The following is a 144179-nucleotide window of genomic DNA, read 5'->3' on the forward strand; positions in this document are numbered from 1 at the left end:
AAAGTGAAGCAAAAAACCTTTATTTTTATCTTTCAATGGAATTCTTTTAGACAAGAAACTTGCAGAGTGCCTTAAAAATCCTCACTTTTCTAATGATGGGAAAGGGGCACATAATATGAATTATAAATCTGGGTAAAGTTTTCCCAGTGACTTGGGGAATTCATCTAATATTGAAAAATTCAATTCATCAAAAGTAAATAAACAAACCAAATTTAAGGCAATGATGCCTGTATCACATTAATCAAGGATAATTGGATTCTTAATTGACTGAAAATTTTAAATACGGTTTTAAAATATAAAAAATAAGATAATATAAAATAGTCATGATATTTGGAGTCACATTAACTGGTTAAAATTATGCTAATAATCTCAGCTGAAAGTTTTATACCTCTAAATTATTTCTCTTAGTCCTTTAGGTAATATCATCTGTAAAAAAATTAAAGAATATTACTCCACTTTATAAAAGAAAGCAAATCATAGTATAAATAATAAAGTTATTTTCCCCATGAACCCCTCTGAGAGTTTTCTAAGCTTTTTCTCATATTTAATCTTCAGTATTACTTGGTAATTATACAGGAAAATTGTCTATCCTTACTCTCTAAATCCTATTAAATAGTTAATAAAATATTTAAACAATGATATCAAATTGTTGTTTATTTCAATAATATTCTCTAATCCTGACCTATGGAGTAATTAAGCATTCCATTTCAATAGTGTTGCATGGCAAACACTACTACCCTTCCATGCTAAACTTGTGTGCATACACAGACCCATTAATGTGATTTGTGGTGTTATTTACATACATTATTGTAATAATATTCTGAGTTGAGAGCTTCTTGGAAATTCTTAGTTAAATAGGCCAGAATTACCATCTGTTATTCTCATACTGGAATCGCCCAATCTGAATCAGAATTCGAATCTTGGCAAAGGTGAGATTTTGGTGCCTTGAAGAGAAATGAAGACAGGAAGGGAGGGAGGGAGGAAGGGAGGAAGAGAAGGAGGGAGGGAGGGGAATGAAGAAGAAAAAGACTTGCTCTCTGAAACATTTCAGAGTAAAAACTCCCTGCATCTCCATGAATTCTCACTGGATACTTAAAAATAATGGATCTCTAGTTTCTGACATCATCATTGAAAAGATAAATGAGTAAAATAGGAGCCAATTTTTTAAAAAGTGAGTATGCTTTATCTTTAACTTAGTACATGTTTATTTTAGAAAATTTTAAACCACAAAAAATCAAGCAACAATAACAAAATGCTGTAATTCCACACCCAGACTACATAAGTTCAAATTCACAATCTTCCACTTTATTATTGGGTGACTGTGGGTAGGCCACATTTTCGCAACATTTGTTTTCATGTCTGTACAATGTAAATAATACACTTATATCTTAAAATTGCTGGGAAAGTTAAATTAAATTGTTACAGAATTTACCAGGCAACCAAAAAATACACACATAGGAGTACTCGGAGATACAGGAAAAACCCACTTATTTCAAGATGTACTAGTACCGTGACTCAGGGGAGCCTGTTTCCAAATCCTGAGCCAACCAATATGGAGAAAGCTTTCTCTTTATACCATTTGGTTTCTTTGTCCCCCAAATAAGGATCAGACTTCCAGACCTTTTGCGAGCTTTGCAAAAAGCCCCATGTGTTGGGATGGGGGATATAAGACCACACCTAAAGGCCTGGCCTGGTGCCAGCATTGTGTATTGTTCATGGTTTATGGCCTCTGTAAAATGTGAGTATTTAGGTAAATAGGTCTTGCACGACCAGATAATTAAAGAAGGGGCAGTGACTAGACTATAGGCTAACAGGAATGTGCATTAGGGATATTGATTAACTAGATACAGAGTCAGGCTGTTAGCCCCTCTCCTCCCCCAAAATATCTTATTTTCCTCATCAAGACAATAAACCTAGCTTAGCACAAGGTGGTTACATACTAGTAATAGTAGCTAATTAAATATGTTTACATTTAAATTACCATATTTTCTGGCGTATAAGACAACTTTTTAACCCAGGAAAATCTTCTATACGCCCAGTTGTCTTATATGCCAGAAAATACGGTAGTTGGTAACCAGAAATGGATTTTTCTCAATGAATTGCTTTAAAATTAGCAACGGCATTGTCACTAGGATATCTTTGCAAATGACTGAAAAGAAAACCTACACATATTTACAGCTTCAAGAATAACAGGGTGAAAAACAATAGAACTAAGTAGTTGGTGTGAAAAATCTTCTGGCTTTCAGTGGAAACAAACACTAAGACTGAAAGGTATGGTATCTTTGTGATTTCCATTATTTAATCTTTTGAACTTTCAAGTGATGTTGATTGGCTGTATAGACATTGCCACAGGGACCCATTAATCATGGAAAGTCAACAACATTTATAAATGGGACATGTAAGGTATTGTTGTAGTACAAATTTTTTTTTCCAGTTCCTTAGTCCCAGATGCAGGGTACCTGAGGAATTACTAACACTTAATGCATTTCTCACAAGAAAGAAAAGAGATAAACAGCTCCTAAATCCCAGCTGCTTATCCAAACCTTTGATTTCTAGATCTGGTTCATCTATTAATTCACGTAGAGGGTGGTATTTTATGATAAGGCAAGGATGGAAATAATATTCTGCCTTTCTATTTTCAGATGCTTCAGATTGATATCAATCTCAGAAACACAGAAATCAATTGCAATGGAGACCAAGATCACATTAAGTGAAAATTTGTCCCTTAGGAAAATAGCCCCATTGGTTTCAGATATTAAGAACCTCTTAGGACTTGAAAAAAATTATAAATAATCTGAATTAATTGAGATAAAATAATATATTTGATTTTGGATTGTATTCTGAGTAATAACACCCAATGTACGGGTTTGATTCTATCACAGTATCCTTAAAACTTACCTTTGGAAAGAATAAAGTTGGCAATTTTTGTTTCCTATTTGAATTCCACTTTTTTAAGTCATCTTTTATCTTATATTTTAAAATATACTTTTATTGATTACAGAGAGGAATTGAAAGGGAGAGAAACATCAATGATGAGAGAGAGTCATTGATTAGCCACCTCCTGCACGCCCCACACTGGGGCTCAAGCCTGCAACCCCAGCATGTGCCCTGACCGGGAAGGAGCCCATGACCTCTTGGTTCATGGGTAGATTCTCAACCACTGAACCATGCTGGCTGGGCATCTCTCTCTCTCTCTCTCTCTCTCTCTCTCTCTCTCTCTCTCTCCCTCTCTTCCTCACTCTCCCCCTTCCTCTCTTGAAATTAAAATTTAAAAAATAAAAGTGTAAATGGACAGCAGGCCATATGTGCAAATCCTGAATCTAAGACAATGCAAAAGCCAAAAACAAACAAAACAACCAACCAAACTAACAAAAATCCACACACACAACTATGGAAGAGAAGGTAAGAGCCCACACCACTAGCATAGATATCCCCAGCAGGTAATTCTGCCAGAGTTATAATTCTGGAGGAGTAGACACTTTGTAAGTTTAAAAGGACTTTGATGAATAACCAATGAGGAAATCCATTTACTCAATTATGTCTTTAGAGAATAACTATAGTCAATACACGTACCCACAGACATAGGAAAGCAACGATTCTCCCTCACTTCGATATATCCCCATATGTGCACATAGACACATTTTTCTTTCCCAAAAGCTTGCCTCCTCTCCTCCACAGTTACCTGCAGGGAACTGGCACTGGTGATGCCTCAGGTAGGCTGAGAATCAGAGGTGGTGAGGCTCCGTATTTGCCAATGGGTATACCTTGTGTTTGGAATCCTCTCTAGTGCTGCGCACTGGGAACGGAGACTGAATCTGAGGAGGTTGTTTGTGATCAATTCCATTATTTGTGTGTAAAACTCTAGCACCTACAGTCCAAAGTCCCAATTAAACCTCCTCAACATCATATATATTTTCAATTGTATGTATTTTCTCAGGAAAATAATTATGAACCCTTAGACTGAATGTATTAGATGCTTTTTAATCAAAACCTAAGCCCACGTGGAATGAGTATATAGTTAGGATTGGTTTGCTGGAACTTTTAGATCCTTATAGTTCAGTTGCTGCCTAGGTTTCCTGGAACACCCAACACATTACCTGTGTGAATGTTTCCCACTCTGCAGCTGTCACAGCAGACCCATAACACGGCTAAGTCTGAGCAGCAGGCCAGGCTCTTAACTTGCTCTTCCCAGTTCATGTGCAGGGCAACATGTGAGTATGGTAACCTCTGCCTGAAGCTGTAGGTTGGCTTTTACTACAGCAATATGCATGCAATCCTAACTGATGCTGCTGGTAATTCAAGCTCCCTGTTTCTAAGCAACAAGAACCCCAGATCAACAATATATAAATCTTTATAGTGTGTTTTTTGGCATGCTGCTAATAAAAAAAAGAAAACTTGCACTCTGGCTTAAAAATAAAGAAAAGATTTTCCTTGAAGCATTTCTATGATTAAATAGAAAACTATAAATTGGGTATGCATGGTTTAAAGGTTAGAAAAAAGGCCACTTGTCAAATATCCAAAAAAAAAAAAAAAAAGCACATTAAATTATTCTGTGGTACATAAGCTGAGTTCCCAGAAAAAGAGAGAGAAAATAGTTCATTAAGTTGTTAATACAAGTCTTTAAATGGGTGCAGTAGAATTCTCATTGACTACAAGAACAGTATTTTTATCAGCTCCTGCAATAGGAAAACGGAACAAGAAACTGTGGATGCTCTTCCTTTGGTGTAAATAATAGCAGATGGCAGGAGAATTTATAAGCTGATCTTAATCAGCAGAATGAACCTTCTTTATAGGCAAATATGGCTGTACAAATACAATACTGAGCTTGGAGTAGGAAAATTATTGTTTTAATTCAATTGATAATGGGAAAGCTATTAGTCTAAGGCATCAGCCAGCTAGTTGAGATCGCACTGCTTATCTCATTGAATTTTGCAGTGGAAATCACAATGGTTGCAACTCAGTTACATTTAGTGCGAAGGTAGAGATTTGGGAAGAAAGCAAAGTAAAAATCAATTAATTACAGTTACATAATTACTAGTCCAGGACTATGCTTACCCTAGATTTTGCTATTTCTGGTTGTATTATTTGGATCAAGTCACTCCCCTTCTCTGAATCTGTTTCCTCCTCTTTAAATAATCTCTAAACTTCCCCCCATCTCTAAAATACTTTAGCCTGATAACTAGTTTTAAAATAACTTTCACATTAGCATGATCTCAAATTCCTTCTGGAAAACATCCACAATACTTTTTGGATTTGTCCATTTGCTTTGTTTTTGTTTGTTTGTTTATTTATTTTATTGTTTTTGTGAAGGAAGGCATGCGATTCCTAATGGTAATTTTAAAATAAAACAAGTATGAAAATAAAATTCAAATTGTGAATTGAATAAGGAGAATGAGAATAACACAAGACACTGAATAAACACTTATTGCAAAGGACATTGCTACTATCACACAACTGTTGAAAGCCATATTAAAAGAGAGAAGATAAAGGGAGAGAGAGAGGAAGAGAGGGAGAAAGAAAGGGAGGGAGGGAGGGAGGGAGGAAGGGAGGGAGGGAGGGAGGGAGGGAGGGAAGGAGGAAGGAAGGAAGGAAGGAAGGAAGGAAGGAAGGAAGGAAGGAAGGAAGGAAGGAAGGAAGGAAGGAAAGACAAGTAGGGGGAAAAAGAGGTGGGCCACTTTATTGCAAAATTCCAATGGGCACCATTTATACAGACAACAATAAGGACAGTGTCTCTCCCATTTTGCACTGAGGAGACCTAGGACCATACTCCTGGCCACCGTTATATCTTGCCAGGCTTAGAAAATACCTTCCTTACTGTTTACTCCACTATTCTAGTTAATTTTCTCACTCACTAATCCATTCTCCATGAAGAAGTTAGAAGTAATTTTCCTAAAATGAAGGACTGATCTTGTTGTTTTTCTGCTTAAAACCCTTAGTAGACTTTCTATTGAACTTGGAATAAAATCCCAAGGCCTCACTATGTTGACCAAGGCCCTGAACGACCCAGGTCCTGCCTGTTCTTTTCAGTATCTTCTTGTGCCCGGTTCCAGCCACACTGTCCTTAAAGTTCTACAAACACAACCAGACTATGCTTTGGTCAGGATCTTCACACTCACTACCCCTGGGCCTGCAATGTTCCTGCTTGTCTTCCCATTCCTCAACTGGATCATTCCTGTGGTCTCTTCTTGAATATTACTCAGAAACCTTTCTCTTAACTTTTCCTTCTAGTCAGGCATCCCATATGGCAAACTAAATCAGTTATCCTACTATATCTGTTGATCATGTTTCATAATACTTTTATCAATTTATTAATATGTATTTGTGTCATTACTTGATTAATTACTATCTCTTCCATTAACAAATAAACTTCACATCTGTTTTGGCCTGCTATATTTCTCATTAACTTGGAACATTGCCTGACACAAAGTAAGTACTCAAATTAGTTGTTGAATGAATGAATAAGACCTATTCTCAAGTTACAAAGTAAGGAAAATATTAAAATATCCAGATTGTTTAATTGGGACCAGATGCTTTGATCATGAAAATTCTGCAGAAGAGAACGGGGAATGACTGGTGTGACATAAAACCTTTGGGTAATAACAGGGCTGGAGAGATTCCCTGGAAGGGATTGGCTTGTTTAATTAGCAGTGTAACAGAGTGCTTTCTCTGATCATGTGCCTGTAAAGCAGTAAACAACATGCAATGAAAGTGCTTCTGGGCTAGAGAAGAAAGAAGGTCCCCTAACTCAACAAACAAAACCCAAAAACAAAAGATGAGAGAGGGAAAGGTCCAAGAAACAATGCTGAACTAAAGCAGTGTAAGTAAATTTAAGCAAGAATTTTCAGGAGACAGTACTAGGTGAAGAATGAGGAAATGGACAATAGAATTAGCACACCAGGCATCACTGAGTGGTCCATAGAGTTGCAGTCATTTAAGGAAGAAAATTCTTTGGAGAAATTCCTTGAAAAGACATCAAGGTATAGTGAAAAAGCTCTACATTCAGAGTTAGGATAGCTGACTCTTTTCTTAGATCAGCCCCTGATCAGACACATAACTTTGGTAGATCTTGGCGTCTCATATTCATAGATACGATGAAAGCATGAAAGTGAGTTTAAGATTTAGATTGCATTTCTGGCCCTGTCAGCTCATAAAATCAAGTACATCAAATCCTATTTAAGACAAAATCTATGGCGTTTGGGGAACATGTGAAGATCTCGGCCAATAAACCTCAGGGTGAAACACAGAGCCCCAGATCCACCTCCTCTCCTTGATGACGCTCTCTGTTTATTGACATATCACATCACTGCTCTGACAAATGGAGTGTGGGAGCCTGATAGAAAGTTTGGGGACTAATAAAAAAAATCTGTGTTCAAATTTCCAGCTTTCTAGAGGGCTGTATTATTTTTATTATTTCTGCTAAGAGTTGATATGGAGTTGGACTTATCACCTGGCTGAGATGGCTTTTACTGCCCATCACAGGGATTCTAGCATGCAGCCTGAGTTGGTTATCCATATTTTATATTTTTACTAAGGTGAAAATTTGCTTCACCAAAATTAATACTGCTATTTTCAAATGAATGGAGGAAGTACCAGAGGGGGAGGGTTATTGGACGTTCATAGCTACTCTCTGATGGTTAGATCACACGTCTTGAATCTCCACCCTCCTCTCTATCCACACTCCCTAGTTCAAAACCCTCACATCTCTTACTCAGATTATTTTAACTGCATTCCAGTTGTTTTTTCTGCCTCCAGCCTCTTTTTCCCCTAAAAACTAGCATGCCCTTTGCTACCAGAGTGAATTTTCTAAAATAATCGCATTTTATCACTCTCCTGCTTAAAAATCCTAAAGGATGAGGCTCAAATTATTTTACATGACATGGACATGCCTTCACAACCAGGGGCCAGTCCCCTTTCCAGTCACTTCACAGCAAACCAGATGATTGTTTTCTCCCACATTTGCCATTTCATGTCTCTTCACCTTTGCTCATGCTTGTTCTTCGTCCTGACAGGTGCTTCTGTCACTCTGTCTAGTAAACACTGATTTATCTTTCAAACTGCAAGTCAGTTCTATCTTCCTGTCTGTGACTTTCTCATATTATGCTTCCTACTGCCCCACACCAACATTAATTACTTTCTTACAGTGTCTTTAAAACACTTCATGTATACTCCTCTGGTCTCTTTGAGCATATTGCAAAATTTACTGTAATCGAAGGTATTTCTAGAAGGCACATGTGCTTGAACCTCTGGTGTCTTTATAATGTGTGACATAACTGGCATGCAACAAATGGTGACTGAACTTTTATGAACCCAACTGAATTAACTACATAATAACAGATAGTCATGACTATTGAGTATAAAAGGATGGAGACCTTTTAAAGTCTGCAGAATGATGGCCAAGTGCCTTTTTGCGTCATGGGGGAATGCAGCACTCTTGCCCTCTCCTCCAGGGCAAACATTCTGTCCTCTGCAGCCCGGCTATCAACAGAGGCACATGCTCGCTCTTCCAAATGAAAATGATCTGAATCGACCAGGAGAAAGTGGATGGGTAACATGAAAAGGAAAGGATCCATGACTAGAGCAAGATATTTTCTATCAATCTTGCATTTTTCACTACAAGGCCATTGGTAGAAATCCATGGCTTAGAAAACCCTGCAGGCAAAAATTTTTGTAAAGAAATATTGATATCATTGCAGAAATTTAAAAATTAAGAAAAATAAGAGACATACAAATGCCCAAGTAGAGATATGCCTGTAGGAGAACGAGTGTCAAATTATCAACTGTTTTTTCTTAAGAAGGAATATCCTTCATTCTGAGATTAAATACTTTCTGATTTCTTCCTATTATCATTTCCTGGTTTATAAGAAATGATGGTCACAAGAGATGCATGTTTGTTCTTTGGTTGTTGCATCTTTGTTTCTTATTTTTATTTTGTTTTTGTTACCTTTTTTAACTGCAATTTGTTGTGTGTGTGTGTGTGTGTGTGTGTGTGTGTGTGTGTGTTTTAATTCTCACCCAAGGATATTTTTTTTTAGAGAGAATAGAAGGGAGAGGGAGAGACAGTGTTTTTGTTACTTTTTAAAAGATTCTTATATGGACAAATTAGAATTTTGTAATACTCTCATGGAACTTAAAATAATTTTAAAAATTTGATCCACAAAAGCTAAAGTCTGGGAGCAAAAGAGTTCTCAAGAACAGGATGGGCAACTGTTGATAGCAACTCAAAGAACAATGCACTAAGAGACAAGAGGTGAGAGTTTAAGACTAAATTCTGTCACTAATTGAAGATGTTATTTTTTGCAAATTGCTTCCTAGATCTAGGGGGAACCCATCTTTCTCCATTTATAAATGAAGATGCTGAAGCAATTCATTTTTTTCAAGATCCGATAGAAGGTTGCCGGACATGCCCTGGAGCCCTCCCGCAGTCCCTCCTCAGCTGGCCAACCTCCTGCGTCCGTCCCTGGCCCTGATCATGCACTGGTGGGGTCCCTTGGCCTGGTCTGCACCCTCTCGCAATCCAGGACCCCTCGGGGGATGTCACATAGCCAGTTTTGGCAGGATCCCACAGGCCAGGTCAAGGAACCCCACTGGTACACGAACTTGTGCACCGGGCCTCTAGTCTTAGAATAAAAGATAAAAATCAATACCATTAGATAAAAATTCCAAGTGTCCTGTGCTGTTGGTAGGAAGGGGGCCTTGCCACTGTGGCTTCTCCTCCCTCTTCTCTCATCGCTCGCTCAGCTCCTGCCACTCGGTCCTCAGTGCTTCTTTCTGACAAGGTGGAATTTCTCCTGCCTCAGAGCCTTTTCACTACCTGGACTGCTCTTCCCCAATATACCACATGATGAAAACATCACCTCTTTTGTAGAATCCTAGAACCATTATGTACTACATATAGATTTTATACTTTTATGATTTTGGGTATTTCTATGATATCACAGTAACCCATTATATATTCTATATATTTTTTATTAAATCTTTATTGTTGAAAGTATTACATATGTCCTCCTTTTTTTCCCCACTGACCCTTCCTAGCCTGCCCCGGCCCCAACCCCTGACCTTTACCACCATATTGTCGGTGTCCATGGGTTATGCATATATGCATACAGTTCTTTGGCTGATCTCTTCCCACCCACCCACCTACCCCCACCTTAAAAAACAAAAACACTCTTTAAAGTATTTTGCTAACATTTTATTTCCTAACATTGTACTTTTTAAATGAGACCTACCTTGACCATTTTATTTAAAATTCAACCCATGGCCTGCTCCAGTATGTCTTATCCCTCTTATGCTACATTACTTTTTTGTTTATCCAGCATTCATTTATTCTTTTTTCATACTTTATTTATCATCTCTTACTTAGTATCTACATATCTTTGATAGAATGTAAGCTTAATAATGAAAGATTTCTCTGCCTACTTTTCCCCACTGATATCTCTTAAGCATCTCAAAGTGTGCCACTCCTCCAAACTAAATGTTCAATGGATATTTGTTAAATATTGAAAAAGTGAAGAAAGAATTTGATTACTTAATAAAACAAATCACTGGTAGACCTTATAATCATCAAGATCTCTCCTACCTCTAAAATACTGTTATTCTGTGAACCAATATGCAAAATTGATTCAGTGGCCCCCTAGGCCTACTGTATGGGTTTGAGGTCTAGCTACTTCCAGAACATCAGTGACAAAGCATTTTCTTTTCTTTTTTTTTTTTCCTTTTCTTTTGCTAGGCTAAAGTCGCACATTTCTTAAACTGTCTTACATGCCACTGGCAATTGATATGCCCTTGCTGCTCCCCACGCCTATACCAGCATCACCAAGAGAGTGATTCTGAAATTCTCCTGGTGCTGCATTTTGCTTCTGGCTGCTACATGGCTCAGCCATTGGGAGATATTACTTAGAATTTTGCACTGCTGCCATATTCAGATTTGTCAGCCAACCAGTGGCCAGAGGAGAGATGATTTAGCAGAATGGATTCTTCATCTAGCAGATAGTCCCCGTCTGAAATGAATGCAGCTGGGGCTTGTACAACTCTTATGACTTCAAACACATTTAGCTTGACAGGGGCTTGAAAGATGGGAACCTCTCCTACTGGGTTGATCTAGGAGAAGCCTTTTTTCAAGGAAAACATCTTTTTGCTCACTTTGTACAGAATATGTCTTCATTTATTGTACATTATTAAGTCCATACTTAGGAAACATATCTGAAAGGTCTCAGCAAAGACAAGCAGCCAATCAAGGATGCTAAGAAAGAAGATGTTTAGATTTGTGGTGCCTGTTTCCAGTTCCCTCACTGATGAGTTCTGCACTTATTCCAACAGTTAACTATCATATATATATCATATATATGTATGTTATTTTATTTTTAATAAATAAAATTCTAGCCCAGCCAGCCAGTGTGCTCAGTGTTTGAGCATTGACCCATGAACCAGGAGGTCATGGTTTGATTCCTGGTCAGGGCACATGCCTGGGTTGCAAACTTGATCCCCAGCAGGGGGCAAGCCAGATGCAGCCAATCCATGATGTTCTCTCATCATTGATGTTTCTATCTCTCTCTCTCTCTCCCTTCCTCTCTCTGAAATCAATAAAAACATTAAAAAAATAAGTAAAATTATAAAGATAAATTTCACAAGTTCTTTTGTATGAAAAAATAGTTCATATGATGGTGGGTGAGATAACATAAATTTTTTTGTGTGTGAAAAGGAATTACTTCTGGGTTTGTTTGTGTTTGAGTTTTTGTTTTGGTTTTTGCCAATGTCTGTCTTTTTCTCTTTTCTTCATTTATTTATTTTTTAAATAACTTTGATTTTTGTTACATTCTCTTTTTCTCGTGATTTTCATCACACTATGGAGGAAATATTTGCCACTGAGGTATCTTAAGTTGTTCCTTTAATGTACTGATTATGATAAATTACTCAACTTAAATCAGTCTTACTTTTCTTGTCTTCAAATTGTGCATAGTAAGAGTACTGACTAACCAGGTTTGAGTAAAGATGAAAGAAGATAACATAATGTGCAGCATCACAGATACACAAATATGTACATATGTATGTATGTATGTATGTACATATGCATAAAATCACTTGACCAGATGATTGATACCTGGGAATTTTTTTAGAAAAAAACAACACAGAACAGAACAAAAACACACAACTTTCTAGGGTTTTATTGTGTGTGTTGTTGTTGTTATTGTTCTCAAAACCCTAGACTTCAAGGACTTATCTGCCAACTCTATCTCCCTTATGCCCAGGAAAGTGTCGAACAGCCCAGTGTAGGGACCTGAAAATTTTAAAGAATATATAAATGGTCTCTTAGGAATTTTTTCTCTTTAAATTGTTTTATGAACTTGGTTAGGGACAGAAGTTTTTCAAAAATCTTAAGAGACTTTGAGAAACAAATGACAATTAATTTATAACCCCTCCAGGATTTTGGCCCTCCATCATTTCATTTTTGTTTTTTTAATCTCTCAATGGATTTTGAGATGTAATTACTATGCTACATTGTTAAAGGAGAAAGGAGACAGGCTTAGAACTGTGTAGTATTGTTTCCTAACATACTTAGTGGCCTCTAAGACAGTTTTTTTTTTTTTTTTACTTTAAGGGTTCAGGATAGGAATGATAGAGAGGCAAAGGTCAAAGTCGGGCAGAAAAGTGTGTAATTACATCAGTGGGAGGACACCTGACTACATGGATAGAATGGAAAGCTCTCATGTTTTTCCTTTCTAACCTTGGGGAGGTAGGTGGCTTCTATCAAGCACCGGAAAAAATGCTCTGTCCTCCAAGCAGTGACAGAGACAATGTGGTTGACTCCTAGAAAAGAGCAGTGGAATGGCAAAGACTTCAGATGAATTTGTTGTTAAAACCTCAAAAGTCAGTAGAGTGTGAGCATACATCTATATATAGTTACAACCCAACAACCAGCCAGTAGCTATGACATGCACTGATCACCAGAGGGCAGACGTTCAATGCAGGAGTTGCCGCCTTGTGGTCAGTGTGCACCCACAGCCAACCTCCCGCAGTCCCATGCCCCCCTCTGCCCCACCCCAATCGGGACTGGGTGAGATTCCCTAATCAGCCCCGATTGCTGGCCAGACAGAGAGACTGCACCAGTGCATGAATTTGTGCACCAGGCCTTTAGTTAGATATAATACAAAAGCATACAATCTTAAAGAATGACTGGATAAACAGTGACTTTTAAGGGAAATTCAAACATCCTGGGAAATTATTGAAGGATTTTGCTTACTTGAATTCAATTGAAGAGAAAAAAGTTTTCAAATGGAGGCATTTTGGGGCACCATTTGCCTGACTCTTAGCTCCAAGTGGCCAGTATATGTGGAAGCAGAAAACGTAGGTTGCACCCTGAGGTATGTCTTACTGTTGTCACACTCCCCATTACTCTCTCTCAGTGCCCTTTGTGTCTGTATCTGACAATGTGATTGGTACATCAAACTCTACAGAATTACTGGAGGTAAGTTGGATGATGCAATAGTCAGACTTCTAAGATGACTCCAAATGTTTCTGCTTCTTGGTCATGAGTAGGGCCTGGACCTAATAATTTTCTTCTATAGAAATATAGTGGTGAAAACAACTTCTGAGATTAGGTTTTAAAAGACACACTTCCATTTACTCTCTCTCTCTCTCTCTGTCTCTTCTCGCTTGCTCTGAAGAAGAAAGCTGCATACTGGTATCTGTGAGCTGCTCTGTGAAGACACTCACATGAGAGTGAACTCTGGGCAACGGCCAGTGAAAACTGGGGCCTTAGTGCCACTGCAGCAGCCTTGTGAATGAGCATAAAGAAGGATTCTCCCCAGATGATCATGAGATGACTGCAGCCCCAAATGTCGCCCTGATCACACCAGTGGGAGTCCCCAGAAGACCCACCTAAGTTGTGTTGAAATCCTGAGCCATAGAAACTGTAAGAAAATAAATGTTGTTGCTTTAAGTCACTGTGTTTTGGGGTAATTTACTACTTGTATGCACCTTGCTTTAGGTGATTAATGAGCTCCTTCCCATCAGTGTGTAAATCTCTTAGTAGCTGAAGTAGGCACAACACAAAACTTATGTGAGAAAAATGTTTTTTCCAGTCATCCAGTTAGCAAAGCAACGTGAGTATGGAAGAAGTATTTGACTATGGTTCCCACCTCCATGGTGGCATCATGGGAAATATATATTTGATCTTTGTCTCAGGTTCCTGGCAAATAGTTCCTACTTCTAAATACTTTGGAATTGCCTAAATACTTGGGAATTGCCTGAATGATAGGAGTGATAGAAACATCTTTTGTTATTCATAACAAGCACCTTTCAACCGCACCAGAGTTTATGCTAATAAGGTGATTCTCCTCGGGGTCCCATGACAGTTCAAGATGGAGCTGGTCCTCAGAAAGACCAAGCCTTGATTAAAACTTTTAGCCCTGCCTCCTGACCTCTGAGGAGGGGAGAAGGGCAGAGGATAAGTTCAGTCACCAATGGCCAATAATTTAATTATGCCTACCTAATAAACCTTCATGAACCCCATAAATGACAGGGTACAGAGCTTCTCCAGGTTGGTGAACACAATAGGGTATTCGTGCACCCAAAGAGGACATGAAAGTCCATGTCCCATACAAGTTTCCCATCTTGCCCTATGCATCTCTTCTATTTGGCTCTGCTCTTTTTGGGCTATAGTGAGTGCTAATAAACAAGTGATAGTAATTCAAGCTCTTTCCTGAGTTCTGTGAGTCATTCCAGCAAATTAACCTGAGGGGGCAGTTATGGGAAACCTCAACTTTGTAGTTAGCTAAGCATAATTGTGGGTAGCCAAGATACTCCGTTTGTGGTTGGAATCTACACTAGGGGCAGTCTTGTAAGATTGAGAGATCAGGATAGTTACTATTAAAACTGAATTAAACTGTAGGACACACAGTTGATGTTGGAGAATTGGAAAATTGGTTGTTGGTGTTGAAAAAATTACCATGTATTTTGGGTGTCAGGGAGGATAAAAACCTCTAAACTGCCTACTCTTCTGACCCTGTTTCCTTATCTGAGAAATGAGCATCAGGCTTCTTTTGCAAGGTTATTGTACAACTCAGAAAAAAAAGTGTCAACACTAAATAAAGCTTGACTTTAATAGGTGATCAATCAATTATAGCAATAATTATTTTTGCTTTATCATTTTTACAATTCTCATTTTCAAGTGTGTTTTGTAATTTACTTACTGAAGGACTTTGTATTATTACCAATAAAATAATTATATCATGAGAAAATAATCTTTAAAATCCCTTTACATTATGTGTCTTTATTTAGGTAAATGGTTTAATAAAAAATAATTGTCAGGAAATTAATCACAAATAAGCTACCAAAAGCTGATAGTATTTTGTAAATAAGGAAATGAGTCTAGGAAGAGGTAGAAACGATTGATGTTTCCATAAAATTTCCACTGCACCTCTGGAAGGTGACTACATTAGTCACTGAAAATTTGTGATAAATAGTGACTATTGAAGACTTACCAGACTTCCTTGTATAAAGAGGCATGCCACCATCTGCCTCATTTAAAATTATCTTTTTATTTCTTTATTTAATACGTCTATCTCATTACTATCAGTATTTAAGTTTTACAACAGCAGAATCCTATTTTTTATTTTTATCACTCTATTTCTACCACTTAGAAAAAATTTCAATAAATGTGGAATGAATGAATAAATAAATACCCATACATACAACTTCTGAAGATGAAAACTTACAGGTTTACGAGGTGATGAAAAAGTACCATAGTAGATGGATGCATTTGACGTAAAATGATCATTAGCTTCACTGCAATTTGGTCATCAACTATTATTCAAAATTAAAATGAAATGACCCAAGCTTTTGGTCTTAGGTGGGAAGATGCAGATATATTCTTTAGTATGTGGTAGTCTAGGCTGTAACTCCCTTTCCTTGGGTCCTTTGAAATAGGTAGCTTTACTACATAAATTCAACACCTGATCTCAACTCATGCCCCCACCAAGAAGTGGAAGAAAAATAGTGTCAGTAATAGCTCAAGCTGCTACACTTAAGGGGAACTGTCAGTTTTTCCACAAGTTTCACCCCATTCCTCACTTATTTTGAAGAATGTTACACATGCTGATAAGGCTCTGGATGTCAGGGCCAGATATGAAGCAGAAGGTATCTTCCATATTCAGGGAATAAGCTATGAAACAGCTCCATGCTCCCACCAGATTCAATGCTATCATAATGCAGTCTTCCTGCTTGGGAACCAGTAATTTAGGAGAGCATAACTCCTCATACATGGGTGTGGGGAGGGATTACAGAAGGTGGATACTGAGACACTTATGCTATTTGCTACAAGTGCCTGAACTACCCCAAGGTCCTTTCTTTTTGATATTTAGATGGGTACAATATAGTCATATACAGAAGGGCCTACATTATCTGCTTAACTTCAGACCCACAATCTTGCCTTTCAGATCTTGAGTCATGTCCCCATTGGTAAAGGTGAAATGAATGAATTTCTGCACAGATTTGGGGAATCTGAGTGAAGAGATGACTTATATCTTTATCCACAGATAGCCCCTTGAGTTGTAGTAATCCCCATAGAGTTCCTTAGGCCCAGGGTAGTATTGCATCAATAGATTAGAGGTGGCTGTGCGAGAAGTGGTGTCTAGGCAAACAGACCTGATATTTCCTAGAGTTCCTCAATCCCAGTAAAATATAGGAAAAACTAAAATTTTCCATGAGCTGAAGACATGAAAGGAAATGAGGAAGAGTTGGACTCAGGACGTATAGTGTTGGGCATGAAGAAATCCCCAGGATTGATTTCTATGGATTGATGTTGAGAAACCAAATATGAAGAGTGCCATCTCAGTGAAAACACCATGAATGAATAATAATACAGAACCGGATGATGCACCTCCCACAGCAAGCCTTTTCTATAATCCCTATGGTACCACCTCTTACCCACTAAATCTTAGTTTAGATGCAGCCTCAGAGATCAATGGAGACAGGGTGTTGAACTGAGTGGAACTTTTAAATAATTAAAATTTAGTTTCCATCCTTTGGCAGCCAGGAACTCAGTAAATGAAAATTAAATTTTTACATAAAAATAGAGTTGCATTCCTTTATTTGGCAAATGGGATTTTATACCCATTGTAGAGATATTTTATTCTGTAGAAAATGATGTCCTTTATAAACTCTATCTACCAGGTTTTAAACCTGAGGCAGCAATAAGATAGATACTGAGGAAAAATCATTCATGAGCTTTGGCATCTGTTGAACCTGGATTTGAATTATGGTTCTGTAACTTACTGCCTATGTGAGTTTAGAAAAAAAATTTTTTTAATTTTACCAAATATTCCTAGGCCTATGTTTTCATCCATAAATGGGGGGAAAATAATATAAATATCATGGAATTTTTTGGAGGACAGATAAGGCAAATGGAAATACTTAGTTCTATATGGGATGTATGATCAAGTCTACTGTTCAGTTGCTAGCACTGATGAGGATAGGCTCAGTTTAGGAATGGGTAGACACTGGAAATAATTGGGTTTTGACATTGCATGGTCTGCATTTCTGGATGTAGCTCCCAGCTTCTTGCCATGTCCAGAGTCAGGAGACTCAGGATCTCCTGAGGGAATGACCAGGATGGCTAGGCATCAAAGCTGTGTGGTGCTCAGCCTAGCCGGTTTGGCTCAGTGGATAGAGCTTTGGCCTGCAGACTGAAGGGTCCCAGGTGTGATTCCAGTCAAGGGCACATACCTTGGTTGCAGGCTCCTCTCTAGCCCTGGCCCTGGTCAAGGCACATGCAGGAAGCAACCAATTGATGTGTTTCTCTCACATCTATATTTCTCTCTGTCTTTCCCTCTCTCTTCCACTATCTAAAAAATAAATAAAAATTAAAAAAATCAATGGAAAAATATCCTCTGGTGAGGATTAAAAAAAAAGAAAAAGAAAAAAAGCTGTGTGGTGCTCTAGCAATATTCTCATTCCCTCAGGGCCTACTAGTTCAGCATTCAAGGGTGTGACTTTCTAATCAACTTTATATCCCCCTCGATTCTTATACGAAATCCCAATAACTTAAATATTCTGTTATCTTAATTTCTCTGCCTTGGAAAAATGACTAATTGACTAAATGAGCAACTTATTTACATCAATAAGTATAAAATAATTTTCTTGTTTCAACATTTTCCAATTACCATGTGGCAGGCATTGCACTGGCCAGAAAGGATAAAATCATGAATAAAATAAAATCCTTAGTCTCAAAGAGCTCAAAATATAATATGAAAGACAGACATAAATTAGAAGAACATATAATGTGTTCAATAAGGAGAAGTATATTCAGGATATACTTGAGGCTTGGCATAAAGGTTAGAGGGCAGAAGAGGAATAAGACTGCTAATTATTGACCATACATTATTTCCATACAACCTTTAACAAGAGGGGTTACTGAATCCATTTAAGAGATGGGAAAACTAGAAATCAAAGAGTTAGGTGACAAGTCTAAATTCAGTGATCTAGTCAAGAGTGAAGCTGAAAAAAGGAGCCAGCTAGGCCAGTCTAAATCCAGAGCCCACACTTTGTCCTCTGCCCCAAGGCCCCTTAGTAGCTACTTAATAGAACGAGGACAAGAAACAACCCTGCTGCCCAATTCCAACTCGCCTTAATCATTTCCTCTACAGTGACTGCTACATCTGCCACCAGATAACTCCTAAAAAGTCCATTATCACCCATGGAGAGGTTTCTTCAAGTTGTTTGTTTTCCCCATTATGAGTAGTGTTGTTGTTTTTATTTATGCCTTCCTTGTCAACTATAAAAACTTTGACAAATTTACTATACATTTTTTATTCCTTCTTTAGATCTGGTTGAGAGAAAAGGGTTTTCTCTAATTAGCTTATATATTAGAGTTTATGTTTCATTCTGAAACTGTCTAGAGACTCATTGGTGTGATAGGTATAATATAAATTGTAGTTGTTATCATGATAAACCCTCCACTAACACTTAAGCATTGTAAAGTTATAATTTGGGAAGTTTCTGGAAGAACCTGAAATAACTCATGTCATGAAATATCCCATTATTAGTGGCTGCTGGGCTGGTTTCAGTAATATATGGTGCTTTGTTCATTTTCACCCTGGCTCTCCTTCCACACGACTCGATGTTGACAGGCAAAAGCAATTAAAGTCACTGTTTTGGAACTCAGTTCATCTTCCCCATGCCTCCTCCTCATCTTCTCTCTCCATCCAATCTGTCAATAACACGCACAACGCTCTGGCCTTGAGCTGGCCTCAGCAGAGCCTAAGAAAGAGAAAGAATTTCCAGGAAACAGGGAGCCCTGCCATGGAGTGTGAAGGACTTTGCTCTAGGACTCAAGGGCCCTAGAAGGCTGCCTGTGCTTTCTGGTACTTGAAGATGTGTGTAGCAGCAACTTAATCACAAGCACAAGTGTGCATACTCTCTTAAGGACCAAGATCAATAGAGAAGTAGAAAGCTAGCCATTGGTAAAAGGAGGCAGCAATAGGAATGCTGAAAAAGACTACTTCCAGTTCTCAATAAATGCCATAAGCCTGGGCAAAGGCAAATAGAAAGAGGAACATTCAACGCTACATCATGGCTTTTTTCCCCCTGATATTTATGGAGTAATATGTTGCACACACAAACAGAAATAGACTTCTACAACAAGATACCTGCCATGCTAAATGGGTATTGCAGAAAACTGTCTTATTTGAATCTTGACTCTAATAAGTAAGTTTAATTCATTAAGCTATGCATTTAATGCCTATAGGGAGTGATCTTGTTTTAAAATTATTCTCAAGTTATATTAAATATACAATTTTTAAATGTGCACCTTGGTTAATTTTTACAGATCTATACACCTGCATAACCACCACCCTCACAAAATATATGTTCCCATTACCCTAATAGTTCTCCAGTTTTTCCTCCTGGACGGATTCTTTACTACAGGATTTTATAAAGTTAATAATATGTTTTGAGAAGTGAATAATCCCATATTCTGAAATGGTAATATAAGAGGTAATAATATAAAGTGAATGTACTCTGTTTGGGGTTTTTTGTTGTTTTTGTTTTGTCACTTTCCAGATCCTTCTCACCAGGAAATCAAGAACCACTCAGTCAGGGTTACAATGGGAATGGGTCTGACGCAGTCCAAATCTTTATCTGTAGGTATTTCTTTTTGCCTCGGGTTCTTATTGCCTATCCCAGCAAGTCAACCTCTTGTATCAATGCCCCTGCCAATGAGATTTATATATTTGTTCAGGACAAACTCCTGAAGATGCAACACTTTTCCCCTTGGTTTAAATGGAAGGGGTTATTTTCTTCTAATATAAACCCCCAAATACTGGTAGTGACCATGGAATGTTGTAGCTCTCTAATTCATAACTGTGAGACTTGGTGTCTTTCTCCTGTGGTAGTCCCATTGTTTCTGTAGGGTCAACAGTGCCTCCTCTGGTGCTGAGTGGCATTTTAAACCTCTCTCTCTTTTTTTTTTTTTTTCTTTTTTTTTGTGTGGCATCACTCCCTGCTTGGATTCTCCATTTACAGAGTGCTGTAAAACACCCTGTGTGATACCACTAAACACTCTTCCCACAGCAACAGCTTCCATGGTGATACGGTGGTGATGTGTTGTCAAATACCTAGTGCACTGTATTATTACTATACTGTATTTAGCTAGAGTTTTGTATTTTATTAGGTATTTCACCATATATTAAATTCATAGAATTATACTGTGAAGATAGGTATTCTTTTTAGCTTCACCTAATACATGAGCAGTAGGAGATTTCAAAAAAGTTAAACAATTCTGCCAACACAAGGCAGAGCTGGTGTTTTAAGTGTATAAATATATTATTTTTATCTCCAAATCGGGTGGGGTACAATCCAGCTGCATGAAATCAGGCAGCTGTCTCTATTTCTGTTGGTTGTTGGTATTTTTAACATTATCTAGGGTTCAAATGCATGGGACAAATTGCTCAATGATAGAACTAAGGTTTAAGGAAAAGCAGCTGTAGATGCAAACACTCCATATCACACTGCTATCTCTGCTCTTCTATTGAAAGTGTCTTCTGGAATTACAAATGTTATCATATAAATCTCTTGCTTAACATTTCTATTGTCTTTTCTTCTTCTACAGACACAATTAACAACTCCTAAGTCAGCTAAAGAGGCTTGATGACCTGAGACATTTCCAGATCATCTTTTCTTTAGCCCTCACACACACTCTCTCAAAGTCTATACTTTAGCAAATCTGGTCCTTATTTTTTTTTCTTACTTCCTCTTTCTTGTTGTCAGGCCTCTGGGAACATTATATTCTCTATCTCAGCAATTTCCAACCTTATTCATCTCATGGTACACATAAATTAATTTCTAAAATTCTGCGGCACACCAAAAAATATATTGTATTTTTGCCAACCTGACACAAAAAAGGGTATAATTTTGATTCAGTCGCTCTGAAAAGCTATTGTTGTGTTGGTTGTTGTCATTTTTTATTTGATATTCTAGGGGAAAAGAGGTCAGTGTCCATGACTATATAGTCAGGTATTGCATGTTTAAAAAATTCTTTGGTGTGCAGGTGTCCTGTAGTACACTGGTTGAAAACTGCTGCTCTATCTGGTTGAAATACCCCTATTTTTTGGTCTGTTGACTTTGATACCAAACCAAGGTTCAGTTACCTGCCACTGAAAACCAATAATGAAGAGAAAGGAGCAGATGGAAGAAAAATTTGGTTTATTCAAGAGCCAGGAACTTAAGAAGATGGTGGACTAATGTCACAAAGACTATCTTTTTATTATTTTTTATTTTTTATATTTCTTTATTGATTTCAGAGAGGAAGGGAGAGGGACAGAGAGATAGAAACATCAATGATGAGAGAGAATCATTGATCGGCTGCCTCCTGCATGCCCCCCACTGGGGATCGAGCCCACAACCCAGGCATATACCCTTGGCTGGAATCAAACCTGGGATCCTTCAGTCCCCACGCTGACGCTCTATCCACTAAGCCAAACCAGCTAGGGCCACAAAGACCATCTTAACATCTCAGTGCAGACAGGGCTTTTGATGAGTGGGAAAAGGGAAGGCAGAACAAAAATAACATAAAGCAGAAGGGCAGAGAGGTTGTGAGCTCATTACAGATTCTGTGTGTGAGTCAGCTCAGTCTGCTCCCATAACCATCTCAGAGCCGGTCAAGAGATGGTCTGGTTTTTGTCTGTGGAAGGTGAGCAAACCTCCAGGAGTTGCAGTGCCTGAAGGTTGAAGTCAGCTTCCTCTGAGCTTAGTTCCTAGAATCCTTTATGCAAAGAGGTTATTTTTCCGTAGCTACATGTGAAAAAATTACAAGTCGTCATTTACAGAAACAATGTTAAAAGAATGGTGGGGTGGGTTATGACTTCATCAAAGCTTACAAATCACTTGGTTTTAGAAGTCATGAGGACTGAATGTGATAATCCATGCAAAGTACTTTATTTCTTCAGAATTCACTCTAGGTGGCACTGTAAAAACTAAGCCAAAAGCAATCTGCTGCAGTGGGAAGAATGTGGGCATGGACTCTAATATCCCACAACCTTGGTTCTCATGCTTGCTCTTCCCCAGATGGATGTAGGTGAGTCATTTAATATCTTTACACTTTAGTTTGTTTTTATATGAAAAACGGGTAAGGTAATGACTACATGCAAGAATCTCTGCAATAATTGAAAAAATATACATGAGTGAAACGAGCACTCATTCTTTTTGTGTGCTGTTAGCTACTCTGTCACCCCATTTGTGCCTCTCCCTGATCCTAGTAGTTCCCTTTCTCCTGGTTGATTAACCAATGGCTTCCCAAATGACCTGCCCCTTAGGATATCTATCAAACCACCCCAATATATGGTCTAAAACCACTCTAAAGTGTTATTTCTCCCTTCAGGTATGCATTTTAATGGCAGTCCTTGAAAACCTACAAGCCTTAAACAACCAAAAGAAATCATGGTTTAATAGTGGAATTTGATTGTGACAGGGGAGAAGGAGCTGGAAGGGATTTTAAATTTCACTGAGTGCAACCTATTCATCTTATGGGTGAGAAAACTTAGAAGTAGAGAAGGTAATAATAGGTGTCACCCAACAGCCCCAGGTCTATAATTCAGGCATCAACTCAGATTAACAGATTGATAACAGCATGTTCTGCCTAAAGGGCCATGTGCTCTGAGGAAGGCTCAGCAGCAGCTACCTTACTATAAACAACAAAGATGTTCTGTCCTTCCTACCCAACACTCAACCCAATAGCAGTTGGGTCAGCTTCCTGGCCCCCAGGATCCACAGCAATACTTTTTTCTGAGCATTTCATCCTAAAGAACAGTATACTAAATTGATACTTTGCACCAGAAGTGGTGAGGAAAATGGAAAATACTCACTAATCAACTACTATTAAACAATTATGTATTATTCAAGGATCATTATATTACAAGAGGGGATGAATCAGCTTAATACTTACTTCACCCCACACAGAATTAACAACCAAGCCTTAAAAACATAGGCTGTAACAAGTTGTCTAATCCTATATCATTTTACCCCCATCCCAAGCTAGCTAGTATAGAAGTCATAGAATAGACTGTCATCACTTTAAGTATAGGCCTTATGTCTGAGTCAGAATCTCGGACTTTAGTTTCTAATGAGATAAAGTAAGCAATACCAGGAGCTCATCAGACGAATGTATTTTCTTAGGCCAATTTAGAAAACCGTTGAATGTATATAGTTCAAGTGAGCTTTTTCAACCCACATTGGTAGCCTCCAGCTCAGCCTCTCAATTTGTCATCTCTCAGGCCTAGCTTATTGCTTTCAGTGCTACAGGATATCAGTTGGATACCTGTTTAAATACCTAAGCCATTCTGAGTAGCCCGTTCTTTTGGGGAAACCACTTCCAAACAAAGGAAGATAGTAGAAGCAAAGAGATTACCTAAAAGAATAAATGATTTAAAACTCTAAAACCAAGAATGGGGGAATGGGGGGTGGCACAGAGGGGAAGAATCATGAAAACAGTAAAAGGAAAGTGAGGAGATTATATTTCAGAGACATCAAGGAAAACAATTAAAGATGATGAGAGGAAACTGTAATAAAATTGTCAAAAGAAGATCAGAGAGCAGGCAAACTAAGAGAGTTAAATAAGAATTTGCATAAAAAGAATTGAAAAAAATTACAAAGGAAGAGATCTAATGAAGACTATTGGAAAATAAATGAACATAGCAACAAGAAGGGTTCTGCAAGGAACAATACATCATGGTACTGTGAAAGGAAAAACATCAGAGAGAAACCGCAGAGTGAGGAAAATAAAAGAGAGAAAATAATTTAAAGTTCAGCCCACAGAGGAACCGAGAAGATGGAGATAAAAAGGATAAAAGAGGCAGTAAGTGACAGATACTAATACAATACACAGAAGGCATGAGAGAACTATTCAAAGCATAAAAGAGTGAAAGTAGGTGACAGGCATGGGCATGAAAGAAATGCATGCTCCTCATAGGCAGAGCATTTTTCAAAAAAAAAAAATCTGAGAAAGCATTCAATATTTCTTTAAATAGCATTGACAGGATGATAAAGGTATCTTCAGAACTGTAATTAAGAATTTATTCATGCATAAAAGCAGCCACTGCAATATTAGAAAAGTAAAGTCAGGGACCTTTATATCTCCATAAATATCTGGAGAGGCAACTCTGACGGTCTGCATGCACAATTTAGCTGTTATCTATCTACCTCCCTAAAGGAAGTATCCTGGGATTTTGCATTTAAGTATCAAAGGAAAATGGTTTTGAACTTTTCCTTCATCCATATGACATGAATTTCAGGACATTTGGAAAAACAGGACTAAGTTCTAAGTATATGGCTGTCTACAATATGGTAATTTTATTCCATTGTGCCCTTCCTCCAGCTCCAAGACTCAAGCAAAATAAAGTTAAAAAAAAAAAGAAAGCCTGCTTCACAATGTCCAGGTAATCCTAGTTTCAAGAACCTAAGTGTCATTGCCTACTTATCCAGGGTATCTCTTATTATGGACATACCTGCATCAGTGCAACCTCCACACACACTTATCAGAACATTGCTTCCACATAGAAGACATTCTCTCTTACCTAAACCATGGGGCCATCTAGATGACCTTCTGTTATATTTTAAGAGTCTCCCAGGTGTGCAGCATCACTGAATGTTAGGTTAGAAAGGGCCTGAGGATCTGAAATAGTGTACGCTCTATGTCACAGAATGGGAGGTCAACAGTGGTAACTATCTTAATCAAATTAACCCAACAAAGATGGCAGTTAATTTGCATACACAGGCGCCGAGTGACGGGGCAGGCGGGACACTTGCATCATCGCCATTGCAATGACGCAGGCATTCTGCCCCACCCCTGGTCTCTCAGGGCCTCTGGGCAGCATGGGAAGGCAGGGCTGGAGCAGAAAGAAGCAGCTCCTGGAGCGGAAAGAGGTGGCTCCAGGGCCTGAGTGGGAAGGGACTGGGCCGGTGTGGAAAGGCAGTGCTGGCAGCCAGGGAAAGGAAAGCCCATTCTAGCATGAATCTTCATGCATCGGGCTTCTAGTACTTATTATAAAACTAGAGGCCCAGTGCATGAAATTCGTGCACTGGGGGGGTGTCCCTAAGCCCAGCCTGCACCCTCTCCAATCTGGAAACCCTTGGGGGATGTCCGACTGCTGGTAGTCGGACATCCCTCTCACAATCCAGGACTGCTGGCTCCCAACCGCTCACCTGCCTGCCTGCCTGATTGCCCCTAACCACTCCCCTGCCAGCCTGATTGATGCCTAACTGCTCCCCTGCCAGCCTGATTGCCCCCAACTGCCCTCCCCTGCTGGCCCAGTCTCCACCACTGCCTTCCCCTGCTGGCCCGGTCACCCCAACTGCCCTCCTCTGCTGGCCCAGTCACCCCTAACTGCACTCCCCTGCCAGCCTGGTCACCCCCAACTGCCCTCCCCTGCTGGCCCAGTCTCCACCACTGCCTTCCCCTGCTGGCCCGGTCACCCCAACTGCCCTCCTCTGCTGGCCCAGTCACCCCTAACTGCACTCCCCTGCTGGCCTTGTCACCCCCAACTGCCCTCCCCTGCTGGCCTGATCACCCACAACTGCCCTCCCCTGCCAGCCATCTTGTGGTGGCCATCTTATGATGACATGGGGTAGCCATCTTGTGTGAGGGTGTGATGGTCAATTTGCATATTACCTCTTTATTATATAGGATAGTGTAGAAAAGAGAAGGCTTGAGTTCATATTTTTTAGTTAATCAACACAAAAGGAGGCTTTCAAAGTTATTTTATGAAGGAATAAATAAAAGAAAGATAGACCTTCATCCTGGCTTTGATTACACAATGATAATAAATGAAAGCTCTAAAGAAAAATTCATCAACTCCTCCTTAACTTGCAGAGAAAAATGGGCCTTGAGCTAAATAAATAATTAAATGGATGGATGGATGGATGATTGATAGATCAATTAAATAGGTATATAGATGAAATAGAACAAGCATTGATAAGATGAAATTGGAGTAAAGTTTTAAAAAGAAGGAAAAATATTATAAAAGAACAAGCTGCATTATCAGTGAGATGGAGGCCCTGAGATCCCTAAAATAAGGTCAGGAAACTTTGAGAATGTATGAAGATTGGAAAAGGGTGTGTAAGCAATTTTTAAGAAACGTATGCAGTAAATTTATATAAATTATTAAAAGTGAGTTTGATACAGATTCTGGTCCACAGTTTAGAACCCTTTTCCAGAGTTTGTTACTATTGCTTGCTTGCTTATTTCTTTAGTTACTACTTAGATTGCATTAGTGACAAAAGTTTCTCTCTTTCAATGTTAAGTTTCTGTTAATGCTGCTCAGGGAAGCATAGCTTGGATATGTCCCAGAGCCTCCAGATAAAAGCACTTATTAGCCAACACTTGCTTGCAGCCTTGTAAGATCCTAAGCTACAAACTCAGCCAAGCCCATGCAGATTTCTCACCTGCATACAGAACTATGAGTTAATAAATGAGTTTTGTTTAAGCCATTACATTTGTGGTAATTTTTTATGCATTAATAGAAAACCAGTAAAATGGTAAACCAGTCTCCAGTATTATCCCTCTCTAATCTATTCACCAAAAGAGATATCTGATTATAATTATTCCTTGATTCCCAGGAACTTTCAAAGAAAAATTTAAAAGCATAATGTCCAAGACCTCAACCAAATAGATTACCTGTGCTGAAATCAAACGGTGAACTTGCACTCTTGTAATAAGTCAGCTCTAATTCACATCCAATGATTGCACCAAATACTCTGGTCCCTCCAAGCTGCATTTAAAATGAAATCTGAGCCTAGCCAGCATGGCTCACTGGTTGAGCATTGACCAATGAACCAGGAGATCTTGGTTTGATTCCTGGTCAGGGCATATGCCTGGGTTGCGGGCTCGATCCCCAGTATGGGTCATGCAGGAGGCAGCCAATCCTCTTACCATTGATGTTTCTGTCTCTCTCTTCCTCTCTGGAATCAATAAAATTGTATTTTAAAAAATAAAATCTGAACTTTTTGCTATTATCTGTTAGTTCCTACACAATCTGCTCCTCTTCTCTTCACTGAATTCAACTAGTATCACTTCCTCTTGCTTGATTACTAAATTCCAGCCAAATGTTTTCTCTTCATTCAGTCTTTGGACTTCTTCTTCCCTATGCCTGAAATGCTCTTTTCCAGATCAGTGCTTGGCTGCATAATTCTTTTTTGGTCAGATCTTAGCTTTAATGACACATCTTCAAAGATGCCCTTCCTCACCACTTGGTGTAAAAGAGCCCCTTGAGTCACTCTCACATTACCACATTTTATTTTAGTCACACCAAAAAACTGTATTGGTCCATCAGAAAAATAAAACAATTTTTTATAAACATGTATGCACCCAATAACAAAGCATCAAAATACATGAAGCAAAAGACTTATAAAAATGAAGAAACTGACAATTTAGTATTCTAACAGGAGTGTAATATATTTTCTTGGTTATTTATTCACATTTCACCACCACCATACACTAAAATACTGTTTCTATAAAAACAGACTCCTAGATCACCTTATTTAACTGCATCCCTATACCATATAATAAAAGGCTAATATGCAAATCGACCGAACGGCAGAACAACTGGTCACTATGATGTGCACTGACCACCAGGGGGCAGATGCTCAATGCAGGAGCTGCCCCCTGGTGGTCAGTGAGCTCCTACAGGGGGAGCACCACTCAGCTAGAAACCGGGCTCACGGCTGGCGAGCGCAGTGGCAATGGCGGGAGCCTCTCCCACCTCCGTGGCAGTGCTAAGGATGTCCAAATGCCAACTTAAGCTGGCATTTGGACATCCCCCGAGGTCTCCCCGATGGTGAGAAGGTGCAGGCTGGACTGAGGGACACCCCCCCCAGAGTGCATGAATTTCATGCACCGGGCCTCTAGTTTTTTAGAAAAGAGACACATAATGGACACTCAATGATTTAATGAAATAATTATTGTCATCAGTGTGGTACAAGGTCTTTAAATATGGTTGCTCAGTGCAAAACCTGTTCACTGAGGGGTAAAACACACACATACACACACACACACACACACACACACACACACACACAACACAAACACAGCTCTATTTTATGATTATGATTTAATCTTCATAGGAGATATATAGAGCTACATGGGTGAGTGGAAAATTTTTAGTTAACCCAAGCTCTCCCAATACTCATCACCACATGATATATTACCTTGGCAAAAACTCCATAATTCTAATATTTAAAATGTGACAGAAAGGCAGGCAGGAGATAGTAGTTGAATTATTCAGTGGGATAACATAATTATACTAATTATTGTCTTATAAATTAGTAGCAATCAAATGTTGTAATGAAGATATTCATTATTTTGTTCTTGGACACCAGAGGGCTGAAATTCATTTAGCAGTCTATAAAGTAAACATATTGGAAATATATTTGCTAAATATATTGGCTAGTGATGGCATAGGATTCTTCATTGAAACCAGTATGAATCACTGAAATAATGCAATATGAACTCTAAAACAAACAAAATTTCAATAGTCATAGGATACTGATTACCAAGAAAGTCCATATTCGAAAGGAGAAGATATTTAGTAGATTCTGAGTTTGAGACTCTTTGGCATAGGAATGAAAAGTTTTCTATGGGAAATATTTTGAATATACATGTCAGCAAAACTGTAACTAGCCTCAATCATCATATAGTAACATTTTCTAAAAGCCATCTCTGGACCAGGTATTAATCAATTGTTGCCTGCATGGTTTTATACAAGTCCCTTCAATTTTACCACCCTTTATTTTTCCTTCTATAACAGAGACAAAATAACAAGAACAACAGCAATGAGCCTTGCCATTCACATATGACAGTTCGAGGTTCAAATAAAAAACAGCAACTGTATGATGTAATATTGTAAGCTACAATGAATGATTAAAGTAAACTATGTATTTTTGGTAATAATGATACAGAGATTTACCAGACATTGAGTACTCACATACACAGTAACACACCAACCCATTTACTTTTTGTTTCCACAGCACAAATTACTATGAACATCCAATAAAAATTAAATAGAATAAGAGATATATTTAGAATATATTTAAGCTGCTAACTTTCTCCTGTTACACCCCAGGGACACTGAGGCCGCAGGTTCAAAGGCCAATGTGAAATTCTATAGATAGGTTATCATAGCAGATCTCAAGGTGGCAGACCTTCATCCTCCCGCCCCCATGTTCAAATTTCAAGAGCACTGTATAACTTCAGAATTCTTCCCTGCTCCTGATGGGTCTCTAGCCATCAGCTATATCTGTCCTGTGGCCTTGTGCTTTTCTTTCCATTCTGCCTCCATGTGGCATTTCTGTCACTGCATCTGCCCTTAGAGACCTAAGCATCAGCAGTCACAGCTGGCAGGAGTGATTTCTATAAAGCATTTAAAGGTGAAAGGTGCTTCATCTACCTACAATGCTATCATTATCAGTCATCTCAGCAAAATCAAAGTTGAGTCTCCTGCTGGTGTAACAGCAGCTGCAAAGTGCTGATATCCTCTTGATATGGATTTCTTTATTTTAACCTAGAACAAAATGTATATTGCTTTGATAAAAAAATGCATGTGGAAAAGCTTCTTATTTGAAGGATTAAAAGTAAAATCTGTTTTTGTTCTAATTTTCTTCTGCTCTATTTGAACAGTTGGAAAACAGACTTATTTTTTACTATCCTTATGCTCAGGGCAATGGGATTTTGATATTAAACAAAAGAAGGGATTTACTTCAAATATCTAGGGCTAGGCCAAGGAACCAGGGCTATGAGTCAGTGACATGAAAATTGGACTTTGTTACATGAGATGCAACTCTAGATATTTTTTTTTTACTTAATTGACCCAGCAACTGCAGAAAAGTTCATTTACTGTAATCAATATTACTTTACATTGTGCCTCAGTCAAAAACTACTTTCTGTGGTCAATAGCAATTAGACAGATGGACAGAAATGGCAGCATCAATGGTGATGAAACTCAAGATTTATACCTGCCACTCTTCTAAAAAACAAAAAATATACACGCCAGGGAAACAGCTAATGGCATCATATTGAATTTGCAACCTTGCAGGGAAGACCTAGAATGTGCTCTGGAAAAAGTTGTAAGTACCACAGATCAGGAAGCTGAGATCTCTCTGTGTAACACTGGGGAATTGTAACCCACCCCACCATTCTTTTGACATTGTTTCTGTAAACGCTGACTGTGACTAATATGTAGCTTATAGATAAATAGCAAGTTTGTATAAGGATCCTAGGAACTAACTTTAGAAAATGCACATTCCAACCTTCAGTAATCCCAATTTCAGGAGATTTTCTTCAGCCATAGAAGTAGGATGACACAGAACCAGGAAGATGAAGACCAGGATGACACAAACCAGACTGCCACTTGACTAGTTTCAAGTTCTTACCAGAATAGAATGTACTGGCCTGCAAATAGAGAACTTTTTAACCCCTCCCTTGATTTTTGTTTCGTTTTGCTTTCCCTCTCCTTCCTTATAAAAACCTCTACTCAAAATGAGATGTTCAGATGGGCTTTAGACAAGAGTCCCTTATCTTCTTAGGTGATTGGAACTCAAATAAACCTCTTTCCTTTTTCACCAGCACCTGTCTTGTCAACAGGCAGCTGAATCTTGGTTTCAGTTACATCTAAACCCTTACCTCTGTTATCTTCTTAAGTTCACCAAGATCTAATAAACAAGAGGAAAAACACTTCTGCCATGGTATGTCAAACCAACTATACTTATGCAAACAGCACCTCAAACATCTGCTCCTTTGTGACGGGTTTTCTGATTTTTATCTTTGACCCATTTTTTTAAACCTATATTGAATGATTTGGACCAATATTCCCAGAAAGACAGAATCGCAGTGATACCAAGGGAAAGGTCACTAATTGTTGTTAGAATCAAGATAGGATGAGTTAAGTCAAACTAAGGACAGGACTTGCCAGAGAAGCAGTGGCAATGGTTTCTTGTGGGCTGAGGAATAGGCCTCATTCGCACAGCAAAAGCAGCCACATTTGATCAAAGCAAAGAAGAAAAATGAAATATGTGATCAAATCTAAGATGCAAAGATAGTGGTTAATAAAGTAGCTAAATCCTGGAACTGGGAATCCAGCTGAAGACTGCTGAATAGGACCCCTATAACCCAACTAACTACAGGGTACTGAGATTTAGGGAATATAAAAGAGACATATTTAGTATCACAATGATCATAACTTGCTGATTTCTCTGGAGATTTCTTCCTCCAAAAATAGTAGTTCCTACAGAAAAAGAAGGCAAAAACACCTGAAAATACCAAACTCATATTTTTGCTTTCTGGTTTGAAGAAGTTATTGAACTGTATTACAAACGCCCACAAATACTCATGAATACAATTTCCTTTCATTTTCCTCGAACAACCCTTAACTTTCGTTGACCATCTGCCTACTTGCTTCTATCCTTGTCATCTGTCTACATACATCCTCTTGACACTCAAGAAATATTTTGAAAATATAGTAAATTGGGTAAAATAATTCTCCTACTTAACCCCTTATACTAACATTCTATTATGACGTGAATACATTCAAACATCTTCTAATGTCCTGGAAGGACCTACAAGATGTATGTCCCTATCTGCATAGCCTTAACTCATGCTACTGCCCTAAACTTACAGTTTTCAATACAGCAAGAACATATGCACCTGAAGAACTTAACTCTACTTCTCTTTCTCTCCCTCCTATTAAGAATTTTCCCTACTGCCTAGAGGTTCTGAGACTATTTTTTTTCCAACCAGATAATTGATGGGTGTTTGTCCGGGAGAGAAATAGAATTAGCCAGAAGCCCTGATGATCTCCCACAACATTTCTTTTATTATATGCAAAAAGTTATTTATGGTCATTCCACCTTAATTCTTAGTGCTATGGACTCACCGATGAGCACCTAATGGGATTTTAGGAAGCTGGTTATAAAGTTAGCATAGAGGTCAAGATCTCATTAATCCAAAATCTCTGGGTACAAACATTGATTTCTACTACCTTCATTACTATCTAGCCATGTACATTTACACAAGTTAGTTTTATTAATTCTCTTTTCCTTCTTCTCTACTTTGGGGATTACAATTCTATTTTTTTTTTTTTTTTTGACAGAAGAAACGTTATTCACCTTTTATTTATTTATTTATTTATTTATTTATTTATTTATTGCATTTTAATTTCTTTATTAGTTAAGGTATTACATATTTGTCCTCTTCCCCCATTACCTTCCCACCGCCCCCGCCCCACTGCTGCCCTCACCCTCCTGTTGTCTGTGTCCACCAGTTAGGGTTATATGCATGCATACAAGTCCTTTGATTGATCTCTCCCCTTACCCCCAACCTCCCCTACCTTCCCAATGAGGTTTGACAGTCTGACCTATGCTTCCCTGTCTTTGGATCTGTTTTTGATCATAAGTTTATGTTGTTCATTATTTCCCATAGATGAGTGAGATCATGTGGAATTTATCGTTCTCTGACTGGCTTATTTCACTTAGCATAATGCTCTCCAGTTCCATCCATGTTGTTGCAAATGGTAGGAATTTCTTCTTTTTTAGTGCAGCGTAGTATTCCATTGTGTAACTATACCACAGTTTTTTAATCCACTCATCTGCTGATGGGCACTTAGGCTGTTTCCAAATCTTAGCTATGGTAAATTGTGCTGCTATGAACATAGGGCTGCATATATCCTTTCTGATTGATGTTTCTAGCTTCTTGGGATATATTCCTAGAAGTGGGATTACTGGGTCAAATGGGAGTTCCATTTTTAGTTTTTTGAGGAAACTCCATACTGTTCTCCACAGTGGCTGCACCAGTCTGCATTCCCACCAGCAGTGCACAAGGGTTCCTTTTTCTCTGCATCCTTGCCAACATTTGTTGATGATAGCCATTCTGACAGGTGTGAGATGGTACCGCATTGTCATTTTGATTTGCATCTCTCGGATAATCAGTGACTTTGAGCATGTTTTCATATGTCTCTTGGCCTTCCTTCTGTCTTCTTTCGAAAAGTTTCTATTTAGGTCCATTGCCCATTTCTTGTTTAGATTATTTATCTTCCTTTTGTTGAGTTGTATGAGTTCCCTGTAAATGTTGGAGATTAAACCCTTATCAGTGATAACATTGGCAAATATGTTCTCCCATGTAGTGGTCTTTCTTGTTGTTTTGTTGATGGTTTCTTTTGCTGTGCAAAAGCTTTTTATTTTGATGTAGTCCCATTTGTTTATTTTCTCTTTATTTTCCATTGCCCTAGGAGCAGTATCAATGAAGAAGTTCCTTCGGTATATGTCTGAGATTTTGCTGCCTGCGGATTCCTTTAGTATTTTTATGGTTTCCCATCTTATGTTTAGGTCCTTTATCCATTTTGAATTTATTTTTGTGTATGGTGTAAGTTGGTGGTCTAGTTTCATTTTTTGCATGTATCTGTCCAATTTTCCCAAGACCATTTATTGAAGAAACTGTCTTGATTCCATTGTATGTTCATTCCTCCTTTGTCTAATATTAATTGGGCATAGTGGTTTGGGTCGATTTCTGGGTTCTCTATTCTATTCCATTGATCTATATGTCTGTACTTGTGCCAGTACCAGGCTGTTTTGAGAACAGTGGCTTTGTAATACAGGTTGATGTCTGGTATTGAGATCCCACCTACTTTGTTCTTCTTTCTCAGGATTGCTGCAGCTAATCGGGGTCTTTTTTTATTCCAGATGAACTTTTGGAGAGTTCGTTCTAGGTCTGTGAAATATGCCATTGGTATTTTAATGGGGATAGCATTGAATCTATAGATTGCTTTGGGTAGTATGGACATTTTGATGATGTTGATTCTACCAATCCATGAATACGGTATGTTCTTCCATCTGTTTATATCTTCCTCTATCTCTTTTTTCAGTGTCCTGTAGTTTTTTGCATATAGGTCTTTTACCTCTTTAGTTAAGTTTATTCCTAGGTACCTTAATTTTTTTGGTACGATGGTAAATGGGATTGCTTTTTTAGTCTTTCTGTAAGTTCACTATTGGTATATAGAAATGCCATAGATTTCTTGGCATTAATTTTGTATCCTGCTACCTTGCTGATTCATTTATTAAGTCTAATAATTTTTTGATGGAATCTATAGGGTTTTCTATGTACAGAATCATGTCATCTGCGAATAAGGACAGTTATACTTCTTCTTTTCCAATTTGGATGCCTTTTATTTCTTCTTCTTGTCTGATAGCAATGGCTAGTACTTCCAGTACTATGTCAAACAGGAGTGGTGAGAGAGGGCATCCTTGTCTTGTTCCTGTTCTTAGGGGAAATGGTTCTAGTTTTGTCCATTGAGTGTGATGCTGGCTGTGGGTTTGTCATATATGGCTTTTATGGTGCTGAGGTATGATCCTTCTATTCCCAATTTGCTGAGAGTTTTTATCAAGAAAGGGTGTTGGATTTTGTCAAATGCTTTTTCTGCATCAATTGATATGACTATGTGATTTTTCTCCCCCAATTTGTTTATGTAATGTATCATGTTTACTGATTTGCAGATATTGTACCATCCTTGCATCCCTGGGATAAATCCTGCTTGGTCATGGTGTATGATCTTTCTTATGTACTGCTGGATCTGATTTGCTAGAATTTTGTTGAGAATTTTGGCATCTATGTTCATGAGGGATATTGGCCCATAATTCTCTTTCATTGTGTTGTCTTTATCTCATTTTGGTATGAGTGTGATGCTGGCTTCATAGAATGAGTTTGGAAGTGTTCCTTCCTCTTGAATTTTTTTGAATAGTCTGAGAATAGGTTTTAGTTCTTCCTTGAATGTTTGATATAACTCTCCTGTGAAGCCATCTGGCCCTGTGCTTTTGTTCGCTGAAAGCTTTTTGATGACTGCTTCAATTTCTTCCATAGTTATTGGCCTATTGATATTTTTAGAATCTTCCTGATTGAGTTTTGGAAGGTTGTATTTTTCTAGGAATATGTCCATTTCCTCTAGGTTGTCTAGTTTGTTGGAATAGAGTTGTTCATAATATTTTTTAACAACCCTTTGTATTTCTGTGGGGTCTGTTGTTATTTTTCCTCTATCATTTCTGATTTTGTTTATTTGATTCCACTTCTTTTGCTTCTTGGTGAGCCTGGGTAGAGGTTCATCAATCTTGTTTATCCCTTCAAAGAACCAACTCTTGGTTTCATTGATCTTTTGTATTGTTTTTTTGGTCTCTATGTCATTTATTTCTGCTCTAATCTTTATTATCTCCTCCCTTCTGCTCACTCTGGGCTTTTCTTGTTGCTCTCTTTCTAATTCTTTGAGTTGTAGTGTTAAATGATTTTCTACCATTTTTTCATATTTTTTTGAGGTAGGCCTGTAGAGCTATAAACTTCCCTCTCAGGATTGTTCTCATTGTGTCCCATAGGTTTTGGATTGTTGTGTTTTTATTGTCATTAGTTTCCAGAATGTTTTTAATTTCTTCTTTGATCTCATTGGTAACCCAATCAATATTTAATAACATGCTATTCAGCTGCCAAATGTTTGAGTGTTTTGGATTGTTTTTATTGTAGTTTATTTCTAATATTATGCCATTGTGGTCTGAAAAGATGCTTGGTATGATTTCAATCTTCTTAAATTTGGGAGACTTTGCTTGTGACCCAGTATGTGGTCTATTTTTGAGAATGTCCCATGTGTGCTTTAGAAGAACGTATATTCCGCAGCTTTGGGGTGAAATGTTCTGAAGATGTCAATTAAGTTCATCTTATCTAGTGAGTCATTTAGGATTGTTGTTTCTTTGCTAATTTTTTGTCTAGAGAATTTATCCAGTGATGTCAGTTGTATATTAAAATCCCCTACTATGATTGTATTGTTGTTGATCTCTCTCTTGATATCTTCCAGGAGATTTTTTATGTATTTGGGTGCTCCTGCATTGGGTGCATATATATTTATCAGGGTTATATCCTCTTGTTCTATTGATCCCTTTAGTATTATGAAGTGGCCTTCCTTATCTCTTGTTATGGACTTCACTTTGATGTCTATTTTGTCAGATATAAGTATTGCTACCCCAGCTTTTATTTTCATTTCCATTTGCCTGAAAGATATTTTTCCATCCCTTCACTTTCAGTCTGTGTGAGTCCCTTGTTCTGAGGTGGGTCTCTTGTAGACATTATATACATGGGTCATTTTTTTTTATCCATTCAGCCACTCAATGTCTTTTGATTGGGGCATTTAGTCTGTTTACGTTTAAAGTTATTATTGAAAGGTAGTTGTTTGTAGCCATTTTTATTTTTTGAGGCTGTGTTCCTTCTTATCTTTTTGTTTCTTCTTTTTACCGCATTCCCTTTAGCATTTCTTGCATTGTGGCTTTGTAGTGATAAACTCCCTTAGCCTTTTTTTGTCTGCAAAATTCCTAATTTCCTCTTCAATTTTGATTGATAGTCTTGTTGGATAGAGTATTCTTGGATTCAGTCCCTTGCTTTGTATCACTTTGTATATCTCCTTCCATTCCCTTCTAGCTTGATGTGTTTCTGTTATGAAATCATTTGATAATCTGATGGGGGATCCTTTGTAGGTAACTCTCTGTCTCTCTCTTGCAGCCTTTAAGATTCTCTCTTTGTCGATAACATTTGCTTATTGTAATTATGGCGTGTCTTGGTGTGGGTCTTTTGGGTTTCATCTTGCTTGGGACTCTCTGTACTTGTGTAACTTTTTTCTTCCCCGTATCAGGGAAGTTTTCTGTCATTATTTCTTTTTTTAATAATTTTTAAAATATATTTTATTGATTTTTTACAGAGAGGAAGAGAGAGGGATAGAGAGTCAGAAACATTGATCAGCTGCCTCTTGCACACCCCCCACCAGGGATGTGCCCACTACCAAGGTACATGCCCCTGACCGGAATCAAACCTGGGACCCTTCAGTCCGCAGGCTGACGCTCCATCCACTGAGCCAAACCGGTTTAGGCTGTCATTATTTCTTCAAATAAATTTTCTAATCCTTGCTGCTCTTCTTGTCCTTCTGGCAGCCCTATTATATGTATGTTATTTCATTTTGCATTGTCCCAAAGCTCCCTTAGGCTCTCCTCCTGCTTTTTAATTTTTTTCTCTAGTTGCTGTTCAGATTGGGTTTGTTTCTGTATCTGATCTTCTAACTCACTAATTCGGTCCTCTGCTTCTTCTAGTCTACTGTTGAAGTCTTCCATGGTGTTTTTGATTGTAGCTATATCATTTTTCATTTCTTCTTGATTTTTGCAAAAGTTGTTGATTTTCTCATCCATCTGGTGTATGAACTGTATGACCCATACTCTGAATTCTTTTTCTGTCATGTTGCATGCTTCTATTTCACTTATTTCCTTTCTTATCTCCTTTTCTTTCCTCTGGGTATTGCTTCGTTGTCTCCCCATTCTGACTATCACCTGAAGGTTCAAATGTTGAGTTGTGGGGGCCTGGTCGGTGTGCAGTGAGAGTTTTGCACCCCCCAAGTGTCACTCACTGAAGAGCTCTGGCATCAAGACGTGCAGTTGCTGTGGGTTGGTGGGAGCCACGCTTGCCCTGGGTCAGAGTCACAGGCGCTTAATGTGGCCTCGTGTGTGCACCTAGAATCAGGGACTTAGTGTGGACTGCGCCATGTTGAAATAGAAAACCCACTGGCATGTGCCAAAAATCAAAGTCCCCTATTGCGTGTCAGGAGTCAGAGGCTCCCTGTGTCCATGCTAAGAATTGAGTATCAGAGTCTCTGTTGCTTGGTGCTACCTCACACTGAGAGCCAAGGTCCCTGTGTGCACATGTGCCAAGAATTGGAGTCACTGGCTCTTAGTGTGAATGTACTGGGAATCGGGGATCCCAGGCGCACACAATGAGGAACAGAGTCTAGTCACTGGTGCTCATTGCTGCCTCTTGCATGGAGATTCAGGATCCCCGATCTGCTTGGGAGACCGGGTTGCTCAGTCGCACTGTGTTTGCAGGAGGTCCACTTCTGCCCTGAGGTAAACAGCCTTCTGTGTGCACTTGCACTGAATCAAAGTCAGGTAGCACTGCCGCTTAGTGTGGGTGTGGTTTCTGGTCACGCAGGTGTGCACTGTGGAAAACAAACTCCCCGTGTCCATGCACCCAGGTTCAAATTCAGTGGTGCCTCCCTGTGTGGGCACAGGGTCTGATTGTGGGGAACAAACTCCCCGAGTCCGCAAATCTCCAGGTTCAAATTCAGCACAGCCTCTCTGCTAAGGTGCAGGGTCTGGTCATGGGAAACAAACTCCCCGGGTTTGCACCCCCAGACTCAAATTCAGTGCTGTCTCTCTATGTGGGCATAGGATCTGGTCGCAGAAAATAATCTCCCCAAGGTCATGCATCTACACTCAAATTCAGGACTGCCTCCCTGCCTGGGCATGGAGACTAGTCGTGGTAAACAAATTCCCGGAGTTCACAAGTTCAGGCTCAAGTTCAGTGCTTTCTCCCTGCCCTGCATGGGCATGGAATCTGGTCACAGAAAACTAAGTCCCTAGGGATGAGCAGCTAGGCTCAAATTCAGCTCAGTCTCCCTGCCTGGGCATGGAGACTAGTCGCGGGAAACAAACTTCCCATGTCCGCCACCAAGGCTCAAAGTCAGGCAGAGTCGCCACTTCTTTGTGTGTGCAGAAAGCCTTATTGTGTGCCTGGGGTCCAGTAGTTTCAATGTCGCTGCATGGGGGGGGGGGGGGGGGGGGGAGGGGATTGGCTTTGTGACTCACAGAAATCTGCAGCTGTGGTGCCTGGAGTCTTGGTGTCCCTGGGTCTGCAGCAGTGATTGCAGGTCTTTTACCAGAGTGGCTATAGGGTCCTGGTTTGCTTCTGAGACCAGACTGGGTGTTGGTGAGAGACCAGGCTAGGATTCTAGTCTCAAGCAGTTCTGTTCTTCAAGATGGCGTGGTCTCTGTGCTGCCGGTGTCCTCCCCAGAGTGTTTGCGGCTGCAGCGGGGTTTTGCCGTCTAAGACTGCCCAGACTGGCAGCCCCCTGGAAGAACTTCAGGGTCTACCTGTCCCTATTTCACTCACACACACACCCACACATGTCCACACACACCTCTATCGCTCCCTCACTCTCTTACACACTCTCCCTCCCTACCTTCCTGCCAGTCGCCATCTTGCCTCCCCCACAATTCTAATTTTAAAGAGCAAAGGAAACAATTTATTGACAAGTTTCTGGTATATTCAGAAATTTTGAAATAGTATAAGTAACCCCCACCCCCTCCATTCTTAACAAGGACACAAAAGGAGAAAATAGCTGGGGTGAACTAAGAACCCAAAATGCAAAATGCACTGGGCTCTTTAAGAAACTGTTTAAATGTCATTAATTAAAATGCTGTAAAAAGAGTCTTACATTTGAGGAGCTATCATCTAGGACAGTGGTCAGCAAACTCATTAGTCAACAGAACCAAATATCAACAATACAACGATTGAAATTTCTTTTGAGAGCCAAATTTTTTAAACTTAAACTTCTAATGCCACTTCTTCAAAATAGACTCACCCAGGCCGTGGTATTTTGTGGAAAAGCCACACTCAAGGGGCCAAAGAGCCGCATGTGGCTCGCGAGCCGCAGTTTGCCGACCACGGATCTAGGAAAAAGATAAAACTACAACTGAATTACAATATGTCGTAAATGCTCTGTAGTGGGTTGAATTATATGCTTACCAATAAAAGGAGAAAGTAAAAAAAAAAAGTAACACCCCTGCCAAAGATATTTCTATCTGGATCCTCAGAATGTGACTCTTTGGAATAAAGGACTTTGCAATCTAATTAAGTATGGGATCTCTATATTAGATCATCCTGAATTTGGCTGAGCCCTAAATTTAACAATTGACGTCCTTATAAAAGACAGAAAAGAAGAGGACACAAACATACAGGAAAGGAGTCCATGTGAACACAGAGGTAGAGACTTACGTTATACATTGCAAGCCAAGAAATGCCAGGAGCTACTGGAAGAGAAAATGAAAGATTCTTCCCTAGAGACTTCAGAGGGACTGTGGCCCTGCCAACACCTTGATTTTGGACTTCAGGCTATCAAAACTATGAGAGAATACATTTTCTGATGTTTCAAGTCACTTAATTAGTTTTGTGGCAGCCCTAGGAATGTAATAGATGCTCTAATAGAGATAGAAGCAAAGTATTCAGGAAAATCAAGTCAAACCAAACTCTGTCTGGGGCTAGGTGTGGTTTGCCAAAGGGATGTGGTGAGTTAGAGCACAGGATGATGATGTACCATGCCTCTACACCGATGAAAAAACACAAAAACCAAAAAACTTGGCACTCCGATGCATTATTTTAACAGCTTGGGTTATATAAATGCTTTTTGCGTCAGAAAAGCAAAGCATCAACTAGAACACTTTCCACAAAATGGCTACGTAATAAAGATTAAGAATAGAGCAAATCTATTTTGCTTTCGGTAAAAGACTATCCCACATATTTATTGCTGCCTTCTCCCTTCTGCTTTATTTGTTTCCCTTAATTAAGATGCAACTTTAAATTCCAAGGGTTCTAATCACATCATTTGGAAGTCACTTTGGACAGGGGGAGAGGAAGGATTGGGAAGAGTTGGGGGGACGGAGCCGGTTCTGGATCCCCATATACAAGAAGCACCAAACAGAAAACAAAGGTTGGTGTCGCCCAGGCATTTTCTGTCTTACATTTCAAACTGTCATTTTAAACAAACAAATACAAATATTCCTGAGCAATGGGGAAAGCAAAGCGGGTTGTTGTTGTTTTCTGTTTCCACTTTTCATATCTCAGTGAGCTCCTTAATAGCACCTTTGACAAGTAACATGCTTTCCCACTTGTGATCAAAATCGCTGAAGAGCAGGCAGCTCTCCTTTCCTTTATTAGCTTGCTCTGTTGATGCTGCCCCAGGAGATTCTTTTCTTTCTTTCTTTTTTTTTTTTAATTCCCAAATAAAATCATTGAAGGTGACAACTAAACAGGAGATGTTTTATAATGAAGAATTACACCGAGATCATTTCATTAACCCTTCATTGCCCTCAAATCAGATTTAACCTTCTCCAAAAAGAACATAATTGAAAATATAGGAAATCTGTATCAACAAATGACAAAGCTGGAAGAGATATGCTTGCATGCTGTGTGATGGAAAAATGCACCTTGAGGGGCACTGCTTGACCTTTTCAAGAAATCAGCAGTCATAATTATGTACTAGAAGCACACTGAGTTTCCACAGAGACCAAAGAAACAAGAGACAAGGACAGCATATTACAGTTAAATGCACTCATCTTCCATTTATACTGAATATTTTGTTCAGTTCATAAAAGCAAGTCAGAATAAAAGTCTGGATTCAAACTTCCCATTGTGCAAGTTACCTACCCCAATTACATGTCCCCCTGTGATGACGAGCATTATACTGGCTCCTGATCCATAGAAGACTATGAAGATGGAATGCAATACTGTATATAAAGCTCCAAGCATAGGGTCTAGCATATATATATATTAGACCCCTAAATCATGTTATCTCTTGAAGGTAAAGTAGACCAGCCACTTGCCTTACTCTAAAAAATTATTAAATTGGTAATTTAGAGCATAAAGATTAGAGGAGACATTACTATTTTCTTTAATTTGTTCAGTCAGTGTTGATTCTAGGTAAATTTGGAAGCATTTATTTTCTCAATCACTATTCATTTTGTTGTAATATTACACAACTGTTTCTGGTCTCTGTTAAAGTAGGAGTATGTTATTATTATTGTCCACCACATGTTGGACCATGAAGAAAAGACAAAGATGATGCTTATTCAATTTTAGAATTTGTCAGCCATGGAAAGATTTAGCAGGCTAGTTTATTGGGAAAACTAGTTTATATTAGTCAAATAGACTTAAGTCTAATATCTCCTTTGTTTAGTAATATTAATGTATGTACTTTCTACTTGGATCTCTAATTATCAAATGGGAGTAATAATGTCTACACAATAATGTTAATAGGAGGACTAAGTATAGTATTCTTTTACATTTTATTTTGAAATATAAGACTTAATAGAGAGTTATAAAAACAACAAAGTTCTTTCATCCAGCTCTTTAAAAAAATAGGTCTATATTAATTTTAGAGAGTGGGATAGAAGAGAGATAGAAACATCAATGATGAGAGAGAATTGTTGATCAACTGCCTCCTGCATACCCCGCAACCCCCATTGGGATTCAAGCTCCAACCCAGCCATGTGCCCTTACTAGGAATTGAACCTTGACTTCCTGGTTCATAGGTTGATGCTCAATCATTTAGCCACACCAGCCAGACAATCCAGTTGTGTTTTTTTTTTCCAACAATGAGCAATGAAGACTTCATTAGTCACAATATATTTACTTATATGTTTAATTATTGTATAAATACAAGGTTGGTTCAGAGTTGCTAAACCACATTTCTGTGAAAATCAAATTTATGAAATAGAAGATAACATTTGTATATATATTTTTTGCATTATAGAATATACAATCAAAAAGCTATTTTCTAAAGTTATTTAAATTAGTTCTTTTCTTCTACATATTTCAATGTACTTATATCATTTATTTGTAATACAGTTGAATTCATTTGCTTGTATTCTATTTTGGGTATCCTTGGCAATTCAGTTGATTTCATTCATTCATTCATTCATTTCTAGGTCTATTCTAAAAATCAGAACTATAACCAAAGCTACATTCAGAGGTGTGACTCCTCCCTCATCTTTTTATCCCATTCCTATCCCCCTATTATTTTCACTCCAATCCCATCTTCTCCCTTTATGTAGCCAATCTCATTAAATTCTGATTCACTCTTGTATTTATTTTTGCACAAATGGTCAGATACAGATATATTTTATATCCTTTTTTATTACATAAAAGTAGCATACTGTAGACTCTCATAGGTGCTTTGTCCTTTTTCACTTAACAATATAACCAAGAAATTCCTCCATATCACTTCACAGAGATCTTTCTCATTCTTACTGATATCTGCACAGTTCTCTATTATGAGGATAAACCATAGTTAATTCAATTCATTTCCCATGCATGGGCATTTGGTAAAATCTCAATGTTTTGCATTTGTAAAAAAATGCTAGAATTAATAATCTTGTGTTATGTATTTTTGTATTATTGGAGGTATTATAATACTTTAAATGTTTCTGGTACATGGTGAAAGTTAGACATTAACCCTTCTAAGTACCCAAACTCTGACTTGAACTACATTCCAGGAGGAGATTATACTTGGCTGTGCACGTCAGGTGTATAAAGAGGAGAAAAAGAAATGCCCCAGGTTGAAAAGCTTGGAAATTGGGAAATAGTCCAAAGCACTGTCTACTGGGGAGACAGAGGAGGACTAAACTTGACCTGACATAAAGAGTTTGCCAAGTCATATATGAATCAAGATGTTTTGAGAGAGAAAAAATCAGAGTCAGAAGAAAGACCCTGAGGCCACAGTGTGTGGAATCCTTTACGAGGAGTGGAGAACAAACTGTTGTTAAAGTTGTCACAAGGGAAGCAAATGATTCTCCTTGCAGAAGGCCCTGCAAGTGTGCTCGTTTTATGAATTAATTTCTCCAAACTATTATTGATGGAAATGTAATAGACTGAAGCTACAGGAAGTAAAATGATAGCCTGTTCTCAGTCTGATATTTCTGGTAAATGCATCTAGTGTTTCCTGACCCATGTTGCTCAATTTGAGAATTCTCCCCTAAGACAATTCTCCAAGTTTTATCATTTTGAATTGAGAGGCATATTAAAGAGAATAATTTCAGAGTGTGTGACTGTTCCTTTCAAGTTTATCCTGTTTGCCTTAAGTCAAAAAGATATTCAGAGTTCATTAATTTAACAAGAGAACAGAACATTGTTGAAATGATCCTTATGGTATACAGCATTCCTCCCTCTAAGTGAAAGAGGTGTTTGAGGTCCAATAAATATTTTCAGCCTCCATGCCCAAGTTCTAAAATAATATTATATATATATATATATATATATATATATATATATATATATATATCAAAGAGCACAGCTATTTTAATTATTTTAAAGGCAAAACCAAAATACCTGTATTGGAGAATGTGACAGAATGGGATTTAATATCTGTGATACAATGATCTTGGTAATGTTTCATCTCCATCACAGGAGAAACAAGAAAATCAAATGCTTCCCTTTGGGGGTCTGTGTAGCAGAAAATAGAAGCTTCCTGCTGACAGGCTCAGTTCAGTCCCAAAGTAGAGAGCAGGAGGAGTAAAACTGAGCATACTCAGGTACACCTCCCATATTCATCAATCAATCAGTTACTTCTGTCCCATGTGCAGGCTGATTGAAGATGGAGGAAGAGACGAGGGCCCTCCGCAAGCGTAAATTGGTGGTGGGAAAAGGTTCTTCTCCAATCCTGCAAACACATACTTTCCATTGGGAAATAACTCACCATAAACACACCTCCAAGGTGAGATCGTAGAGCTACTTTCATACTCCAGATGCATTGTTTAAAGGTATGCTCTTTGTCTTCTGAGGTGGCCCTATGTTAGGGACCTGGAGCCAGGGTTTATTTCATATATATGTATTTGGTAGATCAGTACCATCTGAGTCCCAGCTTCAGAAGAATGCTTGGTAGCAAAGCTCTTAGCAAGGGTCCTTAGGCTCCTTATCCTTGATAATTAAACACAGCAGACTCCTACTCCTGCTTCTTCTTCTTTCTTTTTCTTTTCTTTTTTTTTTTTTGGTTTTTTAATCTGATGCTGGTTTTACATCTTGAATTAATTATTCTTCCAAAGCTCCTTGATTTGTTTGTCTCATACAGGGAATGACAGGTAGGAGAATTAATTAAATATCCTCTTGTCAAACAGATGATGAAATCTTCTGTGCCACTGGTTCTGGTGTGTGTGTGTGTGTGTGTGTGTGTGTGTGTGTGTGTGTGTGTGTGTTTATGTTCTTAACTTATTCTTCTGCAAAGAAACTGAAAGGCAGTATTAGCCTCCTTCTTTATTTTAATGGCTGGGTGGACTGTGCTTTGGAAAAAGACTACAGCAGCACAGAAGCAAGGTGGCAGCAGGGGTCTAATTGGGTGGTTTACCTGACAGTGCTCATAAGTAATTAGGACTATGTCATTGCCAAAACCTCTGCACTAAATGCTGGACCTCCAGATCTCTTTCATCGTGTCCTTTGTACTGATGGGGATGGACACAGCCCATTGCCTGCCAGGATATAGAAGGCACTTGGAGAGAATTGTGTTGCTACAAGAAGAACAAGATTATTACAAGAGGAAATATCTGGGTGAGGGATAGGGAGTGAGTGATTAGGATACTGGCAGGGCTTAAATGCCATTTGGAAGGAGAGAGCACATTTTTATTAACTTTATGTGTAACAAAGAATAATTTCAAGGCTTCCCCCCATCCCCCACCCCCCAAATATGTTTTCATTGATTCCAGAGAGGGAGAGAGAAATGGAAACACTGATGATAAGAGATAATCATTGGTTGGGTGCCTCCTGCACTGGGTAATCTCAAGTCACACCCAGGAGGGGAGTTTTTGTACACATAGGATTTACCTGTACTGGGTGCTCTCCTGCTTGTGAATTTTGACCTTTGCCCATTGATCTTATTTACATTGAGATTTTTTGACAATCCCTTCTCTACCCAAGGGCAGTGACAGGTTGGTATGCTAATAGCTGTTTTTTTTTCTTGTGCCTGCATGACTCTTCATTACAAAGAAAAAAGATGCTATGTCAGTAAAATACATTTTCATTTCCTTTGCATTATCCAGTAAGAAAAGGATGAGCCAAACCACTAAACTGCTTTAAAGCGGTGGCATTCAGTGACCCTGACTGCTCCTTTAGCCTGAGCTGAATCTGCACAGTGACCTTGAGGTGAAGATTTTCATTGGCCTTTCCTAAATGCCTAGCCCTTGATTCCCCCAGGATCTTAAATGTTTGCTTTGCAAATAGAAATGTCAAAAGGTCTAGATATAAATTTATATTTAGTGACCCAGCAGAAAAAAAATGTGGCTAAGAATTTATTTATATGGGAAAAGGTCCTAAGCTCTGAATCAGCTGGAGAGGTGTGGATAACTAAAGAGTGGCCCTGTTTTCCTGAAGAGCACTGACCTCCACCCTGTCCCAGCTTGTCAGACAGGCGGCGCCCGGCTGTGAGCCTGGAGGATGAGCAGACTGCCCACTCTGCCTTGGGACAACATGATGAGAATCAACCCAGGGACAGAGATTTTTAAAGATGTTTTATTAATGTGTCCCTTGACTGTTCATTTGCTAAGGGTTTACAAACGCTTTATCAATTATGAATGGTCTTGATACCTAGCTTTAAAGAAATCCTTAAAGTTGGGAAGGATGTGGACATTGAATAATTCACACCCGGTGCCATTTCTACTAAACTAATGCCTTTTAACAGATAAGGCCAGAGTAATCTGGATTAAATTTGTTTATCTCTGGGTTTGTTTTCTTTTTGTTCCTCTAAAAAATGGAGACTATCCCTTGAAAAACAAGGCATATTATCTGGTTGTTAAAATTGAAAATTGGGAGCCAGGACTTTCATGGTTTCAGGCTAATGTTTCTCCTGACCTTGGTTAACGGTTGGAAAGTCATTTCATAGGCCTCTCTTCTTGACATTTTCAGATTGCTCTGGCTTTATTCTGCTACTCATTTCTAAATGAATTATTGAAGATGAATTTAACCAGCCACCCATTAGTTTGCACTTTTCTCACTCTTCATATATCACGTTTGGCCTGGCTTTTTTTCTTGCAGACATTAAAAACATCACTAGTTCTGATTCCTGATTCTCAGTAGATGCTTTTTCACTACTTCACACATCCATTTTATTGTTTTTAACCAAGTGTAGTTAAAAACCAAAGGTATTTCGCATTCCATGTGTGCATGGAGTTTTCAAGGTCAAGAATCACAGTGTGTTTTTTAAATAGATCAACGTAGAGACAGAATGCTTTTAGGGTGGTAAAGCACTTAGGATGGGCAGCATACAGTGAATCAAATGAAACCTGTTGTTCAGAGTCTGCTTCTCTGAGTTTCGGATGTAAGTCTGGACAGCTAATCTGGCTACAGAAATTGGTCTAGGCAAGCACAGCTGAGAAGTCCAAGATAATGGATTCATTCCAGGAGCTACAATTTGGATAAAAGGGCATAGCAGCAACAAATCTCAGGTAGAAGGCAGGAATTCCCCAAACAGGCATTCTTGCATCTCAGTGTTTAGATATTGGAATATGATAGCTTCTAACTAGTAGTAGTTGGGGAGGTAAAGAATTAAGATTCAACATGATGAGCTAGGGACCTAGAAAGAGGTGGCATGGTACCTGGTGGATACTGCGGACTGGTCTGGAAAGCTGGCTGAATGGAAGTTCTACAACTAGACGGAAAGAAGGGGGAGCATTCAGGGCACAGGCACTGAAAAACTGAGGTACGGGGGCGCGCGCACGATACGGGCTGGCAGCCCGGCTGGCAGCGGGCGTTGCTTTCTTCAACCCAAAGAGAAACAAGCTCCCGATCTCTCTGAAATCCAGTTTCTGGGGAGAAGCTTGACTGTCTGCCATTGGGTCGGAAAGTGAGGGTGGCTTGCTTGCAGAGCTGCGCGCAATAATAATTGTTTGCTATGCTGGGGCACGAGACGCGGGGATGCGGTCAGAGAGGCAGAGAGGGCTCACTGCCAGCCATCGCTGTTTGCCACGCCCTAGCCTAGTGATGCCCTGAGACTCCGCCCCGGAAACCTACAAACACACCCAAGCTCCAAGCAGCAGCTTTTGCATATGAATGGCCTTCTCTATTGCAGTTTAACATAGTAAACTCACAACCCGGTGCAGACAGCTCCAAAGCCTCCAAGCTCCAAGCAAGAAGGAGAGAACTGTGGTTCTCGTGGTAGCTCCTGCAGGGTGGCCTCAGAGAGTAGCTGAACTGCACCCCATTGGAGATCCAGAAGCCAGTGTACCTAGTGGTCAGTGTGAGACACCAGATTTCAACTCCTCACATCCATATGTGACACATTTGGGAGGCAGGCTCAGTGAGCACCAAAGCCCCTCTGAAACATGCCTGCACCATAACCGTGTCTCCAACGCAGCAGTTCTTCCATTATAGACACATTGGGTCCTCACAGCCAATTGGCCTGGAGGTCAATTCCTCCCAGTGTACCAACAGCAATCAAGGCTTAACTACACCAAGACTTTGCACTCAGCCCACAAAGGGGTGTACCAAGAGCGACCACCTTGGGTGATTGGGGAAGCTGAGCTACTGGCCCCTATAGGTCACCTACCACACAAAGCCACTCCATCAACACAGGGAGGCAGCCAAAATGCAAAGACACAGAAGCATGTCACGAATGGGAGAGATGGAGGAAAGTAAACTACTGGACGACACAGTGTTCAGAACCACATTTATAAGGTTACTCAAGAATCTTCTAAAAACCACTGAGAAATTTGAAGAGACCTTCAAGGACCTTAATGAGAATGCCAAAAAAAATGGAAAAGGACCAGTCAGAAATTAAGGATACACTGTCTGAAATAAAGAATACACAGAAACTCAAATGTAGATCACCGTACCCGAAGAGTCAAACCAAAGATCTGGAATATGAGGAAGCAAAAAAAACACCCAACCAGAGAGACAGAAAGAAAGAAGAATCCAAAAGTGTGAGGATAGTGTAAGGAGCCTCTGGGACGGCTTTAAGCGTACCAACATCTGAAATTTTGGGGTGCCAGAAGAAGAGAGAGAGCAGGATATTGAAGGCCTATTGGAAGAAATAATGACAGAAAACTTTTCCTACCTGGTGAAAGATAGACTTACAAGTTTAGGAAGCGCACAGAACCCCAAACAAAAGGAATCCAAAGAGGACCACACCAAGACACATAATAATTAAAATGCCAAGGGCAAAAGACAAAGAGAGAATCTTGAAAGCAGCAAGAGAAACACAGTTAGTTACCTACAAGGGAGTACCCATACAACTGTCAGCTGATTTCTCAACAGAAACTATGCAGGCCAGAAGGGAGTGGCAAGAAATATTCAAAGTGATGAACAGCAAGAACCTACAACCAAGATTATTCTACCCAGCAAAGCTATCATTCAGAATTGAAGGCCAGATAAAGAGCTTCACAGACAAGAAAAAGATAAAGGAGTTCATCACCACCAAACCAGGATTACATGAAATGCTGAAGGGTATCCTATCTAATAAAAGAGTAATATGCAAATTGACCATCACTCCAACACACAAGATGGCTGCCCCCATGTGATCAAAGATGGCTGCCCCCATGTGGACACAAGATGGCTGCCACAAGATGGCCAGCAAAGGAGGGCTGTTGGGAGGGACCAGGCCTGCAAGGGAGGGCAGTTGTAGGCGATCAGGCCAACAGGGGAGGGCAGTTAGGGGCAAACACGCTGGCAGGGGAGCAGTTAGGCATCAATCAGGCTGGCAGGGGAGTGGTTAGGAGGTGATCAGGCTGGCAGGCAGAAGCGGTTAGGGGCAATCAGGAAGGCAGGCAGGTGATCAGTTGGGAGGCAGCAGTCCTGCATTGTGAGAGGGATGTCCCAGATTGGAGAGGGTGCAGGATGGGCTGAGGGACACACCCCCCCCCCCCCGCCATGCATGAATTTCATGTACCGGGCCTCTAGTTCTTTAAGAAGAGGAAGAAGAAGAAAAAGGTAAAGGTAAAAATTATGAACAACAAAAGGACATCAAATACATGCCTACCAACAAGTGAATCTAAAAATCAAGTGAATAAAAAATCTGAAGAACAGAATGGACTGGTGAATATAATAGAATCAGGGGCATAGAAAGGGAGTGGACTGACAATTCTCAGGGGGAAGGGGGTCTGAGGGGTGCGGGAAGAGATTGGACAAAAATCTTACACCTATGGACGAAGACAGTGGCAGGGGGTAAGGGCATGGGGTGGGGTGGGGAATCAGGTGGAGGGGAGCTATGGGGGGGGAAAGAGGAACACCTCTAATAATCTGAACAATAAAGATTTATTAAAAAAACAAAAACAAAAAACAAAGTCTCTGTTTGTATACCTTACACAATGCTCCTTTAGCTTTTGAACTCTATGATATACAGAAAGGTCATGGAACAGTATGTTCTCACAATGGATATGCTTCATATAATTACAAATTGGAATATACCAAATGAAAATTATCAAATATCTTTATCATGGAATTAGCACCCAAAATATATCATTTATCTAAGTTAATAATTTAAAAGGTACATCTAGATATTTACCAAATAATTTATATGCATGTATGCACAACTCATGGACATGGAATAGTGTGGTGAAGGCCTGGAGAGGGGGTTGAAATGGGGTGTAAGGGACCATTGTGGGGAAGAATGGGGGACATCTATAATACTTTCAACAATAAGGATAAACTTAAAAAAATATAAAATCTATTTCTAGAGTTCACAGTTCTAAATTACAAAAATCAGCTACTAACTTGGCAAAGACTGAAGTCTTGGCCAATAGAACTTTTTAAGAAGGACAATAGAGCATTAAAATAGAGAACATAGTGAATTTTTTTTCATATCCCCTTAATAAAATCATACAGCGGGGCAGAGAGAAGTATATATATATATATATATATATATATATATATATACACACATACATATATATATATATATATATATATATACACACATACATATATATATATGTATGTATATATATATCTTACCTTATAATAGACAAATATGCAAATTGACCGCACCTTCGCTACGCCCAAGCCACGCCCACCAACCACGCCCACCAGGAAACCGTTGCAGGGACGTTGGGGTGTGGCGGAGGCTTTCCCGGCCTTGGGCACCAGCAGGGAGCCTGCACAGATCGCAGGAAAGCACTGGGGGTCGGCTCCTGCGATCTGTAGCAGGGAAGCTGGGTGCGGCCGAGCCCAAGGCCAGGAAAACCGCCCGAGGCTTTCCGGGCCTTGGGCACCAGCAGGGAGCCTGCACAGATCGCAGGAAAGCACTGGGGGTCGGCTCCTGCGATCCTTAGCAGGGATGTTGGGTGTGGCCGAGCCCAAGGCCACTGCCCGGGGCCAAGCCCCGACCCTGAAAAAGGCAGAAGGCGGTGGCCACAGCCAAGGCCTGGGTCCCGGGTGCTGGCAGAAAACTGGTGCAGGCAGCCAGGTGAATGAAGGTCTATTGCACGAATCTTCGTGCAAACGGGCTACTAGTATATATATATGGACAGATGACTGGACTGATCATTAGTTATGTAAAAAGATAGAGAAGTTTCTTCTGGAAATTCACAAGTGTATCTCAAACCAATGTACTGAGCTAGTTCATGACACAGTTCATGCAATATTCTTGTCAGGTCTCCTTTTCTCTTTGTCTTATTTCGGTTGAAACAAATGATGTACATGCATCATTTTCCCTGAAGCTCTCTCAAAAATGTCTATCACCAAACTTTTCTTTCCAATATCTGATTTTAATTGGTTCACCTCTTGTAACTGAGAAATCACTTTGTTTCGAATTTTCAAGATACCTTTAATTCTTGTTCACATGAATATAATTAATGTGTTTCATGCTAGGGCAGCAACATAAAATATAATTTTCTTTTTTATGCTACAAAATTACCAGCTTAGTATTGAGAATAAGTGAGTTGCATTTAAAATGCCTGCAATTGAAAAGGAAATATTTTCGGAATGAAGTAAATTTGTATTTGTTTTTACTTCTATGATCTTTAACATCCTCCACTCTTATTTCATCACTGAATTTTAACACAGTGTTAGAAATGATTCCCTATGTAGTGTCCGGGCCCTGTCCCTAAATTTCAAAAGTATTTCATCTAAAGCCATCTCAGAGAACTCTAGTCATCCTTTCTTTTTTTTAATCCTCACCTGAGGATATTTTTCAATTTATATTTTTAGGGAGCGTGGAAGAGAGAGGGAGAGATGGAGAGAAACATCGATGTGAGAGAAACACATCGATTGGTTGTCATGAGCCTCAGGGCTTGAACCAGGGAGGAGCCTGCAACCAAGGTATGTGCCCTTGACCTGTAATCGAACCTGGGAACCTTTGGTCCACAGGCTGATGCTCTGTCCATTGAGCCAAACCGGCTAGAGCTAGTCATCCTTTTTTTCACTTAGTAAATATTCATTAAATGCTTACCATAGGCCAAATGCACTGTCCAGCCTAGGTGGCACAAAGATGAGAAGACAGTGCCTCTTCCTGTTATGAGCTCACTCTCTGAAAGAGAAGACAGATACAAAGGAAAAAAAAATACACGATGATACAATGATACGTGCTTGCTGACAGCCCAGGGAACTCAGGGGACACAGTTCATATTGCCTCAGGGAATCTGGAGCAGCTTCACCAGGGAGATGACATTTGAAGATGTCCAAGTGAGGCCATTCACACTTCCTTTTCATTTAAAATTATATACTGAAATCTAATGAAGAAATACAAAAATAGTATTAAACTTTAAAAATTGAAATATACATTCAGAAAATGGTTGATAAAAAGAATGGCATCGGTTTCTGTGGCAATCACTGGAAAGTAGAACTTATTATGAAGCAGATCCATTTTGGCTAGCAAAGTGCTTACAACTTTTGCTTTCCAAGTTGCTCTTTGAAGTCAGGGTTTTGTCCCAAATCAATCTTATATTCTATCTCTAACATGGACACTGAAAGATGTGGATTTGATCTCATCTCAGCTCTGTATTCTATTCCTCTGCTCCTCTATTTATCCTGGGATTCACAAACTTTTATCATTTTGATAGCAGAGTCTTGGTATCTGGTGAGGCAAAGAACCCTCCCCACTTCTTCAGAGTTCCTGGCTATTCTTGGCCTTTTGCTCTTCCAAATAAATTTTATAATCATATTATCTTATCCACATCAAGTCCATAAAAGACTTTGGAGAACTATTTGGAATTGGATTAAATACATGGATAAACTTAGGATTTACATTATCACAGTATTCTCCTCCAGGAAAATAATATATATTTCCCTTTATTTATATCCCTTTGAATATCTATTAGTACACTTTTTTAAAAATACATTTTATTGTTTTTTTACAGAGAGGAAGGGAGAGGGATAGAGAGTTAGAAACATCGATCAGCTGCCTCCTGCACACTCCCTACTGGGTATGTGCCCGCAACCAAGGTACATGCCCTTGACCGGAATTGAACCTGGGACCCTTGAGTTCGCAAGATGATGCTCTAGCCACTGAGCCAAACCGGTTAGGGATATTAGTACACTTTTATAATTCTCTCTTTTGTACTCCATTCTCTATGCTTCTCTTTTCCTCTCTTCTCTTTAGAATTTTAAAAGTAACCTCAAGACACCAAAGATTCTGCAACCACATCTATACTCTTGACCCCAGGGTCCGGCTTTCTGTAAATGCCTCAATACAATTAAAATGCAAAGCCCTATTGTTTTCCTCTGAAGCCTTCCCTGACACATCTCATACCACTAGGATCACTTTCATGCGCTTTTCCCTTCCAGGCATATTGTTACTTGACTTCAGGATGCAATTGTTATGAGGCCTTTTCACTGATCTGTAGTTTCATTCTTTAGTTGTATCTTGTAGCACGTTTTGTCTCCCCATAAGAGCCTATGACTACTCCCTCCTTTGTAATCCCTCCACTGGGCTTAGTAAAGGGCTTGACATTAGTTAGATTGGTATTCAAAATTGTTTACCAAAGGAACAAAAGACTTCAACAAATGCTTCTTTTATCCAAAGTATCTCGTTTCTAGAGCCATCCTGCTTGCTGAGAGATCATGAGGAAAGAAAGCCCTCTCGTCTCACTATTAGTTCCTCTCCTAGACTTGTCCACATGGCTTTCTTCACACTAAAGAAAAATAATCTATCACTTGGTATCAAACTATTTGCTTTTCAAATTGACTATATTAGAATAATAAATCATAAAAGAAAGGCCGTGAATCAAAAATGCCACCTGAACACATCCTGTATTATTTTTTCCTCAGCATAGCCCAAAATGACTGCTACATTAGAATAAATCATCAGATAATCAACACAAAAGGCCTCATTTAAGCTCATTATTCATATAGAGAGGCTGGGTTTGAGGCCTGATAGACTTTTTTCAGAACTTTGGTTTTCAGAGATAATAAAAACAAAGATATGCCAAACAAACCCTAGAGTTTTCATCTCTGTATAAATGACACGGGTCCTCCCTAAATTGGCTTCCTCCTCCTCAGCACACACCTCTAAACAACCTCCTTTCTTGGCTGTGCCACCATTTAGGGTGGCCATTCTGTGCCTTGGTTAAGCAGCACTGCTTCCTACTGAGATGTTCATTGTTCACCCCTCTGCAAAGTCAATAATACAGTTTTTAAAAAGATTCCAGCCCTAGCCGGTTTGGCTCAGTTGTTAAGAGTGTTGGCCAATGGATTCATTTCGGTCAAGGGCATGTACCTCAGTTGCAAGCTAGATCCACAGCCCTGGTCTGGGTGCATGCTGGAGGCAACCAATCCATGTGTCGCTCTCATATCCATGTTTCTCTCTCTCTCTTTTCCCCTCCCTTCCACTCTCTCTAAAAATCAATGGGAAAATATTCTCAGGTGAGGATTAACAAACAAACAAACCAACAAAATATTCCAATCCTACCTGAAGAGACTTCATTGATGCGGTCACACACTCATTTAGCAAACATTATTGAAGGTCCACTCTGCCTGTGACACTGTGCTTGGTGCTGAGGGAAGACAGATCACACGAGGTATAAGAGGAAGGACAACTTGGTACATGTGGATGGTTAAATAAAACACAGCAAATATCATGAAGCAGTACAGAAGGTTGCTGGCTCCCTTTTTCCTGAACAGACCCCCAGAGCAATACATACTCAGAGGGTAACCAAGTGCTATGGAAGCGAGAGATTGAGGGAAGGGCGTTGTCTTTGTAGACAGGGGACCTCTACTCCAGTTTTATTTGTACCACACACTAGCTCAGTGACAGGATGACTGACTCCTCTCTACAACTGTTTTCTCATCTGTAAAGCGAGGGAAATTTAGGCGATGATTTCTAACTTTACCTTCAGCTGTGTCTTTTTATGACTATGAAGCTGCATCATAAAGTCAACCACTGTAAAGAAAATGGAACCATCGATGTTGCATTCCTCACCATTAGTTCTATATTAAATAAATCATGGCTCTGATGAACCACCTGGCAAATGTCAACTCTAAATCTTGGTAATCACGTAAGAAAGTAAAATTTTATTTGGAGTCCAGTAACTGAGGTTGAAAATGTACAGTATTCACAGACTATGCAAGAAACCAAAAATGATGCAAAAGTTACAGACTTTGAATCAATTCAATTACCTTTATACAAAACTGTTAATTTTGACATAGGTTTTTTTAATAAAGCATTTGTCTATTATTTAAATTAAAATGGATTTGCTTAGAAAAATGAAATTACCAGCGATTTCAAATTTCTTCTTGATGCATGTCTATATTTTATACAACTACATATTACTTTAGTAATGAGACAAAAAATTAAAATTTCCTTTATTTCTTAAAATAGGTATTTCTGTGAGAAGTTTTTAAATTGTCTAATGTCAGTAAACTGATAGTAGGTGATGCCTCCACGTTTCTGGAATTACCATACCAAACCAAGCAATGAGCAAGTCTTCTGTTTTCAATCTACCCTCATTCAGTCTATGCAGCATATTGAGCCTCTAAGTTCTGGACCTGTCATCACCCCACCAGAGTGAAGAGTCCACTGGCCACTATGCCCAGTGTCCATTCGCATCAAGGTGACTGTAAAAAGAGCATGGGGACTTTCTCTCCTCCCTGTTTTAATAAGATATTCCCATTAGTCCTCCCCCAATGATAATCTCCACATTTCTCTGAAGCCTGCACCAATCTTGTCCTCCACCCTCCCTACACCTCCCTGTATAAAATTGCAGCTCATTAACCAACAAACTTTTCTTAACCTTTCAACATCTTGTCTTATTATCTTAAATGACACATGCCAATATTTTAAGGGTTCTACTTTCTCTATCCCCTCTGAGGTGGTGGCTGTTTATTTTCTCATGTCTTCAAACTAGAGATGGATCTAGAGTCATCTGTGCTATCACCTCTGCTTTAGATCATTAATTTACCAATGTAATTGTAAAAGTCTATCCCTTTGAGGCTCATGACATTCAGTTATATCATCCACTTCTCTCTACTGTTATCATTTATCATACCCCTGATAACTCCTTCTCATTCATCAACAACTTTGGTACTTGGGACAAGCTTCCTCCCCACTCCAAGCACTGCTCATTAAGAACCACATTAGCATCTATTTCCCTGACTCATCCAAACTTGCCTCTCAGATCCCCACCTCATTCCCAAGGACGTTCTCTTCTGTGCCTTGGCAATTTCATTATTCATAACTGCTCCGCCTCCCAAACTTCTACTTAAACAGGTCATTTGAACCACAGTCCTGTTCTTGATCCAATTTGCTTCTTTTGAAACTTCCAATACTTTGAAAATTCTCTGCATTGCTTTGACTCTGAGAAAGACTTCTAGTTACCCTATAATATCTATCTAGGGTTCCTCTCTTTCTCAGTAATAGAAAGCTTGAATGTTACCTTGACATCTGGTCATCTGGAATAAATATCAAATTTCTCAACTTCTGCAGGGGAGTCATGAACAGGTGACTGATTACTGGGTACCGTTTCAATGATTGGCTTTAAGGAAGGGAACATGCTTGCTTGTTCTTTCCTCTTTCCAACTTGTGCAAAAGTAGGAATGTGACAGGAAATGCAAAAACCCCTTTGTCTCATACAGTGACCCTGGGAACAAAAGCCACACACAGCTGATGAATCAGATAGGACACTGAGAAGCACAGTAACACGCATGCATAGATGGTCTAAATTAACTTATCTCCTATGAAGACTGTCTAGAAAGATTTCACCAACTTTGTTTTCTTTCTTTTGATTTTTTCCTCTGTAAAACCTCCTATAGTACACAAAGATTTTCAGAATCATTTTACTGATTTTATAGCTCTTATAACTGGATAATATTTTTAAAGGGCTATGGTTGTAAAAATAATCCATAGTTCATTAATTTAATTATGTGTGTATGAAGAGATGTTTCCTCTCCTTTTCTTTGTGGTTTTCTTTTTTCCCTCTCTTCTTCCTTAACATCAAAAGCATTTTTCTTGAAGGGGAATGACTCCCAAGGTGAGAGTCAAAGAATGCATGTTTTAGGAGTGTGAGAAAAGTCATGATTATCCTTTCTACCTGGGATGGTGGCCAGATATCTGTGGGATTCTATTAATAGAATCTTCAGTTACTTTTAAATGAATAAATGAAGTGTAGCAAGTGTTGTGCCCCTGTCTAGTGTCTTACACAGGCCTAGTCCTAGGAAGCATACTAATGAATGAAGTCTAGCAAAGGAGAGCAGCACTCTTAGTTTCCTAGTTGAATGGGGCAAGAAATGACACTTGGAAAGTATTGCAAATAGGAGTCCCTATATATGATTAATTGACAAATGAGGGGAAAAAACAGTAAGTCCTAATCTTTAAAAAGAAACATTCAGTAAAAGCTAAGGGAAATCATATGGGTTTGTGGCTAAAAGACACTAGAGCTGAGCATTGATAGATAGAGCTTTAGCAGACTGAGAATTAGGAAAAATCTTCTAAGCAGGAAAAGTGGTGGGAAACACAGGTCTGAAAGCATGATGTTTTAAAGAGGCAATAAAAAAGGTAATTCTGGCTGAATTTGAGAAATTTATGTCAGAGATCATAAGGAATCCAAAGTTAGCAATCATTTTATTGACAAAGAGAATTTGTTAAATATTTGACTAAGGATATTTGAGGGATATGAACTTAGTCATTCAGAAAAGAATGAAGAAGACAAAGGACACAGACATAACAGGAGGAATTTCACCATTTATCCCACTAATATGTGCTGATAAATTGTGAAAGAAGGAAGAAACTAATGTTTATTAAGTACTTAGTAGGTATTAGATTACAGTACAGATTTTACTTAAAATATATCATTTTACCTTTATAAAAACATTGAAAATATTTTAGTAGTATTAATTATTATTACTATTTTCAGACAATGGATATTTATATTTAAGTTGTGAAAGATCATATATGTAGTAAATAGTAAACTGAAGATCTGAACCTGGGTGCATAAGATTATAAAACTTTTATTTTTCTACAGTTCATCACATCTTTGGTGATGGAAATATAAAAGGGGAGAAATAAAATGAAATTGATATTATAAAATATAACAAAAACTTGGCAAATATTTGAAAGTTAATCTAAAAGAAAGGTTGGTTGACAAATATTTTTATATGATATTTTGATAATTAAGAGAGAGAGAATCCGGAAGACTTTTTTTTTAAATTAGGAAATGGGGAAGCTAGATTTTAGATGTGTTACACATGATGTGATAGAGGAACATCTCAATAAGTAAGTGGAAGACACATGGCAGGACAGATAAAGAAGTGAGGACATTAAATTAGGGGTTATAGCTAATGACAGCAATTATGACCTTACCCCAGTGTCCCATCAGTGTCCATCTCTTTGATAATTAATTGAATCATCAGCTACTAAATTATCCCTGCCTTGGAGTATAGGTCCCTTAGGTTTCCTCCTAATCAGAAATCATAACTGGTAGCCCCGAAAATTTAATATCAAGTTGGACTTTATCCGATTTTGCTCTGATCTGTTGCCTCTGAACTTTTGCTTTGTTTCTTAAAACAAATATCTGCTTTGCATCCCAGTTCCAGTAACTAGGATTTCTTCCTTTTACCTGAACCAAGCCATTGCTCATGTTTCTTACAAGACTCCCATATTTTCCTAAATCAAGGATTTTAACCTCCTTCTTGATCTGTGCTTTCAGGATCAGATATTCTGCACTAAATCCAGACAGTGGGCAGTGATCTTGACATCTGGGGCCAGACCTTGCTGCCTATCTTACTGCCAGCAGTTCTGTGTTCCTATGAAGGACCATATACTGGAGCATTTCCATCAGCATCTTACATGTTACACGAGCTCCATCTTATAAGACAAAACATGAGAAACAAAAAAACCTGCTCTTGACTCCACTCTAGCTTTCTCCCTTTGTAGCAAATAGTTTTTATATACAATGAAAATGTAAAATGACACACATTTCTATATAAAAAATTTAATCTTGTTCTCTAACCAACCAATGGCTACAAGAGGAAAGGAACTAAAGTTCTTTACTTTGAAATGGAAAATGGGAGGAGTGTCCGGGCTGAGAAAATCATAGGATTTTAATTAAGATGGTGGAGTATGGGCACTAAATTCCAAGTGTTCTCCCTGCACAATTTCAATCAGTCTAACACCAGAAGACATTGTAATCACTGCAGATGTCCTGGAAGTCCCAGGCAGCCATAGGACCCAGAATCGCTCCTGCCTATATTTGAACAGGAGTGGACAACTGCTACATGGTGGCAAATTTTTGTCAGGACCTGGGCAAATGTGGATCACGTAGCTGGACCCTTGGAACTACCAGCATGACAGGTACAAAGGTCATTTCATTAACCTTGAAATGACGGCACTCCACAGTTTATACAGTTGAAAATTTTAGACTCTGTGCATTGGATTATGGTAGAGTTTCCTGAAAACATGCTCTGTTTCCATTACTCCTTGACCCTCTGTAATCCGATTTTACTCTTTCCCACTTTTCACTGAAACTGCTTTTGTCAAGGTCACCAATGATAACCATTGTGTTAAATTGACTGTGCAAATTATTTGTCTTTATTTTACTTGACCTGCATTCAATATACTTGACCACATCCTCTTTTTTTTTTTCTAACACACTCTTATCTTTGCTTCCAAGACAACATCATCTTTTTTTTTTTTTTCTTTATTCAAGGGCCATTCTTTCTCAAATTTCTTTGATGCCTTAGCTTCTTCAATCTGACCTCTAAATGCTGGAGTCCCTCAGGGCTCCATTCTAAACTCTTCTCTGTGCCTACATGATCTGATTCACTCCCATGGACTTAAATATTGATTGTTCTCCAATTTATATTTCAATATAGAATTACCTATTGCATTTTTAAGATTGCATATCCAATGACCATTTGCACTTGATTTTCTTATAAACACCTCAAATTTTATTAAAACAACATTTTATTACAATCATCCTCATTTTCCCACTCTCTCCACCTTTCCCAGGAAATATCTCCTATTTTTAAATTTTCCATCTAAGCATTTTCAAAGATGCTACATTCAGAAACTAAGAAGTCACCCTTGATTCTTTTCTCTCATTGTGTCTTCTACTGAATCCATTTTCTTTTTTTATTAAATTTATGGGAGTGACTTGGTTTACAAAACCATAAAGATTTGAAGTCAATGTTGTCTATGTCAAAATGTTATGTATATATGATTTTTGCTTAATTCCTTCACCTTCTTTCATTAAGTCCCCCAAATCCCTCCCCTCCAACATCTGTGTTCATTTCCTGTTAATTATGTGTGAGTTATAATTTAGAATCATCCACTCCTTTTTCCCCCCAATCATCCCCTTAGTCAGACCACTGATAATCTCTTATCTGAATGACTGAAATAGACTACTATTAGTACCTCCCACTCCCTTATATCTCTTCTCCACATATTGTCAAAAGTGATCCTTCTAAGGGGCAAATTAAATAATGTTACTCTTCTACACACCCCTCAGTGGCTTCCCTTTCAACTCAGAAGAACACCCAATTTCTTTATCCATTGTTTAAAATACTATCTCAGTACTGAACAACTATCCCATTTCTCATTGAATGCCAGCCCCACAGGTCTTTTCTAAGGTACTCTAACATGCAAGGTCATTGTCATTTCAGAACTTCTTAATTTTCTGTTCTTTCTCTGTGAAATAATTTCTTTCTTTTTCCTTTCTTTAGGTCTCAGCATAAATGAAACCTCCTCAAAGAAGACTTCCTTAATCATCTTAATTTAAAACTGGTCCCTTTTGGGATTGTTTTTATCTCAGCTTTAGCATCATATGGTAGTGTATATATTTGTTTACTTATTTGCGTATGTGGACTAAAACTGTTGCCCATCACTATCCTTAATATTACCATAGTGCCTGGTATATAGTGGACATTCACTATGGTACATAGACCCTTTCTATAAACGCATAGTCAAAATGAATTATCATAAAGGGAAAAATTAGGAAGAATATAAGTACAGAGAAAGAAGAAGACACTTTAAAAACAAACAAAAAAATTGATCTATGATTTTTTTTAGAGCATTTAAGAATCAGACCTAATGTCTGATCTAGAAAAGTAGTAGAAGGCTACAATTACCTTTGAAAGACAGTGTCAATCTTATCTTTTTCCATGTGATTTAACAAGAACTGGAATTATGTAATCTTATTGGTCTGTATAGGATTTGACCGATAAATAACAAATATTTACTTATTTCTTTCTAGTAGACAGTGCACTGAAATAATTACATTAAAAAGTTTTGGGAGTTATATTTCAGTATTTGTGTGACTTTGCTTAAGTTATTTAACATCTTCAACCCTGAAAGTGTTCTCATTTTTCAAGTAGGGATGATAACAGCATCTGTCTCTTAGTCATGTTATAAAGAATAAATGAAATAAAACATGTATAAGTATATGTAACAGTGCTTGGCATATGTTAAGCACTCAATAAATGCTGTTAGCTACTGTTATAATATTTGTAATTTAAGCCTCACTTGTGATTAATGTAGCTCTTTCCCATTTGACAGACCCAGCCTCAGCTGAGATCCAACCTATCTCAACTATCCTTATGAAAGCAGTAGTCTGGGACAGAATCACAGGAGGGGTTTGTTTAAAGTGCACATTCCTGGGGTGTATCCCCAGAAATTCTTTCATTTTAAGTCCAGGGTAAAGAATAGGTGCTTAGAATAAACACTCCAGGCTATTCTTTATGAATAATGGGATCCTAGGAACTCATCTAGGTATAGTTTGGTATGGGATAGATCTAGGTCCTCTTTGCAGATGGCTAATGTGGGGTTGAGAAGACATATGTTTGCTGGTTTGAACTGAGAACAAATTAACAGGGGAGAGATTTGTTAAAGGGAAGTTTTGAAGAAATGTAAAGTGAAAACCACTGTGGAAAATCACTGACCATTAGAGTGTTAGAGCTTTATCAGAACAAACTTTCTCCCTCTCACAATCTCTCTCTCTCTCAACCTCTCTCTCTCTCTCTCTCTCTCTCTCTCTCTCTCTCTCTCTCTCTCTCACACACACACACACACACACACACACACACACACACACACACACACTAACTCTATCTCTCTCTCACACAGTTTTTGGCCACTCATTGGTCTTTTTATTTATAGTTGTGTGGATGAGTAAAAACTACATCAGTTTCACCATCACCAAATATAATAAAAAAATCTATCCATGTTTAAGAAACAGATGAAAGAACCCTTAGCTCTTTTGTTGAGTTTATTTTGTTGTTGTTGTTTTATGTCTAAATAGCACTCACATGTGGCAAGCTACTTGACAGCAGAAAGAAACAACATATAAACATTTCAGTACCATGAAATGAATCCAACTTATAACATTAAATTGTGCCTGTTTAAAATCTTTCCCAAAGTGTATCACTTTTAATTCTTCACCAAGCATGGCTGTGTCTATAATAGTTTAATGAAGTAAAGAGTTACCCATTGAATTTCATCTTTGTCAAGAGAATCTAAGCATCTCAGTTATAATAGGCTGTGTCTCTCTCTCTTTATTTCTTTATTAATTAAGGTATTACATATGTGTCCTTATCCCCCCATTGCCCCCCCGCCCCCATGCTCTCACCTCCCTGGTGTATTTGTCCATTAGTTAGGCTTATATGCATGCATACAAGTCCTTTGGTTGATCTCAAATCAGCTACATAGGGTTACAAATCCTGGTGGGAGCAGCAGTTACACAAATCATGAATATGCTGCATGGAAAACTGATCTGGATAACATCAAAGATGTTTATATCATTGCTCTATCAATGCAATCCATATTTTGCTAGTTTTTTTTTTCCTATCTATAATAGTAAAAGGGTAATATGCTAATTAGACTGGATGTCATTCCCGACGAAGCCAGGGCTGGAGGGAAGCCCAGGTCCTGGGTGCCAGAGGGAAGCCGGTGCCGGCAGCCAGGGCAGCTGGGGGAAGGAAGGCCTACCCTTGCATGAATTTCATGCATCAGACCTCTAGTCTACAATAATAAAAGTGTAATATGCAAATTGACCAAATAGACAAACAGTGAAACAACCTTCTGGACAACCTTCTTGATGACCTTCCGGACCAAGCCAGGGCTGTAGCCTAGGGATCGAGGCAGTCGCTGGGGCTGCGAAGGCTTACTCTTGCACGAATTTCGTGCATCGGGCCTCTAGTTTACTATAGTTAACTAGAACCTAGTAAGTGACAATGGGGGGAAAAAGTCATTGTGACATAGCAAATATATTTATTTTTTAAATATAAATTTTTCTCACCAAAAACTCTATTTAAATAATGTCTTTTGTTGTATGAATCAGTGCATTCTCTCCTCCAGATAATTTTCTTCTATTTATCCACAGATATATTTAATTGAATCATTAGGGTTGAATGTCATTTTCCTGGATCAGCTTTACTTTTAAAGATATATATCAGATTTTGTGAGCATTTTCCATGTGTTTAGGTGTCAAAATAGTATACATTTAATTTTTGAAACCAGAATAATACAGGAAACTTTGTTTTCCAATGCTTTCTTAAGAAATATGTACATGTTTATACTCCTTTCGTACATACTCCTTTGTCTCTTATCACAAAGGTGTTTGTGGCGGACATTTGCAGCCTATAACATTCTATCCTTCCACTTTCAGCATGAATTTCTGCCATCTCTTTTGAGTTTGATAGTAATTAATGCTCTCACTTTCAGTGCAATAGAATATGCAACCTCAGTAAAGATCAGAGTTTCTTTGTTCTATTTACATCAAATCTTCTCTCGATTGTTGCCATTTAGCTGCCAGTATAATCACAGATGATAATCTGTGCCTGGATGTCATTGAATAAATAATGGTGTAGCTGACGTAATAGTTAGCTATCCTTACCTTGCAAGAAAGTCGACAATAAATTGAGAAGAGGGCACTCAGGTGAAAGTACTTAAAAAAAAAAAAGTGTACTTTGAGAGGTATCATTTTTATTGCCTGCAGCCACTACTGTTGGAATCAAGACCCTCAACTATTTATCCTCAAATTATCTTCCCAACTTCCTCACTACTGACATGTCTATAGAGCCTATGACTCAAAATGAGTCCTAGATGGTACTGAGCCACTGGGTCTATTGCACTGTAACTAACCAAAGTTACAAGTGTAATTTTTTATTTAATGAATATGTATTTGTTCCATCATCTTCCAAGTATTATGCTAAGCACTGGAGATGCAAAGATGAAAGAAACATCTGTGATCACTATTGCGTGAACTTTCAATCTGGTAGAATTGAGACACAATTAATAAATTATAATAAATTCTGATAAATGCTATGCAGTGAGTTTATAATAAATTATTAGAAAAATTACAAGGGCAGCCTCCTTTATCTAGTGGATTAATTATCAGCATTATAAGCACAGTAATGTTTAGGTTGAAGCTGGCTTAAGGAATTTAGGAAAAAAGAAGTATTAGAACTTTTGCAAGACAAGACCAATTTCAGTGCCCTGAGGTGAGAAAGTACTAGTATAGTAAATGTGAATATCTAAAAGAAATGTAACACAGGTCAAACATAGAATGTAATGATTCATGGATCTTGATAAGAGACTATAGAGATAGGTGGGATCTATATTATAGGAAATGACTCAAGAAGTTTGGGTGACATACTAAGAGCAATGAATGGAAAGCCATAGACGGCTTTTAAGCAGGAAAAGTAAAATTATCATATCTTTGTTGTTAAAAGGTTCACTCTAAAAAGAACATAGAGGATGACTAGAAAGAGAATAAGACTAAAGATGAGAAAGGAGGAGTATGCTTAAGATGTGTAGCTTAGCAAATTAAAGTTTTTAAGACATTTAATTTCATGGGATGATGACAAGAGATGGCATGGAGAAAGAGTCACTGAACCAGGAACTAAATTTGTAATGGCTGAGACAGCAAATGATAATAATGAGGAGTATCGCTACTAGAAAATGCAACAGGTGTGAGACTATGTGAGAATCAAAGGAATCAGACTTTTTTTTTAATGAAGAAGTAAAACTGCCTTTATTCATAGATGACATGCTCATCGAGGTGGGAACATCTGATGGAATTTACAAAAAGCTACTAGAACTATTAAGGAAGCTCCATTTGGTAGTAGAATATAAGCTTGAGATACACAGATCAATTGTAATTCCATTTATCACAAATTGGACATTTAAAAAAAAGACTATAATAGCATCGAAAATTTTACATACTTGGGCATAAATTAGGGACAAAAGATGTGAAAGGTATCTCCATATTAGAAACTGTAAACGGTTGTTGGGAGCAATGAAAGATGATGCAATAAGGAAGAGCTTTACTGCCATATTCGTGGGTTGGAAGTCTCAGTATTACCAAGATGTCAGTTCTCTCTAAATTGATCTATAAATTCCATGCAATCACAATCAAAACTTCAGCAACCTTATTAAGGTAGAAATGGACAGATTCACTTTAAAACTCATATTAAAATGCAACAGACCTAAAGTAGCCAAAATAACTTTGACAAAGAACCAAATTGGAGGATTAATATTTGATTTTAAGATTTATATAAGACTATGGCAATCAAGAAAGTGTGGTATTGGTGTAAAAATAGATCAATCAGTGGAACATAACAAAGTCCAGAAAAAGACCCACACATGTATGGGCAATTGGTTTTTTTACAAAGGTGCAAAGGTGATTGAGTGGAGATAGAATAACCTTTTCAAGAAATGGTGTTAAAATAATTAGATAGCATAGGAGGCAAAAATGAATGAACCCATACCTTATTCCATATGTAAAAATTAACTCGAAATGGATCATGAATCTAAAGGTACAATCTATACTGTAAAACTTCTCAAAGAAAACCTGAGCAGGAGGCAGAGAGAAACTTCAGTGTGAGAGAGACACATCAATTAGTTGCCTCCCACAAGACTGAGTCTGCAACGGAAGTACAAGCCCTTGATGGAAACCAAACCTGGGACCGATCAGTCCATAGTCTGTCCAAACAGCTAGGGCTCCTCCTCCTCCTCCTTGAGGCATCTGGTCCCGGCAGGATCCATCCAGTGTTCCTGGGCTGAAGGGGGCGGGGGTGGCTGTTTCTGGGCTCCAGGGTGCTGGGACAGTGGCTGCTGGGGAGCCATCCCTGGCTCCCAAGCAGGTAGAGGCTGCCAGCCCCCTCATGGCTGCTGCCCATCAGAAGGCAAATGCTGCCCCTGCCCTTCCAGGGCCCAGTCCCCACATATGAGCGCCCTGGGGTCCCCCCGATGCGTGTCTATGCCACCAGCTTCTACCTGGAAGGGCTGTTGGGGAGCAGGAAATGCACCCATAGCTGAAGAGTGATGGAAACTCCCGGAAGGTTCTCCCAGTGTCTTGGCTGGAGTCTCCAGGTCGGGAGAGGCCACATTGGCGCCCAGCACACCAGTGTGCCCCCAGGGGACTGCGGGCCCAGAAGCACGCTCCGCCCCCCAGGAGAATTGGTCGCATTGCTCTGTAGAGTTCCTCCGCCGGAGCCATGTGGGGGGAAGGCCCTGGAGGCCATGGTGGTGGGGGGCAGGGAATGCACCCTGGCGGGATCCGGGAGCTGCAGCGTCTGCCTCCGGTCGGTCGGGGCCGCCTCTGGGAGTCCTTTGATTGTCTGCCTCTCCGGTTCTGAAACCACACCTGGATTCTGGACTGAGGAATCTGGATTTGCTTGGCTAGTTCTTCTCGCTCAGTGACATCAGGGTATGCGTCCTTCTCAAAGGCCTCGATAAGAACCTGAAGTTGGTTTTTGCTGAACTTGGTCCTCTTGCGCCTCCCGCTTCCTCGGGGCCTGTTGGAGGCCATGTCCGACGGCACCTACCCACCAGCAAGGACCCAGGCGTGAGCTGCCTTCCAACCGGAGTCAGGAATCAGACTTTTTGAAAGAAGACAGAGGAGCAATAAATGACCCTGGAATTATACAGAGCACACGTCTGATATTAAAATTAGTGTTGAGTGGAAGAATGAAAACCTCCACTTAGACTGCAAAAAATTCAACAACCTGCCGAAACCGGTTTAGCTCAGTGGATAGAGCCTCGGCCTGCGGACTCAAGGGTCCCAGGTTCGATTCCGGTCAAGGGCATGTACCTTGGTTGCCGGCACATCCCCAGTGGGGGGTGTGCAAGAGACAGCTGATTGATGTTTCTCTCTCATCGATGTTTCTAACTCTCTATCTCTCTCTCTTCCTCTCTGTGAAAAATCAATAAAATATATATTTTTTAAAAAATTCAACAACCTCAAAGGAGAAGTGGGTTTCTTTTGAAGCCAGGAGTTCTTGAAAATGTTTTTTGTTCGTTTTTTTCCATAGGCTGAAGATGCTAGGAAATGTTCCAGTTAATCACAAATGGCTTCTGAGAACTGCGTAGAGCAGTGCTAAGGGGGCCGTGTTATTTAGCACAAACCCCTGAATACAACTTCCATAGCAGTCATGCTGGGCTACTGAGCCTGTCCTCTGGCAATTTCCATGCAGAGCTTGCTTGGTGATTTCCTGCCAGGGAAGGCCTCCAAATATGTCTTAAGGATTCTATGAAGCCCTGAAACTGCTCAAAGATATCTCACCTCTTTGCTTTCACTTGCTCACCCTGGATACTCTTTATTATAATCACACTAGAGGTCCAGTGCACAAAATTCATGCATGGGTAGGGTCCCTAGTGGCTGCCAGCTGCTGGCCTTCCTTCAGTCCACGCTGCCCCCTGGTGGTCAGCGCATGTCACAGCAATCGAATTCCCAGTTGGTCGAACTCCCAAGGGGACACTTTGCATATTAGGCTTTTATATTTATAGATTACTTGTAAAGTTTTGTTCTCATTTTGTTTTATTCAACTGCTTTTCAACTTTAAGCATATCAAAAGCAGAGGTTGTGAAGTATTTAACTTTTTTCTTCAGTGTTTACCAATTAGAAGTTATTAATAAATATTAATTTAAATCATTAGTTAATTAATGAATGAAACCTGTCCAGCTGAGGCATCTTGTAATATTATAAAAGAAACAGTATCCCCCTTTCAGCAAAATGAATGATATACTATATCTATCGCTAGTATAAATATTTTGCTATCAATTTTCCTTAGAATATTTGCTTTTAATGGGAAGAAATTAATATCTCTCAAAAGATTTTCTGCCAAGATGAAGTGAGATACATATTTGAGCTCATATGTCAACTCTACTCAATTAGCTGTCACTCCTTACAGTACTACTTTGAGAATTTTGAGACTCCTTCCAGGCACTGCATGAATGAGTATCAGAATTGATTTGGGATCCATAGCATTGGTTCAAGATCTGGGAGTGATGGCAATTAGGCCACATTTTGTCCATTCCTAATCTAGACTTGCTTAACATATGTTGAAGTAACACTCTAATGCTCTCAGTAGAGATATTAGGTTATTTTACAGTTTTAAATGGTATGTCTATATTCCAACTCTCACTAATCTTTCCCTTGTGAAAACTATGAGATCTTATGGTTTAAACTGTACAATCTAGGTTATCAGTCAAAGTTTATGGGCATAGGGTTATTTTCTTTTCTGATTAGATTATAAGCAATATAAAATAAGAATCTTTTTTTTTTTCCTGATTATTAACTATCTGACTTTGGATAAATTAATTGTATCAGTCAGTTAGTGCTGCACAACAAACCACCCCAAAATTCAGTGGTATGAAACAAAAAAAAACATTTATTATTATGTTCACATTTCTTTGGGTAAACTGGGGTGGCTATGCTTCAAGCTGCAGGTTTATAGGTTGGCTGGGGCAAATTGGTTACCAATGGTTTATGGGGCAGTTACCTAGAGTAACTCTGCTCAACATAGGTCGTATTCTACTGAGACAAGTGAGCTGCAAAAGTCATATTGTTTTCAGCAATTTCAGAAATACCAGACAGCTTCTCTAGTGCAGAAGCACATTTCAAGTCTTTGCTTGGAGCCTGTCTTATAACAAACACCTTTTGGCAAGTCAAGTCCTTGGCCAAGCCTAACATTTACCCACATGGAGGGGTAGGCGAGTGACTGATTATTTGCTAAATCCAAACCCCAAGAGTATTCATTTTCCTCAAATTGAATGTGATGATAACCTGCAGGGCTCTGAGATTGTATTGTGACCATTGAGAAGAAAAATGCCTGGCACACACTGGCATTCAGTAAATATTTGTCGAGTTATTGGATTTATTTTTCTACTCTCATAGTATATATAGTAGATGAGACCAAGTTGAATTTTAGAGATGTCCTAGGAGACTTTGATCAAGTTGGGATTTCTATATTTTATCTCACTTTATTTTGTGGCCTTAGGCAGATTCAGAAATGCTTCTCCTCATTTTATCTCAAGTCAAGTTGCAGACCTCAGAGACACTATTTACTAGAGAATATTTGGGGACTCTATAATATATATTATGTAAATGGTTCCAAAAATTCAAAATTTTAGTTTCTAATAAAATCTCAACAGTAATTGTATGGAAAATGTTCCTGTTAAATTACTTGTTGATTTTAAGTAAAAATCACTTCCATTTTAAAAGATACAATTAACTTTCCACCTTTGAGGCATCAACTGTTGTAATTCATGAGTCCCAAAGTCAAAATCTTTGGCTTTGAAGCTTCATTTTTTGAAACTTTATAAATATAAATAAGTTCTCATGAAGTATTAATACATCATCTCCAGGCCACAAGAAAAAAAAAGTCATAACAAATAAAGAGACTCACAAAACCTTTAAATCCAAATAATGAAAAAATACATTTAAAAAGCAATAATCATAAAACTATGTTATTCATAATACACCATTTAACAACACCCTCCCTTCTCCAAAATGGGGGAAAAATGTACTTATCATATTCACACATGACAAAAGGCACAAGAGTGTGTCATCTGGTAGTGACCCCAGTGTGGCTGAGTAAAGAACCCTCTGTAGGAGACTTTATTTTCTTTATTGACCTTTTAATTTCTTATGGCTAATCACACTTTAAGGGAAGTTTCAGGAAGGGAGAAACTTCACTCTGTGGAATGATTGTTGTTTTGGAACTGTGTCAACATTTTTTCATACTGTTTCCTAAAATATGTGGTGCAGGTTTATAAAATACCTTAATACATTAATAAATATCTGTTCATTGATTCAACTGTATTTCTCTTGGTGTATATCTTTAAATTTTATGCCAGATAAATTAATATTAAAGTTAATATTAATATTGTATGTATTATGCATCAATCTTCTAAATGGTTTACTTATATTGCATAACAACATTAAGAGGTAGATACTACTATCCCCATTTTACAGATGAAAACAAGTCACAGAGTAGAGGTAGCTTACTGAAAGTCACAAAGCTAGTTAAGTGTCAATAAGCAGGATTTAAACTCAAACTTTCTGTTCCCAAGCTCTGCTCTTAACTAATATGTGACCAAACTAGCTAGGAAGGTACATACTTCTTAAGAAGGCAGAATAGCATCCTAATATATTAAAACCCAGCATCCATAATGACTGAAGGCTTGACCAAACACGAACACCAGAAGTCAGTCCTGCAGTCAGTGCTGGGTTGTCATGGAGACCCAGCACTGATGGCTGCCGCTGCGGGCACAGCAACCCAGCACTGACTGCCAAGGGGGCTGCAGATCAGGCCCAGAGAGAGAGAGACCCAGAGAGAGAGGCAGGCAGGGTCTGATCTGCAGCCTCTGTGGCAGCTGTTGATCAGCCATTGCCTCTCTCTTTCTCTCTGGGTTTTGCCAGCAACCGCACCTCTGTTTTACTCCGGGCCTCTGAGGGGGCTGCCAATCATCCCTGCCTCTCTGATCTGGCCCGGAGATAGGCCTGGAGATGCTGATGGGCATAGAAACCGACCAATCAGAACCAAATCTGAGTGAACTGTGAGGAGCCAATGGCTGCCTAGGAGGTGGAGCTTTTTGATGTTGACTGGCATAGAAACTGACCAATCAGAACCAAATCTTGGTGTACTGCAAGGAGCCAATGGCCGCCTAGGAGGAGGAGCTTTTGATGCTGACAGGCATAGAAACTGACCAATCAGAACCAAATTGGCTGGCAGGGCGAGAACAGTTGGGGGCGAGATCAGGCCTGCAGGGGAGGGCAGTTAGGGGTAATCAGGCAGGCAGAGGCAGTTAGGGGTGATCAGGCCACCAGGGGAGAGCAGTTGGTGGCAAGATCAGGCCAGCAGGGGAGGGCAGTTAGGGGCAATCAGGTAGGCAGGCAAAGAGGTTAGGTGATCAGGCAGGCAGGCAGAGGTAGTTAGGGGTGATCAGGCAGGCAGGCAGGTGAGCGGTTAGGAGCCAGCAGTCCCAGATTGAGAGATTGGACCTAAATTGGAAGTCTGACATCCCCCAAGGGGTCCCCAATTAGAGAGGGTGCAGGCTGAACTGAATTTTGTGCACCAGGCCACTAGTAAGTAATAAAGACATAGTTTTTAGAATAAACATGCCTCAATTAAAACCGCATTTCTACTCTTTGTTAGCTTGGCAACCTTGAGTAATTTTCTTACAACAAAACTTCAGGTTTGTTTTTTCTTTCTCTATGTCAAATATTTACTTAGAAGGGTTATTAATGAGATAAGAAAGTATACTTAACAGAATATTGGCATATAATAAACTGGAATTATTAATACTATTTTAGTCTAAGTGCCCAGGGAAATTAAATGGCTTGCCCAAGGTCATATATCTAGTTATGGAAAAGTGAAGTCTAAACTATGGATTTCTTGGTTCAAAGTCCAATACCTTACACTCTAGTAATGGCCAGCCCCCAGGGACTTCTTACATTAGTTCTTACATTACTTGATGAGGTGAGGTGATTCAGAAAGGAAACATATTGCCTAATAATGTGGTTACAAACCACACAGGGAGGCTAGGCTTTACAAATGTGTCACATCACTTCAACTAACCTGCATGCTATTGTCATGTTTTCTTCTGTAGATCAGAAACAATATGTAACAGAATATTCACAACAAAGCCAAAGTTTTCATGAGACTTTTCCAAATAAAATTTAAAGTGTAATAAAATTAGGTTTACACCACATCATCAATATCTGCATCCCCCTAGTAAGTGCTTCTCCATTTCCAGCTCTACACCCTAACATTTATCATCACTCACTTAAGAATTTCATGCATGTATAGATTTCCATACCGCAGCATTCATCTGCTAGTTTCCTGCTTAATACAGGGGTCGGCAAAAGTAGGTTTACGGTCGTAAGTACGCAAAACACAGTTACTAAAGCTATTGTAATAATCATAATCTGTATGTCTTTTTTCCATATGAACAACTGTGAATCTACCTTTGCCCATCCCTGTATAATGTTATATCAAGCCTTTTAAAATATCTACTTGTTCCTAGGCCATCAAGTTATCTTTTACCCTCCCAAGTTTAATAGGAGATGTAAGTGTAGAGGACATTCTATTTTCCTGGTGATTTGAATTTTTTAAAGCTCTCATAGCCATTGTGATACATAAGCTGTTTTGTTCCCTTCTTATATATTACCTTACTTAAATTATTTATTTTTCATTTAATGTATAGGAATTAAATTTATGCAAACACACTTAAAGTGGTTTCAAACATCTTTGATGTCTTTCTAGCATTTTTCCAGAAAGGCCCTAAATGTATTTTTAAGTCATATTTTTGATGACTCCCTGATGCTTCCTGCAAATATTTTCTCTGCATTCTCCAAGTCTGATTTGATTAGGCCTGCAGCTTTATAAATGTCCCTGAGACACATGGGGCATGACTATAATCGATGATTCAGCACATTTCCATCACATAAAAATCAAATTTCCACTGGCACCACTTACTCTTTATTGTGCTGAGATCAATAGTTGAAGGAACCCTTCACCCAGCCGCATGACTGTCTACCCAACATTTATTCATAATATCAGTCTATAAATTCAATAGAAATATTAGGTTACAGGGGAATTCATGCTCAGCATAGCAAGATTTCTTGAGTTTTTGGAGTACGCTTCCGACAAATTACTCTTCTAATTCTCAAAGTCTTCCAGGATGAAAGTGCACCAAAAGCAGGCCCCTGTGAGTTACCACAACTGTGAGTGGTGAGGAGCAGGTCCTGGATATTTTTAGGACATATAAAAACTCATTCCTGCCCTAACCAGTTTGGCTCAGTGGATAGAGTGTCAACATGTGGACTGAAGGGTCCCAGGTTCGATTCCAGTCAAGGGCATGTACCTTGGTTGCAGGCACACCCCAAGGTAGGGGATGTACAGGAGGCAGCTGATTGATGTTTCTAACTCTCTATCCCTCTCCCTTCCTCTCTGTAAAAAATCAATAAGATATATTAAGAAAAAAAAAACAAAAACACCTCATTCCTTCCCATCTACTTAGTTGACAACAAGAAACTGACGTCCTTGGACAGGTCCATATTCTTTCTTAGCTGAAACTTTTGCAATACCTGGGTGAGATCTGTCTCTTTCTGAGACAGAATGGGATTTCTTAGCACCTTTCCACAGAAGGTTGCACCTCACTAAATGCATACTCAGAGCTAATTATTATCCTGGTCCTGCTTTTCCTATCCATGTATCTCTTATATATTTATAGGAGATATAGCTACACATCTTCGTAATGTCACATCTAAACTCTAAGAAAAATATGACTTGGACAACAGGCATTTAACACCAGCTTTCAAATATATACAGTTTAGAAGCATCTTTGAAACTTTGGTTCTTAGAACAAGAGTGAAGCACTTTTTTAAAAAAGGTTTCCCTGAGTCCTGGCCTATGTGCCTCAGTTGGTTGAGCATCATCCAACTGAGAAGTCACCAGCTCAATTCTGGTCAGGGCACATGCAGAGGTTGCAGGCTCCATTCCCAGGAGGGGGTCTGCAGGAGACAGCCATTGATGCTTCTCTCACATCAATGTTTCTCTTTACATCTCCCACTGCCTTCCTCTGGCTCGCTAAAATCAATAAAACACATTTTTTAAAAATAAAAAATAAATACAAAGGTTCCCCTGATAGAGTTTAACACTTTCTGATTTACAATGCATTTTTTAAAAATAAAAAGGTATTATTTTCTTACGTTTTGCTTAAGTTGGCTCACTGTTAACTGATCTAAATCTAATTATTATTCCCTCTCTTACCACTCAGAAAACAGTCTGTGAATGTTACCAAAAACTTTGCTATTTTAAGGCAGGAAAATTCCTTTGAGAAAAGAACTACCATATATATATATTTCATGGAATAGACAGGAGGAGTAAGACAAAGAGAAAGCTAAATTGCTATGCATAATACAATAAATAATAGCATTTCTGGGTGTGGCCTGGAAAGACAGAATGGGAGGGCACAAGATGGTGTGGTGTGTGTGTGTGGGTGGGGGGGTGGGCGGAGAGGGACCTAGTATAAGGTAATGGAAGATGGCTTGACTTTGGGTGGTGGGCACACAATGCAATATACAAATCATGTATCATAGGAATGTACATACACTTGAAACCCATATAATCTTATTAACCAATGTCACCCCAATAAATTTCATTTAAAAAAGAAAAAAAAACAAGAAAGTATATATTCTCAAACAATCTAAAAATAAAATAAAATGGGAGCTGGTAAAGTAGATTAGGCATGCAGGTCCACATTGCTTTTCATTAACCCCTGCATTTCCTGGTCACCTTCCTACACATAATATGCCTCAAAAACCTACTAGATTATTCCATGGATTCTAGCACAACTTTTTGAAGAGTTAGAGAATTTTATGTATCAAACATTAAAATAAGTCTTGCCAATGGGATTGAAAAAGTCCAAGCAAATTTAAGGATCGATGCCCTGAAATAGAACAGAAATAATTCAAGAATGGCAGGGCATGGTGTACAAAGTGTCTGAGAGCATAAATGCAATCCTCACTCCTCAGCAGCCACTGCATGGTTATGAGCGAGAAGAACAATACAATTGTGTTAACTTCATTCATATGAACCCATGCATGGCTTGCCTTTGTTTCTTTAATCTTGAGAAGTGATCAATAGCTTAATGAATTTTTCAGGAGAAATGCACACACCAACTGAATGAGGCTTCTATAAGGACGTCCCTAAAGCAGAATCAGAGTTAACCAGTTAAATGAATATTGTGACCAGGAAGGTGGAATGACACACTCTAGTTTTCTTCTGCTTGGAGAACCTACTATTTAGTCTTTCTCATGATCCTAGTCCTCTGCCCACCACCTCAAAAACCTCAGACACACATTTTACATGCAATAAGATATTTTAGAATGTGTACAGGAGTGCATAGATACCAAAGAGGCTCCATCATTGCCTTATGTGAAACTTTGGGCGAATCAGCTAACATATTTAAAACCCCTTTTCTCCTCTGGAAAACAATGTATAATAATAAAAGGGTAATATGCTAATTAGACTGGACATCCTTCCGGACATCATTCTGGACGCCCTTTTGGACAAAGCCAGGGCCAGAGTAAAGCCTGGGTCCCGGGTGCCTGTGGGTGGCCGGAGGGAAGCCAGCCCAGGTGCCGAGTGCCAGAGGAAGCCAGTGCTGGCAGCCAGGAAAAGAAAGGCCTACTTTTGCATGAATTTCGTGCATTGGGCCTCTAGTCTATAATAATAAAAGGGTAATATGCTAATTAGACCAGACATCCTTCCAGGCGACCTTCAGGACGAAGCCACGGCGGTGGGGGCCGTGGCAAAGGCGGCCACTGCAGTGGCGGGGCCTAGCCTTTTGCACGAATTTTGCGCATTGGGCCTTTAGTAGAATAATAATAACCAAGAATGTTTTATGAGAGTTACTAGTAAAATATGTTATTTAAAAGTGCTTTTGTTTTGTTTTGTTTTTTTTGCTTAATCCCTTCACCTATTTCACTCAGCCCCACAAAATTCCCTTCCTTCTGACAGCAGTCAGTCTGTTCTCTGTATCTATGAGCCTGTTTCTATTTTGTTTGTTTGTTTATTTTTTTCTTTAGATTCCACACCACATATAAGTGAAATCATATGGCACTTGTCTTTCTTTGACTCGGCTTATTTCACCTGTCATAATACTCTCCATCCATGCTGTGGACAATAATATGATGATTACCAGAGGGGAACAGGATTGGGGGAAAGTAGGAGAGGGTGGGGAGGGGGATAAATGGTGATAGAAGGAGACTTGAATTTGGGTGTAAACACAGATGATGTATTATAGAATTGTGCACTGGAAACCAATACAATTTTATTAACCAACTAGAGGCCTGATGCACGAAATTCGTGCAAGGGTCTCAGCCCTCACAGCCCTGGCTTCATCTGGAAGGTCATCCAGAAGGTCATTTGGCTGTCCAGTCTAATTAGCATATTACACTTTTATTATTATAGATGGCACCCCATTAAATTCAATAAAAAATTTTAAAGTGCTTTTTAACCACCAAGTAAGTAAATGTCTTAGAATGCCTGTTAATTTTATTCTAAGTGGTCTTCTGTGCCAGCGCCCTCATACTGTTGCCTCGCATCTCCTACTGAGCACACCATGGCTTCTGCCATTTCAAATCATCTGTGAAGCCAAACAGCCTCCTAGGCTAAATACATTTTTAATGCTCAGAGTCAGGAGTCTTGCTAGTGACTGCAATGAGAGAGATTTTTGGCCCCACTTGATTGTAGCAATTACAGGCAAAAGAATGAAGGGCTGGAAGCCAATGTATTGGCCAAGCAAATGTCACAAATGCCTATTTCTTTTAAAAACAGCTAAAAGCTGTATTTTCATAGATAAGCACACATATATAGACACGCACTACTACCACAACCGCCTCAACCATCACCAAAGCATTAGTCATTTGCTTCCCAAAGCCAAAAGAAACTATTTACATTTTACTCTCATTTTTGCTTTCTTGGGATATGTTTTTATAGGAGGTAAATATATCGCATTTCCTCCCTAAACCATAGCAATTCTAGAACTCTCACCTCCTGTTTAATGGCTCTAAAACAGTGGTTCTCAACCTTTCTAATGCTGCGACCCTTTAATACAGTTCCTCATGTTGTGGTGACCCCAACCATAAAATTATTTTCGTTGCTACTTCATAACTATAATTTTGCTACTGTTATGAATCATAATGTAAATATCTGTGTTTTCCGATGGTCTTAGGCGACCCTGCTAGCGGTTCTCAACCTGTGGGTTGTGACAGGTTGAGAACCACTGCTGTAGAGCCTAAGGCCATCAGAAAACACAGATATTTACATTATGATTCATTAACAGTAGCAAAATTACCGTTATGAAGTAGCAACGAAAATAATTTTATGGTTGGGGGTCACCACAACATGAGGAACTGTATTAAAGGGTCGCGGCATTAGAAAGGTTGAGAACCACTGCTCTAAAAGAACAGATAACTTCATTGGGCACTTGCTATATGAGAGGGACTATGTTAAGTGTTTTGCATCTTGGCTCTGATACTTCTTCAGTTTACAGACACAGAGAAGTTAAGTCACTCCCTCAATGATCTCAGTAGTGAGTACTGAATGCCCGAGTCTTTCCACCTGACTCCAGTCCATGTTATTAATCACCATTTCACATTGCCTTCCAAATTCTTCATTAACTTTTATAAAGGGGCGGGCATTAAATTGTATAAAGGGGTGGGCATACCACTCTTCGTATGGAAAAAGAGATCCAAGTTATGATTATCGCAATAGCTTTATGAACCCAAAAGATCACCACGCATAACTGTAAACCTACTTTTGCCCACCCCTGTATATATTCTTAATATTAACATATTTATCCATATTAAAATACTATTACCATTACTTAGTACACTTCTGTGTGACAGGCACTGTTCTCAGTTCTTTATGTATATTGTTTTATTGATCCTCAAAACCACACTACGAGGTTGGAATCATTTTCATCATTCCCAATATACAGGTGAGAAAACTGAGGCATGAATGGGGAGCTAACTTTTCAAAGATCCCACTGCTATTAAACTGGAGGGACAGATCCAAATCCTGTACCTGCATCCCCTGTCTGTCCCATACCCTGCTCCCAGGGCCACGCCCAGGATCCAGAACCACTGAACCCTGGTCTCAGGTTCCTCTTTCCACCCTGTGCATGCCACGTCCTCATCATCACAGCAGATTGCCCATTATCCCTGATGTGCGCACGCTCGGGGCTACCCCAAGCCCTGGTCCCAGGCCCAGCTTTTCCTCTCCGCCCCTCTCCCCTGTGCTCACCTGGAGAAAGGCCTTCATCCTGCTAGGCCTTCCATGTGGACTTCGCCCTGTGGGCTCCTCCGTGCACTTCCCTTCCCCAGACATTTAATTATTTCCAGGACCCGGTGGGCGGGCTTCTGTTGCTCCTGTCGGTACCCTGCAGGCACACCTGCGGGACAGTGCTGGTTGGGTTCCAGGCCGCAGTAATTACAGCAAAGCCTAATGTCTTGCAGTTGGAGGGTCCAGACTTCAGGCTCCGAAAAGCACAACAGCTGTGAAGGGCGATAAAGCGAAGAGCAATGGCACGGGGTCAGCGGTGAGTTCCTGTTGCTTACGCTCCTCTCTGGAATGGGAGCTCCTCAAGCAGAATCATCGTAGAGGAGGTCATCGAGGGGATCTGACCTCCGGATGACCTTCAAGCTGGACCTGGACAATCACAGACTCCCGCCCCTCCAGGGTCCTTGGATAAAGGTACCTGCTGGGCGGGAACCCACGCCCTACGCAGGAGGTTTTCTCAAGACGCAGCACAAGGAAGAGGAAGCGAGGTGAACAGGTGAGGTACCTGAGCCCGGAACGTGGCTGACCCTCGTAAATGCCTTTCTATAAACTGTAAGATTCTCGGAGGCGGCCTTGGGGCTCATCTCCTGGGGCCTGAGACAACCTCCTATGTAGGTTCCCTTGCTTGTTTACCTGCCACCCACCAATCTGCATGGTCTGCTGCTTTCTTCGGCCTCTCCTTGCTCTCCGTGTAGGGGAAACAGTTTCAGATCTGACCCGGGAAGCGCCTGAGGTTGTGAAGCAATAGATGGCCTTTTATTTGTTCGTGGTCTCTAATGTCTGACAAAGTTTCTGGCATATAGTAGGTATGCATTTCCTTAGGTATTGAATTGAATTTGGTAGGACTCCTTTTGTTGTCTTTTATATTCTGTACCCAATATGATTAGAAATAATAATAATAATAAAACCAGAGACCCTGTCATGTAGTTTGCTCTAAGCAGGAAATTTTTGTAAAAAAAAAAATAATAGGTTTAGTCCCTATTCAGGATGCTTGAGTCCATGAATTTTGTTTCTCTGAGGTAATTTTAGTGCAATAAAATAACTGTTTTGTCAGTTCATTATCTATTAATACTGGGGGCCCAGTGCACAAATTCGTGCACCTTGAAAGGAACTGTGGGCCGCAAGGCTGCGGTAGGCACAGGGGCAGGTCTCAGCCCATCCTCCAAGCCCCTGCCCGGCCCCTCCCACCACAGTCCCCGGTCCACTGTCTGCCTGAAGCCCCACTCCCGCTGCCGCTCCCACCCGCTGAAGGAGAGGATCAATTGGGGCTGGTGCAAGTGGCGGGGGGGGGGGGGGGGGGGGGGGGGCGGGGGGGAGGTGTGAGCAGCAGCTGCTGCCCCAATCACCCTCAGGAGCACGGGGAGGTGGAGAATCCCTCAGGGGCGATTGGGGCTGGCAGCCAGCGATTGGGCAAGTGGGGCCGGTGCGGCAGCAGGTGCAAGCACTGGACGGGACCACAGCAGGAGCAAAGAATTTTCAGTAACCACCAGAGGCTCACCCTGATAACAGCGACTGGCACCCTGCCTTGGTCTGGTGCCCCTGCTCACTTGCTCCACTGTCCTGCCGCAGCCGATGCCCGTCATGTTCCGAGTACACCCCTGGTGGTCAGCGCATGTCATAGCGACCAGTTGTTCCACCCTTTGGTCTATTTGCATATTAGCCTTTTATTATATAAGATAGTGGGCTTGAGTTTGCAGTTTGGTTTAGCACTGCTCTCTGGTCTCTCTCTCTCTCTCTCTCTCTCTCTCTCTCTCTCTCTTCCTCTCTCTCTCTCTCTTCCTCTCTCTCTCTCTCTTCCTCTCTCTCTCTCTCATTTCCTTTACATTAATGATTGATTTCCAGACCTTTTATAAATTACTCTTTGCTATCAGTGAAATTTACCATTTTGTCTTGTGTTCAGATTAAGACACCAATTTCAGAACCATCTCACATAAAATCTCATGTGATGCTTTTCTATATGAAGCTAATATTAGTTTCTTCACATGTTCCAAATGTTCCCTCTTAATATTAAGTTTTATTATGATAAGTGATTTCTGATGTGTGAAAATTTAACTTAATGTGCTATTCCTGAAATAGTCTTTCAAGTTGATGTTAGGAGCTGCCCCAGTCCCCTTACAGAATAGAGATGGGGGTGGAAAATGGGAGTCATGTCCTGGCCCACAAGGACATACAAAGTCCAGATGGAGCAATAATGCCCATACTATGGAATTTTCCCATAAGGCCATTCCTGGCAGGTTTTCGTTATCTAAACTCTTTGATGCTCTCTACAGCATTTTGTGTGTCTCTGTTGATTTGACATTGACATTTGTCTACTCTCTTGGGATGTTCATTATCTGATTAGTGTTTGCAGTAAGCCTGTAATACTTGCTGCTTCTACACCCTCCCAAAATATTTCCCTATTTCTATTACTCTGAATTTTGCCACTCCTACTACTGTACCTCTAGTCCCATTCTTTACCAGACCCACTCAATTCACCAGTGACCATGAATTGTACCAATTAGAGCCTTTTACTCCCAAAACTGCCTAAATTTATATTGTCTTACCTGGTTTATTGGTCTTTGCCCTGACTTAATGTCTCATTCTCAGTGTATGACTTCCACAGGAAAAAATGACTATATTTGATATTTTTTGCTTAGATGGCATAATTGAAATATCACTGGTCTAGATCCTGTTCTTATTGAGTTGTGTATCCTTAAGCAAACAATCAATGAGGCATGTGCATCAAAATAAGTTGTACAATCTTTTTGATATGCAAATTCTTATGCTCAACCCTAGAACTATTGAAATGGAATCTCTTCAAGTGGAATCTCAGGAATGTATATTTTTCAGATACTAGATGATACTAATGTGTACAACTCAGTTTTGATATCTCATATTTTTCTTCCAGGAAGATAATGTTTCCCTCTCAAAAGTGTTTATCTTCTAAGAATTCTGGAGAATCAGACACAAATATTAAAAACTTAACTTTATATTTATCCAGAAGATATCAGTTATTTTTTATAATGTCTGTGTTAATTAGCCATGTCTTAGTATATTGTCTCAAAGGATTATCATGACCCAGGCTGCATTTTTACATTTTAAATAAGAAACACAGAATTTGAGTCATCTGGAAGAGTAACCACAAATAATACATTTTAAATTCTAAGTAATTGTTGTACATATTTCTCAAAACCTCTAGGACTTGTTGATAATTGTGGTGGTTAATACCACATTTTATAACTTCTGAATAACTAACTGGCTTTATTTTTAAAGACCAATGGGATTGCACCTAACATCATGCGTTATACATGCAATAACTATTGTCCCATGACAATCTAGCCCTTACTTTGCAGGTGTCCTCAAACTGCGGCCCATGTGCCACATGCGGGTGTTTTTGCCATTTTGTTTTTTTACTTCAAAATAAGATATGTGCAGTGTGCATAGGAATTTGTTCATAGTTTTTTTTAAACTATAGTCCGGCCCTCCAATGGTCTGAGGGACAGTGAACTGGCCCCTGTTTAAAAAGTTTGAGGACCCCTGCTATAGGGTATGAAAATTCTAAACACAAAACATCAGTGGTGGCAACAGAACTTCTTGCTGGAGATGGAGAGAAAACATTAAAGGGGAAGAAGAAGAATTAATATATAATATAGCAGGTGAAGTTGCATAAAGCCACTTGCTTCTGCTAATGCAATAGTTTTTTCACCTAAGAATCAATTTTAAAATATATTTTCTTCCTACAGGGAAGTTTATATCATCTCTTCAACCACCACCTTAGAAGGTTGAACAGATAAATTTGTCATTTGAGGGTAATTAGTAACAATACCTTTGTAGTTAATGCCCTGAAAGAAACAGAGCTTCTAACATAAAGTAGGAAATCAAGAAGACAGATAAATAGGATTATGAATTTACAATTGATGAAGAATATTTGTCTTGAAATTGTGAGTTTTTTGCAATTACTTATAGGGAGACTGAGTAATGTTTTCATTTATATTAAAAGCCACATCATGGAAATAGACCATTTTTGCAAAGACCAAGAATAGCAAAGATAATTAACAGAAGGCATTGAACCAGAAAAAGGTCAGGATTGCACTAAGCAAAGAGAATTCATTACCAATGCCCCTGACTGGAGAGTTATCATGTTCTGAGTAGGCAAGATTTGACATCAATGTTGCCCACTTCATATAGTTTGTATTCACTTTCTTTCTATGCATGTTTAAGTTGATTTTTTCGTGCACTGTGTATTACTAATTTCATGATGTTTTTCTTGTCATTTCTTTCTAATCAATTTTGTTGCTATCTATATATATATATTTTGAATCAAATAAACATTCAAAGGATAAGTAAGTTGGATAGGGTGAACCTAACTAATAATTAAACAGAATATAAAACAAAAATATTACAACATGATGGGAGAGTGATTGAGTATTGTCAAGCTTCATTTTGCATTTTTTCTGGAAGGGTAAATCCTAGGTGAAGTCTTAAGTGAAAAATAAAGTCAGGTTTCTTTCTGCACATCTGTTCTATCTTCTCTTCTAGTTCTCTTTCTCACTCTAACTCCCTCACTTCACCCCCCTTTTTCTCTTTCTTCTCTTCCTCCTTTAACACTTTCTGCGTCCTTCATTCCCTACCATAAACATATTTTGAGCAGCAAACACAGTGCATATTTTGCTTCTTTTCTTTATTTTCCTCTATGACTAATGAAAAAAATGCTCAAAAAGGAATCATTGTCAGTGAGTTCCTGCTACAGAGTCCAGTCTCACAGCCCTGAAATGATGTTCCATGGTGCATAGCTTTGCTGAGTTGGACACACACGGCAGCACTAAGATAACAGAATACTCAGATGATGCTGTCTTGTGAACTGAGGTGAGGCAGCTGTAAGTAAGAAGGGTGGGAAAATGCACTTTAAAAATGTACAGAAGCCTGGAGATGAGCAATCTGGCATAGCAGGAGCTCCTAGGTAACAGCTGGAGCAGACAGAGAAAATAGCCTGGTGTTTAGAAATTAAAAACTAAATTTCAGCTGAATACTAGTCTATAGTCGCTGATACTGAAACTCCATAGGATCTATTATTTTTAATGTTGACATGTTCTCCTAATTGTCAAACTCTATATCTATACATGATTACCAATCTTGAATAAATAGGTCCATTTGCAAGATAGCTGAATATATTACCCAAGTTGTGTCCAAGGTCTAGACTCTCTTTCTTGTTCTCACTCTTCCTTCCTGCTTCTCCTCATCCTCCTCCTTCTTCACATTTTAACAATTTTAATGAGGTATAAAGTAAATACAATAAAATAAAAAGTGTACAACATAATGAGTTTTAGCATATATATGAATCCATGAAACCATCACCACAAACAAAATAAACATTTTTGTAACCCCCAAAAGTTTCCTCCTGCTATTTTGTAATTTCAGCTCTTTCTCATCACTGGCTCCAGGTAATCACTGACCTTTTGTCATTATGAAACCATTTTCATTTTAAAGAATATTATGTAGCCCTGACCGGATTGGCTCAGTGGATAGAGTGTCGGCCTGCGACTGAAAGGTCCAAGGTTCAATTCCGGTCAAGGGCATGTACCTTGGTTTCGGGCACATACCCAGTAGGGGGTGTGCAGGAGGCAGCTGATTGATGTTTCTCTCTCATAGATGTTTCTAACTCTCTATCCCTCTCCCTTCCGCTCTGTAAAATAAATAAATAAATAAATAAATAAATAAATAAATAAATAAATAAATAAATAAATAAAATGTATTTTAAAAAAAGAATATTATGTAAATGGAATAATATAGAAAGTACTCTTTTTACTGCTTTATTGACTCAGCATAAATTTTAAGAGCCATCTATATTCTTTATATATCCATAATTTGTTTCTTTTTATTGCTGACTAGTATCCCACTCTATGAAAATACCATAGTTGGTTTATCCATTTCAGTTTTTTGCTACAAATAAAGCTGCTATAAGCCTTTGTACACAAGTTGTGTGTCTGTGTACAAATGCTTTCATCTCTCTTGGGTAAATATGTAAGAGTGAAATATCTGGACCATATGATGGGCACAGGTGTAACTTTTAAAGAAACAGTCAAACTTTTTCCCCAAGTGATTAGCCATTTAACTTTCTCACCAGTAATGTTTGAGTTCCAGTTGTGTCATCTCCTTGTTAACACTTGATACTCTTGGTCCTTTTCATTTTAGCCATTCTAATTGGTCTATAGTAGATTATCATTGTGTTTTGATTTGCATTTTCTTAAAGATTAAAGGTGTTGAGCATCTTTTTATGTGTTTATTAGTCATTTGTATCTGTTTTGGTTAATATCTATTCAAATCTTTTACCTATTTTTTAAATTGGGTTACTTGTCATATTGAATAAAAAAGGGATTTTAGCCCTGGTCAGTGTGGCTCAATTGGATGGAGCATTGTACTGTTCACTGAAGGTCACAGGTTCTTTTCCTGGTCAGAACACATATCTGTGTCTCTCACACATTAATGTTTTTGTTTTTTTTCTCTCTCTCTCTTGTTCCCTTCTCCCTCTCTAAAATCAATAATTTTAAAAATTTTAATAAAATATCTTAAAAATTATATATATATATATATATATATATATATATATATATATATTTCTCCTTTATCTGACACATGTATGTCAAATGTTTTCTCCCAGTCTGACTTTTCTTTTTATTTTTAAAAATGGTGTCTTTTAAGCAACAAAGATTTTTATTTTTTATTTTGATCCAATTGTGACCAAAATAAGTTTTCTTCTATGATTCAAACTTTTTGTATTTAAGAAACCTTTTTCTACTACAAGGTCACAAATATAGTTTTGCTATGTTTTCTTTTAGTAGTTTTATTATTTTAGGTTTGTCATTTTGGCTTATGATCAATTTCAAATTAATGCTTGTGTGTGGTGTAGTATAAGGATTTACTTTTTTTTCTAGTATGGATGTTCAATTGATATACCACCACTTTTTGCAAAGACTTTCCTTTCTCCCACTGAATTGCTTTGCAATTTGTCAAAACTTATGTTAACATATGTTAACTGTGTGTTTGTGCATGTTTCTTGGGCTATTGTTCTTTTGATCTACATGTTTATCTTTGCACCAAAACCAAATTGTCTTGACTATTTATTGTAACTATTTGGTAATTGTTGAAATCAGGTAGAATAAGAACTCCAACTTCGTTAAATCCCTTTGGTAGTATTGGCCTTTTGCATATTCATATAAATACTAGCGTTCCTGTTGCAGGAAAAATCCTGCAATAGGGTTTCCTACTTCACTCTACCCCGCCCCGCCTCCGCTCCTCCCTTGTACCCCGGCCTGCCTTCTCCGCCAGCCCACCCCGCTCGCCTTCCTTCTCCCCCCGGCCCCGCCTCCGCTCTTCCCTTCTCCTCCCCCTGGCTTGCTTGCTTCTCCGCAGCTTTGCTCCCTTCAGCATCTCTTGGCTTCTTTCTAAGCTGTCTTGATATGCAAATTAGCTGCCATCTTTGTTGGGGTAATTTGCATACTCATCCTGATTGGTTGGTGGGCGTGGCTTGGGCATAGCGAAGGTGCGGTCAATTTGCGTATTTGTCTATTATTAGGTAGGATTAAGCTTTTCAGTGTCTACAGAAGAGCCAAGTAAGATTTTTTGGGGTTTGCATTGAAAAGTCCTGGCCTTTTAGGATTCATATAAATTTCCTACACCTAAACAACTTCTTACTACTTAAGTTTTACATAAACTACAACTTATGTTTAGACATAGTTGCTTTGAAAGCCTCTGGCAACTGCTGCCCCTACCAGGTAGAGAGACATAGGCTGCGGCTGTTAGTTTTCAGCTGCAGACTTACTGAGGCACATTTTCAAATACTTTGGAACTGTGGTGGTTAAAATAACTTCTTTAAAGGAGAGAAGTGATACATTGGAAGCTAAGATCGTTATCACTGCACATTAATTTTTTTTTGGTATAAATGCATTTCTTTAAGACTTTAAGAACTCAGTTTTCATAATTATTCAATAAATATAAGCAGAAGGAAAAAATTCCACCAGAATCCCAGAAGCGGAAATAACATTACAATGCTAATACATTCAGTAGGAGGCCACAGTAATCCAGATTATCATACATAACTGTCTCATGGAAACTAATTTGACTTTTATTGTGCTGCTAAATGAAATTATTACATGAGCTATAGATTATTGAGCCCTGCAGCAATGCTGGAAAAGGAGGCACTGCGCTGCATCTTTTACTTTGATGACTGCAAGGTTTTTAAAGTACTTTGCAGATTAAGAGTGAGTAGAGAAGACTATAATACTCAGAAACAATACAGTGACTAAAACCATTACTTGCCAGAAACCATAAGTATGACAGAAATAATGCAGCAAACAAAGCATTTCCTCATTAACCATGTGCATCCAATGAAGACAAGGCCGCATTGAAAAGAACTTGCATGTGAAAGCTGTGTAATTCTAAAGACAGAGAGATTCCTCTGACAGGCGTGCCTAGGACAATGCCTGCAGCTGATTCCTACGCACTCCCCTAAGGGACTTGGAATATTCTGGAGAATTTGTCGTCTTTCATGATGGCTTTGGAAACAATGTACTGACCATGTAAATTCTACAACTTTGAAACCATTGGAAATGGTACAATCTGATTAAGGATATTGTTTATTAAAGACATAGTTTAAGGCCAAAGAGAGGACTTGTGTTTGGAGATAAGAAAGTCTTTTTGTTATAGGAATTACATGTAAACATTACAAGGAATATAATTCTTGACACAGGAATTGGCATTTGAATTACAATTATGTTAACAGCAATGGTTCAGATTAGTAGTATTTTTTTTCTTTATTCTATTTTCTCCACCCCCTATACCTTCTTCTACCTCCATCTACTTCTTCTCCATGCCTGTTCCTGCAATCACCACACTGTTGTTTGTGTCCATAAGTACTTTCTCTTTTTTGCTTAATCTCTCCACCCAACACCCCTCACCACCACCATTTGGAGATCCTCTTTGGACACACTTTGCAAATGGAGTTAGTGTCCTCGGTCTTGTTATGAGAACCACTGTGCTTTATTTAAATCATTACTGGAGCATTCGCCACATTTATTGTATGTAAGGGTTTCATATACATATCTCTCTGCCACTTTGAAAGCTCTGGTATTTCGGGGTCTGTACTATTAGATTATGCCATCCTGTCCTCCACCTAGATACAACCTACCAGCTCTTCAGGCCCATTTGTTGAATATTTAATTATGTGACTATAATCTTCCACACTACCCCAAGTCCTAACACCACCCAGGGTGACTTCATCATCATTGTGTAGCCAAGTCTGTCAGTCTTCTGAAAACTATAAATTCAAAACTATCAACCTAAGGCCACGACTTTCTCTTCTCCTGGCTTGTTTTCTTTTCTTTATTTTTTAATTTATTCCTGCTACAAGCCTTTCAGCTCATCTAGTTTCCCTACATATTAATCCCTTTTACCTTTTTGCAGACCTCTAACTCTCTACTTTTTCAATTTCTCCTTTTATCCCATGAAGGTTCTATGGTCTGTTTTGGCAATATCCTTTGCTCTACTGTTTGTTTGTTTGTTTGTTTGTTTGTTTATTCACTCATTGCAACTAAGCATCAGACTGGAAGACATCTATTGGCTCTTTCTTCATGTTTACTCACCAGTAGCCTATCACTACGTGGAACAAAAAGACAGATCAATTCCATGGATACTTACAATCACCAGCTTCAAATAGGTTCTCAGTAAGTATCTAGTTGACTCATTCTCCCACTTTCTGCAACAAATATTATATGCTTTCTTCACTGTTTTTAAAATTCCAAGCCACCCTTGCTGCTCTTCCTACTGTGAGTTGATAATTGTTTCCAGAGCAATAGAAGCAACCAAAGCAATAGCAGCAACCAAAAAAAAAGGCACTCATTTTTACAGTAACAAGTATCAATTTACCTCCTTCTGCACCTAGTCTATCATTCTTTTCTCTGATGAAATTGACCTATGTCTCCTCATGTCTGTGGTCAGACAATTCATCTACCTATTTATTGGATTCCACCTGCTCACCAATTCTTAAAAATTCAGAATATTGATAACTTCTCCTTCTGTATATTTAATTGATTTCTCAGCTCAAGCCTTTCCTCTGATATTTAAGCATGCTGAAGTATCTCCCATATTAATAAAAATGCTTGCTGGGTCCCAAAACCATTCAAGTCTCATCCCCTCTGCTTCCTTTCTTTCACTGACAAACTTTTAATCTCATGGTCTCCATTCCTAATCTGGAGTAATCACACAAAAATCTAAAATGTAGTGTCTTTTCCAACCACTGCATTGATAAAGCTAGTACTGGAATCCCCAATGAAGTCCATGTTATTTGGCATCCCAGCAGTATTTGACAGTGAACTGCTCCTTCCTTGAGATGCTTTTCCAGCGGCCTCTGGAATTCCTCTCCGAGTTGTCTTCCTGCCTCTCTGGTCACCTGCTCTACGCTTCTTAGAAAATAATTTCTCCTCTACCAGGCATTAAATAATTTGCTATCTTAAAGTTTAGAATCTCACCTTCCCTTCACACTATAATACCACCTAGAGATTAGAATCTCACCTTCCCTTCACACTATAATACCACCCCAAGCTTTTTAGTAGTATTAACATGCCAATGACCTTCAGCTCTGGCCTCACTTCTGAGCACTAGACCCATGTATATAGTGGTCTATCCATCAGCATCTCTATCTGGATACCTCAAATACACTTTAAGTACAACATGACCAAAACTGATTTCATGATTCACTGCCCATGTACAGGGGGGAAATATCTGGTTCATTTTCAGTGCCCTTTATCTCAGTAGAATAGCATCATCATTCAACCAGTTACATAAACTAGAAACCTTGGGGCACCCTTGACTCTCTCTCTTCACCAACCTAGATTTCTCATTTATTGCTAACGTTCATTCAAAGCCTTTTTACTGTGAATATCTTTCAAATTCCAACCCTTCATTCCATCTTCATGGTCACTAACCTAGCTCAAGCTGCCATACTCTCTTACCTGAAGCTCTATAATAGCATATTGCTAATCCTTCAGATCTATAATTTAATTTTCAAAATAAAGCTAAATGGATTACCTTAAAATATAAATATGATTGTGCTCCCCCAATCCTACTGTCTAAAACTTTTAGTGTTCCCGCTGTTCCAAGGATACAGAAAACAGAAAGCCCTTAATGGGACTATTTATTCAAACTCCTTACCATTAAAGCCTCTTGCTACATACTATTTGTCTCACTCTCTAGAACCTTGCCACACTAGCTCTCCCAAAATTCCTCCAATGTGTCATGTTCTGTCCTGTAACAGGAACTTGACACATGCAATTTCCTGTGTCTGCACACCCTTCCTCTCTTTGTTATTGAATAAATTCATAATCAGCCTGATCATTTTCTGAAACAAGCTTTCCCCCATCCACAGGCTAGATCAGATTCCTTTAGTTCCAAGCAAATTGACTTATGTCATTTTCATACATGCACAGTAGCCTTAGTTACTTTGGTCTGTGCCTATCTAGTCTCCACTGCCACACCAGGCTGGATGCTCCATGAGAATTGGACAGGGTCTATTTAGGACTGGCCTTTAGTAAAACTAAATACATATTTTTCATTGAACAGATGGATGGATGGATAGATAGATAGATAGATAGATAGATAAAATATAAAGAGCATAACAGCATGTTCAAAATATCAATAAACTAGAAGACAATATTTTCTGTTTTCTTTGTTTCTCATGTTTCTTATCCTATCTAATAAAAGAGTAATATGCAAATTAACCATCACTCTGCTACACCCACAAGCCACACCCACCATCCAATCAGGAGGGAGTATGCAAATTAACCCAACCAAGATGGCTGCGGCAATGGAGTGAGCAGGAGGCTTGGGTTTCCCCGGCAATGAAGGAAGCCAAGCTTTCCGCACACCCTGGCCGGCCCAGGCCTCCACTCAAGGCTACAAAGTTTCAATTATAGAAGATAAATAAATCCGAACAAAAATGACTGTAGCCACAGAGCAAGCAAGAGGCTTGGCTCCACTCAAGGCTACAAAGTTTCATTTATAGAAGATAAATAAATCCCAGATACCAGGGCCTCCACTTGGGTTGCCTGGGGGCGTGGCCATCCTGCAAACCACCACAGGCCCCTCGCTCAGGCCACCCCATGCCCCAAGGGAACCCCCACCCTGATCCGGGATACCCTTCAGGGCAAACCAGCTGGCCCCCACCTGTGCACCAGGCCTCTATCCTGTCTAATAAAAGAGTAATATGCAAATTGACCATCACTCCAACACACAAGATGACTGCCCCCATGTGGTCAAAGATGGCTGCCCCCATGTGGACACAAGTTGGCTGCCACAAGATGGCCAGCAGGGGAGGGCAGTTGGGAGGGACCAGGCCTTTAAGGGAGGGCAGTTGGGGGCAACCAGGCCTGTAGGGAAGGGCAGTTGGGGGGGACCCAGGCCTGCAGGGGAGAGCAGTTGGGTGGGGACCCAGCCTGCAGGGGAATGCAGTTAGGGGTGACCAGGCCTGCAGGGGAGGGCAGTTAGGGGCAAACAGGCTGGCAGGGGAGAAGTTAGGCATTAATCAGGCTGGCAGGGGAGTGGTTAGGGGTGATCAGGCTGGCAGGCAGAAGTGGTTAGGGGCAATCAGGAAGTCAGGCAGGCAAGCAGTTGGGAGCCAGCAGTCCTGGATTGTGAGAGGGATGTCCGACTGCCAGTGTAGGCCCAATCCCAGATTGGGCCTAAACAGGCAGTCGGACATCCCTTGAGGGGTCCCAGATTGGAGAGGGTGCAGGCTGGGCTGAGGAACACACATCCCCATGCACGAATTTCATGTACCGGGCCTCTAGTATTTTAATAAAGCAAAATCTATTAGTGACTTTTTAATCTCTTGTGTGATTTGATTTTTTTTTTCTAATTGAGAAAAAATTGGGTTCTTTGTTTTTTCTTTACCTTAATCAGTGGGGTTTTTATATTAGTCCAATATTCTGAAATAATCTTTCATCTCCCCATTTACCTACCTGGGTTTAAACGGAAGCAGCAGAAGTAATTTATAGCTAGGGAGTAAGCTTGGTAATTAGGGAAGAAACAGAAAAGTTCAATTATTAATTTTATTTTATGCTACACTACTTGATTTAAATTAAAGTGTTTATACTTTCCTAATATGTGTGGTATGATAGTTGAGTTTTATGAAATGATGTGATATAATGTATCCTATGTATTAATATAAAATATTAAAATATAATAACAGGAAATGGGTAATTGTAAACAATGAGTATGGAGATCACTTTAGTGGGTTGACTTCACAAAAATCTAACATTTCTGGAAAATTAGACACAACATACAGGGAAGTTTTACTTATTCTTGGTGAAATGATTTGCCCAAGATTCTTTACAAAGCTTTCTTGAAATAAGAATTGTAATTGAACAAAAACACACAAACTAATGACACCCACTAATGTGTGTATTGATATAAAGTACTGAAATCTATAACTTACTATGAAAAGTGTCAATAAAATAAGATGGACTAATGACTGGTTAGAGTCATGGGTGGTGGATAGTATCACATAAAGTAAGAGTTAAAATTTTTTTAAATATATTTTTATTGATTTCAGAGAGGCAGGGAGAGGGAGGTAAAGATAGAAACATCAATGATGAGAGAGAATCATTGATCGGCTGTGACCTCCTGGTTCATAGGTCGACGCTCAACCACTGAGCCACGCTGGTCTGGCTAAAGATTAATTATAAAATCTAGGTAGAGTAATTAGTTGTCCACCCTATTATCTTATCAACTTCTATGGATATTTAATTTTTTCATTAATAAAATATTGAACATTTTTTAGTACAAACAAAATAAAATAAAATTACTGTGTTTCTCTGTCCTTGCTCTTGACAGATTCTTAATGTATTTTAGCCATGGACTCACTTTGCATCAAAAGGTTCCCAAACTACCCCTCTTAGTTTGTCAAAGGAGCAATTCCAGTTTTGAGCAAAAATCTAACACAAGGAAAATAGTCCTTCCTAGTCTGGCTCCCTTTTCCTGAGGTAATTTCATTATAGGGACTTTTTCAACATTTCTACTTTAGGTATTTGCCTTAGAGATTCTTACAATTTGTCTCCAAAACTTGATCCTTAGTATAAATACTACATAAAGTTCTCTGGCCTCCGGGAATAAATATTTAATTTTTCTATAAAATTTGAACATACCTATTTGACCTTTGTTGTTGTTGTTTTGCGAGAAACTTTAAAATTTAAGACCTGCTTATGAGCCAATTGCCAAGTTGTCGCAGAATCTCAGGATTGGAAGCCGAGGTGTTTGGGGAGATATTAACATGAAAGAGAACATGGCGTCTTATAAAAACCCACAATAGATTATTCATCAATGCTGAAGGTCATGACATATATTCATCTCATGATATTCTTTCTGTTTTTAATTCCTAATGTTCAATTTTAATGTGGATGGACCTCAGGCAAACCATTTCACCACAAATAAGTAAAACTTTTGTTCATGTTACATCTAATTTTCCAGAAATGCTAAATAAGGAGAAGATAAGGAAGATAAGGAAATGTGGTGATTTCCAAGTATCTTCCATATTTTAGGTTCAAACATTTAGTGAGTCTTCCTTAATACTACATCTGGCTAAGGGCTAATTTTTCTTCAATCCTACTTACTCTGACATCTATTGCTACAAAATGAGAAGAGAAATGTGGTTTCTAGATGTGCCACAGACTCAGTAAGGCCAGTATTCTTGGGAACCACTAAGCAGGACCACAGCAGAAAATCTGTAACACTTTCGCTTTATCACTGTCTCATTCAGAGAACTGGATGCCAGGAGTCTTGTTGCTGTTGCTTTGGTTCCTTGAGATATAAAGTTACAAAACAGCTCAATAGCTCTTCAACTTTGTCCTGAGTAGTCTCTAACTAGAAGTGGAGACTTAGAAGTTTTATGTTAAGATAAAAATAAAAATTTAGCAAGTGCAAGGGCAAATGAAGCAGCAAGAACAAATGGCCAGTTTGGCTTTCCTAAGCAGTGTTAAAACATGAGCTGCACATTTCGAGTGATATGAGAGCCTCTTTGCAAACATTCCACTCCAGATATTGTTGTGTTGGAGAGTCACGCCTAAAGGATCTCAGAAGCTAATAGCTTGCCAATACCCAAAGCTCCTCACAAGCCTGTGTAAATCTCCTCAATTAATCTCCATTTTAAAAACTAAAAAGTAAATAGATAAGTAAATAAAAATAACTAACTGAACAGCATCTCCAGGACATTAAGAAAAAAATGCAATATATCATGTTTGTTTTATAAGAACAAAGAGATGAGGAGAGACAGGGAGAGAAAGAGGATTTATACAAGGGTATGGGCAGAGAGAGGTTGAGGGCTTTGAGTCAATAATGAGCATCAATTCACATTAAGAACCTTATTAATGTTTCTATTAGAGATCCCATAGCTTAATCATCCCAGGCCATCCTAGCCCTGTTGCATGTGTAATGTCTGGTGTCTGTTTTCACTGTTGCTATAGGATAAACTGGATTGAGTATCCAGGGAACAGAGAAGACATTCCTTGCAGATTTTGTCTTACTCCCTGAAATCATATCACTTCTCACAGTTTCTCAGCTTTATTATCTACCCACTGGAAGGAGTCACATCCTCTGAGGGATAATGCATAGTTCCAACACAAGTGGAAAGTTCTTGGAACAGCCCGGGGACAGGGACTCAGAAGACCCAGGGTTTACTCTCATCTATGACACTTTATCCCATTCATCTTGAGTAGAGTTTTTACCTTCATGGAGTCAGAGCCCCAATGTTGGTGAGATTGAAAAATCAATCGTGAACCACAAAGTTCTGCCCTCTAGCTCCAGGCAGGATGTTATAAAGGAGTTGGGGTGGGGATGATGATTTCTGATGATGGTCTCTAACATTGATCAGGCACCTACTATATTTGGGCACCATGTTAAATATTTTATGAGTGATATTTAACTTGTTCTCACAAAATTCCTATAGATGATAAATCTAAGGCATATTCTTACATTGCAGAGAGAGGGTGTATTCTAGGGCTTTTACTGTTTCTTACAAATCTTTTTTTTTTCTTTTTTCTTTTACCTCTTTGTACCCAGAACTATTGAGATGTCAAAATAAGTAAATGTCTGTAAAAATTCTTTAGAAATTATAAAACAAATTGTAAATGTGAATTACTATTTGGATCACTAGTCAGCACTCCATGCAAAATTGGGGACAAGCTATTTGCCTCTTTCCTGGATACATTTCAATCTCAATTTCATCTGCTCTCTAGTCATTTGAACCAGTCTCTCACTTGTATCTTTCTTACCTGTCTTTATTATTATTTTTTAATTTCATTCTATTCCAATAAAAACTTAGACATTGCTTGGCCTCACTATTGAAACGTTAGAGTCTTTATTCTCAAATTGTAAAGAAATTGTAAGTAAATTGTCATAGATTATTTCCCATTATGATGGGATGAAGTTTTCAACAATAAAAATAGAAGTGACTGCTAGGTTGTCTCTTGTGGTGTTCCTACACCAAAGGTTTATTTGGGATGACTCTTAAGAATAACAGCAAGGAAGCCTGAGCTGCTCTGTCAGTGGATAGAGCGTTGGCCTGCAGCCCGAAAAGCCCTCCTCAGTTTGATTCCAGTCAAGGGCACATGCCCTGGTTGAGGGCTCAATCCCCAGTAGGGGGCGTACAGGAGGAAGCCAATCAATGATTCTCTCTCATCATTGATATTTCTATCACTCTCTCCCTCTTCGTTCCTCTGGGGTCAGGGGGGGCGGGGGGGGGGATAACAGCAAGGAAGAAAAGGGTTGAAAACAGGTTGGTAAGAGGAAGAAGTAGAACTGCAATGTAGTTTTGATGGGAGTGCAGCCATTGTTACAGTGAATTCTGAAGCTGCAGATGTATTCTAAGTTGGTATGAGAGGGCCAGGCCTTGCTCCTCCCATGTAGCTTAGTCAGGAAATGATATGACCTTGGCTCTGTTCAGCAGAGGCAGGTCCCAAAGGGGCCTGACTGCTGAGGACTGGTTGCCTGCAGCAATTCCAGAAGCTGTGGTAACAGGTACTTCCTCCCTTTAGTCACCCACTGCCCTGGAGGATGGGCAAGAGGACATTTTGTGACCCGGAAAGCTTCTCTTCCAAATATACTTTGCTGTGCAAAACTGGTCACTGAATAATTTTGCTAAAGACCATCCTAGAGGGAAAAGGTATGTACCCTGAATTTTTCTTTTTTGAGACTGAATGCAGCAAGGAGACATTTTCTGTCTACTGAGATATTCCTAATTGAGATCTGCAAGAAGGAAAGGACCAGCAAAATGGCAAAGAAGAACTTAGCAGGTCACAAATAGGAAACTGGCCTGATAACTCATACTTTTCATAGGAACTGAAGGATTGTACTCAAAATGAGTTACACATGTTTTTCTCTTGTTAATCTGTCTTTTGTTATAGGGGCCCCAGACAAGAATTCAGAAAGGTCGAAGGATAATTGTTCTTTCCACCCTTACAAGACCAATAGTTGAGAATGTGATTAGGAAACAAAAATGGCTGCTATTTAGCAAACTTAAATGTGCACCACCATTGCAGATATACAGAGATCTGAACTAAAAAAAGGCAACACTGCAGTGGGCAAGGATGCTTAGAACTGGATGAGACTTTTTTGTACTAGTGACATCTTACGGACTTGTTCAAGGCAATTCAAATATTTATTTAATAAATATTTATTGAGTGACTACAGTGTAATGAGACTTCATCTAGGCACTGGGGATACAGCAGCAAACAAAACAGATGTAATCTCTGCCTTTAAATTCTAGTAGCAGAGACATAAAATAAATAAGCAACTAAAGAAATTAGATTGCTTAATATAGGATATCTACAATGAGGAAAATAAAACAGAATTAGTTGTGTGGAGAGAGGCTGGAGAATGCTGGCTCCTGACAAAGCCTCTCTCCTTTAACTAACTAACTAAGGTTTGGCTCCTCTGAGCCCTGTTCTCAACTAGGCCTTGACCTTGGCCCCTGTCATTGTGAGAAGCTGCATATCAAAGTCTTAGCAAGAATCTTGCTAAGTCAGTTGTGAGAATCTCCCACCCTTAATATTGAATCACATTTATATCTGATCAAATTCCTCATCCCCCACGATTGACATCTTATCTGTCTTTAGCAAGAATCCTGTGGTTAGTTTAGCAAAAATTCTCCCCTATCCTTGATGTCTCTCCTCTTAGAAACTTTCCATCCACTGATCCTTTTTTTTCTTGCTCATGGGCTATAAATCCTCAGTTGCCTTTGCTGTAGTCAGAGTTTAGCCTGATTTCTCTCTCTCTTGTTGTGATGCAATTGACTCCCATTCCAATAGTCCTAATAAAGTCATCCTTACCATTTTAACAAATGTTAGAATATTTTTTCTATAATAGTCTCCAAAATCTCCTGGAAAAAAAAAGTTGTTTAATATATCAAGAACAACCACTACCTCAACAGAGTCTGATAGCATCTTGGAGGAGGAAGGATAAGATCTGATCTATTGAGATTTGGAGGTCTAGTTTAAGGCAGATCTTTCAATAGGAAAGGTGGTGTTGATCAATATTGAGTAAGGATCCTATCTAATAATAGACAAATATGCTAATTGACCATACCTCCGACACATCCACAAGCCACGCCCACAAGCCACACCCACAAGCCAATCAGAGTGAGTATGCAAATTAACCCAAACCAAGATGGCTACAGCCACAGAGAGCAAGGTTTCCTAGGTAACAGAGGAAGCCAAGCTTTCCGCCTGCCCTGGCCAGGCCTAAGCCTCCACTCAAGCTACAAAGTTTCAATTATAGAAGGTAAACAAATTCAAACAAATGGCGGCAGAATGGAGCTTGAGAGAGCAGGCCAGGGTTGCCAGCGGCAACAGGGGAAGCAAAGCTTTCCGCACACCCTGGCCGGGCCCACCCGCTTAAGGCAACAAAGTTTCAATTATAACCCCAACACAAATGGCTGCGAGCCTCGGAGGGAGCCCCAGGCTTGGCTCTGCTCCAGGCTACAAAGTTTCAATTGTAGAAGGAAAATAAATTCCAGATACCAGGGCCTCTGCTTGGGTTGCCAGGGGGCGTGGCCGGCCTGCAAACCACCACAGGCCCCTTGCTCAGGCTGCCCCACACCCCAAGGGAACCCCCACCTGATCCCAGACGCCCTTCAGGGCAAACCAGCTGGCCCCCACCCCTGTACCAGGCCTCTATCCTATCTAATAAAAGAGTAATATGCAGATTGATCATCACTGCAACACACAATATCGCTGCCCCCATGTGGTCAAAGATCCTGCCCCCATGTGGACACAAGATGGCCACCACAAGATGGCCAGCAGGAGAGGGCAGTTGGGAGGCACCTGGCCTGCAAGGGAGGGCAGTTGAGAGGGAGCAAGCCTGCAAGGGAGGGCAGTTGGAGGTGATCAACCCTGCAGGAGAGGGCAGTTAGCGGTGACCAGGCCGGCAGAGGAGGGAAGTTGGGGGCAAACAGGCTGGCAGCAGAGTGGTTAGGGGGTGATCAGGCTGGCAGGCAGAAGCGGTTAGGGGCAATCAGGAAGGCAGGCAGGCAAGCAGTTGGGAGACAGCAGTCCTGGATTGTGAGAGGGATGTCCGACTGCCCGTCTGGGATCGGGCCTAAACGGGCAGTCGGACATCCCTTGAGGGGTCCCATATTGGTGAGGGTACAGGCTGGGCTGAGGGACAACTCCCCTCCGTGCACGAATTTTGTGCACCGGGCCTCTAGTCATGATATAATAGTTTAAGATTTGTGGACACAGCCAGAGGAGGAGTTTGAGGCAAGGGGTTCAAGAGTCTTGAGATATAAACTTCCTATTCATGCTTTTTCTATTAAAAGTAAGTCAGTCTTTCTGAAAGTTCTTGTAATAAATAAGTTATTTGCAACTTCTTTTCTTGAACAACAGTCTCCTAGAATAGTAAAGTTATGCTAAATAATGACAATAGTATAGCAAGGTCATGTTACTACAGTCAGTGATTACCAAATATTTACTATAGAGATACTATAGCAAATATTTTAGACTTTGAGGACCACATAAGACATCTGTCACATTCTCCTCTTTGTTTTTGTTTTTACTTTGTTTACAACTGCTTAAAAAATAATAATTGTTGAAAGCAAAGCAAAACATTATTTCCTTATATAAGAACAGGCCACAGACTGGATCTGGCCAACAGGTCATACTTTGCCAGCCAATTAAGTAAAGACTAAATTGTGTGAAGGAAGATGGGTTTGCCCTTTAATAAAGCTACTTTAGGATGGTCAGAGAAGGCTCCAAACGAATGAGACTTTTTGTCTATTCACCTGACTGGGAGAATCAGGAATATCATACTGTACTCTGAGGAAATCCACTCAGGATTGGATTATTTGGTATGGTGGAAGTCATTAAGAGGCAGGCACTTAGCAATTCTCTTAGCAATAACAGGGGATGGCGTTTAAGTAACTAATTAAAAAAAATATAAGTGAGCTTACTTGTACCCCAAATGTTGAAGCAGATCACAGATAGTATACCAATGAAAAATTATGAGCTGGGTAAGGGGTTGGAGTCTCTTTGAGAAAAATATGCTTTTCAGTTAAAAAGTTGAGCTTCATCTTTCCTGCTTCCCTTCTCACTTCAAACTAAGATTAATATAACTCGGAGAAATAATACTGCATCACTGAATATTTTATAAGCTTGTGAAGGTTAGTCATTATATATGTTCCAGGATGTGCCTTATTCACAGCCATTTGCAGCTAATTATAAAAGAGCCTTAGAGGTGTCTGTGGAGGGTAAATGGAGGGAGCCATTAATTGCAATGGAGATAAAACCTTGTAAACATATATATAAATATTTTAGAAGCAGGGTTAGAAGAAAAATCTACTATAGCTTAAATCCAATTTCATAGAACATCTAGCACAATAATTTGTAAATAATAGGTGCTAATGACCATTTCTAAATGAAGATATAAAAGCAAGCATAAGCAATGAAAATCATGTAGTTCTACACTGGGAATTGTTTCCTTATTTTTCATCCAGGCAACATATGTTCTTAACAACTCTGTTTTCAGTTGCTCTCATACCCTTTCCCATTTGGTGATTTCATTGCTTACTGTATAGCTCCTCCCTAGATGGAAAAAGAAAACGTATATCTCTCTTTATTTCAGGAGCTGTTATAGTAGGTATAGACATAAAAGAGATTGATAAAACAAGATAATGGGGAGGCTTGATGATTTCACCAAGTTTTATTTTTTTTAGCTATCCTGCTTTACCAATATAATTTCAAGGTGGTCCAAGCAAAATAATTCCAAGAACGTAAGTTGCTTTAAATTATGCTCTCTATTTCAAGCTGAGTTAAATTTCATTCCATGGTTAGCTAGTTGCTATATGGAAGTAAATACTTTGTGGTTATTTTAATCTTCTTGCCCTGTCTTCATGAAACAGAAGAAATAATTTATCAAGCAATGGAACAATATCATTGAATAAGATTTGGAAAAGTTTTATCTTGTCTTCAAGAAAAGTGGCTGTTTTTTCAAAATCTCTTTGGTGTTGCTTTGTCTTTGGAGATAAGGATGTTCCTTCCCTTTGGCTATAGGGAGGGCACCTCTCACAGGAGGGTTTATTACCTATTTCAGGGGAGTATAGAGGAGAGGTGAGTGGCCTCCCTGCTTCTGCTGTTTTCTCAAACTCCTTCACTTTAAAATACTCAATATCCCATATTTTGGGGTCACATCTCCTAAACCCCATCACTTCCTTGTTAATATCTGGCCCTAAAAGCATTCTCTTCAAATATTAGCTATAAATAGAATTGGCCTTAGAAATCAAGAAAATAAAGTTGTAATTAAAATGCAGCCCCAGCCGGTTTGGCTCAGTGGATGGCGCATCGGCCTGTGGACTGAAGGGTCCCAGGTTCAATTTTGGTCAAGGGAACATACCTCAGTTGCAGGCTCCTCCGCGGCCAAGGCCCTGGTCAGGTCACATGCAGTAGGCAGTCAATCGATGTGCTTCTCTCACATCAGTATTTCTCTCTGTCTTTCCCTCTCTCTTCTACTTTCTCTAAAATTCAACAGAAAATATCCTCAGGTGAGGATTAAAAAAATAAATAAAATGTTTTTTAAAATAAATAAATAAAATGCAGGTAGATTCACAGCAAACACTTGTCATAGAACACAAATGTTTGTGGGCTAATTCTCAGTTGGTATATGGAACTCTGAGCTTAGTCAAGAGGCTCCAGGATGTGAAAGCTAGTGTTTTGTTTTGGACTTTTTTGAGAGAGAGAGAGAAAACATATACAGTGAAGGGGTCCAGAACAGGCCTTCCCAAGTTCTGCTACTTTGTCATGTGAATTAGTTTGAGCTGAGGGCAAGACCCTGAAGGCTCAAGAGAAATTTTCACCTCTCCCTTAAGAAATTAAAATTGGGGACTTTCCCATAATAAGAATTATTGCCTAAAATAACTCTTTATGGCCTACCTATAGTGCAGGACAAACTTCTGATTACTGAACATCTGTTCTTATCATCCTGTGAATGTCCCTTCTCTCCTCTGAAACCCCAGGAAACCTTACTTTATTCCTTGATTCAGAATATCACATAAACCTCATTTTACCTTTCTGTTTCTGAACTTCTTATGTAAGTAGGGTCTCTGACTCTCATATATGCGGGGTTCCTCTATGAATATATGTAACTAAGTTTGGTTATTTTCCTTTGCTACTCTCTTTTATGTTGACTTAATTATTAGACAAGGCAAAAGAACCTAGAAGGGCAGAGTAAAATTTCTTCCTTCCCAAAAACAGGTTGGCAATATATCTATAGTATCAAAATTTCATGGAGGGTACAATTAGGGAAAATGTCTAAAAATCCTGCAGAGGGGGAAAATAAAACATGTTTTAGAAATAACTAGTTCAGATAGAAGGCTAAAGAAAACTGAAAAAGAGAAAGGGTAGTTACAATTAAAAGAACCAAATTAAAATTGAGATGGTTGAACCTGGTTTCAGAGCAAAAAAGACATTGTTGGGTAAAAATATACAAGTAATTTTCAATTGTGTATGAGTAGGGCAGTCTAATAGTTAAACAGTAGTTCCAAAAACTTATGGTTAGAAATGATATCTGCTAACAGAAAGAGGATTTGTTAACATAAAAAGAAACATTCAAATCTACACTAATAAAAGAGAAATATGCAAATTAACCATACCTCCGTGACACCCACCAGCCAATCAGGAGTGAGTATGCAAATTAACACAACAAAGATTGCAGGTTAATTTGCATATGCAGGCGCCAAGCGGCAGGGCCGGAGCGGCGCCAAGCAGCCTGGGTCCCGGGGATGGGCGCCAAACCCACAGCCTCCCAGGACCATCGCCGGCCCCAGAGGGCGTCCGTACCACAGGTCCCAGGACCATCGCTGGCCCCAGGAGGCGAGGGCAACCACACAGCTTGACAGCAGACAGCAGGGCCTGCTTGGCCATAGCTGCAGCGACCTGCGAGCAGGCAAGTGGGCCCACAGGCAGCACCCAGCAGGGCCTGCTTGCCCATTGCCGTGGTGTGGAACAGGCATGCTCCGCAGACAGCAGAGAACCATGGAGAGCGGGCCTAAGCTGTCAGTAGGACATTCCCTGAGGGCTCCCGGATTGGAGAGGGTGCAGGTCAGGCTGAGGGACCCCCTCCCCCGCCATGCATGAATTTCGTGCACCGGGCCCTTAATCTGTAAATAATTTTTGTGAGTTTATTTGAGCCAAACTGTCAATAATTGCCCAGAAGAAGAATCTCACCATATTGGGATAATGCTCTTGAGAATGGGAGTTTTTCACCTTGTTTTATACATCACCATCAAAGAAGGAGATGTAAGTGGGTTACATGAAATCCATTGGTGATAGATTAGGGAGACAGGAGAAAGTAAAGCTCCCCCCCCACACACCCTGCCCACCAGCCCCCTCCCCAGGAGACCTCTGGGATTGGATAAAAAGTAAAATGATAGACACATACTTCTTTTACTTAGGTGGGTATAGGATAGTTAATAATCAACAATTAGCATAACAATAACAATGGAGGAATTTGTGGTCTCCATCTTGGCACCCAGGCACATTTGATTGTGCTCTGAGAGGTCCAGAAAAGGGGAAGTTACAAGTTACCCTGACATTTCACAGGTATGTTATCTTAGATACAAAAAGACTATAGGCTCAGTAAAGATGGAAATTGATTTTTGTCAAGGAAGATCCTGGCTTAGGACATGACTACCCACTATCAACTGCTTTTTAATTAAAGGTTTTTAATTTCAGAGCATCCTTTGTGATTACTTTAGGTCTCATGAGTTTGCAAGGCCACCACACAGGCCTTCTCTGAGTTAGTCAGGTTAGCACATGGCCCTTTTGTTTCATCAACAGACTGAAAACCAGAAGGACTTATTTAATGAATTAAACCTTTGCCAAATAAATAGTGACATGAAGTGACACTTTTAAATTATGTCAATTCTATATAATTTATTATCTAAAATCCCTTACCACTCTTGTGACAATAAGCTATGCAATTTAGATTGATCAAGAATGCTGCACTTCAAGGACTGGACAGAAAGGGATTAAGTATAGTCAATGCCAGTGTCCTGGTTGTGAGACCTTTTGTAGTTACACAGGGCCCCATACTTGGAAGGACTCTGTGTTTGGTTTATGACTCTGTTGCCACTGTCCTGAAATCTATATATACAAAAGGCTAATATGCAAAGTGTCCCCTCAGGAGTTTGACCAGGAGACTAGGAGTTCGATCGCTCGCTATGACATGTGCTGACCACCAGGGGGCAGCGCAGAACAAAGGAAGGCCCCAGTCAGCAGCCAGAAGGCCTCGATTGGCCCTGATTGTCGGCCAGGCCTAGGGACCCTACCCATGCACAAATTTCATGCACCAGCCCTCTAGTTCTTTATAATTTTTAACAAGGGGATTTATTATTTTCATTTTTCACTAGCTTCCGCAAATTATGTTGTTGGTCCTGAGTATAGTAATAAAATAAGGGTGATCTCAGGAGCAGAGAGGTCTAGTCTTTGGAGGAGAAACTTCCCTTTCCCAATTTAATTTCTCAAGATGTTACCAGAAGAAAGCTTCCCCTGGGAAGCAGTGGGCAAATGCTTCTTTCTGTTTGGGTGCTCTAGGGGTCGTTTCACTGAATATTTGCAGAAATAAGAGGCTATTCTGTCTTTACACCAAAATGTATCCCACTTGTAGAAAAGCAATGCTACTATTACTATTGCAATTAGCTAGTTATTAACAACTAGAGGCCCAGTGCATGAAATTTATGCACTGGGGTGGGGGGGGTTGTCCTTCAGCCCAGCCTGCATCCTATCCAGTCTGGGACCCCTCGGGGGATGTCCGGCTCACAATCCGGGACTGCTGGCTCCCAATCACTTGCCTGCCTGCCTGCCTGATTGCCCCTAACCGCTTCTGCCTGCCAGCCTGATCACCCCCTAACCACTCTCCTGCCAGCCTGATCGACGCCTAACTGCTCCCCTGCCAGCCCGATTGCTCCCAACTACACTCCTCTGCCAGCCCAGTCACCCCCACCTGCCCTCCCCTGCCGACCTGGTCGCCCCTAACTGCCCTCTCCTGCAGGCCTGGGTCCTCCCAACTGCCCTCCCTCCCCTGCAGGCCCGGATGCCCACAACTGCCCTACTCTGCCGGCCATTTTGTGGTGGCCATCTTGTGACCACATGGGGCGGCCATCTTGTGCGAGGGTGTGACGGTCAATTTGCCTATTACCTCTTTATTATGTAGGACAGCAAAGGAGCAAAAGGAAAGACAGACATTGAAAGCATGGCCATCTGAGCAGCTCACTAGGAAGGTGCAACTTTAAACTCCCCAGGGAACCACCAGTCCACTACCTGCAAATCCCTAGCGGGAGAGGTCCAGCAAAGGGGGAGATGGAAGCATGTGCAGTGAGTTGGAGTGAGGTAGGGAATGCACTTGACTGTTAGTCTAACCTGGGAACCATGGATTGGCTAGAGGGGATGGATCACTGCAAGTGCACGAGATTTTAGAAGGTTAAAAATCCCCAGACAAAGGAGTTCTCACCTTCTTGGCTCTCTTGTTTCTCTGGTTTTGTTCCTGCTTCCTTGCATTTGCCCATGTTCCTAGAAACCACATGACCCATGTCCATGTGGACCCCACTCATAATGGACTAATGGACTGCAGTTGGGAACACAAGCTAAACTAATCTGATGCTGGATTAGACTGTGCAAATATGGAACAAAAACTCTAGGGAATGGCTTTAATTCTAGCTCCACTGAAGTCATAGCTGGAATTCTTTCATGGTGGGATGGAAGGAGAGGGGACCTTGGAAACTCAGGGTTTTAATTCCCATACAAATACTAGTAAGTGCCACTCATTCCCCGTGTGAATCTCAGAAAATTCGTTTTCTCCTCACATCGCAAGAAGCCCACTTCAACCAGCAACAGGTGGGAACATAGAGAGCTCCCCACCAATAACACTACTGCCAATCTGTGCATGCGATTGTGGCTAGGTTATTTGCCCTTTGTAGTCACCAGTGTCTACCACCTTCATGTTGGCCAGGATTCCACTAAATCAAATCTAATATATGCTCAATTAGCCTTATTCTTTGCATCTAAAATCATATAAGGTTATACTTTGATTGTTGGTATCATAAATAAATAAATAGATTCCATCAAAGTAAGCCTATTCCAAAAACTTTACTCCTACCAACTCTAAAATTCCATCATTTTATAATATAAGAGTGGGAGAAATTATGGATAATTATGAGAGATTGCTTTAACTAATGTGAGAGGTACAAGTGAAAATTTGTGGATGGGCTAAGGAGTTTCTGACTGTAATGTTTTAAAAAGTAAAATTATGCTGGAGCAGCTGTTTGCATTGCAAAATGATTGTATTTCAGAAGCTGATGAACTTTAGTTGCTAGAAGTGCAATGTGGCAATGGCAAAGATGAATGCTCCCCAAAAATGTTCTCTTTCCTTCCTTATGAATGCTTCCTGTCTGGAGGCCTCTCAGGAGCAGAATCAGATCCCTTTTCAGGGCACCAGCCCTATTCACAGGTGTCAGCAGGAGTCGTGGGAGAAGCTCTCAGCCAGTGCAGCTGCCTTTCTCCCCCAGGGAGGCTGAAGCTCTTTGCAGGTGATGAGAAGAAGGTGTGATTCTCACATTTAATGAAATCCCTGAAATTTGAGGCTTTTCTTTAACATCTGGTCTTGAAAGAGAAACCCTTGTCAGTCTATTTCCCTGCTGCTGGCTGACTGGTTGGGTCAAAGGGACGCCCTGTCCTCCTCCCCAGTCAAGAAAGCATTAGCCAAGGTTTCAGCTCCATTCACCCCAGCATGAGGAAAGCAGCCAGAGGGAGCCCACTCAAATGCCAGAGACTCCTGACAGCTGCCTCTCGCCATTCTCAGCCTGTGCCCTCTAATCAGGTATCTGTTCAATTATGTCCAATGAACCCTAGCTTGGCAATTAAAAAGGCAAACACTTCCTGAGAACAGCATGGCTGGAAAAATTGATAAATTTGCTTTTGCTTGTGACTCAAGGCACAGTGAAAACTGTATAAATGTTACCTTAGAGCCATGGCTTAGTTGAGCTTTAGAAAGAGCTTACCTTTCTCAAAGGGAAGGGGCTAAAATCTGCCAAGGGCACTGGGAAGTTCTTAAACAATTGACAATCGTTATAGCGCTCTCTCTCTCTCTCTCTCTCTCTCTCTCTCTCTCTCTCTCTCATCTATCCTCCCAGTAAAAACTGTCTTTCTGGTAGTGATGGTAAGTATTATTGCAAATGCTCTGATTGGCTCTTGTTACTGTGCTGGGGCTGACCAACAGACCTTGAGCAATGGATGAATAGATTACTCAAACACATTTGCTGTGAAATAGAGGGCTAAGGGAATGCCTGGCTAAAAGAACCAGACAGCCTACATCGCCTGCCTCATTAGGCTTTTATTGTAACAGCAGTTTGAGATAAAGCTTATATTTTAGATACAGTCAGCAGGGTAAGTAATATTGGAAGGACACGTGTTTGTAATGTCCTTGACGCAAGGACACACAAAGATTAAGTATAAGGATTCCAGTAAACACCCGGGGGTCTGCATGTGCATAGACTTGTTTGGAAAGGTCAAGGAATAATTAGGGGCACCACCTTCAGCACTCCCCTAAGTCCGAGTTCTAATAAACAGGGAAGGCGGCCTTCCACACACTTCCCTTTTCTCAGAATGTCCTCCTTATAAACTGTCCAACCAAGTCTTGTGTGCTCCCCAACATTACTGTAATCTATGCCCCACCAGAACTTTCTTTTCCCTCTCATAATTGGGGTTGTTTTGGTTCCAGAATTGATTATATGACATTATTGCAGGAAGATTTCCCAGATACAAATGGGAGTGAGATTTTTGGGGTGCCACTCAAATGAGCACTTTCAGAAGCCCCCTCGGGAGAGTAAGATATGGTAAAAGGCTTTATTGGCATGGAGTTACATTCCGTGGGTTGTGAAGTCCCAGGCCCCTTAACCCAGTCCTGAAAGAGGTGCAGCTGGGGTTCTAGTAGAGCCAAAAGCAAGGCCAGTATCCAGAGCTTCCATTCTATTTCATGTTGCAGTCAGGTGTAGTTCAGCATTCAGGCTAATTGAAGTCCATTAGTCCACTTTGTGGAGTGGCTTGGGTGTAGGGCAGCGCATCCCCTGCAACAGGAGCATGAAAGCCCAGCACGCTATAGAAAGAGACAGACAGAGGGAATGCGGGGGGGGGGGGGGGGGGGGAGAGAGTGGGAGAAGAGAAAGCATTCCTTTGTTTGGAAGTTTAGATATTCAGGTTTTGTGCACTTGCAGTGGCCATGTCCATCCTGGCCACTAATTTGTTTCCAGGTGTGACCAACAGACAGGCACCTTCCCGTGTCACTAAGACCTTAATGGGCATGCATCTAAACTGCCTTTGTTCAGTCCCTTACCCCATTGATCAGCAGGAAATAGACTTGGAGAGTGTTTAATTAGTAAAGCTGTATAAATGACATGTCTATATTATCTAGTATTCCCTATACTTTATTTACAAAGTATTATTTACTTTCCTGTAAAATAATAACCAGATTATTACAACAGTATCAAAGGGTTGTTTCATTGGTCATTGCTTCTCTCTTCCAATCTGCAGTTGTTTTTCTCTCCTCTTCTCTCTGGTTTCTATCCATTTCAAATGACCCAAGCTTTTCAAAACAAGAAGCTCAAAAAGTAACTATGAAGCAGGACATACAGGAACAGAGGGAGCCTGAACATGTCATCCTGTTAGTGGGGAATGGCTATATAGTGTTCAATCACCAAAAACAGTTTTTCCTGTGTGGAGCTGGTATTAAATAGATTTGTATTTTCAGAAACAAGTGCTATTATATTATTTGACTTAAAAGATACCAGCTACAAAACTATATTCTTAGGAGACAACCAAAGATGTGTAAAGATATTAGTTCTTGGAAATTTACTAGTATTATATGTAGAGGTAAAAAAAAGGGGGGTACAAGTTAAGTGTTAAGTAATAGTACTGGCTAAATAAACCAATGGTATCTTTATGCCATGATTACTAATGAAGTCATTAAAAGGATTATGTAGATGTATAGTTATCCTTAGTCCATATTTAACCTTTTGCACTCGGATGTCGAGTGTGACTTGACACGGTTAGTATTAGAATAAAGGAATCGAGAAAAAAGTAAGCGAGTGCAAAGAGTTAAAGACCATAAACTGATATAGAAATACTGTTTTTAAAGTCCTGCTCTTAAGAAGCTTATAAATTAACTAGAGACCCGGTGCACGAAATTTGTGCATGGGGGGGTGTCCCTCAGCCCAGCCTGCACCCTCTCCAATCTGGGACCCCTTGAGGGATGTCCGACCGCCCGTTAAACGGGCGGTCGGACATCCCTCTCACAATCCAAGACTGCTGGCTCCCAACCGTTCACCTGCCTGCCTGCCTGATTGCCCCTAACCACTTCTGCCTGCCAGCCTGATCACCCCCTAACCACACCCCTGCCAGCCTATTCGATGCCTAACTGCTCCCCGGCTGGCCCGATTGCCCCTAAATGCTCTCCCCTGCCAGCCTAGTCACCCCTAACTGCCCTCACCTGCCAGTCTAACCACCCCTAACTGTCCGCTGCAGGCCTGGTCTCCCCCAACTGCCCTCCCCTGCACGCCTGGTCACCCCCAACTGCCCTCCCTGCTTGCCCGATCACCCCTAACTGCCCTCCCCTGCCTGCCTGGTCACCCCCAACTGCCCTCCCTTGCCAGCCTGGTTGCCCCTAACTGCCCTCCCCTGCAGGCCTGGGTCCCCCCAACTGTCTTCCACTGCAGGCCTGGTCCCCCCCAGCTGCCTTCCCTTGCCAGCCTGGTTGCCCCTAACTGCCATCCCCTGCAGGCCTGGTCTCCCCCAACTGCCCTCCTCTGTCGGACAAGTCACCCCTAACTGCCTCCCTGCTTGCCTGATTGTCCACAACTTCCCTCCCCTGCAGGCATGGTCCCCCCCCTCAACTGCCCTCCCCTGCAGGCCTGGGTCACCCCAACTGCCCTCGTTGGCCTGGTCTCCCCCAACCGCCCTCCTCTGCTGGCCTGGTCACCCCCAACTGCCCTCCTCTGCTGGCCTGGTCACCCCTAACTGCCCACAACTGCCCTCCCCTGCTGGCCATCTTGTGGCAGCCATCTTGTGTCCACATGGGGGAAGCCATCTTTGACCACTTGGAGGTGGCCATCTTGTGTCTTGGAGTGATGGTCAATTTGCATATTACTCTTTTATTAGATAGGATTGAGAAAAAAAGGCAGATGTCGGTGAACATAGCAAATGTATAACTAATATAAATATATTAACTGTTATCTATTATTGTTAAAAATAGAATGTTCTGGTTAAACACTATAGTATTTACCAAAGAATTATCTTCAATAGTTTCCAACCAGTAACTCCAAAATCCATTCTCTAACTAATTTACAGTATTTTTAAACATTCTAGCACTATATATATATAATGCCAATTAAAAGAATGATCAGCAGAATGTCAGTTAACACATTAAGTGCCCAGCCTGTTATGTCTTCAGGACGGAAAGTATAGTGTCAGTCACCAGTGAGTGACATGGCGCTTAACGTGTTAATGAAAATTATAGATTTTTTCATAGAAATTATTTTAAGCTATGCTAAATAAGCCTTATATGAGGAATTTATATGTATATCTATATATGAATGTACCAACATAGATGCAAATAATGACAACCATATGGTATATTTGTATATATGTCAATGCAGGAAATAAGTAATTTCAAGGTGTGTAGCACATGATTTGATAAGGAACTACAAGGGCTTTCCACAAATGCTTGCAATCACTGTGACATTTTGATTCATTGTCAATCTGGTATTGCAGTTTTTCTGACAACTCTATTCCTTTACTGTAGTTTTCCCCAGTTACCATGCTATACTCTGTTTCTTGAGTCTGAAAAATTAGTAATTACCTTTCCTGCATAAATGTCCTACCACTCTCCTTTATTTTCCATATTATTCATGGCATAATTATATTGTGATAAGCGCCTGAGTAATGTAGCCATTCAACATTAAACTAATATAACTTTGATTGATATAGTAATTCAGAAAACTCTCTTAATTCACTTTTTTTCTATAGTTCAGGAGTTTAAGGACCATAGGGTTATCTTACAGTTGTGGATATAAATATGTGGCTTGCACTTCCAATATTTTATGCATTATCACTTTGAATGTTCATGGAAAACTCTCATTCTCTGTATTAATATGTGAAGTCTCTGCTATTATGTAGATAAAATGAGTATCTCTTTCTATCATCCAAAAAAAGAGCTCTGAATCTTATTTGAAGCTTCTCGTTATATTTTTATAACTTCTAGAGATGAGAAAACTTATTCAAGGTGTTTTGATTTCAGTTTGAACAAAGTCCAGGAGGTAATTTGTTAGACCATGGAAGCTGGCATCATTGCCTTTGGTATATTATTATCTTGGTGCCTGGGCTTTAATGAATGCCATTCAGGGAGGCCAGATGCATCAGCCTAGGAAAGAGCCTGGTGAGGGACATTGTTATCCTTGGTATTCGTTGCTAATGTTATCTTTATGAGGAATAAGGAAATCTGCCAAGTGTGTGGTACACATAACAGACTGCTCTCTACTACAATAGAAAATGTCTTAACAAAGAAAAATAAATTAGGACATGTTCTCTGGGAAGGAACAGAATCTCATACAAGGGCAGAACTAATGATAAAGAATCAATATGGCTGAAGCAAAAACATTGGTTGAAGGCTGGTGGACAAACTTGGAGAAAACCATGTGGTCTAGGATTATAAAATAACAATGCCCACTTATAATAGGTTTCTTTCCCTTATTGTAGAATAAAACTCAGATCCATGAGGCTAAACAATATCATTCAAAGAAGTTTTACAATTATGAGGAGGCATTGGCTTCTGGATTCAAAAAGTAAAATTCTGATAAAAACTATGAAGATAAATTAAGATTACGATGACTTAGGAAGCTGGAATCTCTAATATAAAGAAGAAAATATTTTCATTAGTTTCAGTTTTCAATGCTGTTGCTTGTAAAATGAACAGCACAGTTGTTCCAGGAGTATTGTTAGTCCTTTAAAATGTTAATACACGAAAAAGCAAACTTCAGTGACATTCCCACCCTTTACTACCCATGCAACAAGTGGTAACATTAAAATCTGAATTTGACATAGCTTTATCTTCACTATCCTATGTTTATGAGGCAATTTTCTAATTTTCTCTATCCCCGGGAGAAACTATTAGGTCCCCTGTTGAGTTCATTAGCATTGCCCAGTAAATTAAAATGTAGGAGACAGCTTGAAAGGAACAAGAGAGCACTATTTGTTAATGAAGCATCTTACCTGAACAAGTTTTTACTAATCAGGCTAGGGAAAACAAAGCTATGTTCGACAAGGTGCCCGTGCAGGAGAGAAGGGAAGGGATCATTGATTGTATAAGCAAGAAGGTAGCTGGTATTTGGCCTAACCAGCAGGGTCGGCAACTCTCTCCTTAATGCATTCAGTAGACTGTAGTGTGGTTGTAGCTCAGTCCATGAGGGCGTGGTATTTGATCTGTTTAAATGGAGATCTGTTTAAGGCAGTCCTCGGGTTACGTCGGACTCGAAGTATGTCGTTTCGTGGTTATGTCGCCATCTCCCATCCTATCTAATAAAAGAGTAATATGCAAATTGACCATCACTCCAACACACAAGATGGCTGCCCCATGTGGTCAAATATGGCCACCCCCATGTGGACACAAGATGGCTGCCACAAGATGTTTCAGCAGTGGAGGGCAGTTGGGAGGGACTAGGCCTGCAAGGGAGGGCAGTTGGGGGCAATTAGGCCTGCAGGGGAGGGCATTTGGGGGGGACCAGGCCTGCAGGGGAGAGTAGTTTGGGGGGACCAGGCCTGTAGGGGAGGACAGTTAGGGGTAACCGGGCTGGCAGGGGAGCAGTTAGACATCAATCAGGCTGGCAGGGGAGTGGTTAGGGGGTGATCATGCTGGCAGGCAGAAGCGGTTAGGTTCAATCTGGCAGGCAGGCAGGTGAGCAGTTGGGAGCCAGCAGTCCCGGATTGTGAATCCCGGTGGGATCAGGCCTAAACGGGCAGTCGGACATCCCTCAAGGGGTCCCAGATTGGAGAGGGTGCAGGCTGGGCTGAGGGACACCCCCCCCACCATGCACGAATTTCGTGCACTGAGCCTCTAGTTTATATATTAAAAAAAAAAGTTCCGTCATTTCGACGTATGTCCATATGTGCTTTATGTTTTTTATTATTTACTTACCACAAGTAAAGGTCAGGAATTGTTATCTTTCTTTTAATTTTTTTTACTGTTTCACTTCATTACTGCTGTGTATGTGTTCCATGTGAGTGCTGTGTATGTGTTCCATGTGAGTGCTGTGTATGTGTTCCATGTGAGTGACGTAGGTGCTTATGTAGGTGGGTTCCTACTTACGGCGAATATCGCGTTACGTCGCGCCATAGGAATGGATCTCCGACGTGACCCGAGGACCTACTGTACAGAGACGTGTAGGGAAATTGGATCTTAAGGAAACATCACTTTTTTAATAAGGACGAAGTGATTGCATACTCGCATGGATCTTAGTTCAGCCTCTCCTCATTTCTTATCTGCATTAGTGTCTGATATTCCTGCCTCTAAGCTGCAGGCTCCCACCCCAACCAACCTCAAAACTCCTCAGGGTGAATGTCCTGAAATGTGTCACTCATCTGCTGAAAACCCTTCAGAGGTTCCCATAACCTAAAGGATAAAAATCAAAATCCTTAGTCAAGCAGAGAAATCCCTATTACTAGTAGACTTGGCACCAGATGACCTTTGCTGTTTTATCTCTGGCTGCTCTTTACCTTGGGCACACTTGAGCATTAGTGTACCAAACCGCCTTAGTTCTCCAAACTCCCTGTGCTCCATCAAAAAACATTTGGCCACCTGAACATGTTGTAGTGACCATTACAATCCTCCTCACCTCTTGTATTACTGGTGAGCAGTTACCCTGCCTTTAAGACTCAGCTTCTATACCTTCTTTCTCATAGTTTATCTGTATAGGTGTATAGAGGTATATTTGTCTTTTATACACATGTACAGGGAGAGAGCCCTCATTTTGTGCAATAGCACAGGACCACACAATGACTATGCAAGCTAAAAAGCAAACAAAATGCTCTTAATAATCAATATGGAAAAGTACAATTGTTCCATGAACTTTAATTCTTTTTTTTTTTTTTTGGTCAAAACATTAAACACTCTCTCTTAGTGTCAATTATAAATGTATACAGAAATAAAAAATAAGATGAACATTTATTAGCACACTGTGATTAAAAACATTAGAAACACTGAGAATTCATTTTATTTCTTTATATAAAAAAAAGTAAGTATTTCGAAGAGTGCGTTTCTCCTCATGGCATAACTTACAAAATACACTAAGCATCTTCTCCATGTCTTGACAAACGGTCATATTCCTTTCTCAGTTTGAATCAGCTTCCAACACTTTATTCTTTGGATTTTCAATGTCATGAAATATCTCTAAGGTTTTCTTTAATGCAGTCTTTTGCCAGCATCACTCCCTCTGGGACATCTTCACCCTTTTTGTAATAAACTTTTTCCTCATTTATGTCGGCAAGTTTGCTTTTATTGAGTTCTTCTGGCTGCATATCTGGGGTCTCTCGAATGGCAGCTGTGTATATATTCCCACAGTCACCTATTTCTTCTATAATTCTATTTAAATCCAATTCGAATTTCACTTCCAATGTCATCACTTTTCATTTTTTTGCTGACTTGTCATCTTTGCTAGCCAGGTCCCTCTTTTCATTATTAATACTTGTAAAACATCACAAAGTTATATAAGTAGGAGACAGGAGGCAACAAAACTATGTACCCTGTTGCCTGAGTCTGAGGATGCACGGTGAGCAATCTCTGACAGACTCTAAAAGGAGTGACATATTTGTCACTGATCATGATGCACTCCTATTATTTACATTACAGATTGTGAATGGGAGAGCTAGCAATGGATTGTGTACTTTTTGCAATTACCCTCATCCCTCAGTATGGGTGAGGGATGGGTTCCAGAACCCCTCATAGGTGCCAAAATCCACAGATGCTCAAGTCCCTTATATAAAATGGTGTAGCATTTGCATATGACCTATACATACCCTCCTTGTACTTTAAATCATCTATAGATTATTTATAATACCTATTAGAATGTAAATGCTATGTAAATAGTGGTCATACAGCATTGTTTAGGAAGTAATGACAAGAAGAAAAGTCTGTACATATTCAGTACAGATGCAGCCATGCTAGGCCTAACTACATAATACATGTAAGCAATAATGTAACTTTTTCCCCCAGTATTTTCCATCCACAATTGGTTGAACCCATCCATGGATGTGGAATCCTTGAATACAGAGTGCCAGCTGTACTTACAGTTAATATACTAAAATTTAAACCATGTTGTTGAGGAACTGGTGTTATTTAAGTTAACTATGAGTCAAGATAACTAAAATGTATGTGTATTGGAATGTTGCAAAGCAAGGACTACGTGTGTGTGTGTGTGTGTGTGTGTGTGTGTGTGTGTGTGTGTGAGAGAGAGAGAGAGAGAGAGAGAGAGAGAGAGAGAGAGAGAGATGTGTCATATATTTGCAAATATCTTTCCATTTATAATGTAAATCTCTGTGTATGGAACATCACTTCAATACTTTTGGCTGCTAGTTTCACTCCAATTGCTCCTTGACTAACTCTGAAAAAAAAAAAATCAACTGTGCTTAGCTTAAGGTACTTCGCACCTCCCATCCCACATTTTTCTGTTTTTACTGAGGTATGAAATGCCAGGGGATCTGTTTGATACCCACACATAAGCACACAAGTATGGAAACCAATAGAGAATTCCTCACATTCCTTTACTTAGATAGATTGTTCTGAAACTCAGTAATTCATATAACCTCTCACTGGACATTCCTACAAGATCAAGCAATCTCTTATGCTGAACAAAAGGCAAAGACTTGATGCTGAGTTCTCAAGTGTTAACACATGTGGATCTGGTACTCAGTGAAGGCTTAAAATGCAGCTGCAGGTGATATCCTATATAATAAAAGTCTAATATGCTAAGTGTCCAGTCGTCCAGTCTTCTGTTCAACCAATCAAAGTGTAATATGCTAATGATATGCTAACCACTGGCCATGATGTGCACTGACTACCAGGGGCCAGGCAACCGACTGGTTGACCAGTCGCTATGATGTGCACTGACCACCAGCGGGCAGGTTAGCTTGCTACTGGGATCCGGCCAATTGGGAGCAAGACAGGCCAGACATGCCCTGAGCCCTCCTGCGGTCCCTCCCCAGCTGGCCAACCTCCTGTGTCCCTTCCCATCCCTGATCATGCACTGATGGGGTCCCTTGGCCTGGCCTATGCCCTCTAGAAATCTGGGACCCCTTGGGGGATGTCAGAGAGATGGTTTCAGCCCAATCCCACAGGCCAGGCTGAGGGACCCCACTGGTGCACAAATTCATGCACTGGACCTCTAGTTTGAAGATAACTATCAGATGTCCAAGCAGACAAGAAGGAGGAAGTCCTTCCAGGCAGAAGGAGTAAAGGTACAAAAGCATGAAAACATGCTAGAACATGGTATATCTGGGAGAATCACCAGTAATTCAGAAAGACTGGACTGTGTGAGAAATAAAAGTGAGAATGGAAATAATACCAGTAATAGTCTTTAGACCATGCTAAGAAATTATCACATGGGCTACAGGTAGCCATTAAGAAACTTTAAGCAGGAGACCAGCATAAACTGATTTTCCAGACAGAAGGGTTCTTGGAAGGTAGTGAGAAGGATGAATTGGAGATAGGAAGCACTTACTCTAATCTAGCTAGAAGATTTTGCAAGCCTGAAGTAGGCAGTGGCAATGTAGAAAATATCAGTGATCATGTTGAAAAGACTTTCAGAAGGTAAAACAGCACTGCATGAGATTGTAAGAAAGAGGGTAAAGGAGGAGGAATGATCTAGAATGATTTTTACCTAATAACCAGTGGGAAATGGATTATTTTTGGCTTTACCAATAAACTGAGTTTGGGAATTTAAAAAAAAAAAAGAGAGAGAACGCTAAGTTTTTGTAACCTCAAGATCTAGCAGCAGAGTATTTGGGTGAGAGCTGATATTTGGTACTTTTTACATTTATTTCTAAAGTATTCAACTTCTAATACTTTCTCTATCCCACCAGTCCAGCAAACTGAATCCCCTTGAGAAAGACAGCATGATTGTTTTCTTAAGGAATAATGTAATGTTTCTCTCTTAAATATAATGAAAAAACAATGTTCAGCAATAAGTAAGTAAAATGCTTTGACTAGATTCAGGCTGTGAAGCTTAGTTTTCACATTTATGAGTTGAGTTGTTGGCCATCTGGATTTTCCACATCGATCTATTTGAAAAGGAAACTTCAATGGTTTATAACGCTAAATTAATTTGTTTCTGGGGCCAAGTAACAGATATGTGTCTCCTTATGTAGCCTGACAGCTCACTTCTTTGCATTTTATCTATGCATGTATTTGGGAAGAAATGTGTCTCTCATTTTGGTTCTTGACAGTTATATCATTTAAGATCTGAAGTGTTTTGCCTTCCGAGAACTTGAGTCACATTTGTTAATTTTGATTTATAGCAAATGTTTGGTACTTCACTCATGACTTTCACTTAACACACTTAATGAGCATCAGTTCTCACAGTGCCCCGTATGTGGTCTGGAAATGTGATTTACAGCCTCTCAGTGAGGGAGATGTCACAACAAGGAGGCAGCAGAATAAGGCAGACTGGGATGAGCTGGGAAATAGTCAGTTCATATATGCAGTTTCAATGGGTCACGTGCTCAGAGATGAACCTTTCTTAGCCAATGCGTATGTTTAGCCAGATAGATAATAACAAAGTTTCAAAAATCCAAATGTCACAAGCAATGAAAATGCTATGTTGACGTCTTATAGATTGAGAAATTAAAGGGCAGTTGAATTTATCAAGTAGGTCATGTGTGATCACGATCCAGGTATTTCCAATAGATTACAGAGGAAGAAGCCTATTTTCAATAGGTTGATGTGAGAATAAAAATTTTAAAAATATGGGCAGAAGTTGTGACTTCTCTTGTAAGAATTTTAGTGGTGAAGGAAAGAAGGTAGATAGAACTATTATATTTTGATTGCAATATAAGGCAGTAGTGGAGAATTAGTGTTTAACACTGTTTTTGTAAAGGGAAGTTTTTTAATCTATTTTTAGTTTTAAGTGGGAAGGCCAGTAAAGAGAGAAAGTTTGGAAGAACAAAGAGAGAGGGAGGGTAAAAAGTTCTGGAGAAAGAGAGAAAAATTAACTCACACAAAGGGAAGATAACTGATTCTGTTTACTTAAAATGTTGAAGTGGGATTTTGCTTTATTAGATTACGCCAGACTAAGGAAATCGACGTAGACAAAGGAAATTTATGGTGGAGGTAATGTGGGTTGCTTTCAGGAAGCTTGGTTTATACTAGTATAGGGTCCTCCCTTTCAAGGCACAGAGAGGGCCCTAATGTTACCTGGTCATAAGTGTTTGTAAAATTTCAAAAACATGATATTTTACAACTAATTCGTAGAGACTGCTTTGTATTTCTACTCCAGCTTTATTTCCACCACACTTCTTGTGTCAAGTAGCCAAAGAATGGCTATGGACATCTTGGAGATTCTATCTAGGTGGAATTTAATTCAGTACTATAGTTTGGTTTTAGTGGGATATATATGTGGCTTTTAGGTACTTTCATGTGCAGATAAATTATTGACCCTCATTTCAGCATAGAAATATCTTTCATAAATACATTCCTACTACCAACTTGTCTACTCCCTGGGAGCGATAGCATCAGTGTGCAGGACTACAGGTTGTCTAGCTGAATAAAAGTATCAATTGTGGCACCAAAGTATGTGGACAGTGAAGCGGAAACAGGTTTGAAATGTATAAAGCCAGAAGCTAATCTTTGGAAAATTCTCCAAACTATAGAGCTTATGTAGTCAAACCTCATTTCTCAAAAGTCTCCCATTTTGAACAATTCGGTTCTCTACCAAGTTATTCACAGAAAGAAAGAAAAAAAAGTATGTATCGGTTGTTGAACCAAACTTTGGTTTGCAACCTGACAACCCTTTCTTGCAGCTACCTCAGCATGACCAAAAGCACCTCTCAGGAAATGAACAAAGGAGGGAATGCTTTTGTTGTTGGGGGAAATCAACTATTAGCACAATTTTAAAACATAAAGAGGCCTTCAAGAATGTTAATGTTGCTAAGGGTATGAAAGAAACAATGATCACAGGCAATTGAAGAGGTAGAAAAACTGTTGTTGATTTGGATAAATGAAGAGCTGTTAGCCTGGTGACAGCATTTTGGAGGCAGTGATATGTGAAAAAGCAAAGAAGCTGCATAACTGACCTGAAAGACATCCCTGGACCAAATCCTAAAAGGGATTCATTTAAGGATAATAGGGGGTGGTTCCATAAATATAAGAAAATAAGTGTTTATTTAAAGATTAAACAATACATTAGACATATGATATGGGAATTTTGGACTGGAAACATGCGGTGTTTCCCTGGGCGGAATGGTGTCCTGGGCTCCTGTCTGGTGGAGTCAAAGAATGAAGCCATGGATGGAAGGTGGTATAGTAAAGGTGGAAATTTATTGAAGAACAAGTACAGACTCCATGTGGGGAGGGGGAAAGAATATCATAGTACAGACCCCCACATGGGGAGGGGGAAAGAGTCCCACTGAGTCCCTTTTTCCATGGCTTATAAAGGCTGCAGTTTTTTTGTGCCTCGAGATCCCCTCTGATTGGTCACTATTTCCCTTTGATTTGGTCACTATAGCAACTCCTGAACTCAAAGATCAAACCTCACATGGGACACTTGAGGCTCTCCTCCCCTCCTTCCTTATAGTTTCCCTGTTCCCTCTGAGCTTTCTTCCTCCTTCCCTTTATTCTGTAAATGTGTACCTTTTGCTACTCCCAGCTCCCTTATCTTATAGAAATATAACTTCTGCTGCTCCCTTGTCTTATGGAAATGTACCCTTTTTGCAACTCTGTATCCCTGTGTTTTTTCTATGGACCCCTTAATTTTTAAAATTTCCTAAACCTGCCTATTTCACCCCCCCAAATTCCTATTTTACCCCCAAAAATTGCTTTTCCATATACACTGAGTAGCCAGATTATTATGATCTCTGAACGCATAATAATCTGGCCAGTCAGTATATATATATTAGAGGCCTGGTACATGAATTTGTGCATGGGTGGGGTCTGGCCCCCTGGCCAGGGGGAGGGGACATGGACAGTTGGCTGGCCTGCCTGCTGGTTGAACTCCTGGTCGAGGGGACAATTTGCATATTAGCCTTTTATTATATAAGATATACACTGAGTAGCCAGATTATTATGTGTTCAGAGATCATAGTAATCTGGCCACTCAGTGTATATAAGAAAGGTTAAAACAGGGAATCATTTGGGGGTCTGGAACGGATTAATTCAATTTATATTATTTCTAATGGGAAAAAATGATTTCGTTTTCAAACAAATCACTTCTTAAACAGCATTCTGAAATGAATGGTTCCACTGTATATGAAAAATCTTTAAAAAGTCCCCAAAGCTAGCAATATTCTAAAATTGAATATGCTTTATCAGTGAATTGTAAAGCTGATACTTTTTTAAATGATCAATAATTAAAACATAACAAATTTAATCAATCATAATCAATACAATTATATATTTTTCTGTAGAAAATTATACGTATTTAAAGGTCATTCTACGAAGGGGCTTTCGGAGAGTATGTAGCCCAAACATGAAGGATAAAAAGAGTTTAGAAGGATCAAGCAGTTAATTAGTAAAAACTATACTATTTTTCTGAAATTTTTTGATAATTGTGTTATTTATCAGATTTTAAATATATAATTTATTGTCATAGCTTTCTCTTTATAAATATTCATCTCTGCATGCAATTTTGTACCAGTAATTTTTTAAAGAAGTTTTTTGGGTAAAATAGGAATTTTGGGAGGTGAAACAGGCAGGTTTAGGAAATTTTAAAAATTAAGGGGTCCATGGAAAAAAACCCAGGGCTACAGAGTTGCAAAAGGGCCCATTTCCATAAGACAAGGGATCTGGGAGCAGCAGAAGTTATATTTCCATAAGACCAGCGAGCAGCAGAAGTTACATTTTCATAAGACAAGGGAGCTGGAAGTAGCAAAAGGTACACATTCGCAGAATAAAGGAAGGAGGAAGAAAGCCCAGAGGGAATAGGAGAACAATGAGGGAGGAGACCCTCATGTGTCCCATGTGAGGTTGGACCTTTGAGCTCAGGAGTTGCTATAGTGACCAAATCAGAAGAGGATGGTGACCAATCAGAGGGGATATCAAGGCACAAACATCTGCAGCCTTTATAAGGCATGGAAAAGGGGACTCAGTGGGACTCTTTCCCCCTCCCCAGGTGGGAGTCTGTACTTGTTCTTCAATAAATTTCCACCTTTACTACACCATCTTCCATTTGTCATTTCATTCTTTGACAAAGAGCCCAGGAAAAGCCATCCTGCCCAGGGAACATCATGCATTCCAGTTCAAAAATTCCCGTATCATTTTGTAGTCTTTTTCTCAAAGAAGGCTCTCAAAATTGTATGAGTTTCAAGTCTCACAGATCCTGGATTCACTGTGGCTAAATGTCCAGCTGGGAGTTAGAGACTTCTAAATTCCCACCCTGGTGCCTGGCAGTTCACTACAGAAAATGAATGGTAAACTGACTTTGTAAATTCCAAGCTTCTGACAATAAAAACAGTGGGAGGAAGAAGTGTACGTGAGGCAGTTAGGAAAGGGAGGGTAATATTATAGAGCATTGCAACTTTCGAGACACTGTGGTAGACAGTTTATGTAATTCATTTAGTCACTTACTATATGATAGGTACTATTCTAAGCATTTTTACATACCTTAACTCATTCTATCCTCACAACAACCTTATCATATTAGTATTATTATTATTCCTCATTTTACTGATGGGGACCTTAGGCACATCTCGAATTAGTAGTAAAGTTATGATTTATACACAGGCTATTTGTTTTCAAAGCTACAACTTTACCCCTACTGTATCCTTGCCTCACAGTAACATTGGTAAATCCATTATTTTCTTTCTTTGTTAACTATAAGTGCATACAAAATCAGATCATCTAAATAACTTGTTCAAGGTGTCACATAGTTTGTGATGGAGCTGAGATCTGAAATTATTCTCAGTGGTTTCCAAACCCATACATTTTTCTGCTGTATCAAACAGCCACTTATTAAGTCTAGTTACTCTGCAATGGGTACTCACCAAAAAAACTCCAAATATGGGGAATGCAAGAAGTACTCATGGGTCAGTTTACTGAAATTCAGAAACAGTGAGCCCCTCTTTTAAAAAATATATACATATTTTTATTGATTTCAGAGAGGAAGGGAGAGGGATAGAGAGAAACATCACTAATGAGAGATGTGCCCTGACCAGGAATCCAGCCATGACCTCCTCGTTCATAGGTCGATGCTCAACCACTGAGCCATGTCGGCAAGCCCCCCACCTTTTTGTTTCCCGGTACTCAATCTGCAGCAAAATGTAACCAGGTGAGGAGGTTGGGGAAAAAATACTCAAATACTTGGTCTGTGCCCAATAGGACAGTGCTGTTGGGCAAGTCATTGGAGGTCAACTAGAGCAGAAATGTCAAAAGATATAGAAAGCATGCACTGGATTAAGAGATGTGTCAGTACAGGTTACAGCTCAATGCAGTTGCAGTTTCAGAAATGCTAAGTGACCCTTTATCAAACTCAAAAAATAGTGATATAAATAAACTCTTGCCACCTTTATTTTCAAAAATTGCATTCTGTTTGGGGAGGTTTTTTGTTTGTTTGGTCAGTTGGTTTTATAAGTCAACTAGAGGTCCTCATTATTTTGTCATTGCAAATCACTTAGTAAACTATTAAGTGTCTGTGACATGATGTAAAATGACAAATCTTGTTCACTGAAGTTTTATCACAAGGAGCAAGCCAGTACAGGCTAAGGCAAATGGCAGAAAGAGTTTAAAATTACGTGTGTAATGACTTATCAATAAAATATATATTTTGCCTTATGTGGCCATATTACTTTGGTATAAATTAACTAGATTATAAATCTACTGTGATTTGTATTCTAGTTTTGGAAACAGACAGACAAATAAAATTCTGAAAAAGCACAACTGCCCAGAACATGACATACATAGGAAGTTGGAGAAAGGGAAAAACTAAAAATGACACAGTCTGGGCTTCTAGTGGCACTAGATAGACAGTGGTTTAGAAAAGAACAAAGTGAAACATATTATTAAGAAAGTGAAAACAGAATGGTATGATGGAAGACTAGAGAAGAGAGGTGGTTTTTTTGTTGTTGTTGGAGAACTATTGTAAATGATGTTTGATAGGTAGGTCGGGAGTAGATTTTCAAGGTCAAATTGAGGAGTCTGGACTTCATAAAATGGAGAATTATCAAAATGTGAAAGAGATCAATAACTGGGTGTTATTGTTTTAAGAAAATTGATTAGGTGTTAATATGCAGAGTTATTTGGGAAGTCTGAGTCCCAGAAGAGAGATTAATGAATGGATATCCTATAGTATGTTATTAACATTTTCCAGAATGAGGTGATAAGAGGCAGAAGTAAGGTAGGAAGTACTGGAATTCACTTTTAAAAATATATATTTGTATTCATTTTAGAGAGGAAGGGAGAAGGAGAGAAAGGAAGAGATAGAAATATCAATGATGATTGGCTGCCTCCCCCATAACCACCACTGGGAATCAAACCATGACCTCCTGGTTCATAGATAGATGCTAAACCACTGAGTAATACAGTCTGGGCCACTTTAGAAAAAACAAACCAACAAACAAACAAACAAAAACAGGACTTGAAGACTATGCAGTCTAGCCAGTTGTGTGAGGAAGGGTGAAAGCGTTTACTCGGTAATGTATAGGCGAAATATGGTGGTGTTCAAGTACTTCAAAAGAAAGAGAATAAGCAATGTTGGAGAAAAAGAGAGAGAGGGCTAATGTACTGAATTTCAGCATTCATGGAAGATATTGGCTTCTGTGGAAGTAAACCACGAGACTGTCGGTGAATGTGTAACCTGTGTGTTTTGGGACACTGGACTCTCTAAAAAATATCCACCTCCCTGTGCTCTAGTTCCAAGCTCACCAATCAGCTATCTCATTATTTATTTGGTTTCATATATATATATATATATATATATATATATATATATATATATATATATCAAGAAAGCACTGGCTGGAAATCATGAATACCACAGGCTCAAGAAAGTTCTCTCCCGACTGTAAACAAATCCTTGGCTTCTTGTTTATACATATGTTCTGTGTAAATCTGACTGGCAGAATGTGTCTCATTGGGTCCAATTAACTCTGGGGCTTGGGCAGGACAGAACTTCTGAGATCAGCTCTGCACTGTGCCCAATTAACCAAAGTAATGCTTCTTGTGAGGTTGTCTTGGTGCTCAGTCTCCTTGTCTGGTACACTTTTCATAACGCCATCCCCTTGGAAGTGCAGTCCCCTACAGAGAGAGGGCCATCCCTGTACTGTCTATACTTCCCTCCACAGGGAAGTCCCTGTGTGGTTTCTCTCTTTCATCCTTTGAGGTTCGTTAGAGGAATTGAAATTTTACATAAATGTGTTGATATGACTTGAATATTTTAGAAGGTATGATAGAGAATATTATCTTTATATATGCTCACATTTCCATTGTGATACAGTATTCATAAATAGATGTGACGTTTCAGAGAGAAGGTCTGAAAAAAATTCTTGTGAAATTGTCCTATGTGACCCATACTGAACCACCACATTGTCTTCTAAATTATAAAGCAATTGTGAGAGGTAATCAAATGTGTTCCTATTGATTTTTAGTTCCCCTTATGAAAGGTGCTTATATAAGGAAAGCAAATACTATAAAAAGCAATTTAGGATTATAGAGATGTTCTTGAATGATCTACAGGTTTATTACTTAATGAAGTAAAAACGAACATACAAGGACTCTTACCCAATGTGCAGCAGACCATTTATCTATAATCATGTAAAATGCTAAACATTTCTTTCTTTTCTTTTATTGCCTCCTCTTCTTTTCTTTATTCCTTGCTTTTTCAGTGTTGGAATCTATGATATACTGTTCCATAATTCCTATACCTTGATTATATTTTAAAATAAGAATCAGAAATCCCATGTGACCCATGAATATAGAGAAGAGAAGATTGAAATGAAAGGATGTAAATTTGTGTATATATTTGTGAGATTAAAAAGAAAACAGAACAGTGTATCTTAGGAAAATAGGCAATATCTCAAAAACCCAAACCCAGATGTAATCAGATTTCAATTCAATCTAGCATCTTTTCAAATACTTTGCATCTAATAACAGCACAAACGGGAGTGCATTACATCAAAATGACATATAGAAGGGGCTCACCCAGCTGGCAGATAGAGGCTCTTAGTGGTTGGGATGGTGTTATTTAATGCGTTTATGACTATTGCTTAAGCATGTTCAGAATTTTATAACAGAGATACGAATAGTACTTACTGTATCTCATTACAGCCACATCTGCATAAAAAGCATATGGAATATGGATTTCCTCTGCACACTTTACCCCAAATTACTGATGTTAATGGCTATCCAGAAATTTTATTGAAAAAACAAATACTGGGAAGCAAAGCAAAGGTGTTGTTGTCAGGAAGGAAGTTTGATCCTCAAATTCATTAGTAGGGAATATTTCAAATGAGCTTTCTATTAATTGCAAGTTGATGACCTCTTCATGAACTACGCTTGCAACATGGCATCATTTCTCCCAGGCTTCAAAGTGATATAAATGCCCTTACCCATGAAATGGGCTTTTGTGAAACAGTAGAAGAAATTCACACTCTTCAATTTAGCCAACACCACTAAGGAGGAATTGAAGTGAAGGACGGATTCCAGGGAAAGCCAGATGACCACATACTTAATGGCAGAATGCTGAGAGATTTTCTAAAGTATATAATGAATGTAAATAATCCTTGCCTATATAAATGCCTCTGGGGGTGCTGTACCCACAAACTCTTTGGAATAGGTGGAACAGTTTTATTTCTCAGTATTTCTTAGCTTCCGAATTTAGTAGGTTCCCCGTTTTGTTATAACTCTTTCTTTTATGGCAGCAATTTTCATGTTTTTATAGCATTTTTACAACCCATCGAAAGGCCTCTTGGCACAATGTTTCACCGCAGATCTGTCACAAAAGAAGTCACAATAGTAGGGAGCAGAGCTTCATCAGTGGATTCAACCTACACTTGCCTTAGGTCTCATAGATGTCAGCCCCAAGGTATCTCAAATGACCTTATGACTAAGTTGATTCTCCTAAAAGTCCACAACCAATGATGGCTGAGCCTTTCTCAAGAGTGATTTCATAGCTTTAAGCATCTATCTTTGGACACCACACAAGAAACATACTGCTGTGTTCAGTCTCAATCCATCTAATTTGTCCTCTGACATAGTTTCAGTAAGAAATTTTGTCCCCTACCAAGACTAGAACCTTTCAGTAAATTGTAGATGAGTTAGTTGACCTTCCTGCACATTTTTTTCTACCTAGTTCATGGCAGTTTCCAATGTCCCACATTCTGGACCTGAGTCCCATAGTCTCAGTTGCTAAATGGAGCCTTACCTGAACTTATTCAAATGTCTCTGAAATACTGATGCCCATCCCTAAGACTGCTTAAACAAGAGGCAAAATATGAGACTATTTAAACAACATTGTATAAAGTCATATTATAATTGCACATACAGCTCAGAGGTCATCGGACAGCATTGGCTCTCAGAGAACTAGTTAAAGCTTCATTTTCACCCTTTAGTCATGATTTGTGGAAATTCAAAGCCACCCCTCCCCCCACACACACTTCTACTCATTCCCAAGGGCTCAAACACTCCTGATTCAGAATCTAAATTTATAGATGATGTAATTTTCAGGCATCATAACTCCAGGTCAAATGTTCCATCTTGTTAGCAGTTTCCACAAAATATCTACTTATATTAAGTTTATGAGATTGTATCAAATTCACCGAATATCCGGGATGTGTCAGAGGTTACAGGGATGCGTTACACTGCGGTGCACTTAAGCTTCCACCACCTATCTTGGCCTCTGTACTCCCTCCTCTCTACTCCCTCCCTCCTGGCCCTCCTCTCTCTTCCCTGGTCTTTACTCCCTCTCTCTTGATTCCCTGGTGCCATTTGATAACCAGGCCCTGCCTAGGGATTAAATTCTATCTCAAAGATCAACAAATACAGCTATATATGTGTAGGCTGTTATAGTAATAATTAATTCCCAACCAATTACATATATTTGCATAGATGAAAGAGGAGTACATCAAAATATTAATATCAGTTAATTCTTGATGGTAGATTTAAAAGTGACTTTATTTTATTATTCTGTAATTTCTAAATTTTCAAAAATGAATAAGTGTTACTTTTTCATTATAAAGAAAGAAAATATTTTTTAAATGAAATTGTCTCATAATATAGTGAATTATCCAAAATTAGAGACTAGATCATAATTTGGGGAACTATTTTAAAAGTAATGGTATCAAAGGGCCCTTCTATCTATAAAAGTTTAGTATTCAAGGGTTATTGTTAAGCTAAAATGGTGTAATGAAAATGAGAGTACTTTGAGAAGTACGAATCTCCATAAAATATGTTCTTTTGAACATATTGCTTTGTAGTGCAATGATGAGCACAATTGCTGGCACTGAATAGATTATAAAAAGCAAGTTGATTCATGAATAAAAGTTAGGAAAAGCAGAGTTAAAAGGTAAGAAGATTAATAAATATTTTGGGTTAGAAAAGTAGTCAGCTCTTTTACAATTAGTCCAGAAACGGTTAAAATTAAACAAATTAATATTTCTTGCTTATTGCATCTGAAAGTGTTAGCCACTTAAATCATAGGGGGCTCTTATTTGTTTTGTTTTTTTATAGTTCTTTAAGACATTTTAAACAGGTTAGGATAGAGCAAAAATCAAAGGAAAAAACTCCTTAGAAAACCGAGGTCCCTGCCATCATTTTTAAGGAGTGTCATCTATGCATATAAAACATACTTTCAGTTCCGTGAAACCTTAGCATTAAGATTATTGCACATTTTATTAGCCTTTCCCAAGCTGTGAAGCTGGAAATTCATCTGCCTCTAACCTTTCCACCCAAGTCGACTTCATACATAAGTAAAGAGCAAGTGGAAATTACAGGGAGCTGTAAAAAAATGGAAGTTCTCCACTTTCCTCTTTCAAAACCAATATTAAAATATATGAGGTGCAATTGTCAAACCAAAAAATTGCCAGATGATTCATAAGAAATGAGTGGCCGGCAGGCTAGCCTGACTACTTCCTTGCATTTCTGATTTTTAACTGGTCTTTGGGACGGAAGATGGTGACTGACTATGGAAGTCAGACAGCAGTGAAGGTGGGGCTAGCAAGCCAAGGGAAAGGAGAATGTCCAGGTGCTGAATACAATTGGAAGTAGTACTACTTGGCACATCATGTTCAGATGTTAAACTCTTTAGTAAACAGCTTATAAAGAAACCAAAAAAAACCTCCATTCCCTTATCTCTCCCACCTGCCTCCATTTTATCATTCCCCCAAGGAGAAACAAGCATACCTGTCAGGCATCCTTTTAACTTGTCAGGGACTGAACTCCAGCCAAGGCCAGATATTACAACTAAATGGATTTACACGTGAGGGTGACTATCTATTTCCATTCACTGAACCATGACACTGAGTTCTAATTTGTTGCTTACTTGTCACAACAGCATTGATTATTATTACCGTTCTGTGAGCAGGTGATCCTGCCCCATCGGAAAGGTCCTGAACCTGCATCTTCTTCACTTATGTGATAGGGATATGGTATGAACTTGGAAAGAGAGCAAAGGGGATGTGAAATCTTATTCCTGTTCTTTAGAAATTCCAACACCACTTCTGTGAACATCATGATGAGTAACATTTGAGGCTTTTCTCACATCCTGATTGCCTTATATTTGGAACTTTTATTGACTTCTCCATTCATTCATCAAATATTTATTGATATTGTTTATAAAGTTCTAGCAACTGTCCTTCAAGGCCTTGAATCTAATGAACATGAAAACTGAACTGGGTGCATTCAGATGAATATATATGTCTAGATCCCAGAGGGAGAGGGAAAGGGGTCATTCTGCTGGAATTGGACATAGGGTGAAGGTTGAAGGTTCTCATTGCATGAAGAGCTAATAATCCTAATGGGAGAGACAGTTAAGATATATTGTAGTCAATGACCAATGCCAGAATTGAAACAATGGGATAAGAAGGAGTATAGATAGGACTAGACATTTAAACTCTTGGGAAGTTTATTTGTTTAGAAAATCACTCCAGTAGAAAATAAAGTTGGTGTGTGCCCTAGCCGGTTTGGCTCAATGGATAGAGCATCGGCCTGCAGACCCAAGGATACCGGGTTACATTCAAGTCAAAGGCACATACCTCGATTTCAAGCTCCTTTCCAGCCCGGGCCCTCCTCGGGGCTAGTGCAGGAGGCAACCAATTGATGTGTTTCTCTCACATCAATATTTCTCTCTGTCTTACCCTCTCTTTTCCACTCTCTCTAAAAATCAATGGGAAAATATCCTTGAGTGAGGGTTAAAAAAAAAGAAAAGAAAGTTGATGTGTATCTTATTAACAGGCACATTCATTGAGTATCAATCATATGAGGAATGATTTGGGAGAATATTGTGTGGTATTAATTAAAGCATTTTTGACCTAGTGCCTCCAGGAAGATATACACAACTGCTATCTAAATAAACTAAACAAGCAGTGTTAAATAACAGAGAAGTGGTGCCATGAAGTAATTCTTATACGGAAGGGACAGAGTCCTTCTCCATGCCAGTAGAGTGATTGTGGAAGTGAGGTAAGGTATCAAGGACTAGAGCAGCACTGGAGATGACCCATGGAATGATAACAAACCCCAAAGTCAACTTCAGGATCAACTGAGAGCAACAGACTCTACAGCAGGTAGAGAAATTACAGAATTAGCAAGACTAGAAACCACTGGGCAGAGAATGCTTTGAAAAATATAACTGACAACAGAAACATGTATCAACTCTCTTGCTGTGAAGGAGTATTTCTCAACCTTGGCCACACAGTGGAATCACCTAGAGAACTTAAAAACAAAACAAAACAAAACAACAAAAAAACACATGCCTATCCTCAGGAATACAGATTCAATTGGTCTAGCATGAAACCCTGTCATCCCTGTTAGAATCCTCAAGGTTCTAATGTGCAGCCAGGATTAAGGACCATTATCATCAAGAAAAGGAGTGACTGGATAGGCTGGCTCAAGCAGTTAAACCCAACCTGCCCTGGAGCCAAAGACTAAGTCTATGATAATCCACACCTACCCACTTTAAGGCAGTCCTCAAGAGTGTAGTGGCTTGAGAAATATAATCTATATATATAAAAGCCTAAGTGACCATTCCACCAGTAGCTATGACACACACTGACCACCAGGGGGCAAACACTCAATGCACAGGCATGGAAACATGGAACAGACTGATGAATCTCAGGAGGAAGGGGGAAGGGGGGAGGGAGGGAAGAGATTAACCAAAGATCTTATATGCAGTGGGGTCCCTTGGCCTGGCCTGTGGGGATTGGGCTGAAACCAGCAGTTTGACATCTCCCGAGGGGTCCTGGATTGTGAGAGGGTGCAGACCCGGCCAAGGAACCCCACCAGTGCATGAATCTGTGCACCGGGCCTCTAGTTTACACATAAAAGATCAAACAGATAAATTTAATGTATCTTCAGACAGCATATCAGCTAAAATGAAGTTATATTTGCCCTATAAATCAAAATAAGTCTCAGGAGATACATAACGTAATATATAATACATATTAGTGTATAATGAATATATATACACATATATTGAAAGGCATTAATACATTCATAGTAGATTGATTAAGAAATTGCCTATATCTTTGCAATGAAGCTGAAATACTCCCATAGTTAAGAAGGATTGCAAGGTAATGTTTAAAGGCATATAATTTCTACTTTGTGAGTGAGGTAAGAGAGAAAATTTAAAACACAGGGCACACATGTATGACAATGAGGGTTTGAATGATTAAAGGAAATATTGAATAGTTTTACATTTTCTCTTTTTTTGGAAACAACCTCTTTTCTAGGGTGATTCTTTTCACTATTTAGAACTTGAAAATCTCTTAAGGAGATGCCTCATCTGACAGGTGGGAAATACTAAAACCATTAATAAGTATGTTAAGTTCTGAGTATAATAAATGCTTAGTAAATGGAAGTTATTCTCAGTCTTAATAATTATAGTTTAGTTATCAACAGAATCTGACTTATGTCCAAATAAAGTTTCCTGGATCAGAACTAGTCCAACACCTTCAAAATGTGTCAATAAAATAAACTTTGTGAGGGTGGGTACTGTGTTTTTGCTTGTGAATTGTGACTTCCATATTCACTGCTCGAGGGGGCAATTCTTTCAGTTCCTATATAACCCTGTTTGGAAGTTGGAATATGAGAGACAAAAAGGGAGCTGATGTTATTGCTATCTCCTGCAAATAGATAGCATGGTGGCTGTGCTGAGAACTAGAGGCTGGAGGAGGGGGGCAGAATCAAAGAGATCAGTGCTAGAAAGTTTCTTAAAGAGCTAGAACAAATATTTTTTAAAAAACAAATGAAATCTGAAACTGAGATAAAAAGATTTACATAAAATCCATTACTATTTCATTTATTGAAAGGGTTAGAACCCATAATCTCCAGATTCCCCATCATTCTCTCAACTAAAATATTATTTTTTTAAATAATTTTTGTCTATTATGAAATTGCTTTCTAAGCTTAGCATTTCTAAATTAAATTAAAACTTAGCATTTCTAAATTAAATTAATTAGTCTTACAGCTTTATTTTATATGCTTTATCCTGCAAAATCTTATAAACCTTATCTATCCTATAAAAACATAAAGCCTCTCTTTGTCAATCATTTGATCACCACAAAATGGCCTGAGATGATAGGGTCAAGCCAATCCCATCAGAAGAACTATGAAATGGAGAGACCATGAGAAACATTGGCATGAAGCTTCTGGGTCATATTTAGTTGTAATTCCAATGAAATAACATCATACTTTTCACATACAACAAAACACGGAGAATAGTGCAACCAGATATGCTCAGAGGTTCCGGTATGTATACATTCTCTATCTAACACTGAAGATATAAGAGATGATAACTTTGATTTAATGTAAAAATTGAAAGTGGGAAATATGGAACTACAAATTGAGTACCATTTATTTGGAAAATGAAGCAAAATTTAATACATTTTTATATTAACAGTTTATGTAGTAACTTTGAGTTAATTACAAATCCAATGTTATCTGCATCTCAATTCCTGTGAGGTAGGCAGTGCTATCTTCATCAGAAAGGTTTAGGGATTTACTCAAACTGACACAGCTCCAAGTTAGGAATCCAGGACCTGAAGTTATTGTGTTCTTTCTTAAACAATAGTTATTGCCCCCAACTTATTTGAAACACTTTGTTTTCTGTACTAAAAATGAATACATAAATAAATAAAAAACAGAAACATGTGTAGCATTTTGAGGTTTTAAGAAATGTTTTCCTGTAGTACTTTCAACATAAACTGTATAGACAGAGTACAAAGAAGAAACCACAACTGGAAAAAGAATCTTAAAGGTCAACTGGTTTGAGAGGGCAGCCAAGGAAGTCATCTCAATTTTACTGTGTTCTTGATGTATGGATCTAAACACAATCTGAAAAGACTAACCTAATATCTTTCTGACCCAGAGTTGACCCAAACACAATCCTAACTTGCAAAAGAAGGAAAGCAGAAGTTAAAGGTTTAAGGCCATCAATCTTATAGTATATCTTAGATGGAAAACATGAACAAACTAGCCAAAAAAAAGGATTACTGACCAGAAGTGAAGGAAAACAAATAACAGGTGGGAATAGTTTAGATGCACATTAAAAAGTAGTGAGAGTTTAAGTATAATAAATATATTTTTCACTGTCAACAGTTATCTGTATATAAATTGTTTATATATACACTAGAGGCCCCGTGCATGTAATTCGTGCACTTGGGGGCAGAGGGGTCCCTCAGCCCGGACTGAACCCTCTTGCAGGCTGGGAGCCCTCAGGGGATGTCCAACTGATGGATTAGGCCCGCTCCCTATGTGGGAGCACACTGACCACCAGAGGACAGCTCCTTCATTGAGCATCTGTCCCCTGGTGGTCAGTGCATGTCATAGCGACCGATCATTCTGCTGTTCAGTTGATTTGCATATTAGCCTTTTATTATATAGGACAATGTCTTATTATGGGCAATGCCTCTAATTCATTTTTTTTTTTAGGTAGTTAAAGGGAGGGGCAGAATTTTCACTTGAGCCTGAAGCTAAAATTGCCCTTATCTCAAAAATCTTCATACCACTGAGACACATCTTGGTGAGGCTCATTCTGAACCACCACACTGTTCTATTATGTATATAAGTATTGGGAACCATCTTATCTCTTTAGTGAAAGGAACCTTTTGTTATGTTACAATGACTAACTTTATCTCATGAGTTGTGTTTTGGCTTCAAGCCTGTATCCAGTATACATGCAGCAACTTCAGCTCTTCTGTTCAGTATTTACCTGGCATATCTTTTATTTTATTTTCTCTAAATCTTTCTAGATTTTTATGTATTATATAGGAATAGCCCATGGACACAGACAATAGTTTGGCGAAGGCCTGAAAGGGGTGGGTGCAGAGTGGAGGAGATCAATAGGAAAATAAAACTAAAACAAAGGGACATCTGTAATACTTTCAACAATAAAGATACATTTTAAATAAAGGAAAATATCTTAGTTGAAAAGAGTTTTATGTGAAATAATATAAGTAATTGCTCTACACTGTACTTTATATTCTCAACTCCTCTCAAAGAGATAGTAATTGACCCTATGTTCACTTAATATTAATTGACCCTATGTTCACTGACTGCAGGACTGACATCTGCCATGCTGACCCAGCACTGACTGCCATGGAGGCTGTGATCAGACCCTGCTTTTCTCTTCCAGCCCTCTGTCCAGGCTTTATCGCAGCCCCCTCAGCAGTCAGTGCTGGGTCACTGAGGCTGGGTTGCTGACTTCCGGTGTTCGGTGGAGCCTTCGGTAGTTTTGGATGTTACGGACCCTGGCTCTTTATATGTATATATAGAGAGGATACATACACAGTAATATTATTATTTTTTTGCTGCCAACATATGCTGAAATTTACCTGGAAAACCAGTGTAGGAAAAACAATGGACTATAGAATAATTGCCAATCTTCTCTCATAAAACTACAAAATGTGACTGAATGCATTAGTCAGCATTCTCCTAAGAAATAGAACTAGTAATATATATATATATATATATATATATATATATATATATATATATACACACACACACATACACACACACACATATATATCTATATTACATATATATTATATACATCAAGAATAATAAAGAACTTTTTGAATTTTTTTATAATTGACATGTAATATATTATTTTCAGGAGTACAACATAATTATTAGATATTTGTATATTTTGCAAAATGATCACCACAATAAATCAATTTAACATCAATCACCATTGTGATTTGTACATAGTTACAAATATTTTTATTGTAATGAGAACTTTTAAGATCTGCTCTCTTAACAGGTTTTAAAAAGACAATCTAGTACTATATAATAAAGAGGTAATATGCAAATTGACCATCACACCATCACTAGATGGCAGTGCCCACAGCAGTGGCAGGGCCGGCTGCTCCACGCACCTGCCGCCATAATCCCCTTAGCCCCGCCGGGGTCCTCGGGTCCTCTTGTATCCCACACTGACTGACAGCTCACCCAGGCTCCTCCAACAAGCTGCCCATCCCTCTCTTCCTCCCTCCCCCAAAGCTGAAGCCTGCCTGTGGTGTCAATATATTGGAAGTTATAACTAATGTCGTTGAGAGTATCCTCCATTCCTCAGCCAGGGTCAGCTGCTTGGCACGCTTGCCACTGGAGTCCCCTCAGCCCCACCGGGGGCCTTGGGTCCTCCTGCACCCCCTAATGACTGAGGCTCAGGAAAGCAGGGCTGGCCAAGGTGCAGGCAAGCCTCAGATGGTGGCTGCCCAGCCGCCCAGGGCCGGCCCAAAGCACAGGTAACCAGGGCCGGCTGAGGCTTGTACTACCAGCAGTGGCAGCAGCAGAGGTGTGATGGGGGCATCGCCTTCCCCTGATTGCCTGGGTCGCCTCCCACCCCTGAGGGTTCCTGGACTGTGAGAGGGAGCAGGCCGGGCTGAGGGACCCCCCCTCCAGTGCATGAATTTTCATGCACCGGGCCTCTAGTATTAACTATAATCATCATGCTATATATCACATCCCCATGACTTATGTGAGATGACGTTATTATAAGTAATTGGCTTACTGGATCATGCAACTATACAGGCTGACAAAGTCCAAGACCTGTAGGGTGAGACTCAAGAAAATTGATGGTTTAGTTTCAGTACTTGGGGGAGAGTTAGTCTTTTGGTTCTATTCTGTCCTTCAACTAATCGAATGAGGCTCACCCACATTAGAAAGAGTAATTTGCTTTACTCAGTCCACCAATTAAAACCTAATCTCATCCAAAAACATCCTCTATGAACAACCAGAATAATTTTTGACCAAATATCAGGTACTTCATAGCCCAGACAAGTCAATGCATAAAACAAACCATCACAATGGCTAAAAGTATAGAGACCAATGTTATAACAAATATATAGAATTTATAAAAGCAAGTAAATCTGGTTCTTCAATGTATTTCCTTTTGGAAATAATATATTCATTACCATAATGTGGTAAAAATATTTATATGATGTCCTTAAGGTCAGGTATGTTGGCAAAGGACAGGACATCCAAGAAAAAAAAATTCAAAGCTAAGTTTAGGTTACATGAAAGATCAAGTGGGTCTGTAATCAATCCCATTGTCTTGGACTGAAAGTCAAGAGAAACACAGAGTGAGTCCTTCACCCCTGCTCAGGCTAAGGACATGTATATGAAAAGTTTTGTATTGCCATGGAAGTATGGTGTGTGTGTGTGTGTGTGTGTGTGTGTGTGAGAGAGATAGAGAGAGAGAGAGAGAGAGAGAGAGAGAGAGAGAGAGAAAGAGAGAGAGTCTTGCTTTTTTTAAAAAATTATTCCTATCCTAGCTTAGCTGGTTTGGCTCAGTGGGTAAAGTGTCAGCCTGCAGACTGTAAGGGTCCCGGGTTCGATTCCAGTCAAGGGCATATGCCTGGTTGTGGCTTGATCCCCAGTAGGGGGCATGCAGGAGGCAGCCAATCAATGATTCTCTATCATCATTGATGTTTCTATCTCTCTCTCCCTCTCCCTCCCTCTCTGAATCAATAAAAATATATTTAAAAAATAAAATAAAATAAAAAATTATTCCTCCACTGGCAGATGAGGCAAATGTAAAGTAGAATCTAGGATTCCTCTGCCTTTAGAATAGTCTTGACAATTGCCATTTTAGAAGAAAAGCATTGAATTCTAAATGTCAGATAGAGAATGTGTTTGATATTGTGAAAAGCGTTGTCTGTAATTAGCATGTTTTAAAAGAAGCTGAGCAGGTAAAAATCAAAACAAACAAAAATGTAAGAAGGCTTTAGAAGCGGTTAGCTAAGAGCTTATTTTTAAACTTCTGACACAAAACACATTGGGGTTTTCTATTCTTTCCCCCCATATTTTCTGTTTTACACAATCAAATATTGAATATACTGCACGACCAAATATCTAATCATATATAATAAAAGGCTAATATGCAAATCGACCGATTGGTGGAATGACTGGTTGCTATGATGTTCACTGACCACCAGGGGCCAGACGCTCAATGCAGGAGCTGCCCCCTGGTGGTGAGTGCGCTCCCACAGGGGGAGCGCTGCTCAGCCAGAAGCGGGCTCATGGCTGGCAAGCACAGCGGCGGTGGCGGGAGCCTCTCCTGCCTCCACGGCAGTTGGATATCCCCCAAGGGCTCCCGGATTGCGAGAGGGCACAAGCTAGGCTGAGGGACCCCCCTGAGTGCATGAATTTCTTGCACCAGGCCTCTAGTTTGGATATGATGATATATAGTTACATTTCAAAATAACTTTTAGAATCTGTCATGTAATTGATTCTTACAAAATGTCTGATGTTGTTAGAATGGGTGTCTTATCTCCAACTTACAGATGGAAACACTGAGGCACAATTCAGGGAAATACCTTTTTAAATGTTACATAAAAATTGGGTGGCAGATCTGGGGAGACATTAGACTTTCTAATTTTTATACCACAATGCCACAACATTATCCATGGTTCTCTCATGATTTGTGTATAGTCATTGAAGTTCTTTTTTAAAAAACTTTGTTTTTTAAGGGGAAGTGATACTTATTTTTCTCTTGGCTATTTTGCATGGGCTGAACAACTCAATTATATCTGGATCACAGGGACTACCATTTTGTAATGTCTGGCATCCTCCTGTTCCCTGTGCTTGAACTGAAAACCTGATGCATTTGCTTGCTCCTCTCTTCTATTGCTTAAGCAATGAAGAAAACATTACCCTAATCACACTCAGTGTATGCTATCTCCCAGCACAGCTGTTGTGTAGGCCTTCCAAGCTCAGCCATTAAAGAGTTTTACCAATGGCAGAGCCCAACGAGAGCTGCAACTCCAGATACTTGCCCGCTAATATAATTCATTTTTGCTTTCCTAGGTAATTCCAGGAAAGACAGACTGTCGGGCAAGGTTTCACAGTCCATAACTCTCTCTTTATTGTCATATCCCCTCCTCCCCTTGAGGGGCAGTTTGTGAGCCAAACATAGCACATGGAGCAAAAGATTAAGCATGGCTTGGAGTCAGCCTCTTTAGCAAATGAACCCATTGAGTTTGAGCAAAAGTAAGCCTCAGAAAGATAGATCTGTTTTGGCATCTGGTCCACCAGTGAAGATGCCTATAGGAAAAGCAGTTGGTATCAGAGATGAAAAATGGCAAACTTTTCTGGCTGCCTGAGAAGACAACCACTTAAACTTGTCTCTTTTTGCTTAGTAAAGTAATTGGAACTGATTGGTAGTGAACTTTGAAGATCACATTACTGAACTGCTATGGGTGGGCTTGGAGTTTTCTAGAAGTGGGAATGGAAGAATGAGAAAGCCAGATTTATATTATAACTTGATTTACAATCACACTCACTACTATTAACTACTTTGGGGATATTAAGGTAAAAATATGGATTTTTAGTCAAAGATCTCAGTTTAAATCCCAGCTCTGTTCTTTACTAGTTGTGTTACTTAGAACAATTTATTAACACTATTTAAACTCAAGTTTCCCTATCTGTAAATTGGAGGATAATCATACCTACCTCTCTAAGTCTTTGTTTGGATTAAAATCTAGATGTAACTTAAGTGTTAAATGTAATACACATACTTCATAGAATATGGAGCATCTCATTAAATGGTGGTTATTATTACTTATTTAAAGAGCCATGCGATTGACGATGATTATTATTTCAGCAGTGAAAGTAGTGAGGCTCAGATTACAGAGCTGAAAAAAATAAAGCTAAGACCAAAACATATCACTCAAACATATAAGTAATTAGTTCTGTCATTCCAGAAATTGGACAAGTAACCAAGGATTTAAAAGAGCCTCCAGCTCTTTACCTTGCCTTTTTGTGTACAAATTGCATGAGATTATAGTCCTTGATTGAATGTGCCTACTATTAAAGAGGTACACTAAAGAAGGATGATGTGATTGGCCTTGAGTAGTAGCAGAAGAAGGAAAATCTGGTTGGGAGGGGCATAGGAATAAAATACATCCTTCGTTCACTTAAATTATTTCATAGAACAAGTTTAAGAAAAATGAATAGAAACATATCTCTTCTTAGATTGAAAATAGTAAAAGGAAGGACTGAACACATTTACCTATAGAGGGGATATGGATGTGTTATGTGGTTTATCTATCTGAATTGGTAAGTGGAAGGAGGTAAATTAGATAGAAAGGATAATAGTTATTTGCAAGTGTTCCTTAGACCTAGTTAGCTTTAGTACAGCCTTGATACCATTCGATGACAAGCTGATATAGGGCAGACTGTAATGAAATTATTAAACTCTTCTAATATACTTTCTGCGGGGTTACACTCTTTTAGCATATCAAGATGGCTATTTCTGGAAAGAATCCCTGCAGGGTCAGTGATTCTTATTGAGAAAGCATTGAGAAACTTATTTTATGAATTTATCTTTATTGTTGAAAGTATTATAGATGTCCCTCTTTTTCCCCCCATTGACCCCTTCTACCCTGCTCCCACCCCTCCCCCAGGCCTTCACTTCACTATTGTCTGTGTCCATAGGCTATGCATATATGCATGTAAATTATTTGGTTAATCTCTTCCCACATACCCCACCCCTCCTTCCTTCTGAGATTTCTCCGTCTGTTCTATGCTTCCATGTCTCTAGATACAGAACTTATTTTTTAGGTTCTACCCTCCTAAATTCTTATCATGACTGTGCTACCATTCTGCAGCTGTGTCCCCTTATATCCAAGGATTATCAGAGTCCTCACAATGTGCCAGACTTTAAAGCTTTATATCCTCACAACACTCCTAGAAGGTAATACTGATGTTATCCCCATCTATATAATAAAAGCCTAGTCGACCATTACGGCAGAACGACCAGAACGACTGGTCGCTATGATATGCACTGACCACCAGGGGGCAGACGCTCAACTCAGGAGTGTGCTAAGGAGCAGCAAGCAGGCAGGTGGTAAGAAGTGAGGGGTTTCAGACTGCAAGAGGGCACAGGTTGGACTGAGGCACCCTCCACCCCCCAGTGCATGAATTCATGCACCAGGCCTCTAGTAGTGAAATAAGAATAATGAATCACATGGAAGTTAAACAATTTGCCTTTTATCACACAGCTAGAAAACGATGACTTTGGCATTGGAACTCATGCAATCTCGCTCTAGAGCACAATCTTGTATCCAAGACAATATATCCAATGCCAATCCTTCTCAAACTATCTATGGTCAAAGACTGGATTTATTTTGTCTTTTAATATGCTAGAAACAGATACCCTTATAAACTACTAAAACTCACTTGGCAGAAACATGAATTTAAAAATATATCCAAAATAGAACTCACCCAGCCAGTGTGGCTCAATGGTTGAGCATCATCCTATGCACTGAGAGGTCACTGTTTAATTCCCAGTCAGGACACATGCCCAGGTCATGGGCTTGATCCCCAGGAGGGGGCATGCAGAAGGCAACCAATAGATGTTTCTCTCTCATCAATGTTTCCAACTCTCTATCCTTCTCCCTTCCCCTTTTTCTAAAATCAATAAAAACATATCTTAATAAAACAACAAAATAGAACTCTAATTTTTAAATTATTATAAAATTTAACATGCATAAAATTACCCTGTAAATTGCCATGTTTCTCAGTGCTTACTCTCGTCTTCTTTATGTACCCTGGTCCATTAGTGGTCCCCAAACACACTTTGAGTAACACTGCTCTAGGCTTAGGTGGCTGACTGGAGCTGGGCATATTTGTATCATTGAAATGAGTGAAGTTGGCTGCTCTGCAATGAAGTCCACTCTGATGCCCTGAGCTTCTAGACCTGTGTTCTTTAATCAACTACATTAACCAGTCATCTACACTGATTGAGAAATTAACAGATTGAGGGGTCCATTATAACTGGAACTATGGTTTATTATATATCCTACTAAGGGAAGTTGAATGTTCTGGTGCATCAACTTATAAAACAAAGTTTGCAAAATTTATCCTTAAGAACTAGCCATCTTCTCTCCCCAAATTTCTCCTTTATTGTAATATGAATTTCCTGTTGTTTTCCTAAGAAAAGAAGTATTTGCCACATTTTTTGAAAAATAATAGGTATCCAATAAAAGTTTGTGATTGAAAATTCATATTTTTTTCAACAAATACGATTCATATCAAATCTCCAGGTATGAATGATATCATATGAGTACTACCTGGGTCTGAAGGGATGATATATCTTCCCTGACTAGAGGTTAAGTACTAAAGGGAAAATATTACTGACAAACTTCCTAAGTGATGATTTATTCAAATGAAGTAGGGGAAATTAATAAGAAAAGAGTTAAACTCAAAAGTTTTATACTTTTGTTTTATTAAAAAACTCAAATCTTTTAATTTCCATGCTACAAACTTAATGTTCTTGTTATTATAACTTGGAGGCTTTAATTAATGCATGATTGCTCACAAAGTAAAGATTGCCTTCATAATAAAATTTTGTGTAAAAGTCTTTAAATTAAGAGTGCCAAATTTCATGTTAGTCTTCAAAACTTCAATTAGTCATTTTTTTTCTAACAATTCATAAATATGAGTCACACATAATAAAAGCATGCAGCTTGTCACTTGTGGAGAGCAAATTATTAATCTCAGCACCTACTAAATGCTGAGAACTTGGTACTACTGGATAGAGATGGGGATGGGGTAAAACGGAATATCAAACTGAGTTCTGCTCAAGTAGCATGTAGTTTAGTTGGGAACATATGAAGCAATGAGGTGATGGTTATCTTTCCTTTGTATAGCAGGGCTCTGTTCCAAACCCTGAATCCTCCCATTCTCCCCCTCACTCTCCAAGCCTAATGCAAGTGGACAGTGAAAGAAGCATGCTTAGGCTTTCATTAAATGTTACATTGTTCAGTCCACTCCACAAGGGCGGAGGGGATCAGGGCATAGGTGAAAGTTGTATAATAATTGTCAATATCTTGTCTGATTCCAACTATCAGAATTTAAAATGTATCAGAAACTTGAGAGATCTTTAGCTAAACATCCCTCGTAGAGAAGAGTGGGCTTTGAATTAGCTGCTGGAAAGTAACGTACATTGACCTCTCCTGTCCCTCTTAGTTGGCATTTCTGCTAATACATATCAGGTCATGGGCAGGGTTAAGGCATCCCTTGGATCCAGAAAACACTGCAATATACATTGCCCTCCCCTCCCCACACTGGATTCAAACCATAGAACTCACCTCCTTTTAGAGTTAGGCTTTAACTTAATCTATGTATTGGAGTCATAAGAACCGTACCCTAGCTCTCATAACCATCACAACCATTTTAAAAATTCAGTCTGTTGGGAAAATAGAAACATTTCTGAAAATTCCCTTCTCTTCAAGTAATGGCATTGTTCCTCTCATTTTTTTTTTCTTTCTTGGGTATTTAGCTTTGTCCTTTTCACATAGCTTCCATCATTTGGAACACATTTCCTATTATTTATGTAGAAACCTCTTCAAGATAAAATGGCATGATAAAGTCCCTGAAGAAGAGCAGGGACAGAGAAATTATGTTCTACAGTGTTGACTAAACAGAATAGGAAAGTTACATAAATGTTCATCTCACAACAGACACACTTTCATGTGGTTATACGTTAAAGAAGACAGGAAAGCAACTCTTCCTGATAAAGCTGGTTGGGAGAGGAAGTATCCAGAGCAGGCTAGGCTATGCTGTATTAATACTTGAACTCCCCAGTTCTAGTGAGTATACACAAAAATTGCTTATCTCTTCTATAGTGTTAAGTGTAAAAATCCCTGGCAATTCCCTGCCCAAAAGTGACTCAGGGATCTAGGCTCTTTTCACTCTATGGTATCATTATTTCCAAATAGAGTCCAGGAAAAACTTAAGACTTGATGACCTAAGGCACCCATAAATATAATAACACTTTCTTATACATCTAGAATACCGTACATCTACTAACTATGTACCATCCTAGGAAGAACTGAGGAAAAAAATCACACAGATAATTTTCTGTGTGCCTTAATTTGCTCATAGAACCTAAGTTCCGAAAGACTACAGTGAGGTTTCCTTGGAGTCCTCCACTAGATCTTCTGTATCCTACCTTCCAAAAGAGAAGAATGTCACCCATTGCTTAAGACATGTTATGGTCTCACCAAGGAGCGATGTGAAACACTTGCACTCACTTTCCATTGGCCAGGAAGCCCTGCCTATTCATAAGAAGTCCGGGAAATTGAACCTTCCTGTGTGCCCAGGAGGAGAAAATCATTTTTGTTTGTTTGTTTGTTTGCTTGTTTTCATATAGCCATTCTCTGTCCCAGGAGCAACATAGGTAGGTAGCATTGTAAGGCTTTATCTAATAGATCATTTCCTTCTGGTGGATCATCTTTGTACTTAATATAAATTATTAATGTACTTAAAATGATGCCTGGAACATAGTTAATGCTATGAGTTTTTTATTATTTGTTATTATTATCATCAACAGTGTTATTACTACCATTATTATATGATGAACAATACACTATTAGAAATGCTCTTACAGAGATTTTGTTCCTTGAGAAAACAGAGAAGTTCCTCAAGGTACCGTCTAGCCCTTCTCAGTTAGTTCATGGTCCTAGAATTGTTTATCATTTATCTAACTAGAGGCCCGGTGAACAAAATTTGTGCACGGGGGGGGGGGGGGGGGGGTCCCTCAGCCCAACCTGCACCCTCTCCAATCTTGGACCCCTCGAAGGATGTCTGACTGCCCATTTAGGCCTGATCCCTCTCACAATCCAGGACTGCTGGCTCCCAACTGCTCGCCTTCCTGCCTTCCTGATCGCCCCTAACCACTTCTGCCTGCCAGCCTGATCACCCCCTAACCACTCCCCTGCCAGCCTGTTTGATGCCTAACTGCTCCCCTGCCAGCCTGTTTGCCCCTAACTTCCCTCCTCTGCCGGCCTGGTCACCCCTAACTGCCCTCCCCTGCAGGGTTGATCGCCCCCAACTGCCCTCCCTTGCAGGCCTGGTCCCTCTCAACTGCCCTCCCTTGCAGGCCTGGTGCCTCCCAACTGCCCTCCCCTGCTGGCCATCTTGTGGTGGCCATCTTGTGTCCACATGGGGGCAGGATCTTTGACCACATGGGGGCAGCCATCTTGTGTGTTGGAGTGATGGTCAATCTGCATATTACTCTTTTATTAGATAGGATTCTCCACTTAGACCACAGAAAGACCCTGTCTCTAACAGAAGGGTACTATTTCACCAGGGGAGATGCTCTGGCAGCTCAAAACCTTGAGTAGCTATGACAACAGAGGTCCCAGCCCAGAGTTTCAACAGCACATGCCATGACCTTGAACCCCAGATGGAGAGTGGGGCCCTCCAGACCAGGTGCTGGGTGCAGGCATTTGATGGGCTCGGGCAGCCTGGGCAGAAGGGAGAAAGCCTCACAAGAAAACTAGAATGAATGATGCTCAGAGAATCCCTCCCCCTGTACCCCAGTTCTCCCAATGCTCTTTCCACTCCCCAGGACCTTTGGTAAGAGTTTTTGTTTAGCCATTCTCAGTCAATAAAATTTCATTTTCCCAATAAAATGTCAAATTCCCCAAGGGAACCTTTCCTCAAAGCTTTAGTGCATGGTGGTTAACTCCCCAATCCCTCAATCTCAAGTACCAGCCATGTGCTACAAACTACTGAGCAGGGACCTCCTAGGGCTACACAGATTGGCTTTTTATTGCTCACTGATCTCAACAACCCCCACCCCCTCCCAAAGAAAGACACACACAAAAAATCTACACCTTTACTGCTCAAAGCCTGAAAAAGCTGGAAAGTAGAGACAGAAAGATCATTTCACTTATTAGGATTTATCTTGCATTGTTTTGTTAGCGTTTTTTGCCTTTTTTTTCCCCTCTAAGAGTTCCAGTTATTCTGTAACCATGGTGTTAGTTAACACTTAAAGTGTCCCCTTTTGACAGGAGAATAAATACCATGAAGAAATAGTTTATAATCCACCTTCCATAGAGAAAACACATTTGGGAGAGCAGACATTCTCCTGGACATTTGTTAGGTGTGTTTCTGTCTAGGAGACAAATGTAATGGTCCATTCCTATGAAGGCTGCAGTTCTGTCAATGAACTGTTCTTTCCCTGAGTCTGTAATTAAAAGTTGACCCATCCTCAGGACCCAAGGATAATGCCTCCTCCATCTTCTTCCCCCAACCCTTCTTACAACTTTCATGGCATTTACTCTTTCCTCAAGTA

The sequence above is a fragment of the Cnephaeus nilssonii genome (assembly GCF_951640355.1).
Source record: "Cnephaeus nilssonii genome assembly, chromosome: 8".
NCBI classification, from domain to species: Eukaryota; Metazoa; Chordata; class Mammalia; order Chiroptera; family Vespertilionidae; genus Cnephaeus; species Cnephaeus nilssonii.